Raw genomic sequence first — 144,179 nt, forward strand, 5'->3', positions numbered from 1 at the left:
TGGGATTGAGGTCAAAGGCTTATGCTTATAAATACATTGTGAATAACGTTGAAAAGACTGATAAGAAGTTAAAAGGTGTAAAGAAAAATGTTATTAAAGAAACAATAAACTTTAAGGATTATTATAACTGTTTAACAACAAAGAAAGAAGAGTTTAGAAAGATTAATGGAATAAGAAGTTATAAACATCAATTATATTCAGAAGAGATAAATAAGAAAGCATTGGGGGCTTTTGATGATAAGAGGTTTATTTTAGAAAATGGAATTGATAGTCTCCCTTATGGTTATATAAGTATATAAGTGATAAGATATATATATAAGTGATAAGATATATATATAAGTGATAAGATATACATAAGTGATAAGATATATATAAGTGATAAGATATATATAAGTGATAAGTTAAAAAGGGGGGGGGTTGGGGATTTTAACGGGCTACCGCCGCCTTTTTTACTATTATATAGATGATAGAACCAAGTATCAACCAGACTAAAGAGTGGAGGTGTAATCAACCTTGGTATATAAATGGAAAACATAATGAATGTGAAAAATATCAAATAGGTATAATTGAAAAGGCAACTGGTAAAAAAGTTCACAAAACAAATAAGAGAATTAATTTAAATACCGGTGAATTGGGTAAAAAAGATGGAAATATTTTTGAGTGGATGGAAAACTTTGATGGTTGTCAGGAAAATATATACTTTAATTTTAAAATGGTATGTGGCACTGGAGGCGCTCAAGCAAGAACATTGAGGGAGGTTTACCATTTTATCTTAGCTCAGTTAAAATATCTTAATAAAGAACCAAACTCAAACATATTTTTTGTTAATATATTAGATGGTGAAGAGAGTTGTAGGAGAATTAAATTATTTCCCACGCATAAACAAATATTTGTAGGGTCGTTGTTTGAGTGGGTTATATTCACCAGATGATATTAAGAGTAAAAGGTTAAAAGGTCCATGAGGTCAGAAGGATCACAGGTGTTTAAGTGGTCTAATGAATAAGGATAACATGTCAAAAGGTTAGAAGGTTCGTAAAGAACAGGGTGAGAGAAATATAGGTGTTTAGGGGCAATGAGGGAGGGAAAGAATTAATATGGAAGTGAATGGGTCAATGTTTGAGTGGGTCAAAGATTAATCTGCCAGATGATATGTAGAAGAAGGATGATAGGTCTATAAGAGAAAACAAATATTTGTAGTGTTTGAGTGGTCTAATGAACAACATTAAGGATAGGTACTACAGACAAAAGGTTCATAAAGATGAGGGTGGGAGAAATAGAGGTGTTTATGATTTTTGAAAAAGACAAGGGGGTAAATGACATTAGATAGGGATTTCACATGTTAAACGGAGGTGTCCCAGAAGCAACATTATTACACTACTGTTATTCTCCGGGATGCGCTCTAACCATTACGCCACCAAGGCTGGTCCTGTTTAAGGGGGTTGGTGTTGACGTGGGGTGGGGTTGAGCGTGGGGGGTGGGGTTGAGCGTGGGGGTGGGGTTGAGCTTGGGGGGTGGGGTTGAGCGTGGGGAGGGGAGGAGGGGGAGGTTAAACGTGGGGGGAGATTGAGCATGGGGGGTGGGGTTAGGCATGGGGGGTGGGGTCAACCGTGGGGTGTGCGGATAAGCGTGGGGTGTAGAGTTAATGAGGGGGTACAGGACCGGAGGGTTCATTTGATCACAATAATGGGGAAATGAGGTGTGCATAGCTACGTCGTGCGGTGTGTTGTACTTACCTTCACTACTGCGAGTTCCATTGCTGGAATCGCCAACGATATTCAGAATGAGGTCCAAGTGGGGGAAATCCCTCGTGGTAAGTCCACCCTGCCTCCTCTTCTTCTTCAAGGCATTGGACGCTTGCCATTTTAGATCTCTCCATTTTCTTTTTCACACCTTGCTCGGACCTTTCAATTCGCCCATTACATAAATTTAGGTTTTCTGTAATTCTTTCCCAAATGTTGTTTTTCTTCTGATTCATCGAACCGAACTGGTCATTTGACAGTATATCTGTCTTCGCCCTCGCCATCTCTAATAACAAACATCGAGTCTCACTTTCAGAAAAATTACCTTTGCGGTTCCTCTTTGGAGCCATGTTGCGAGGTCACGTGAGCGTTCTGCGCATGCCCAGGTGCACGAGAGCAGAGGGGAAAGGAAAACCCGGAGATGGAATTGACTTTTGCGCACAGAATGAAACTTTTGTCGAAACTAGTTTTTTGTGTCTTGGGCGATGATGTTTTTCGCGATTAGACAATGTTTAGCTGAAGCTTGCCCTGGCGAAAGATTTGGCCACAGGCTCTCGTCTGGCATCGTCACGGCTTAGATTCTTGTCACAGACTTGTCTTGTGTCGTCCCAGCATAGGATCACGTCAAAGACTCGTCTTGTCTCGTACAGGCGTATGTTCAAGGCACAGACTCGTCTTGTGTAGTACCGACGTAGGATCTAGTCACGTACTCTCGTCTGGCTTAGTCCCAGCATAGGTTCTAGTCACAGACTCTGGTGTGGCTTAGTCCCGGTGTAGGATCTAGTCACGTACTGTAATCTGGCTTAGTGCCGGCTTAGGTTGTAGACACAGACACTAGTCTGGCTTAGTCCCGGTGTAGGATCTAGTCACAGTCTCTAGTCTAGCTTCGTCCCGGCGTACGATCTAGTCACAGACTCTAGTCTGGCTTATTCTCGGCATAGGATCTCGTCATGTACTCTAGTCTGGTTTAGTCCTGGCATAGGTTCTAGTCACAGACTCTAGTCTGGCTTAATCCCTCATTAGGTTCTAGTTTAAGCTTGGTAGGTTTCAAAGTTTCAAAGTAGGTTCTTAGCTTATTAGGTTCTAATCACAGACTCTAGTCTGCCTTAGTTCTGGCCTAGGTTCTAGTCACAGACATTAGTCTGGCTTAGTCCCAGTGTAGGATCTAGTCACGTATTCTAGTCTGGCTTAGTCCCAGCATAGGTTCTAGTCGCAGACTCTCGTCTGGCTTATTCCCGGCATAGGTTCTTGTCACAGACTAGTCTTGTCTTGTCCCGGCGTGGGTACTAGTCACAGACTAGTGTTGTGTTGTACCGGCATAGGTTCTAGTCACAGACTCTAGTCTGGCTTAGTCACTGCATATGTTCCATTCACATACTCTAGTCTGGCTTAGTCCCAGCATAGGTTCTCGTCACAGACTATTCTTGTCTTGTGCCGTCATAAGTTCTAGTCACAGACTCTAATCTGGCTTAGTCCCGGTGTAGGTTCTAGTCACAGACTCTAGTCTGGCTTAGTCCTGGTGTAGGTCCTAGTCACAGACTATTCTTGTCTCATACCAGCATAGGTTCTCGTCACAGACTCGTTTTGTCTCGTCCTGGTGTAGCATCCGGTCACAGACTCGTCTTGTCTCGTATCAGCATAGGTTCTAGTCACAGAAGAGTCTCATCTCATACCGGTGTAAGTTCTGGTCACAGACAAGTTTTGTATCACCCCGGCGTAGTTTCTAATCACAGACTAATCTTGTCTTGTAATGGCGTAGGTTGTAGTCACAGACTAATCTTGTCTTGTACCAGCGTAGGTTTTAGTCACAGAGTAATCTTGTCTTGTACCAGCATAGGTTCTAGTCACAGACTCTAGTCTGGCTTAGTCCTGGTGTAGGTCCTAGTCACAGACTATTCTTGTCTCATACCAGCATAGGTTCTCGTCACAGACTAATTTTGTCTCGTAATGGCGTAGGTTCTGGTCACAGACTAATGTCGTCTCGTAACGGTGTAGGATCACGTCACAGACTAGTCTCGTCTCGTAATAGTGTAAGGTCTAAGCACAGCCAAGTTTTGTATCATCCCGGCATAGGTTATAGTCACAGACTAATCTTGTCTCGTACTGGCATAAGTTCTCATCACAGACTAATCTTGTCCAGTACTGGTGTACATTCTAGTGACTGACTAGTCTTGTCTCGTAGCGGCATAAGTTCTAGTCACAGACTAATCCTGTCTCATACTGGCATAAGTTCTAGTCACAGACTAATCTTGTCCAGTACCGGTGTACGTTCTAGTGACCGACTAGTCTTGTCTCATACCGGCATAAGTTCTAGTCACAGACTGATCTTGTCCAGTGCCTGTGTACGTTCTAGTGACCGACTATTCTTGTCTCGTACCGGCTTAAGTTCTAGTCACAGACTATTCTTGTCTCGTACCAGCATATGTTCTAGTCACAGACTAATCTTGTCTCGTACCAGCATAAGTTCTAGTCACAGACTAATCTTGTCCAGTACCGGTGTATGTTCTAGTGACCGACTAGTCTTGTCTCGTACCGGCATAAGTTCTAGTCACAGACTAATCTTGTCCAGTACCGGTGTACGTTCTAGTGACCGACTAGTCTTGTCTCGTACCGGCATAAGATCTAGTCACAGACTAATCTTGTCTCGTACCAGCATAGGTTCTAGTGACAGAATAATCTTGTCTAGTACTGGTGTACGTTCTCGTGACCGACTAGTCTTGTCTCGTACCGGCATAAGATCTAGTCACAGACTAATCTTGTCTCGTACCGACATAGGTTCTAGTCACAGACTAATCTTGTCTCGTACCGACATAAGTTCTAGTCACAGACTAATCTTGTCTCGTACCGGCATAGGTTCTAGTCACAGACTAATCTTGTCTCGTACCGGCATAAGTTCTAGTCACAGACTAATCTTGTCTCGTACCGGTGTACGTTCCCGTGACCGACTAGTCTTGTTTCGTATCGACATAAGTTCTCGCCACAGACTAATTTTGTCTCGTACCAGCATAGGTTATAGTGACAGACTCTTGTCTCGCTTAGTTCCGGCATAGGTTTTAGTCACAGACTAGTCTTGTGTAGTACCGTTGTGTAATGTTTCCTTACAAGGAACTTCAACACACGAGGCAATTATGCTCATTAAAGCCTGCGACATGGTTGCCAACCTATGGTTGTTTGTCTATGCTCTATCCTTTTTAAATACTGAGCATCAAGCAAGGTAGCACCTCCTCCAATTTTTTGAAGTACTTGGTATGACTCAGCTGGAGTAGGGTTCGAACCATCAACCTCATATTCCGAGCGAATGCTCTAACGTCTAACCATTACACCACCAAGTGTGGTTATGTGGAGAGACTGACCTCTGTATTGCAGCAGTTTTACCATCGTATGTGGTGGCAGGATGGCCTAGAGGTACGCATTATATGGGCTCGAATCTCGCCCAGCTACAAAGTGTCACCAGGTGTCTCGTAGGTTGTGTGAGGCACCGATGTGTGTGTGCCATACCTTGGGTGGACATCAAACCGGGAGTCCGCCTTGGGAAACATCTATAGTTGATGGGTCTTGAAGATCCTACAATGTCCTTTGCGAAGAGCCGGTGAGCTATCTCCAGTACCATGAACAAATTTTAAATTCCTGCCGTAACCTATAGCTGAAGGATTAGAGAACCCTTCCAGAAGAGCTACTCGATAGTGATTTGGTTCACCGTTCACTCTTTAGCAATCCTGCACAGGCGCAATGTATGTCTTGACGTACCTGCAAAATAATTAATGAAATGAAATGAAAATCTTCCCCAACCGATCTCTCTTAAAAGATTACCATGTTTCTTTCACTCTCCCTTACTCTCTTCCTTTTTTTTTAAAATTATCGTGTTTGCTGCATCCAAATATTTGATCCCATTTGCAAGAATGTTGCCTTTTGGATTTTAGTTTGCGACATTACTTTTGGTCGAACTGCGGTCTGGCTTAGTCCTGCGGTCAACCTCCTTTTGACTCCTGTCATTTCGAACGAACTTGCGGCTAAGGCGCTCTTCACAATGAAGCTTTCTTTCTGACAACATTGTTTTTTGAGGGGAACCTAGACATGATGAGGAAATTGGACCTATGAAGAGCCTTGAGATTTTCAATTAAAGCCTTCACTGTGGCTGTAAACCTCCACACAGACAATACTTATTGACTCAAAACATTTCAGCTTTTCATTTTTAATTGTTTTATTAAAATCTCTAAAATTAAAATTCCACCTTCACATTACGGTGTATTATATGTAGATGAGTGACCAAAAAAATCTCAATTTTATCCATTTTAAATTCAGGCTGTAACACAACAAAATGTGAAAAAGTCTAGGGGTGTGAATACTTTCTGGAGGAACTGTAAGCTAATCTAATCCACTTGAAATCAGGTGAATGGAAGAGTTTGTATTTCTTCAATAATAAAGGAAACTTGTAATCTCTCTGTCGGTAAAGGTAATTGTACACGGTCTGTTGTTTTGCCCACACAGTGTTCTTGCTTGAACACATTCCATGAATTTCATTTTGATTGACATGAAGCATGCAGCTTTTATTTTTAAACGACTTATCATCATCACATCATCATCAAACTCGCAGGTTGTACAAAATCGAGTCGTTAGACTAATTTAACAGTTTCAAATGTTGTAGCATTTCATCAATGATCAGTAATAGGGATTTGTCAATTGTGTGCGGCCTGCCGGATGAGGGCCTACAATCTTCCAGTGATTGCCAAGGTCGATGTTCCAACAAAATATTCAGCCAGAGGTTACCCAAGCCTGAGCCTCGACTCTTCCATATCAGTATTAGACCATTTGGTGTCCACTCTGTATTTCCAAGTGTAAGATAATCCTGAAACATTGAGATGTAAACAAGTTGATTCATATTTAGTAGAGGGACCAAGGAGGGCAAGTTCATATTAATAGTCTCCTTAAAGAGAATGTCGATTCAAGGCTTGTGGACAAGGCAGTGATGATTATTCCTTGCGTTTGTCGAAACATATTACAATGGAAGTACAGGGCAGGCAGGTGTAAAGCATAACCTCCTTTTTTTTATTGTACTGCAAGAATGGATGGCACGGATAAACAAGCTGCTTTATGCGAACGAGTAAAACTGGAAACTCAAGAAAAATTACTTCGCCGATGAAACAACTGCTTCCTGTTGCAGTTGTTTCATTCTCAACACAGTGATGGGTAGACTGTTCCATGTGTTCGTCATTCTCTGCCTGACGGTATGTTTTCCGATTAATATGGTGTGAGAGAGAGAGAGAGAGAGAGAGAGAGAAAGAAAATTAATTAATTTATTCATGCATGATATATCAAATTGTTATGATTTTGCCAGGCCAGGAGATGTGTTCAGTTACCAATCAGCTTGTAGAGCACTCGCCAAGTGGTGTAAGCACTCAGTCAGCACTACATTCAAAACCGTTGATGAGGAATGATGGCTGGCTTGGAAAGTGCTAGCTATAGCTGCTTGGTAACTGAACTCTTCCCCAGGAGTGTACAATAAACTTAACAAACACTATTATTTAGTCGAGGCTCGTGGAAGAGCTAGAACTAGTACACTGAACGGATCAAGCCGCAACAGGACAAAAGGAATTGTAGAGATAGAGGGTTAACGAGGGTAGAAGATATCACGGTTTTGGATTGGGGATGGTTGGAGATGGTGGGAAATACACTACCGGTCAAAAGTTTTAGAAAATCTCAATTTTTCCACTTTTTATTGAAATTGACGCAGTTTAATGTCTCAATGTACACTGAAATTAAGCATAGAACAAATAAACAATTGGAGATAAAAAAAAATCATAGAATCATTTTGTTTAACAAAATTTCATTTAAATTTTGACTCCGCAAAGTAGCCACCTTTTGCACATATAACCGCCGAACACACTCGTGGCATTCTTTCTACAATGGAAATCAAATATTGTTCGGGAAGTTCTTCCCAACACTGTTGAAGAAGTTCCCACAAATAGGTTGCACTTGTAGGTTGCTTTGCTTCCACCCTTCTGTCCAGTTCATTCCAAACCAGCTCGATGGGGTTTAAGTCTGGAGACTTCTGGCCATTCCATGATTTGAAGACTCCCGTCTTGTTCTTTTCCTCGAAGGTAGTTTTGACATAGCCTGGAGGTGTGTTTAGGGTCATTATCTTGCTGTAGGATGAACCCCTGACCAACTAGGCGTATACCAGAGGGTATTGCATGGCGCTGCAAAATGCTGTGGTAGCCCTTTTGGTTCAGGGTGCCAGTCACTATGCGCAAGTCGCCGACTCTGGATCCAGCAAAAGAGCCCCAGACCATCACGCTTTCTCCTCCATGTTTGACAGTTGGTGTCACATACTGAGGAACCATCCTTTCGCCTACTCGACGGCATACAAAAACCCTGCGTGATGAACCAAAGATTTCAAATTTTGATTCATCGGTCCATAAGACCTTCTTCCAGTCTTCAGTAGTCCACTGGCGGTGCTTCATGGCCCAGGCAAGCCTCTTTTTCTTATTTTGCCATCTTAGCAATGGCTTTCTTACTGCCACTCGACTTGTAAAACCTGCAGCTCGAAGTCTTCTCTTCACAGTTGAAACTGAGACTTGCTTACTTCGACCAGTGTTAAGCTGTGCTTGAAGCTGTTGTCCTGTGAGCCGCCTATCACGCAAGCTGTTAACTCTCAGAAACTTGCCTTCTGATTCTGTTGTGACTTGGGTCTGCCAGACCTCTTCCTGTCAGAGTTTCTTCCAGTTTCTAATATACTACTCCCTGCAGTGCAATATTGTCCAAATAATGCTTCAGAGGATGTAATAACAGTTTGTTCCAATACTCCTTTTATACAGACAGTGGGTTTGTAATCAAGTAATCAGCAGAGGTTGGGACACCTGTAGGAATTGTTTGCATCAACTTTCAAGGCTTAATATACTTACATTGCTGCAGAACAGCTGTAAGTTGCTAACCCATTACTTTTTCCATGAAGAAGGCCTTTTTTTACAATATAACTGTGTAATTTACATTATTTTTCCCATTTTTGCTAACCTAAACTTTTTTTATTTTTTACCTCGAGCTGTTTACTGCTTATTTTTGTATCATTTCAGGTTATTCACTGGACATTAAACTGCGCAAATTTCAATAAAAACTGGAAAGATTGAGGTGTTCTAAAACTTTTGACTGGGTGTGTAGCTGTCTTGAAAACTTGGAGGGGAGGATGTGATTGAAGAGAATGTGGAAGTTGGTTCATCCTAAGCCTCTCTGACACTGGGAAGTCGAAAACATATTCAGGAGTTACATGTGAAAAAACAAACAAACTTTAATTCATCAGGAAATCAGGAATCAGGAAATCTGGAATCAGGGAATCAGGAATCAGAAATCAGGAATCAGGAATCAGGAATCAGGAAAACCTGATTATTCTGCTCCAACTTTGCATAAAAGAGTTTTTTAGAATGTACAAATGTAGTGTTAAAATTACAAAATCCCCTATAATTGGAGGGGACACACACACCTCTGAGACCCTTCCCTCCTCGGTCGGGTTTCCTCCCTCGCATCCCGGATCCCTTCCATCCTACCACTTTTTCTTCTCTCAGTGTTGGCAACTTTAAGCCAAATTGGAACGAGGACCTTTCTTTCTTCACATCTTTGTGCTGTTAATTGTTGCTCGTTAAAAAAAAAAAAAAAAAAAAACTTTCTGCGTTTTCTCCTCTTAACTTTTTTTTAGCTTTCATATTGAATACTTTTTCGCTGGAATTGGTGGAATGCTCATTCTTGAAGCAAACTTGCAATGTTCGCATTTTTTCAGTGGCTGCAACTTTATTCCAATATCATGACCTCCGGCGCTGAGGTTCGCCAACTTGTGTTTTCATTTCAAATAAGGCGACCACCTGTGGAGAGCAAGGGGGAATGAACCAGTCAAATAAACGACAAAAAGCAAACGGTGTTTAGAAGATACAATCTCGACCTGTTCTTGACAATATAAAAACATCGAAATGTTAAACATGCAAACGAAATCAACACCTCACATGCAAATGTCATGAGGAAATGTTCACAGCACAGATAGGTTGGTGGCCTCTCTGTCTTCTAGAACCTCATTTATGGTCTTGCACCCTCTGCTCTCTCCCTTGGCTCTGTCCCTCCCAGGTTTCTGTAGGATGCACACTCTCTCCAGTAATCATCTTCTCGTTGAAATCCCAAAATCCAGGCTCACTGCTCACCTCCATTAATTTGTTCATCTTTTCTCTCGCAGGTGGAACCAACTGCCCCAGTCTGTCCCATTCTTCCCTCCAGGGCTTCAATCCATGCAAATGATCCTTCTACCACAAATGACCCAATTCCCAAGCATTCCCTTTTTCCAGGCTATTGTGATTTGCCCCCTCTCCTTCCCCTATTTTTGTTTGTTAGTTGTCGATTTTTTTTTTTTTTTCTGTTTCATCCACGCTTCACCCTTCCTCTTCTTGCTGTATTTCATTCACTTTGTTCGCAGCTTGTTCACCCTATGCGTCCTTCTATCCCTCCCCACTTGATCTCGCTTTCACTTATAATCTGCTGCTGGTGTTTCCCCCTTCCATTCTTCTCGAGCTCCTCCATAAGCCTCGACCATTTATACAAAAAACAACAAAAAAACAAAACAACTTGGGTGTTCATAGAACACGATGCCCCGCACAGTGTTTAAGTATATACAGGAGGGCCTTGCCGTTCGCGGGGGTTACGTTCTTGAAAATAGCCGTGAACTGCAAATTTGCCAAGCGCAAACTTAGGGGTTAATGGGCAAAATACGGTAAGGGACTTCAACCTTAAAATTTGTCAAAACTGTACCTTTAATCCAATAATATGATGGCGGTGTTTATGAGAGCGACGACAAAGATGAGTTGATGGAGATTATGGTGATGATGTTGCTGGTATGGTTTGAGGGGGTTATTGTATTGATGGCCAATGTTAATTGGGTGAATAAATGTGGATTTGAGCGCATTGATCCCAATCCGCAAACATTACCTCAATAAATTCATTGCGATAGATAGAATCCGCGAAGGCGAAACCCACGAACGGCAAAGCCCTTCTGTACTTCAATTTCAATAAAATTATAATTTTTAAAGGTCTTTAAGAAAAAAAAGTTTATTGCTCCTGAAGGTAAGGCTTCATACATTACTTTATTCCTGGTACAAGTGTTCTGAGTATTCCTGGTTTCAGAACGAAACCGGTATGTGATTGTGCGTTTGCAGGAACTATGCTTTGGAGCGGTCAGTTCATCATGCCCACCAGACCAGTACCTCCAGAATGATGCACGTTGCTGTTATTTATGTCCTCCCGGTGAGTCACAAATCGAGATTATCTATTTACAACAATTATATTTAACATGTGATATGTTTTTGTTATTTCTGATAACTCCTCAAACTCTTATCCTTTCCAGGAAGCTTTATGTTTAGGCCTTGTGCCTCTCCTGGAATATATCCCTTGTGCAATCACTGCTTGAATGGCATGTACACAGACAGGCCCAACATGTTGAACAATTGCTTGCCTTGCCATCAGTGTGATGCAGGTACAATAACTTTATTTCATTTATTTCCCGACATTTTTAGCCCATCCCATGCACAGCAGGAGACAGGGTTTTGTAATCACTTCCGTGTGTCTATGTGATTAATAATTTTGTCAAAAGGTCGAAGGTCAGCGCCACATAAAATCATCCATTTTCATCCAGTTGACCTGAAATTAAAATTTACCCATCGAGTTTTGTCATAAAATTTTCAACGAAGCTTTATCATGATAATATGGAGAAGACAAATAATTTTGTCAAGAGGTCGAAAGGTTAAAGGTCAGCATCACGTAAAATCATAAATTTTCATCCAATTGACCTGAAAATTAAAAATTTGCATGTTGGTCACTGAATTGGTTCACCAGTCAAAAGCTACAAACCAATATTTTTTAGATCAAAAGGTCAAAGGTCAAAGTTGTGTAAAATCACCAATTTTCACCTGAATGACCTGAAATTGATAGAATTTGCATATTGGGTCACGGAATCGGTTCATTAATCAAAAGGGAGGAGTCGATTGTTTGTTTGTTTTTGATCAAAAGGTCAAAGGTCAAGTTTGCATGAAATCGTCAAATTTCGTCCAATTGACCTGAAATTTTAAGAATTTGCATATTGGGTCACATAATTGGTTCACTAATCAAAAGCCAGAAGCTGATTTTTTAAACTTAATATTATCTAAAGCCAAATGGTCAAGGCTACATAAAATCATCAATAATTTTCATTTTGTATTTTTACCAGAGGAGAGGGTATTGCATTTGAGTTTGTTTGTTTGTTTGTTTTTGTTTGTTTGTTTGTCTGTATGTCTGTTTGTTTGTCCGCAAAGAATAAATATGATTTTCTCTGCAACCATTGGTCTGATTGACAGGAAATTTCCACCACAGGTGCAACTCCACTTGCACAATTTTTAATGATAATTAAGACGTCATAGGTCACGTGGTATGGGCGCCATCTTGGAAAAACCAAAAAATTTGCACCTCTATATCTCTGAAAGCGCTGCATAGAAAAAATTGAAACATGGCTCATTGTGAAGAACTCTCCATGGAGAATAAAATATGTTAATGATGATGTCATAGGTCCCTCCATTATGACGTCATAGTTCGACAAGTACAAAAGTTCATCCGATCAAGATGACATTTATTGAGCGTCATCTAGGGATAATTTAGTGGAGAAAAAAACAAAGATGATGTCACCCTTTACGCGGCACGTGGTTCGGCCGCCATTTATGTTTTAACACAAAAGCTTTAGAAACCACTGAAAACATGTGCTGGCAAGGGTCTGCAATCTCTGATTGCTCTTTCTAGTTTTAAAACTGTTTTAGTTATCTTGAGCATACGGAAAATGAGGTTTGTTGTCTGAATACAAATAGAGGTGGACAGGCTTTGCATTTTCAGATGCTTTCTTGTTTCTTTATATGGTGTTTCTTTCTATTATATTGTTTCTTTCTTAATATAGCCCTGTCGAAGATTTGTGACAAGCCCTTACTGTAAACAACGGCAGTTTCTACCATCAGTGACACAAACACAATCAAATGGAGTTCATCTGTTACTATTCAGTAGCATGTCCTTTGGCACACACAGTGCTTGAACTCGTGGCAACATCAAATCAATGATCTAGACAACAGCCTAATCCGGATCTTGACAAAATATATGAAACCTCGTGCCATTATACCAGTGAAGCATTTCACAGTCTGGAACACATTTACTGCATGCATTTGGTGCACTTCTGCATGATGGTAATATATTGTTGCAGTTCTGTGTTTTTGCAATAAAGGTTAATTTCCCCCCTCATAGTTAGTCACACTACAACACGTAGCCTCGCGATAGTTCAGTTATTTCATAGTAAATGTAAGCATAGCCCTTTTCCTGTGTTAGTTTTGCGTTGATTAGAATAATGAGAGTTAGGTCCCCTTCCAATGCTTTATGCCGCCTCAATGCTTTGCGTTTTGGCGCAAATTAACACGAGGCCGGCCTGACAAGTCGAGGCAAGCCAAAGGAAGGTGGAACAGGAGAAGTGGGAGTGACCGGTAAGCACAAGCCGCCAATCAGAGCTCGAGGGGAGTGGCTTAACACTGCGGCAAAAGGCGTGGTTTGGAACATTTGAGGCAGGCCAGGGCGTGGCAATATAACCCTGTGCCCAAAAGCCCCCACCGGAGTTCTCAGATCTGAGGAGAGGTGCGCTGTACAAGTTAACAGTTGAGGAGGACCTGCGCTGAGTGATGAGCTTGAGTTATCAGTTTGAAGTGCTGTGTTGAATTGAGTTACAAGTTAAATGCTCGGTTGAGCTTGAGGCAGATCCTCTGTTGAGTTACGAGGGTGAAAGCGAGCCGTTATATAAATCGCGCTGTGAGGGATCGCCGTGCTGGGCGAGAGACGCGCATATATTCCAGCCTGCCTTTTTTCGAGATACGTGCCGCAAGGATCCCTCCCGCCTGCCTGCCTGCCTTCGTCGAGGGACGTGCTGTGACCGCAGAGGGCCACGCCGGGCGAGCTGTTCCTGAAAAACAAAGCTGGCGCATTCAGCGCATGAACATTCCTTCCTTCATCCCCCTGTGAGTGTGAATGGGCCCATTGTCTGGACAATAAGTTAAGACTGCTGAAGTGCCTGCTCTGTGTCTCTTCGCCTTGTATAGCTATAAATAAACCTGTGTTCTTCCTTCTATTTGATCGTTCCTGTCATTTCCATCACGTCTTTTCGAAGCTGTCCATGCGCTCACGCTTTCGAAGTTAAGTAATTTTTCACAATTGTGTTTTTGTCGAAAATGTATTTATCTTTCGGTGTGTGTACCTATAGTGTGTCCTTAGTAAGATTCTCGGTGTTAATTTTTCATACCTGTACACAAAATCGTCGGTTAATTCGTGTCGCGTTTTTTTGAGGCTGAGTGGGCTACCGTGTTCTACCTTGAGGCTTTGTTTTTCTCTCAGCGGTCCGTCGATTGTGCTGCAATTACTTTCGTTCTCTGTTTTTGTCCCAGTCTTTCACCCCATACTTCCTTGTTTAAAATCTCAACTCAAAATAAATAAATAAATAAATAAATAAATTTCCTTCTCTGTTCTTATTCGTTGTTCTTATTCGTTTATTCGTTGTTCTTATTTGTTCGTTCGTTCTTCGATCACGTGTTTCACCCTCATTTCCATTTTCAATTTCCCCAGATAGTTTTCACTGCTCAATTTAAAAATGTTTAAACTTTCCCCTGAAGTCCTGTATTCTGTCGTATATTATAACACCTTTTTCTTCTTCTTCTTCTATAAAAGGATGCTATTGACTTGCTCACCAAATCTATTCATTCCAAAAAAAAAATCCATCTCTTACAGTTCCTCTTTTCTACATTCCCGAAACTCTTCTGCACTCCACCCATCCTCCAGCATCCTCAAATGTATTTTTGACTCGAAGGTCACAATAAACTCATTTTGCAATAAATGTTCGTTTTCCATTAATCGTACACTTTCTAAAATCCAATCTCACCCCTCCCCTCCAAATCTTCCCCATCACCCCTCCCCTCCAAAACACTCCCCATCACCCCTCCCCTCCAAAACTTCCCCATCACCCCTCCCCTCCAAATCTATACCCTTGCCCCTCCCCTCCAAATCTTCCCCATTACCCATCCCTTTCAAATTTCCCCCCTTGCCCCTTCCCTCCTAAACTCCCCCCACACCCTTCCCCTCCGAGACTCTTCCTCGCCCCTCCCCTCCTAGACTCCCCTCTCACCCCTCCTCCTCAAAGCGTCCTCCCCGCTTCTTCCCCCTTCCAACTTTCACCTTCATCTCCCCCAACCTTCTGCCTCGCTCTTCCCCCTCCTCAAATAACACCTCACTGTCCCTCACCCAATCACGATCAAACCTTTTGTCCACTCCATCCTTCCCTTTCTCCAAGCTATTCTGAAATCTCTGACACACCTTCAACAACTCTCCCGACCTCTTCCTCCTCTTCCACATCTTACCCTACCCCTCCCCCCCCTGTTCTGTATCCGATGCTCCCCCTTCCTCTTCATTAATGGTATGGATCTCAAACATACGGGGCCTTCGCTCAAACTTGACTGACCTCTCCATACAGGTTGCTTCTGACAAACCAGATGTGATCTGCTTAACAGATACTTTCCTCCTTCATGATATCTCTGATTCCTTGGTATATCTCCCAGGTTACTCCCTCCTCCGGTATGATAGACCTGAGCCTCGTCCTGGAGGTGGGGTTGCTATATTTATAAAAAAAACTCTTCCTCACTCGCCCTGCACTGCCCTCTCTCCACCTCAACCACAGGAATACCTCTGGCTACGGCTTCCCCTTCGCTCACACCTCTTGCTCATGTGTGTTGTACCGTCCACCAAACAGTGATGACTCCATCTACATCTCGCTGTCTGATAATATTGACCAACTTCTATCTACCCATCCCAACTCTCTCTTCCTCATATGTGGTGATTTCAATTGTCACCATGCTAGTTGGCTGGGTGTGGGTACCCTCTCTCACCAGCCATGGCTCTTCAGCAAAGGACTTCTGCGACTCACTGGGACTGACACAATCTGTCAATTTCCCGACCCGGATCTCAGTCAACGGAGCATCTTCTCTTCTGGACTTGGTTATGACTAACTTCCCTGAAAATGTCTGCTGCTCTTCTTCTGCTCCAATTGGCTCATCTGATCATGTGCTTGCTAAAGTGGACATCTCTCTGACCATTCGCAGAGAGTCTACTCAGCGTCGGCGAGTCTGGCATTTCACTCAGGCCAACTGGCACAGTCTTCAAGCAGCCATCGATCATCTGGACTGGTCTCCCATCTCTACCGCCTCTGACATCAACTCATCCTGGGAATTCTTCCAAAGTAAATTGCTCTCTCTCATGCACAGATTTATCCCATCTCATCTTCAGTTGTCATACCCTTCCTCCCGTCCATCGTTCACGGAATCTTGTGGTGAGGCTGTTGCCCAGAAACAACTTGCCTTCGTCTCCTGGAAAGCAAATCCAATGGAAGGAAATCTCATTTCCTTTCACAAAGCCCGAAACAAGTGTGTGTCCACCCTCAGGAGAGCCAGGAAACAATATCTCTCCGTTCTCAAGACCGAACTCTCTTATCTGTTTCCCTATTCCAAATCCTGGTGGCATCTGGTCAAATCTGTTTCTGGTGTTTGTTCCCCCTCGATCCCCTCCCTCCCTCACTAACACAAACTCTCAAACCTGTCTCCTTCCTCCAAATCCTGGTGGCGTCTGATCAAATCCGTTTCTGGTGTTTGTTCCCCCTCCATCCCCTCCCTTACCTCAAATGGCCACACAGTTGACATCGCACGTGACAAAGCCGAATGCCTCAACTCTGTGTTTGCCTCAAAATCCTTAGTCCCAAACCCAACTCTCTCTGTTCCCACCTTTCCCAGTCGAACCCAACTGTTCCTGGACTCTGTGTCCTTCTCTCCTGACAAGGTGGAGGAGTTTTTGTCAAACCTCGACTCTGATTCTGCAACTGGACCAGACGGCATCAGCCCACGGGTCCTAAAATCCTGCTCTGCCGCTCTATCTCACCCTCTCTCTGTTCTTTTCACCCTATGTTTTGCTCAAGGTCATCTGCCAGCATCCTGGAAATCAGCAAACATTACCGCTTTACACAAAAAAGGTGCAAAAACAGATCCTTGCAACTACAGACCAATCAGCCTGCGCCCAATTATCAGCAAAGTCATGGAATCCATCATTGCTTCGGATATGAAATCTTTCCTCTTCTCCAATGGCTTGATCTCTGATCATCAATTTGGTTTCAGACCAGGTCACTCTACTCTGGACATGCTGCTTCTGCTGTCTCAACAATGGATGGAGGTCCTCAATGCCAAACAGGAAATCAGAGCTGTCTCCCTTGACATATCACATGCCTTCGATACGGTCTGGCACCCAGCTCTGCTCACCAAACTCTCCTCCTATGGTATCCATGGAAATCTCCATGCATGGCTTGCGGACTTCCTCTCTGGTCGTAGTCAACGTGTGGCCCTGAATGGATTTCTCTCATCTTCCCTTCCTGTTCAGGCTGGAGTTCCCCAAGGCAGTGTTCTGGGCCCTGTGCTTTTTCTGGTCTTCATCAATGATCTCTTCGACTCTCTGCAAAATCCTCTCTATCTCTTTGCTGCTGACTCCACTGTCTGCCGCTCCATACCTCATCCCTCAGATCGGCACTATGCAGCCTCCTCACTCTGCAGACCTGGACAAAATTACAGACTGGTCAAACAAGTGGAACATGTCTTTCAATACTGACAAATCTCACACTCTCACTATGTCTCTCCGAAAGGATCATCTGGAAAACCCTCCCATATACTTTCTGAACAATCCTCTCCAAGAATTTCTGTCACTCAAGCTTTTGGGTCTCACTATCTGCCATGATCTTTCCTGGGAAAACCACATTTCCAAGCTGTCCTCCAAAGCCAGTCGCCGACTGGGCATCATACGTCGTGTGAAGTACTTCCTTGACACACCTGAGCTCCCCACCACATACAAGGCTTTCATCCACAGCTCAATGGAATACTGCTCTCCCCTCTGGGCCGGTGCTCCTTCCTCACACCTAGCTTGGCTTCACGCTGTTGAAACCAAAGCTTTCAGAATCATTGGAATCTCCCGCGATGAAGCTAACTCTGAGGGACTTTCACTCACTCACCCCAGGCAGGTTGGTGGTCTTTCTGTCTTCTACCGACTCCTCGCCAGCCTAGGTCCCCCAGCTCTGTCCCCCAAATATTCCTACAGGTCGCACAAGATCTGCCTGCAACCCTCTTATGGTTAAATTGCCAAAATCAAGACTCTCTATTCACCTTCACTCTTCACATTTTCTCCTGCCTCTGGAGCAAACTCCCTCACTCTCTTCAATCCCACTTTTCCCTTCAGGTCTTTAAAACAGCTGTTCTCCACCATTTCTTATCTTCCCCCATCCAACATTTTGATCTTTTCTATCCCTGTTAATTCACCCCAGATCCACTTTTTTGAAATTCCGACTTCTTTCATGGAAGTCCTAGCGGTGTCAATGTGTTTATGCCTCTCCCAGCCTCCCCCCCCCCCCCCCCCCACCTTTCCCGTGCCTCCTCCCCCCAAGCCATCTCCCTCCCACATGTCTCCTGATGTCCCTGCTCTCAAATGTTGTATTTGTGTGCTTCCCTCTCTCTCCCCATCTTGTCTCCCGCTCCCTTTATCTTATGTTTTATGTGTCAGTTTGTCTTTTTGTGATTAATGTTAGCTCTTACACGAGGCTCGATCTTGTATGCAAAAAAACAAAAACAAATTGATCAGTTACTTAATTATTATCGATTCATTAAGAACTTATTTATTTCCTTTCTCTTCTTAGCAGAATTATCTCAGGCTCCTTTTGAGTGAGGAAGCTGATATTTGGACACAACAGTGACAAAGTGATTTAGCTGTGAAGGATATTTTTGATTTATTGATTAATCAATGAATCAAATAATTATTTAATTATTCGATTCATGATTTAATGAACTTGTTTTTTAAAAGTTACAGATTCGGATGAAACGGTGTTGGTTTAGGTATTCTATTAGCCAATTGATTAATTATTTAATTATTTTATGTTTATTATTTATTTATTTTCATTATTTTGTAGGAGTTGCGGGCAACGAGAGGTTAAAAACTTCTTGACTTGTTCAAGGCTCCTTTATTTCCAAAAGCACTTTTTCCCGACCGGAACTCCTCTCTTTTTATATCCCCCATCACTTCTGCCCAATCCTCTTAAAGGGGCGTGGCTCCCACAACCAAGTGCACACCATGCCCATACCGTCATTAGTCCCACTGGGCCCGTGCTAGTGAAGGACGAACACCGCTATGGGGTATCCCCCACATGCACCCCCCAGAATTCACTCGCACTGGTCATGTCAGTTGTTGGGGGGCCTTAACCACCCGGCCGAAATGACCCCTGATGACCCGAGCAGGGACAGTTAGAGGCTTGGTGGTAGGCGGGCCAACCGGGGGCTTATCCGACGGGGGACGGCCCCGCCGTGGGGGTTGGGCCAACCGAGGGGACTGGTCTAGGTCCAAGTGAGCCGGCTTGAGGAGGTCCACCGAAAGGTGGTCCGGTTTGCCACCGATGTCGACCATGAAGTACTTGTCCCCAGCCTCCAGAACGCGGAAAGGCCAGTCATAAGGCAGCCAAAGCGGCCCCCGGTGTGCGTCCTGGTGAACAAAGACATACTCTGCTGTACGTAAATCCGGCGGGACGTGGGCCTGAGGCAAACTATGTTGAGATGTGGGCACCGGTGCAAACATCTTGGCCTTCTCCCGGAGAACTGACCGCTGACGGGCAGCAGACCAGGGCCTTGTGGCGTCAGACATAAACTCCCCGGAAACCCACAGCGGCTGGCCATAGACGAGCTCAGCGGATGAGGAATGGAGGTCTTCCTTAGGGGCTGTCCTGAGGCCCAACATGACCCACAGGAGTCTGTCGGCCCAACTGTCATCCCGGATGCTGGCCCTGAGAGTAACTTTCATAGAGCGATGGAACCTCCACAAAATTCATTAGCCTGGGGATGATATGCAGTCATGCGATGGAGCTTTACCCTCAACCCCTGGGCAACAGCACTCCAGAGCTCTGGAGTGAACTGGGGCCCCCTGTCTGAAGAGATGTCCGAGGGGGCACCAAAATGGGCAACCCAAGTGCCGATGAATGCCCGGGCCACATCGGTAGACATCGTATACGTAAGCGGGACGGCCTCTGGCCACCTGGTGGTCCTATCGACCATCATGAGGAGGTGGGTAAATCCCCGCAAGGGGGGAAGGGGCCCCACCAGTTCCACGTTAACATGGTCAAACCGTTGCTCGGGCACTGGGAATGGCGCCAACGCGGCCTGGGTATGGCAATGCACCTTTGAGCATTGGCACTCGACGCAGGTGTTGGCCCAGTCGCGCACATCCTTCCTGAGCCCGTGTCAAATGAACTTCGCCACCACCTTCTTTTGCGACACCTTCCTGCCCGGGTGAGAAAGACTGTGGATGGCATTGAACACCAGCCGTCTCCAGCTGGTGGGTACGACGGGGCGAGGCTGTCCCAAAGAAACGTTGCACAGTAGCGTGGTGCCTGTGTCCCTGAACGGCACATCAGACAGTATAAGCCCAGTGGCTGCCGCCCTGCAGGCCTGGACATCCGGGTCGGAGATCTGATCGGCTGCCATGCGGGCATAGTCGATGCCAAGATGCACCGCGCCAGCTATGGACTGGGAGAGACAATCGGCGACCGTGTTATCCTTCCCAGCAACATATTGGATGTCCGTCGTGAACTCGGAAACGAAGGAGAGCTGGCATTGTTGATGGGCAGACCACGGCTCCGAGACCTTGGCCATGGCAAAAACCAGGGGCTTGTGGTCCACAAATGCCATGAACGGGCGGGCCTCCAACAGGTAACGGAAGTGTCAGACAGCTAGGTAGAGGCCTCGGAGCTCACGATCGAAGGTACTGTACTTTCGTTCGTTAGGGTGGAGCTGCCGGCTAAAAAAGGCAAGCGGCTGCCAGGCCCCGTTGACCCACTGCTCTTGCACGGCACCAACAGCGTAGTCTGAAGCGTCCGTGGTGAGAGCAATCGGTGCATCGGGCGACAGATGTGCCAGCATGGTTGCGCTGGCGAGGGCCAGTTTAACATCCGTGAAAGCTTTGGCCATTTCCTTGGTCCAGTCAATGGCGCATTTGGTAGGCTTGCCCTTAAGGGTATCATAAAGGGGCCGCATCAGCTGGGCCGCACGGGGCACGAAGCGATGGTAAAAGTTCACCATGCCCAAAAACTCCGGCAGGGCCCTAACGGTGAGGGGGCATGGAAAACCCTTCACAGCCTCTACTTTAGATGGCAGTGGAACAGCCCCCTCCATCGTGATGTGGTGGCCAAGAAAGTCAATTGAAGCCACCCCGAACAAGCACTTGGCCGGGTTAATGATCAGGCCGTGCTGACTGAGGCGCTCAAAGAGCACTCAGAGGTGAAGCATATGCTCCGTCCTGGAAGCGCTGGCGATGAGAATATCGTCCAGATAGACAAACAGAAACGGCAGGTCCCATAACACGCTGTCCTTCAGGCGCTGGAAAGCCTGGGCCGCATTCTTGAGCCCAAAAGGCATGCGGAGGAATTCGAAAAACCCGAACGGTGTAATCACCGCGGTCTTAGGAACGTCCTGTGGCTGGACAGGGACCTGGTGGTAACCACGAACGAGGTCCACCTTAGAAAAAAAAACTTTACCGGCCAAGTGGGCATAAAAATTCCTGGATGTGCGGGATTGGGTAGCAGTCTGGGGTAGTGGCGTCGTTAAGGCGGCGGTAATCCCCACATGGGTGCAAACCGCCCCCCGGCTTCGGCACAATGTGGAGAGGAGAGGCCCACGGGCTGTCGGACCGTCATACCATGCCAAGATACTCCAACGTGTCGAACTCCGCCTTTGCAACAGCGAGTTTCCCTGGGTCGAGGCGTCGAGCCCGGGCATAGATAGGTGGGCCGGTGGTCGGAATGTGATGCTCCACCCCATGTCTGACGACAACGGCTGAAAATGTGGGCTGTGTAAGGGCCGGGAACTGGGTGAGGAGGTGGACGAACTCATCAGAGGTCAAGAGCGTGCAAGCAAGCCTCGTCGCGCCGGATCCGCTCAGCGAACATGGAAATGAACTGATTGTCTCCGCATTAATGAGCCACCGATTTTTAACATCCACCAATAGGCCGTTGGCGCAGAGGAAATCAGCGCCCAGCAAGGGGTGGGACACCCTCACTGTGACAAAATCCCATGTGAACCGCTGCCCACCAAAACACAGTGCCACAATCCGTTTACCAAAAGTCTGAATGGCACTGCCGTTGGCGGCTTCCAGAGCGGGGCCGTGACTCCCGGCCTCCTGGTCCAACGCCGACGCAGGCAGAACACTCACCTGGGCCCCTATGTCGCAGAGGAAATGACGTCCGGAGTCGGTGTCCGAAATGATCAACAAACTGTCCGAACGGCCAACGCTCATGGCAGTTGACGAGCAATTGGCTAATAGAACCCCGTTTCCCGACTCGCTGAAGCTGCAGGGTGGCCGGCATGCCTTGCCCTTGGGATGAAACTTTGCATGGTAAAAACACATGCCTGGGGGCTTCCGCCGCTGGGCCGTAGTGGTGGCCACAACAGTGCCCGCCCATGGCATAGGCTCGACGGGGCCGGGGTACCATGCAGCCACACTGCATTGCTGTCTGGCGGAGAAAATCTTGTCTGCTTCCATGGCCAGGGCGCGGAAATCCTTAACAGACAAGTTGGCCAAGGCTGAACATACCTGTCCTGGCAGCTGCTGCAAGAACAGCTCTTTGAAGAGGAAACATGGCTGGTGGCTGCCCAGGAGAGACAACATATGGTCCTTCAGCTCTGACAGCTTGGAATCGCCCAGACCGGGTAGAGAAAGGAGCTGACGGGCGCGCTCAGCCTCAGTGAGCTCGAAGGTATCAAGTAGCAGTGCCTTCAGCGTCTCGTACTTGCCACCCTCCGGAGGATCCTGGAGAAAGCTTACCACCCTGGTCGCCGTGGAGCCGCTGAGCACGGACACGATGTAATAATATTTAGTGTCGTCAGCAGAGATGCTCCAAATGACGAATTGGGCCTCAGCTTGTGCGAACCAGACGGCAGCCTGTTGTTCCCAAAACTCCGGCAGTTTGATCGAAACTGCGCTTGTCGCCATGTTCGTTCAAAGCTCCGAAAACGTCCAAAACAAGACAGGGTCACCAATGTAGGAGTTGCGGGCAACGAGAGGTTAAAAACTTCTTGACTTGTTCAAGGCTCCATTATTTCCAAAAGCACTTTTTCCCGACCGGAATTCCTCTCTTTTTATATCCCCCATCACTTCCGCCCGATCCTCTTAAAGGGGCGTGGCTCCTACAACCGAGCGCACACCACGCCCATACCGTCATTAGTCCCACTGGTCCCGCGCTCGTGAATTACGAACACATCTATGGGGTATCCCCCACAATTTATTTATTTATTTTCTTTCCCATCTGGACAATATCTCAGGCACCTTTTGAGTTAGGAAACTAATATTTGGACATGACAATAACAGTGATTTCACTGGAAAGGCTATTTTAGATTTATTGATTAATCCATTAATCGTTAAATTATTTATTGAGTAGTCAATTAATTAGTTAATTTTTTAAAGTTACAGATTAGGATGAAACTGTGGTGGTTTATGTATTCTATTAGCCAATTGATTCATTATTTGATTATTTTATGATTATTATTTATTTATTTTCATTATTAATCATTTATTTATTTTCTTTCTCATTTGGCCAATATCTCAGGCACCTTTTGAGCTAGGAAGCTGATATTCAGACATGACAGTGACCAAGTGATGTGGCTATAAAGGATATTTTGGATTTATTGATTAATCAACTAATCGATCAATTATTTATTGATTATTCAATTAATTATTTAATTTTTCCAATTAATGGCTTATTTAATTAATTTTCAAAAAGTTACAGCTTCGGATGAAGCACTGGTGGTTTAGGTTTGCTATTAGCAACTTGATTAAGAAAATATTTTATGTTTAGTAGTTATTGATTTTAATTATGCAATTAATCAATCAATTATTGTACAACCCTCCCTCCCAATACAGTCTCTATGAAATGCATGGCGGTATTGCTGGGCGCCAGAGGCACCACGACAATGCCACGCTGGAGGATATTTTATTATTTGGCATGGGGGCGGTGTACTTTTAATGTATCTGTGCTTGTTTTCTTTCTTGTCTGTTTTCTTGTTTGTTTTCTTGTTTTTCCAGGTGATATCACAGCCATCCTTTGAGCTAGGAAGGTGACATTTTGGCAAAATAGTGAGCACGTGCTTTTGCAAAAACGGTATTTATTTATTTTTGATTAATCAATTAATTGATTAATTACTTAATTATTATCGATTAATTAAGTACATATTGATGTCCTTTCTCATCTGGGCAATATCTCGGGCACCTTTTGAATTAGGAAACTGATATTTAGACATGATAATGACCAAGTGATTTGACTGTAAAGGGTATTTTTGATGTATTGATTAATCAGTTGATTGATTAATTATTTAATTATTTGATTGATGACTTCATTATTAATTTTTTTAAGTTACAGATGCGGATGAAACTGTGGTGGTTTATGTATTCTATTAGCCAATTGATTAATAATTTAATTATTTTATGATTAGTATTTATTTATTTTCGTTATTAGTCATTTATTTATTTTCTTTCTCATCTGTGCAATATCTCAGGCACCTCTTGAGCTAGGAAGCTGATATTTGGACACAACAGTGACCAAGTGATGTGGCTATAAAATATATATTTGATTTATTGATGAATCGTTTTATTATTTATTGATTAATCAATTAATTTTTTTGGCGATTAATGACTTATTTCATTTATTTTCAAAAAGTTACAGCTTCGGATGAAACACTGGTGGTTAAGGTCTGCTATTAGCCAATTGATTAAGAAATTATTTTACGATTTATATTTATTGATTTTAATTATACAATTAATCAATCAAGTATTGTACACCTCTCCCTCCCATTACAGTCTCTATGAGCTGCACGGCGGTATTGCCGCGCGCCTTGGGTGCCCTGGCAATGCCGCACTGGAGAATGTTATTTATTTATTTGACATGGGGACGGTGTACTTTGAATGTATCTGTACTTGTTTTGCATTCTCATCAAGTGAATATAATAAGCTGTATTGGCGGAAAAATGATGCAGTCAAATGCAATGTCATCAATCATGCCAGATGATTTTGTGTTTAATGGTTATGATTTTGTTTTTATATGCGAATCGCCATCATGGTTAATGGAAGTCGAGCAACGTATCACACATCACATTTCACACCCTTGATCCGCAATTGATGTCTGATAGTCATCAATAGCATATCCTGAGATCAATCATATTTTTCTCAGCATAAAGAACCATTTTGTCCCTCTATGTTCTTCCTCTTCCTGAGCTGGTCCTAAAACCAGCCCACGGGTCCTAAAATCATGTTCTTCCGCTCTTTCACTCCCTCTCTCTGTTCTCTTCACCCTCTCTTTTGCTCAAGGTCAACTGCCATCTGCTTGGAAATCAGCCAACATCACCGCTTTGCACAAAAAGGTGCAAAAACAGATCCTAGCAACTACAGACCAATCAGCCTTCTCCCAATTATCAGCAAAGTCATGGAATCCATCATTGCTTCGGATATGAAATCTTTCCTCTTCTCCAATGGCTTGATCTCTGATCATCAATTTGGTTTCAGACCAGGTCACTCTACTCTGGACGTGCTGCTTCTGCTGTCTCATCAATGGATGGAGGTCCTCAATGCCAAACAGGAAATTAGAGCTGTCTCCCTCGACATATCACGTGCCTTCGATACGGTCTGGCATCCCGCTCTGCTCACCAAACTCTCCTCCTATGGTATCCATGGAAATCTCCACGCATGGCTGGCGGACTTCCTCTCTAGTCGTCGTCAACGTGTGGCCCTGAATGGGTTTCTCTCATCTCCTCTTCCTGTTCAGGCTGGAGTTCCCCAAGGCAGTGTTCTGGGCCCTGTGCTTTTTCTGGTCTTCATCAATGATGTCTCTGACTCTCTTGAAAATCCTCTCTATCTCTTTGCTGATGACTCCACTCTCTGCTGCTCCATTCCTCATCCCTCAGATCGGCAGTCTGCAGCCTCCTCACTCTCTGCAGACCTGGACAATATCACAGACTGGGCAAACAAGTGGAACATGTCTTTCAATCCTGACAAATCTCACACTCTTACGATGTCTCTCCGAAAAGACCGACTGGACAACCCTCCCATCTACTTTCTGAATAATCCTCTCCAAGAAGTTCTATCACTCAAGCTTTTGGGTCTCACTATCTGCCATGATCTTTCCTGGGAAAACCACATTTCCAAGCTGGCCTCCAAAGCCAGTCGCCGACTGGGCATCCTCCGTCGTGCGAAGTCCTTCCTTGGCACACCTGAGCTCCTCACCACATACAAGGCTTTCCTCCGCAGCTCAATGGAGTACTGCTCTCCCCTCTGGGCTGGTGCTCCTGCCGCACACCTAGCTCGTCTTCACGCTGTTGAAACCAAAGCGTTCAGAATCATTGGAATCTCCCGCGATGACGCTATCTCCGAGGGCCTTTCACTTACTCACCGCAGGCAGGTTGGTTGTCTTTCCGTCTTCTACCGACTCCTCTCCGGCCTTGCTCCCCCAGCTCTCTCTGGGCTCTGTCCCCCATATATTCCTGCAGGTCGCACAAGATCTGCCTGCAACCCTCTTATGGTTAAACTGCCAAAATCAAGACTCTCTGCTCACCTTCACTCCTTCATTCCTCTTTTCTCCCGCCTCTGAAACAAACTCCCTCACTCTCCTCAATCCCACTCCTCCCTCCAGGTCTTTAAAACGGCTGTTCACCACCATCTCTTATCTTCCCCAATCCAAAACCTTGATCTTTTCTACCCCTGCTAATTTCACCCCAAATCCACTTTTTTGAGGTGACTTTTGACTTCTTTCCTGGAAGTCCTTGGTGTCCTTCCGTTTTATACCTATCCTGCCCCCCCCCCCCCCAGGCCCTCTCCCTCCAAAAACATCTCCCGATGTCCCTGCTCTCAAATGTTGTGTTTGTGTGCTTTCATCCCCTTCTCTCCCCATCTTGTCGACCGCTCCCCTTTTTATATACTTTGTTTGCTTGTTTGTTTGATTTGTTTGTTTGATAAATGTTAGCTCTTTCACGAGCCTCGAATCTGTATACCAAAAAAAAAAAAAAGAAAAAAAGCTGTGGCCACAGGATGAAAAAAAAACTCGGCTTTTGTGTCTTTCATTCATGTTGTATTTATTGGCGCTGAGGAAGCGCCTCTAGCGATTGACTTCCAGCCAGTGTAACGCTAATTCCTGTCACAGGAATTCTGAGATCATATAAGTGGGCGTGGCAGTTCCTGATTGGTTCGTGTTGGGGGACTTCTGGGAGAGGCTTCATAAACAAATATCCACCATTTTATTAACTCGCATAGCTTTGAGGCCTGCTTAGTTAGGCCCGTGCTGTCTTTCTCCCTCACACAGGTTTATTTCAATTCTAATTCGATATATCATTTCATTTTTAACAGTCGCTAACATAGTGTTAGACTCGGTTGAAAAAATTGCCAAGATATATATATTTTTAAATCGCTGCACGGTCGGTCATACACCGCCTAAAATAACAGACGGGAAAATGGCGAGGTATATTAAAAATTCGTGGCGGACTTTCCAATTCCTTTGCATTAATTAAATAAAATAATTCTGTATACTGATTTTTATTGTCATATTCTTCATTATGCCTATGTACTCTGAAATAATGAGGAATCGGGAATAACAAAAGTGGATATGTCAAATCTTACTCGATCCCATATTACATGTACTTTCATTGCATACAAATTATACTTCCTCCTAGAAATTCCATGCCCGAACCTCAGCGCAATCCAAGAGGATTCACTTGTTTTGGCTGATACAGTTTCCTTCAATCCACAATAATGAAATATTAGAAATTAGATTTTTTTTCAATGTGAATGAAAAATAATGAAATTTACAGCCATAGTTTTTCATCTGTTTTTAAAATAATAATCCTTCGTAGTAAAGCACATCCTACATTGGCCTTTTATGACCATTGGATGATGAAAGCTTATCATTCTTGTTCATTGTAAGTTGGAACATCCTTTGAATACTCTGAACTATCCTTGCACCTTGTGGTCTGTTTCTAACTTAACTCTATCTAATGCTGATTTGTTTGATCTGCAGATAGTCAGTATGAAGAGAGAAAATGTGACCAAAGGAGTAACCGAAAATGTAGTTGCCGAAAAGGCTTTCACGAATATGATGGCAAGTGTGTGCTGAAAGAGTCTTCTGCAGGTAGGAGAAATTGATTGTTCAGCATGTATTAATTTATATGAGCAATGGACACAGGTGTGAATGATTGCTGGTCAATGAACCAATGAAATAACTTTATTGTAAGTGTAAAATGGAAAGAGTTTGCTGAAAGAAGAATGGAAAGGTAGCAGCGTGAAATTCTCTTTTAATTGTTTTTCTCTCCTTTTTCCCCTCGTGATCCCAAATTCTCATTTCTTCCCTTCATTCATAATTGTACACTTCATCCCAAAAGGAGAAATAGATTTCTCCTATGAGGTGATCGTAAAGATCGTGACATGCACATTATTCTCGTGCATTTTCATGATGGCAATCTTCATTATCATCCTGGGTAAGTCTCCACCCTGAGTGTCTGTATGTTTTGTGGGTTCGCCATCAGGACAGGAAAGAACGAGGGGGAATAGGAAATGGGATATAACTAGCACGGATCCGTGCGCTCAGCACACCTCACCACACATCGCTGCAGAGGCATAGGCATCTTTGACCATGCCTGCTTTCTTCGGAAGTGAGGGAAGGGGGCGATGATGGGTGTTGGTTAGTGGGGGTGATCGTGTGAATCGGGTGTTGTGGGGAGCAAGGGGAATGATGGACGGGGGTGTGGGATGGGGTGGATGGTGATGGGAGTTTCTTTGGGTTGGTTTTGGGGGGTTGGGTTTGGGTGGAGGAGGTTGGCCAAATATATTTTGTGCTCTGACTGAATTAATATTTACTGCAAATCAGAAATCAGAACCTAATACGTATAAATAAAAAGGAACTGAGTACAAATTTATATTTATTTTAAATTATCAGTCAGAACTGGAAGGGAAGGTCAACACAAATTTATCAAAAACTGGAATGGAAATTCGAACTGCCAGCCTTACACAGCAGACGTGCCCCCAATATATAAATATATATATTTTTTATATATTATAATATAAATATATATTATATATATATATATATATATATATATATATATATATATATATATATATATATATATATATATAAATATATATATATATATATATCGGGGGCACGTCTGCTGTGTAAGGCTGGCAGTTCGAATTTCCATTCCAGTTTTTGATAAATTTGTGTTGACCTTCCCTGCCAGTTCTAACTGATAATTTAAAATAAATATAAATTTGTACTCAGTTCCTTTTTATTTATATATATATATATTTATATATTTATTTATATATATATATATATATATATATATATATATATATATATATACAAACAACATGGTGGAACTTGTTAAAGAAAATTTGAAGAAGAAGAAGAAGTTTTGGTCACAGATATACATACATAACCACATACGTTTGTTCCATTATAATAAAGAAAATGGATTCTCACCATCAATAAAAGGGTTAATGGAGTAGGTCTACAATGTTATAATTTACCTTGGATACATATACAACTTATTTGGAGAAGAAAAAAGGACACATCATTTTCATATGATGCACAATGTTCGCAGGAATCACAACCAGAGAAAATGTTGTTTACCAACAACTTTCAGAGCCAAAGCCTTGCAAGGAGACAAAGGATTCCTGGTTTTGATGTTTACCACCATTCTACGTTGTCTGACCACGACTTCCTTTGAGAGCATTGTTGTTACTAAATGTTGAACACATGCAGCACTCATAAAATGCTTTAATCGAATTAGAAAAGTGTAAAGATAAACGTATCCGATGCTCCTGAAAGATTGATGAAAGATTCATTCTGATGAGCCAGATGGAAGAGGAAATTATTGGCCCATTTGGAATTTCCATCTGAACTATTTGCTGTCAAGCTGGAATCCCATGTGCAAATCCCAAGCGTTGTGATGAATTATCCTCATCATTGAATCACCTTGTAATTCATGGAGACCACTGCTGTCTCCTAATGTCCTTATTTTTTGGACCATAAAATCGTATACAGGTTTTTATGTGACCAGATACAGGTTTTTATGTGACCAGATACAGGTTTTTTATGTGACCAGGCACAGGCTGGACCATTGTATGTTGAAACAGTCACAAACGATATATAGCATGATATCTCAAAAAGTTATGGATGAGTTATGACAAAACATGGTGGATGAGTTGGTTAGGTGACAAAAACAAGCCGATTCGATTTGGGTTCCGGTCCAAATCCAGAACCGGCCTACCAGTGGGAAACAAAACTTAAAACTGTTCAGCCTGTCGGAGGTATGCGCTTTACCGATTCTGAAGAACCGATACAGGAACGGCAGTAACTGTGACATCAGATCATTGTCCTTACATGATTGTTACGGATTCGTCACTTCCGTTGTTGTGGTTCTCATCCACTGTAAACATTTTTGGTTGCATGTACTATTATTGTTATCGTTTAAGTGAAATAGAGATTACTGTTTTCAAAAGGTAAAAAAAGTTCGTGTTTTAAAAAGAAACCGCAAACCGGATCGGGAACCGGACAAAGAAGTAGAGGAAGAAGGAGAGAAGAAAGAGGCGGAGGGAGTGAGGTCGGAGAAGGAGCCGAGCTGTTTGGAGGTCTGGGGCAAACGCTGGCGAACGGAGGTCACTAGCGAACTTTTGGGTTTCCTGGGAAAGGGATTCCTGTGACAGAGTTGTTATCGCTGTGACAGATAAACCTGCGTGAAAGGTTTTGCGGTTGATTCCGAAGAGAATCATTAGAGTGCCGTTATGTCTCGAGAACAGACTGTTGGCCATTTTACCTCATGCCTGATGTCGCATCGCTCCAGGTTTTTCACCTCGCTTCAACCATTACACCGCATCCAGACGTTAACCTGGTGTGTGTGTGTAACGTGGATTTTGAGTGGGAATTTGCGGTTCGTCGATTGGGAGCCGTTGAACATCCATACCCGAAGGTGTGTTTTCCCAGTCGCCTCTTGAGGGTACTTTTGCCTATCTTTGGCAGTGTGACTGTCAACTGAACGGGATTCTGGACTCGATACAACATCGTTCTGACGATCGCTTCAACATCGACTTTGGCTTGATGCCGGGACAGAGACATTGGGAATGTTCTTTTCGCTCACTTGGAGCACAGTGAGTTACATTGTACGAAACTGATGGTACCATCATAGGAATGATATATTGGTTGTACAATTGATTAATATTGTTATTGCTGTTATTCTTGTGTGACCTTAATACAATACTTGTTTGTTGGTAACAATTGGTGTGGTTTCACCATTGATCTTTGACACATAGAATAACACATCTTTCTGCCGTGACTCCACTCGGGGCTCGGAGGTACACCGTGACCGGGGTTTGGGGAGGAGCACGTAACAATGATGAAGACTTACCTATGGAAAAGGGTGAGAAATAATGAAAATCTGTGGTTTCAGCAAAATGGAGCCACATCCCACACCCCCAATGAATATGTTGCTTGGCTGAGGGAAAAAAAATTGATAGCTGCCTTATCAGTCACAGAACGGAATTCCCATAATCCACCACTCCCCATATTTTTCTCACTGCTCGGCTGTATTTTTTTTTTTTTTTTTACAAAGACCAGTCAAAAGTAGAGTGTTTCAGTTGAAACCAACCACAATTGCTGATTTGAATAATAGTCACCCAGATTATCTTGGGAGATATGCAAGACACCCTTCAGCAAGTGATTGCTGAGGAATGGCACTCGGTAGAGCGTACACATCCACCAGGCTGAACAGTTTATGTTTTGCATCCCACTAATAGGCTGGATCTGGATTCGGACCTGAACCAAAATCTAATCGACTTGTTCTTGTCACCTAACCAACTTATCCACCTAGTTTTGTCATAACTCATCCATAACTTTTTTTTAAATATGCCATATATCGTTTTTGGCCCCATCTATTAATGTGAAGAAACACTTGGACTCTTAGAGAGAATTTAAAAATGATCCAGATCCAGATCCGGATCTTCACCAAAATGAAATAATTTCGTCCTTGTCACATACCTTACCTCTCCACCAAGTATCGTCCGAATCCGTTTACAAGTTGTTCCTCCGCAGATGCAGGTATTTACAAGTAGCGCAGGCATGAGAAGACTAACGATACATGCAAATAGTGGGGCGGCTTAGCCCAAATATTCAAAAGAATTGTGCATTTTGTGAAACAAGCACCAAATTTGGCACAAATGTACATTAATATGTTGCGAACATTTTCAGATATTGGGCCACTTGAAATTCCGTAATTTTTTTTTTCAATTTTTTTCAAATTTCGTAATTTCAAATTTTTCGGGTGACACCGTCACAATTTCGGTCTTCGAGGCCGGCCGATAGGCAAAGTGTGACCGGAAGGGACGAGGTTCTCCTGACCACGTGGCCCTCGATCTGGGAAGCGAGAGGCGTTCCATTAGTGGACGCGCCCCTCACGCCCGACTTTTGGGCGGCCCCGGCAGGCCGTTTGTTTTGACGTTCCGTGACAGGCCCCGCACCCCCACCTCCGGGCCGACCGGAAGCTTGTGCTGAGTACATCATACCTGAACAACTCAGTGAGGCAGAACACAGCAGTGCACACCAGGGTGACCCCTTCAGTGCATAAACCAATTAACCTGTCCACTGCAGGGCATATAGAAATGAAGTTATTTTCTGCATATAATAATAATATAAGTTCAGTTCTATATAACAATTTCTGTTATCACCACTACCACTACAACTACCACTACTACAAGCTTTGTCTGGAATTTTGTGGACTAACAGACAAACAGACATACAGACAAGCTGGGATCAAAACATTACCTCCTTCCACCATTGAGTGTAGAGGTAAACATCATGGAAATTATATCATGCCCTAGATTTAATTCATGCTTACCCGTGTATTTGCTTCACTGGTTCACAAGGTCTTTTGCATACATGTAATTCAGACTCTCGTCTTCATTGCTGACCACACAATGTTCGCAACATATTAATGTACATTTGTGCCAAATTTGGTGCTTGTATCACAAAATGCACAATTCTTTTGAATATTTGGGCTAAGCCGCCCCACTATATCGGCCGGCCTCGAAGACCGAAATTGTGACGGTGTCACCCGAAAAATTTGAAATTACGAAATTTGAAAAAATTTGAAAAAAAAATTACGGAATTTCAAGTGGCCCAATATCTGAAAATGTTCGCAACATATTAATGTACATTTGTGCCAAATTTGGTGCTTGTATCACAAAATGCACAACAGGTTTGCTATGCTGCTACACTAAAAGGCCTTATACCTTATGTCGCTTTTCTTGGTTACATTAATGCAGTATTTTTGGAGATTGAAGGCCTGAGTGTTAACCAATTATGAAGTCGTAGATGCTATGGAAGGTATTAAAATCATAATCTCTTCTGCCTTTTCAGTGATACAAAGACAAAAGTCAGTGATACAAAGAAAAAAGTCAGTGATACAAAGAAAATTGTCAGTGACACAAAGAGGAAAGGTAGGATTGTTGTTGGCTGCATGGTTCTGTGCCAGGTTAATTAAATTTTGTAATTACCATCGCCAAAGGAGAGGGTATTGCATTCTGGGTCCATTTGTTACGTGGGAAAATCGAAGATTTTTCAGGTATGTATATTGGTTGGTCTTGAGCATTATTCTGTCTGTCTGTCTGTCTGTCTGTTTCTCTGTCTGTTTGTATGTGAGTCGCTTACAGGGCACAATTTTCAACCGATCTTCACGAAATTTCACCAAATGGTAGAGTTGGTCATAAACAACAAGCCTATTGTTTTTGGGGTCAAAAGGTCAATAGGTCAACAGGGGCTAAAGGTCACCAACTTTGTCGAATTTCTAAAATCCTCAATTTTCATCCAATTGACTTGAATTTTTAAAAGGATTTGCATATCTGGTCACTGAATTCAACCACCAAGTATTTTTGAAGTCAACATAGGCCAAAAGGTCAACATCAGCCAGATTTCAAAAATTTTCATCTGATTGACTTGAAATTTCAAGAGGATTTGCATATCTTCACACTGAATTCAACCACCAAGTATTTTTGAGATTAACATAATTATCGGCCAAAAGGTACAACATATGTCAAATTTCTAAAAACCTCAATTTTTATCCAATTAACTTGAAATTTGAAGAGGATTTGCAAAGCTGATCACTGAATTCAACTCGATGATATTCATAGAATACTTACCCTGGGCAGTCAACTTGGTGTGAGCCAACTTTTCTGTTTTTGAACGTTTCTTTTTTTTTTTATCCAATATGGCTGCCAGACCACGGGAGCGATGACATCATAAATTTATATTCTCTAAATAATTGTTGCAGAGATCATGCTCAATAAATTTCAAACTGATCAGACTAAGCGTTATCCCTGTCGAATTGTGACGTCATAATTATGGCACCAATGACGTCATCATTAACAACACCTATTCCCCATATGGAGTTAATTACAATGAGCCACGTTTCAATTTTTTTCCACAGAGTGGTTTTGGAGACATAGAGGTGCAACGTTTTTCGGTTTTTCCAAGATGGCGCAGTAACACATGACCTATGATGTCATGATTATCATGAAAATATTCCAAAGCAGGAGGCGTTCCTTTGGTGAAAATTTCGTGTCCATCAGACCAACAGTTGCTGAAAATTTTTTGATAATGATCGGATGGATCAGTGTTGTATTTGTCGAATTATGACGTCATAATGAAAGCACCAATGACAGCATCATTAACATATCTTATTTCCCATGGGGAGTCGGTGACAATGAGCCGGGTCTCAATTTTTTCCATGGAGTGGTTTCAGAGATAGAGGTGCGAAGTTTTTCCAAGATGGGGCCTGTACCACGTGACCTATGACGTCATAATTATCATTTTAAAAATTCCACAGGAGGAGCCGGTCATATTCTGAAAATTTCGTGCCAATCGGACTAACAGTTGCAAAGGAAATTTTTTTTTTCATACTGATCAGATCAAGTGTTGTACTTGTCAAATTATGACGTCATAATTAAGGCACCGATGACATCATCATCAACATATCTTATTCCCCATGGTGAGTACTTGACAATGAGCCATGTTTCCATTTTTTACCATTGAGCGGTTTGGGAGATATAGAGGTGTAACGTTTTTCCAAGATGGCGTCCGTACCACGTGACCTATGATGTCATAATTATTAGCAAAAATATGCAGGCAGAAGAGGCCCTCCTATGGTGAAAATTTCATGTCAATCGGACTAACGGTTGCCGAGAACATGAATTTTTAAAATGCAGACATGGCACACACTTTACTTTACTGAAATGCAGACATGTACGTACGTACGTAGTTGAATGCTTAACCCCGCTTTTCGCTTCGCGAGCGCAGGGTAACCATCACGTATTTTTGAGGTCAACATAGGCCAAGAGGTCAACATAGGCTAAGTTTCTAAAATCCTCAATTTTCATCCAATTAACGTGAAATTTGAAGAGGCTTGGCATATCTGGTCACTGAATTCAACACCCAACTATTTTTGAGGTCAACATAGGCCAAAAGGTCAACATAGGCCAGATGTCGAAAATCCTCAATTTTCATCCAATTGACTTGAAATTTGAAGAGGACTTGCATATCTGGTCACTGAATTCAACCACCAAGTATTTTTGAGGTCAACATAGGCCGAATTTCTAAAATCCTAAATTTTTATCCGATTAACTTTGAAGAGGACTTGCATATCTGGTCACTGAATTCATCCAAGTATTTTTGAGGTAAACATAGGCCAAAAGGTCAACATAGGCCAGATTTCTAAAATCCTCAATTTTCATCCAATTGACTTGAAATTTTAAGATGATTTTCATATCTGGTCACTAAATTCAACCACCAAGTATTTTTGAGGTCAACATAGGCCAAAAGGTCAACATAGGCCAGATTTCTAAAATCCTCAATTTTCATCCAATTAACTTGAAATTTTAAGAGGATTTGCATACCAGGTCACTGAATTCAACCATCAATTATTTTGAGGTCATCATAGGCCAACACCTTATTTTAGGGATTTCACAAGTATCGTGCTATGCACGACAAATTCCTTGTTTGTTTGTCTGCACAGAATAAATATGATTTTCTCCACAACCATTGGTCTGATTGACAGGAAATTTTCTCCATATGTGCAACTCCACCTGTATAATTTTTTTTTCATGATAATTATGACGTTATAGGTCACGTTGTACGGGCACCATCTTGGAAAAACCGAAAGAATTTGCACCTCTATATCTCCGAAAGCGCTGCATAGAAAAAATTGAGACATGGCGCATTGTAAAGAACTCTCCATGTGGAATAACATATGTTAATGAGGATATCATAGGTGCTTCCATTATGACGTCATAATTCGACAAGGACAAAACTTCATCGATCAAGATGAAATTTTTTGAGGGTCATCTAGGGATAAATTGGTGGAGAAAAAAATAATAATGATGACGTCATCGATCCTGTGGTTCGGCCGCCATATTTGTTTTAGCACAAAAGGCTTAAAAACCACTAAAAACACGTCCTGGTGAGGGTCTGCAATCGCTGATTGCTTTTTACCCCTCAGCCCAAATTAGGATAAGGGGTATTGTCGTCACGGGCGTCGTCCGGGCGTCCGGGCATCCGTCAACTTTTGGTTTCCGTCAATTCCAAGGAGAACGGCTTGTCCGATTAAATCCATTTTTTCAGTGTGCGTTGGGGTGGAGTAGAGGAAGGTTCCTTTCGAAAATGGGCGCGCTGCAATTTTCAATATGGCCGCCACGGCAGCCATCCGGGCGTCCATCAACTTTTGGTTTCCGTCAATTTCGAGCAGAACGGCTTGTCTGATTAAATCCATTTTTGCAGTGTGTGTTGGGGTTGAATAGAGGAAGGTTCCTTTCGAAAATGGGCGCGCTGCAATTTTCAATATGGCCGCCACAGCAGCCATCTTGAAATTGGTTTCCGTCAATTTTGAGCAGAATGGCTTGTCCGATTAAATTCATTTTTGCAGTGTGTGTTGGGGTTGGGTAGAGGAAGGTTCTTTCGAAAATGGGTGCGCTGCGATTTTCAATATGGCCGCCACGGTAGCCATCTTGAAATTGGTTTCCGTCAATTTCGAGCAGAACGGCTTGTCCGATTAAATCCATGTTTGCAGTGTGTGTTGAGGTTGAGTAGAGGAAGGTGCCTATCGAAAATGGGCGCGCTGCGATTTTCAATATGGCCGCCACGACAGCCATCTTGAAATTGGTATCCGTCAATTTCGAGCAGAACGACTTGTCCAATTAAATCCATTTTTGCAGTGTGTGTTGGGGTTGAGTAGTGGAAGGTTCATGGGTGCGCTGCGATTTTCAATATGGCCACCACGGCTGCCATCTTGAAATTGGTTTCTGTCAATTTCAAGCAGAACGGCTTGTCCAATTAAATCCATTTTTGCAGTGTGTGTTTGGGTTGAGTAGAGGAAGGTTCCTTTCGAAAATGGGCATGCTGCGATTTTCAATATGGCCGCCACGGCAGCCATCTTGAAATTGGTCTTCACCATGCATGGGCTGAGGGGTTACGCCCACTTTGTGGTGCTATTTACAGTCACGTGAAAAAGTAAGTACACCCCATGTAAAGTTTTGACTTTTTCAACATATTTCAACATACAGCTATTTGATCTTCATTTCAACAATATTGATAGATAACGGTTATATAATATAACAAATATCATGAAACATTTACATTTTGTAGTCCATTGTATAATTTAAATAAACATAAATGCAAATTTCGCATGTGGAAAAAGTAAGTACACCCTTGGCTCTATAGGTGGTATTGCCCCCTTTGGCAGAAACAACCTCAAGTAGGCATTTCTTATAACTGTCTACCAGTCTCTGACATCGACTGGGAGAAATTTTTGCCCACTCCTCCATGCAGAATTCTTTCAGCTGTGCGATGTTTGAGGGGTTTCTTGCATGTGCAGCTCGTTTCAAATCCCCCCACAACATCTTGATGGGATTTAGATCCGGGCTTTGACTTGGCCATTCCAGAACCCTCCATTTTTTCTTTTCAGCCATTCCTTGGTGGATTTACTGGTATGTTTAGGGTCATTGTCATGTTGCAAGGTCCACCTTCGGTTGAGCTTCAACTTTCCGACAGATGGCCTCACATTATCCTCAAGCACCCTCTGGTACAATGAAGAATTCATAGTGGATTCTATGATGGTGAGCTGCCCAGGCCCTGATGCAGCAAAGCTGCCCCAAGCCATAATATTTCCACCATCATGCTTTACAGTTGGTATCAGGTTCTTGTGGTCAAATGCTGTCTTTGGTTTTTGCCAAACATGTCTTCTGGTACTGTGGCCAAATAGCTCTACCTTTGTCTCATCTGTCCAGAGCACATTGTTCCAGAAGTGCTGGTCTTTGCCTAGGTGTTCATTGGCAAACTTTAGTCTTGCCCTGATGTACTTTCTGGACAGCAAAGGTTTCCTCCTGGCACACCTCCCATGTAGATCAAATTTGTGCAGCCTCTTTCTCATGGTAGACTCATGCACTTTGACATCAACAGTGGCAAGAGCTACCTGTAGGTCCCGTGATGACATTCTGGTGTTCTTAGAGACTTCTTTCAGCATCTTGCGGTCTGCTCTCGGGCTGAACTTGCTTGGGCGGCTTGACCTGAAACAAGCTGGCAGTTGTTTGGAATTTTCTCCACTTGTAGATGATCTTCCGGACAGTCGAATGATTGATTTCAAATTGTTTGGAGATCTTTTTAAAACCCTGCCCAGACTCGTAGGCATCTATAACCTTCTTTGTTTTAGGCTTCAGAGAGCTCTTTTGATCTAGGCATGGTGATGCCGCACACTTCAACAACAAAGAGCAAACCAAACTAAATTTCTGAGGTTTAAATACGACAGGTTCCTCCAAGATCCTCTCTTATGATGTTCTAATCATTTGCACCTGAGCTGGTGCCCCATGATTCTAATTTTAGGTATTTGAAGTAGTGATAAATGTAGGGGTGTACTTACTTTTTCCACATGTGAAATTTGCATTTATGTTTATTTAAATTATACAATGGACTACAAAATGTAAATGTTTCATGATATTTGTTATATTATATCACCTTTATCTATCAATATTGTTGAAATGAAGATCAAATAGCTGTATGTTGAAATATGTTGAAAAAGTCAAAACTTTACTTGGGGTGTACTTACTTTTTCACGTGACTGTATTCTTGTTGTGGATGTAACCTCTGTTGTTGAAATTTCTCCAATGCAACCATGTTTAGTCAGACCCAGACAATTGCGGTTCCAACATTCACGACCCCGCATATTCGTGCTTAATGAAATGCAACCTGCCTATTCGTGGTTTTTCATGAGCCCAAAAAACATCTCCCAACAGCCACGCGCATGACACATCTGTAATCATCTTTCAAGTGTCACACATAAACCACTTCCAGCCACGCATAAAGCATTTCCCACAAGCTGTGTGCATTACAGTTCTAAAAGCATGTTCCACATGTCAAGCATAAAGCCGCTGCTGTAAGTGTACAACCACACGATTCGACATTCTTTTCGCGGACATATTCATGATTTTTCGCAGACATATTCGCGGTTTTTCTGACCTTGTTCGACAATCATGACCCTGTGTGCTTCACAAATTCGTGTTTTTTCTCAGGCGTATTCGCGTTTGTTCACGAGTTTTTTGATTTTCCTTTATGAATGACATACTGCAGGGAACCTTTCCCCCCTTTTCCCATTGAAACAATACCCCGACATTTTGTGGATTCCACATTCGCGGGCATTTTCCAGGAATGTATTCGCTGCGAATGTCGGGGTCCGACTGTACATTGAAAAAAACATGAAAGCAACATGCCTCAATAAATCATCTACATTTGCTTTAAAAGTGCACCAAAACGTTGTTTATACAGGATTTTGTACAATAAATTCTCTCTGGATGTTTTTGCAGCACACACCTGTTTCTGAAGTGAATGTGGATGAAGAGACCGAGAATCTTGAACCTGAAGCCATGACGCTGCTGTAAGTTGGACAAGTTAGGAAAGTTAAAGGGGAGCTGGGCTTTGGCCAAAAAGAACACTGTCCAAAGTGACAGCAAAAAGATAGCAAAAGAGTAGCTGGAGGAAATCAGAAATGAATTGGGTTTGCGCACTTACTTCCGAGCTGTGTAGCTTGGGTTTGAATCCTGACGCAGCTATAAACTGTTATATTGGTGTTTCACAATCATGTGGATTCATCAATGTATCCTACACAAAGAGAATGTGAGCTATCGCCGGCACACCAAACAAATTATAAACTAGAACAGCACTCGGTAGAGCGCATAACTCCACCAGGCTGAACAGTTTAAGTTTTGTATCCCACTTATCTGCCGGATCTGGTTTCGGACCTGAACCAAAATCGAATCAGTTTGTTCTTGTCACCTAACCAACTCATCCACCAAGTTTAGTCATAACTCGTCCATAACTTTTTGAGATATCATGTTGTATATCGCTTTTCGCCCGAGCTCTCAATGGTGAAGGGTCACTTAAAAATTAAATTAATCTCATATGCGAATCCATATTCAGATGTTCACCAAAATCGAATCGATTCGTCCTTGTCGCACACCCAACCAGTCCACCAAGTTTCGTCCAAATCCTTCCACAACATTTTGAGATATCCTGCTGTGTATCGTTTTTGGCCCGATCTCCCAATGGTGAAGAATCTCTTAAAAAATTCTGCTAGCAGGATCCGAACCCGGATCTTCCCCAAAATCGAATAATTTCGTTCTTGTCACAAACGCTACCTCTCTGCCAAATTTCGTGCAAATCCGTCCACAACTTTTTGAGATATCTTGTTTACAGACAGACGAACAAACAGACAGACGGGGTAAAAACATACAGTGCATTCAGAAAGTATTCAGACCCCTTCACTTTTTTCACATTTTGTTATGTTGCAGCCTTATGCTGAAATTGTTTAAATTCATTTTTTCCCTCATCAATCTGCACTCAATACCCCATAATGACAAAGACAAAACAGTATTTTAGAAAGTTTTGCAAATTTATTAAAAAGAAAAAACTGAAATATCACATTGACATAAGTATTCATACCCTTTGGTATGACACTTGAAATTTAGCTCAGGTGCCTCCCATTTCTCTTGATCATCTTTGAGATGTTTCTACACCTTGATTGGAGTCCACGTGTGGTAAATTCAATTGATTGGACATGACTTGGAAAGGCACACACCTGTCTATATAAGGTCTCACAGCTGACAATGCATATCAGAGCAAAAACCAAGCCATGAGGTCGAAGGAACTGCCTGCAGAGCTCAGAGACAGGAGTGTGTCGAGGCACAGATCTGGGGAAGCCTACAAAAAAAATCTCTGCTGCATTGAAGGTTCCCAGAGCACAGTGGCCTCCATAATCTATCTATAATTCCAGTAATCTCTGTGTGTATGTTTGTATGTTTGTATGTTTGTATGTTTGTATGTATGTATGTATGTATGTATGTATGTATGTATGTATGTTTGTCTGTGACCGCTGTTTCTCGACAACTACCGGTCCGATATACTTTAAACTTGCCAGGTATATTGCTGGGGACCCGAGGATGTGCCTTTTCAAGGTTTCATATTAATCGGAGAAGTAGTTACCGAGCTATGTCCAAAAAACGATTCAACCAATCAGAGAGCAGCGAGCTATCACGTGTGCCGAACGTGGCGAACAGACTCTGCCTCGGACGGCACATTTGAGAGCGTATTCATTTATTTCACGTTGGAAAACTATGTTGCCGTTAAACTATGTTTTAAAACTAATTAAAACTACTATCTATAATTCCACGGGTCCGATAAAAAACACCGTACTCGCAAGCCGTTCGCTTTGGACCAAACCATTTCATGTAAATAGAGCGGGGGGATTGTCACCGTACTCGCAAGCCGTTCGCTTTGGACCAAACCATTTCATGTAAATAGAGGGGGGGGGGGGATATAATTTTAGATATATATATAGTACGGGCATGCCCTAGTATCTTAAATGGAAGAAGTTTGGAACAACCAGGACTCTTCCTGGAGCTGGCCGCCCGGCCAAACTGAGCAATCGGGGGAGAAGGGCCTTGGTAAGAGAGGTGACCCCAGAACCCGATGGTCACTCTGGCTGAGCTCCAGAGATCCTGTGTGGAGAGGGGAGAAACTTCCAGAAGGACAATCATCACTGCAACACTCCACCGATCTGGGCTTTATGGCAGAGTGGCCAGACGGAAGGCTCTCCTCAGTGAAAGACATACGAAGGCCCACAGAATCTTGTTTTTCACAGTCTGAGAGTCTTTCAGGTGCTTTTTTGCAAACTCCAGGCGGGCTTTCATGTGTCTTTCACTGAGGAGAGGCTTACGCCTGGCCACTCTGCCATAAAGCCCAGGTCGGTGGAGTGTTGCAGTGATGGTTGTCCTTCTGGAAGTTTCTCCCATCTCCACATGATCTGGGGGGGAAGGGGGGAGGGGGGGAGGGGGGGGGGGGAAGGGGGAGTGGGGGGGAGGATGAGGGATGGGAGGGTGAGGGCGTGGGAGGGGGAGGGGGAGGTGGGAGGGGGAAAAGGGAGGGGGGAGGGGAGGGGGGAGGGGAAAAGGGAGGGGAGGGGGAGGGGGAAAATGGAGGGGGCAAAGGGAGCTGGAGGGGGAGGGGGAGGGGAGAAGGGGAGGGGGTAGGGTGGAGGGGGGAGGGAGGGGGAGGACAGAGGGGGAAGGGAGGGGGAGGACGGACGGGGGAGGTGGAAGGGGAGGGGGGGAGGGGGAGGGGAGGGGGGAGGGTGAAGGATGGGAGGGTGAGGGGTGGGAGTGGGAGGGGGATGGGGAGGGGGGAGGGGGGAGGGAGGGGGAAAATGGAGGGGGAGGGGGGAGGGGCAAAGGGAGGGGGAGGGGGAGGGGGGAGGGGCAAATGGAGGGGGAGGGGGAGGTGGAAAAGGGAGGGGGAGGGGGGAGGGGGAGGGGAGAAGGGGAGGGGGTAGGGTGGAGGGGGAGGGAGGGGGAGGACGGAGGGGGAAGGGAGGGGGAGGACGGCCGGGGTCGGGGGAAGGGGGAGGGAAGGGGAGGGCCAGTCAACAATGACGTTGCAGTTCTCATGGTCGGAGAGCAGCACAACAATCGCGACATCGTCCTGCATCTTCGCAAGAGCACGAAGCCTGGAGACTCACCGATCCTGTGACCCACGCCCTCCAGGACGGCGTTGCTGGGAGGGGGAAGGGAGACCCGTACATTCGCCCTCTCGGCTCAAGCTCGTATTCGATTCGTATTCGAAATCGAAAGGGGAAAGGGGAAATCCTTCGTATTCGAATTCGTAAACACGAAATATGAATTAAAATGTAATTCATATCGCACAAAATCGACATAAAACACGATCGCATAAATAGTATCCCTAACTTAAGGTCATCTGTGAAAAAATTTAAAAGAAGCTAATTTCAACTGATTTGGGTAGGTATGGGTATGGACAACTACCAAAAAAAAGTAAGGAGGGATAGGGGTTGGGGAAACCTTTTTATTAGAGGTCAAAGGTCATTGACCTCTGCCTAAATCATATAAAATTGTATTTCAGCAACAAAATATGGTATATAGATGAATCTTGGTGTCAAAATGCACAGGATTACGAAAGAAGATGACATAAGATAATTATTGACCCTTGGGACCAAATCCTGACCTCTGAAATGAGGTCAAAGGTCAAAAAAGCTGTTTTATCACTAAAATGTCATATTTATAACAGGAAAATTACCATATTATATAAAAATGAGCAAAAAAAAAACCGAAGAGGTTAATTTCAACTTACGTGGGGTGGATATGGGGGTTATTATTTATTCCAAGAGCAGAGGGGGAGGGGGAAATTACCTCCCCTCTGCTTTCTTCTCTTCTTCTTCACGATTCTTCACGATTGGCTTTCTCTGCAACTTCCTATTCTCATCAACTTCAATTTGATTGGCATTTTCTGGAGTGGTAACTTTGATCTGCCCCATGGCATGAAAACCTGACTTTCCATCTAATGTAATCAAATCATGATCCATGTTGTCACCAATGTGTTGCTCAAGCTGATTCTCAAGGACTGCCATTGATGCTGCATTTGTGTTATTAGTCGAGTCAATGTACGTGTACTTGTAGTTCACGGTCTCTTTTTGACTTTCACATATGCCCAGCCTGTGCATGACATCAATCAGCTTATCTGAACCAAACTTGTGATCAAGATATAAGCTCATACCAAGCTGGAAAGGCATCTTAGATGATCTTGGGCGTCGTGAAGATATGATATTCTGCCCTGCAACATTTCGTCGAACGGATGAATGAGGCATTAAGCATGTTAACATCAGTTCAAGAGAATCTGGCAGCTCATACATTGATGTCATTTCTTTGAGTGAAGGAAAGTCATCTTTGCTGAAATTAAGGCACTTGATGTCATTGATAATGAATGAACCCGCTGTTTTGATGATGGCTCTTTTCTTTGCGTCTTCATCATCAGTTTTCATCTCATGGTAGTCTCGGACGATGCTTGCTGTACAGCTTCTAAAGCAGACAACATCCTTCCTACGTTCTTGATTAGTAATGAATATACTATCACCATAGTACCTTTCAACCCTGGTGTTGGGCTAGCGGCTAGGGTGCCAGCCTAGGATAACTAGGATCCTGGGTTCGTAATCCCGGTCGATCGCTGAATTAACGCCAGGGGGGTTGACTCAGCCTGTCATCCTTCCGAGGTCGGCTAATTGAGTACCAGTTCACTGGTAATTCCCTGTTTGTCGTTAAAGGCGGCAAAAAGGGTTGGCGTCAGGAAGGGCATCTGGCCGTAAAACATTGCTTCAAAAAGGGGACCAAAAAAACAACAACAACCACGGTTCCCGAAAAAGGGCTTCAAAAAGGGGACCAAAAAAACAACAACAACCACGGTTCCCGAAAAAGGCCAACCCCCGCTTTGCGGGGAAAAATGGCCTCTAAAGGTGTTTTTTTTTTTTTTTTTTTTTATAGTACCTTTCAAGTGCTTCTTTGAAGTATCTCTCATGATAAACTGGAATGTCATCGCCTACTATTGTCTTCATCTGTTCATGCAGTCGACCTACTGTATACACACCACTCTCCATTTCACCGTCAAGCCATCCGCAAAGCTGGTGGAAGGCATTTTCCTTGCAACTATGTACAGGCCTGCCTGGTTTCTGAAGAAAAATAGAAACGTTCATTGTCATGATAGATTGAAAAGAAACAAAGTACGTCATTTTATTAAATAATTATAAAGAAATAGTGCAATGGAGAAGGAAAAAGATATTAACAGTGTGAAGAAACTGCAAGGACGAACGTACAAAAAACTAGCTTGTTTCATCAAACGAATTTTCTTCAAAATGAATTGTTTAAATGTGTGTAGGACTGCATTTATTTCAAAATGACCGCTTATAAGCCTCGACCGACTGTTGAATGCCTCTTTTGAAATGTGAATATTTGAATGTATTTCACATTGTGACATACTGTGGCGGACACAAAAGCCCACTGGCGTGGTGACATCATTCCGCGCACCAAGTGGGCGGTGGCCACGCCCGAGGGGTAGGCGTGGCCTCATGATATACACCGGGCGCGCAGCCCGGAGCGGGCCAGTGTTACAGTGAGCTCCTGAAATAAAGACGCTTGTAAGTTACCGCTTGTCCGCTTCCTCCTTGCTCGCAAGCAGCGCGCGTAACGCCGCGCTTTAATACTTTACTATTCCGCAGTACCCCATATTACAAGGAACTTAACAAATATGTACATGTATGTATATTGTATTAATATACTTACATTGCATTGTCCTGGAACATTGTACATGGAACAGTAGCATTTATTATGATAGACAGCCTCTTCCGCTACAAGATCTGCCATTCCTTCCAAGCGTCCTTTCACAGCCATTCCAAGACTATCTTTTCTTTCACTTGCGATTCTCAGAAGTGATTTCTTTAGCGTCATAGTTGATGCTCGATGTATGGTCTGCTGTCTATCAGGATGTCTTTCATCAAAATGGATGTCCTCATTGCATATGAAACATCTTTCACTGTACGGAAATCGAGTAGAACCCTGGCCTGAAAACATTACATGAAAACATGGACAAAGTTAGTTGCCATCCCATGTAAATCACCATACTAACTTCAAACATTCAAAATTCAAACAAAATAACATAAAACAGGTATGGGCTTGGAATCTTAATGAAATTTACATGAATCAAGTAAAGAATTACTTTATCTTACCATCAACTTTGTCATCATTTACTGCTTGAGACACCTTTTGTCGCTTTGGTCTTGGCGCATGCTCTTGCTCCTCAACATCTGGCTCCTTTTGCATGAAAAGGGTTCGGCATCTACGATGGACTGTCATAGGAGTGTTGCTACTCCATTTTTGTTCCAATCGCTCCAATAATGAAGAGTTGTTGATAAGTCTACACTGCTCTATTAGATTCTCATATCCCTTTCTGTACAACCTCTGTAGCTTTCCTGCTTCTGAAAAGTCCTCACTACATATTTCACATATATCCATCCTGGTAATTTTGTTATTTTACAGTATTGTTCCAAAGGCCTCAGGGAACTTTTGGGACATCTCACTGCACTGGGGTAGTCAAGGTACATGTAGGCTAGCTAGGTTTTCTCAGTAATCACTCCTGAAACAAAGACAAAACAAAGACTTCATTCATGCAATATATAGTGTTTTAGTCTAGGGTCAATGACATTTGATCCCAAGAAAGGTAATTTCCCCCTCCCCCTCTGCTCTTGGAATAAATAATAACCCCCATATCCACCACGTAAGTTGAAATTAACCTCTTCGGTTTTTTTTTTGCTCATTTTTATATAATATGGTAATTTTCCTGTTATAAATATGACATTTTAGTGATAAAACAGCTTTTTTGACCTTTGACCTCATTTTCAGAGGTCAGGATTTGGTCCCAAGGGTCAATAATTATCTTATGTCATCTTCTTTCGTAATCCTGTGCATTTTGACACCAAGATCATCTATATACCATATTTTGTTGCTGAAATACAATTTTATATGATTTAGGCAGAGGTCAATGACCTTTGACCTCTAATAAAAAGGTTTCCCCAACCCCTATCCCTCCTTACTTTTTTTTGGTAGTTGTCCATACCCATACCTACCCAAATCAGTTGAAATTAGCTTCTTTTAAATTTTTTCACAGATTGGCTAATATATGGCTAATTTAGGGTTACTAAAAGGTGAAAAATCGCAATCGCTTTTCGCCCTGAATTACGTGCAAACATGTGACGTGTGACGGGATGGAACATCACGTGATCGCTCTGAGCGAATCAGCGAGCTGCTCGCACTGGCTGAGATTAGCGGGTACTTCGCTGAAATGCGCTGAGGTAAATATGAATAAAAAATATGGATCTCGTCAAATATTGTCTCGGCCATGTTCGTCCCAGGCTCAATGGCCATGTCTATGCCAAATATCAAGCACGTGAGCCTCTCCGTTTCGGAGTCTATCGGTAACATTACACACACACACACACACACACACACACACACACACACACACACACACACACACACACAAACTGTGTTTTATATATATAGATAATTTGTGGATATTCGACAATTTGTTACCCTGCTCTATTGGCAAGCTTTCCTGGTTGTGGAATACAAGGCCACCATATATCAGAGCTGGCCTCCAAATCCAGCCACAACTGGACATGCTCAATCATTGATATTCTTCATACTAAAAGATGAATAAATATGTAGCGGCATCATTTTGCCTTTGATTTTATAACATATAAATATGCTTGAGTTCTGGCTTATAATGAGGCAACTATCAGACCAAATTCTTAATAAAATTCTGGTCTGAAATGCATTCAATCAGTGATGACTATATGTACCAGGACCATGGCCCTGCCTGGAATTGGAATGGCAGGCAGCCCTAGTTTCAGTAAATAGTGAGGTGGTAAAACAGCACTGCCATATTTCACATTGAGTCAACCATTAAATGTAATAGCAGCAAATTAAAGCTTCAACACTGGAGACCACAATTGAATGTTTAACACCCAAAGGAATGTGTGAATTTAGTGGACAATCGATGAGCGGGAGCTATCAGCATGACAGCAGAGAAAATAATAATCCAGATCAATTATTTTTGACAATCCTTTTTTATTTAAACCATCTAAAAGAGCTGTCTTTTACGTCACTATATACCATTAAAAGTATTTGAAATGCAAACATTATTATAAACCAGTAAAATATTGTTGCGGGTGTGCCATAAAGGCAAAGCCCCTATAGTTTGTTGCACGACAACATGTAGCCTGCAGTAGTTAAATATGTCTTATTAAATGTAAAGATTAGCCCTTTCCCATTGTGTAGTAATCTAGACCAATATGCGTTGAAGTTAAGCAGGATGTCAAACCTCCGTATGGTTAAGGGAAGTCATTACGATGAGCAGGAAGGCGTGGCCAAAAGCAAAGCCCACGTGACCAATGAGGAGGCGGGAACACGTCCCCAGCACGTGACCAACCTCAGCCAATGGAAGGCTGTGGAACATTTTGGAGGCGTGGGCGAATCTGGTAAAAGCCTATGCGGATCGTATTTCTTTCTCTTTGCTCTTGGATTTCGCAGCGCACAGGATGACATCTCTTAGTGCTCTTGGATTTTGCCTCGCCACGTGGACGACACCCCTCTTGGACTCTGCCTCGCCGACGATAGTGCTCTTGATTTCACCTCATGGACGACAATTCTCTTGCCTTTGTCCTTCACCAACACTTCTTTTTTGCTTGTTGCGTCGATGCCCGACACCCATCGCTTCTTTGCCGATCTCTTGCGCCATCCAGCTGACCTGCAAGCTTGTCCAACCTGCGCTGAAGTTCATCTACCTGCGCTGAAGTTCATCTACCTGTGCTGAGGTTCGTCCGTGCCAACTTCGATGCGGTGGTTTGTCCTTCGGACCTTACCTCATCCAGGCTGCACGTCCGGATCGGGTATTCAACTGCGAACTGTGCACACCAGACCACGTGGTCACCAGCGAGGCAATACCAGCACGTACATCGGTACGCCCTTAACCAGGGTGCCTTTTCCCCTGTGTGAGAGTGAATGTGAAGGCACCAAGTAGTGGTTTATTATTAGGTAAGAGTTGATAAGCTGTATATTTTGGGTATTCTCTGTGCCTTCTAAATAAAAGGCTGTACATTTGGTTACTTTCCAACCTGTTCGGTATGTCCTTTCTCCATTGACTGAGTATCATCCGAGACCGAATTTGGCTAGATTCAGGTTCATAAATCTCGTGAGGTAAAGCCGCTTTCCACAACGTGCAAATCCGCTCAGCACGCAATTGAATAAAGGCGTGCATTACACTCACTCCGATCGACGTCTTCGGTCACGTGTGCACGTTGACGCATGCACCTTGAAGGTATTCGTGATTTTCCGGTATTAACCAAGGGGAATCACGCAACAAAATTGTTGTCAAGGAGTGGGGATTTGAACCACCGCCACAATATTTTGCATTATATAAATTACTACAAGACTAGTCAAGAGTATGAATCATAATCTTAACTCTGATGCAAATAAAGGATTTTAAGCACAAATTTTAACCATAAAGCATTTCAAATGACAATTTCTGTCTTCGCAGTCATGCCGTTTATGAACATGATGATGAACAAACTGAGACAAAGATCACAGAAATGATGCTGAGCACCTTGAGAAGAAAGTGTGAGTAGTGGGATGGGAGAGAATGGAGTTGCTGGTGGGATAGGGGTGTGGGAGGGGGAAATAACACAGTCTATTTATTTTATTACAAGATGTAAGGCTCATAGTGGAGCTACCACATACATACAGTGCATTCAGAAAGTATTCAGACCCCTTCACTTTTTTCACATTTTGTTATGTTGCAGCCTTATGCTGAAATCGTTTAAATTCATTTTTTCCCTCATCAATCTACACTCAATACCCCATAATGACAAAGGGAAAACAGGATTTTAGATAGTTTGCAAATTTATTAAAAAGAAAAAACTGAAATATCACATTGACATAAGTATTCATACCCTTTGGTATGACACTTGAAATTTAGCTCAGGTGCCTCCCATTACTCTTGATCATCTTTGAGATGTTTCTACGCCTTGATTGGTGTCCACCTGTGGTAAATTCAATTGATTGGACATGATTTGAAAAGGCACACACCTGTCTATATAAGGTCTCACAGCTGACAATGCAAATCTGAGCAAAAACCAAGCCATGAGGTCGAAGGAACTGTCTGCAGAGCTCAGAGACAGGATTTTGTCGAGGCACAGATCTGGGGTAGCCTACAAAAAAATTTCTGCTGCATTGAAGGTTCCCAAGAGCACAGTGGCCTCCATCATTCTTAAATGGAAGAAGTTTGGAACAACCAGGACTCTTCCTCGAGCTGGCCGTCCGGCCAAACTGAGCATTCGGGGGAGAAGGGCCTTGGTAAGAGAGGTGACCAAGAACCTGATGGTCACTCTGGCTGAGCTCCAGAAATCCTGTGTGGAGATGGGAGAAACTTTCAGAAGGACAACCATCACTGCAACACTCCACCGATCTGGACTTTATGGCAGAGTGGCCAGACGGAACCTCTCCTCAGTGAAAGACACATGAAAGCCCACAGAATCTTGTTTGTCACAGTCAGAGAGTCCTTCAGGTGCTCTTTTGCAAACTCCAAGCGGGCTCTCATGTGTCTTTCACTGAGGAGAGTCTTCCATCTGGCAACTCTGCCATAAAGCCCAGATCGGTGGAGTGTTGCAGTGATGGTTGTCCTTCTGGAAGTTTCTCCCATCTGCACACAGGATATCTGGAGCTCAGCCAGAGTGACCATCAGGTTCTTGGTCACCTCTCTTACCAAGGCCCTCTCCCCCGATTGCTCAGTTGGGCCGGGCGGCCAGCTCTAGGAAGAGTCCTGGTTGTTCCAAACTTCTTCCATTTAAGAATTATGGAGGCCACTGTGCTCTTGGGAACCTTCGTTGCATCAGAATTTGTTTTGTAGGCTTCCCCAGATCTGTGCCTCGACACAATCCTGTTTCTGAGCTCTGCAGGCAGTTCCATTGACCTCAAAGCTTGGTTTTTGCTCTGATATGCATTGTCAGCTGTGAGACCTTATATAGACAGGTGTGTGCCTTTCCAAATCATGTCCAATCAATTGAATTTACCACACGTGGACTCCAATCAAGGTGTAGAAACATCTCAAAGATGATCAAGAGAAATGGGAGGCACCTGAGCTAAATTTCATGTCATAGCATAGGGTATGAATACTTATGTCAATGTGATATTTCAGTTTTTTCTTTTTAATAAATTTGCATAACTTTCTAAAATCCTGTTTTCTCTTTGTCATTATGGGGTATTGAGTGTGGATTGATGAGCGAAAAAATGAATTTAAACTATTTCAGCATAAGACTGCAACATAACAAATTGTGAAAAAAGTGAAGGGGTCTGAATACTTTCTGAATGCACTGTACATCTAAACACACATGGATATGCAGATGAGTACATGACACATAACACATAACTTTTTGACTGGACATACAGTGCCACTGAGCTTGATGGAAGTTTTGCTATATCCCAGGGCAGTTTGTGTACCGGCAACGCCACAGCAATGGTGCCACCTTTCTCACCACACTCAGCAGGGCATTTCCTGAGAAGGGATCTCCTCCTCCTCCTCATGGATGCAAACCTATGGGGATTATTCATTCTCCTAACCTTTTAAATGCTGAGCATCAAGTAAGGCAGCAGCCCGCACTATTTGTTTTAAGTGTTTGGTTATTACTTGGCCCAGGGTTTGAAACATTGATGTCCCAGAGTCGTTGCGGGTGCTCTTACCATTACACCGCTGAGTCTGGTAATTTACTTATCTCTTTAAAATACAGTACACACAATATAGCACTGCATATTTACTTATAGACATCTTAGGAAAACAAGACCGAAAGTCTAACAGCGGCATAGCTGGGCTCGTTTGATACTTTAGTTGAAGATGATAGTATGACCTGGGTAGAGACTCTATTTTTACATATAGATATATGTAGATATAGCATATTACATATAGCATATACATATTACATATAGCTTATCCCTGGAAGCCTGGTGTTGGCTTCGCGGTTCGGGTGCTGGCTTGGGATCCTGCGATTCTGGGTTTGAATCCCGGTCAATCGATGAATTAACGCCAGGGGGGTTGACTCAGCCGGTCATCCTTCCGAGGTCGGCAAATTGAGAAACAGTTCACTGGTAATTCCCTGTGTGTTGCAAGAGGTGACTAACAGGGTTGGCGGCAGGAAGGGCATCCGGCCATAAAACATTGCTTCAAAAAGGGGACCACTGTGCCCGAAAAAGACCAACCCCTGCTCTGCAGGGAAAAATGGCCTCTGAAGGTGGTTCTTCTATATAGCTTATCCCTGGTAATTATGTTTTCACGTATACCCTATGTTTGTTGTAATGTATATATTATTGAACTATAAAAGGTGCATTTCAAGTATTTGAGTCCATTTAAAGTTTTTTAGTCCATTAAAAAAATATTTTAAAGCAACATTTTCTTGGGAGCTATTAACCCTCCAAGTTTCACTCTCGATCTGCTCCTGAGTTTACATGATCTCACTATATACAACGTTGTGGGTTAGTCGGCATGCAGTATGTGCAGTTCCTCTCCTTATCTGGAATTCACTCTGGTTGGCAAAGATGCGCACATTGAGTGGGTCTTCGACTCTACTCGCTGCAACATACAGCTGTCCATGTGTAAAAACACATGACAGGTTCGACCGCTTCGACGACATGTTTGGCCTGTACAGCATATAAATTAAAACGTCAGTCGGTGGAGACAGCCGTCGTACGCCGTAATGACATCATCGACATAATGAGGTAGTGTGATGGACGGACACAAAACTGCTCCTACTTTAATATTGTTATGTTTGTGGGGTAGTGATATGTAGAGTCAGGTAGATTTGTATAGGTAGATGCTCCGATGATCGTGATAAGAACCATCACCATGTAATAAGTTTTGTTTAGCCAGATGTCGGATAAGTTGTATATTTGTCCCCATTATGAAGAATGGGGCATGCTAACTAGTATAGGGATTATGTTAATTCCCCTGTTCGTCAAACCTCCGTAATTTACATCCTTTACCTATTTTGGCACCGCACCATAGACACTAGCGCAGGAAGTGCCCATTAAAAGCACATTACAATAAACCCTAATAACAATAAAAACCAACAGGAGGCCAGTTTGGAACACTGCCGAAAGCACCGCAGCGGCTGCATCGCCACAAAGACAAGCATGCTGATAGCCACGCCCAGAAGGGCCGTGATTGGGCTGGAGGTTTTGATTTACAGGCGGATTGCGTCACGAAGGAGACTGCGTCACGAAGGCGGACTGCATGTTGATTGGAGGAGAAGCACCAATGAAGTCAGAGGTTGGCTGATAAAAGAACGTGCTGACTGACATCTTGAGAGTACAGCCCTTCTTCTGCCCCCTTGGATCAAACTTTGGTGAAGAGATGGTTGAGCGCTGACCATTCTCCCCGCTTGTCTGCACGTTCTGGACCTCGGTGCAAGCGGTTGTGTGCCGGCATCGTCACATTGTCACATCGTTCCCCTGTTCGTCTGGCGTCTGGGATCGAGAGCTGCAGTTGACGGGAGAGGCGGCGCATGGACGAGCGTTGCAGCATGGAAGGGCATATCGTGGCCTACCTGGCGATTCGGGCATGTTCCCACGCACGGACCACCGGGGCCATTCACAGAATGACGAGGCCCCATTAGCCGATTGAGCTAAGTGCACACACACCCCATAATTTTCCAGTTCATTTTCTTCCTGTGTCTGTGTTATAAGTCTGGTGTGGGGACGTTCCAATTAAGAAATTTAGTTTTACCATCACGTTTTTCTTTTTCCCGGCATCCATTTTAATAAACCCTTTCACTGTACATTTGTAGATCCATTTTCGTTTGAGTTATTTTTGCAGGTTGAAGACTGCCCGGCGGGATCGCTCAGGTAAGCGCTTCAGCTTTCTCCGCTCTCCTTTCTTTATCCGGCGCATATTGGTAAAATCCGCTATTTGAACTGAACGCCTGGGAGTTAAAGCTTGCGTTTGGCCTTCCGTGACTCTCCCGGTATTAACTAAGGGGAGTCACATGACAATATATAGAAGATTATATATATTTAACTTCCAGTAACTTTGCAGTCACGACAAAGGAATTATTGTTACAATATTAACGTTATGTTATCATTATTACGAAAATAATACTACTATGAAAAAACCGAGGTGAATTCCTTACTTCCGTGGTTATTAGTACCGTACACAGATTATCATCGATTCATGAACCATGCACCGCTTCAATCCATTAACTTTGCCTTTACGACATTGGGATTAAAGTGTTATGGTTATATTTACTATATTATTAATATGACCCGACTGCAAAGATGCAATGTGCCGGCGAAGCCAAAGCCTCTTGCCACTATTTTACCCATCACTATGGCATCAGTAGGTTAGGTAGTTGGTAGTAGGTAGGTGTAGTAGGTACTGTACCTAGTTCAAAATGACACCATTTGCATTCTGGATGAGATTAAAATTGATAAAATTTCCTTCTTGATTAATTCGGTGAATTCCGTCTCAACTTCGGATATTTCCGGCCGTGAAAAACTATCCCCTACGGCCGCGAGATTTCTAAAAAATAATTCTTCGTCAATTTTAGAATATTTGATGCTGTTTTCAGCCTCCAAAACGCGGTAATAAGCTTTTTTGAAATAATTTTTCAAATGCTCGAATCTCATTGGTTCTGGTGTTTGGTGAAGATTTTCGTTGAAGATAACCAGGGCCCGGGGAACGAGGTTGGTCTTAAAGTATTTTAATTACAAATTAGAGGTGCATAAGATTGTAAATCAAACAAAGACGGGTGAAACAAACTCCTATTGAACTTTTTCGCAATTTTTTATGCATACTTCCGCATTTGCAAGATGGCGGCGTCCATGGAGCGATTTGGTGCGTCAAAGCTTTGAAATTCTCAAAGGATCCAGCAAAATCTGGCTTTTCAACATAATACATACGCGTTCATTCACAACACTGGCTTTGCCGGCTATTATTACAAAAACGATACTACTGAAACTATACTGCTGTATTAAGAAACCTGGGCTTTATTTGTCTGAAGAGGCCTGAAGGTGAGGCATGAAGCATCGGGACTTCCACTTCCGGTTTTCCCGGGGAGGTCGTGTGTTTTTCCAAGCTCTCCACGCTACCAAAGTTAAGAATTTTTACCATTTGTATTTTTGTCAAAACTGTATTTTTATTGAACAGTGTGAGTGCCTACTTTGTGTTTCCAGGCAGATCTCGGTGTAAATTGCGCATAACTGTGTATAATCGTCTGTTGGTTCCTGCCACGTTTTTCAGGCCTGGTTTTCCAGGCCTTGTGTCTTTGTTGTCTCATCTCGGCAGTCGTTTGTGGTCCATTTACTTTCGTTCTCTCACTGTTTTTTTTCCTCCCATACTTCCCCGAATGTCTTACCCTCTGTTTCGTCTTAATACAAAAAAAATTAAAAAATAAAAAAATATCTAATTTCCTTCTCTTTCCCATGTTTGTTCGTTCTTCAACCACGTGTTTCACCCCACCAATTTTTTTCTCTCCTTCCTTCATAACTCAATCCTCTCCAGCCGACACCTTTCCAATTCCAGTTCTCACCATACTTCTTCAACGTTATCCTTCTTCCTCTAATCCACTTTCACCTAACCTTCAAAAAAACATATTAACGAAGAATTTAAAAAGTAGGCCTCTCCTCCCGCACTAACACATTTGCTTATACACCTCCCTGTTCCTTTGTTCTCTGCTCTCCTTTCTGTCAATCTCCTATCCTTCTGTTCCTGCTTCTGAACCTGTGCTGGAATCCTTAATCCCCCTTAGGAATCCTTCATGCCCTCATTTAGGGTAATTTCCCCAGATAGTTTTTATGGCTTAGTTTTAAAATGTTTCAACTTTCCCCTGAAGTGTTGTAATCTGTTGTATATTATAACACATTTTTCTTCTTCTTCTTTAAAAGGTTGTTTTCGAATTGCTCACTAAATCTGTTCATCTATATAATAATAGCGTAAGGACTGGACTTTGTTATCCCTTTTACGCCGCACCCAGTGACCCAATGCCCACGGCACTAATGGATTTACGATCTACAAACCGCGCTCTTTGTTTATCACATACAGCCATACTCGAAAAATCTGAATTAGCTGATGTTGGGGCCCAAAAGCATCCGATTAACTGCCGATACGACACCATCTTACGACGCCATCGTATTGGTGTCTGCTGGGCGAAGGCGAAGCAAGCCGTCCGCTGATTGGACAGGCGAAGGCAAAAGCAAGCCGTCCACTGAGTGGACAATCCAGAGCATGCATTTGTGCCGGTGTCGGCGATGGTTGTTCATATACGCAATCTTCATTCTCATCTTTCTTCCTAACTCTTACTCGGACAAGCAAATCCCCTATGCCATCCATAATGGTACACTCTATCCATACACCACATCCTCCCTTCCGTGGATGTTCCACGGGTTTCGGCTAGTTTCAAATAAAAATTAAATCTCTTACAGTTCTTCCTTCCTTCAATCCCTAAACTCACCTGTATTCCACCCCTCCTCCAGCGTTTTCAAATGGATCTCTGACTTGAAAATCACAAGAAACTCATTTTGGAATAAATGTTCGTTTTCCATTAATCGTCCAACACTTTCTAAAATCCAAACTCATCTTTCCCCTCCTAAATTCCCCTCCCCCCACACCCATCCCTTTCAAATCTCCCCCCTTGCCCCTCCACTCCTAAACTCCTCCCTCACCCCTCCCCTCCTAAACTCCCCCTCACCCCTCCCCTCCTAAACTTCCCCCTCACCCCTCCCCACCCAAACTCCCCCCTCACCCCTCCTCTCCTAAATTCCCCCCTCACCCCTCCATTCAAAAACTTCCCCCTCCACCTCCCCTTCAAATTTCCACACCTCCCCCCCCCCCCCCCTTCCTACACCTCCTCCCGCCAGGCCCTCTCCCTCCCACAGATCTCCCGATGTCCCTGCTCTCAAATGTTGTGCTTGTGTGCTTGTCCCTCTTTTGCCATCTTGTCTCCCGCTCCCCTTATTTCGTCTTATGTGTCCGTTTTTTTTTGTTGCCATTAATGTTAGCTCTTACACGAGCCTCGCTCTTGTACACAAAAAAACCCACAAAAAAACCTATACATACCATGTTGTTGGAAGAGTCGTAACGCCGATGCTTTCAATATTTGATGGTCATTCTAGCAATCGGTTTGTTTGTGTTTCACACAAACATGTTTGAGCATGGTTGGCAAAGATATGCTGTTAATAATTATGAATGAAAAACGTCAAGGTAGAGCTTGCAGATTGTGATACATGACAGGTTCAACGATATGTCCAGCCTGAACGGCATAGGAATGAAAATGGTGGTGTGTGGAGTCAGCTGCCGTACCACCATAATGACATCACATCACCCCTGTCATGTGACCAGATTCCCAGCTCTGATAGGTATACATTTGAGGGGACAGACATACATACATACATATGGACAGACCAACACTGTTCTAGACGGCTTTGCCATATGGGCTATGCCGTAAAATGTAAACAAGAATTCCACTCTTATTTTGCTTGATATATTGATAACAAACATAAATATTACACTGCCTTATCTTTCTAAATTTAAACAAGAATTACACTGCCAATTTACGTCATCTTGGTAAAAGTAATCACAAATTAAACGACCTATTTACCTTGTCTCTCTAAAATTTAACGAATCACATGACCTGTTTACTTTATTCCACTAAAATTAAATAAGCACACTGCCTATATACTTTATCTCTATGAAATTACACCATAATTTTACACTCCTATTTCACTTTATCCCTTCATAAAAACACAATAATTATATCACCTGTATACAATTTTGTCTCTTAAAAATTACACAATTACACTAATAATTAATAATTAATAATTAAGAATAATTTCTGGGCCCGGTGCTTTTCTTGTGTTCATAAATGATCTCTCCGACATACTGGAAAATCCTCTCTATCTCCTTGCTGATGACTCCACTCTCTGCCGCTCCATACCTCATCCCTCAGGTCGGCAGTCTGCAGCCTCCTCACTCTCTGCAGTCATGGACAAAATCACAGATGGTGATCACAGATGGTCAAACAAGTGGAACATGTCTTTAAATCCTGAGAAATCTCACACTCTTACTATGTCTCTCCGAAAAGACTGACTGGACAACCCTCCCATCTACTTTCTGAACAATCTTCTTCAAGAAGTTCTGTCACTCAAGATTTTTGGTCTCACTATCTGCCATGATCTTTCCTGGGAAAACCACATTTCCAAGCTGGCCTCCAAAGCCAGTCGCCGAATGGGCATCCTCCGTCGAGCGAAGTCCTTCCTTGTCACACCTGAACTCCTCAGCAAATACAATGCTTTCATCCTCAGCTCAATGGAATACTGTTCTCCCCTCTTAGTGCGGGAGCCCAGAAACATTTGTTTCACATCTCGAGTTCAAAAGGTTTGAGGCCTGGAATATATGCATCTATGATAGGAGACCCCAAAAAGGCAATTCTTAAGTTCTGCAATTCTGCACAGCAACCAGGGGGCGCCACCAAAGACCCCTAAATGTGACTCTTAATTCACAATTTGAGTACATCTTTCAAACTTGTCTTAAAATGTTCTCTATAGGAGTGGAAATCAGAATTCCCAATTCTTAAGTTTTCAATTTGTGTATTAGGTCGCTTAAGAACGACCTAATTAATGCTAATTAACGCTAATTAGCATTTTTAATTCACAATTTGAGTACATCCATGAAACATATGGCAATGTATTCCTTAGGTCATCCTAAATCAAGATCAGTCATTCTTAAGTATCCATTTCATGTATTAACCCACTTAAGAATGCACACTGACAAAAAGGAGAAACATAGATTGTATACAAACACAATGTTTTATTTTTTTATAAACTACACAAAAATGTACTTAGTATGCATGAATTATGCTTCAAAATCAGATCATAGTAAGTCATGTAGTAAATTGGCGTCCTGGTTCTACCGCCCATCAACAATTAAATCTCAAATCTCGGAACAAAAAACAATTTTTAATGTTAATTTTATAAAAATTAATACCTAATGTCTAACTTTTACTCTATTAGCGATATTGCTGTTTTATCTCTGACTATCGCTTATAAACTATTTAACATGTTTAAGCTAATTACCCTGAACTAAAAACAAATTTTAATGTATGTAAAAACTCAACTAACTATATCAACGAAAAATTATTGAATTTATCTCAAACATCAACATGATTGTATATATGTTGTTTTATCCAACATTCCTAACATTATTTTGCTTAAAATTTCAAAAACATTACAAATTCCCTGTCAGGATGCTTTGGATATGTACCGTACTGAATATAATCGTATGAACAGGTTTGGTCGATTGTAAACCTACACATCACCATCATCACCATCTCCTTCAACGTCCTCTTCATCAGAAGATGACTGCGCTAGGACCTCATCATCGTCAGCATCAGCTAATTCTTCATCATCTGGAACGAGCGACTCCGGAAGTTGGTCTCCCTCAAACCAGATGGGTTTATATTGATCTCCCACTAGTTCCCATCCGTCATCCTCTGATGGGTGTTGCTGGATGATTGGCTGGTCAGCATTGGCCCACATTCTTGAAACAAGCGATACACGCTTTATGTGGGCAGCAACCTCTCTTTCGCATGGAGGAATACTACTGGCATCAGCTCCCTTCAGCTTTTCAAGTGGGTTCTTTCCTCTTAACTTGGGCGTGTAAATTCTTTCAAAGGTCTTGAACCTGTAGGCGTTTAACGTTTCCTTCGACTTCTCTTTGGCTCCATACATTATAGCAGTGAATTTCAAGAGTGTGTCCTTGCATTTCTCGCTTGGCAGTCCATCTGTTGACAAAGCTTTGAAAGCTTGCTGTACATCGGGCATCTTTTCCAGCTTATTAAAGGGCTGAACCTTGCCCTTTCTTACAAATGCTGCGATGTAATCCGAGCCGGTAAAGGCATGGAAGGCAGGGAGGGAACTGCACAGTTGTGGTCCCAGTGACTTGGATATCGCTGTTAGGTCAATGAGCCTCCGATTACGCTTGGATGTAGTACCGACATCCATCCAGATGTGGCTGCTGAATTTCTCACAATGATAGAGCAGAATAACAGCTATGTCCGTGTCTGAGGCGCGTATTACTACATTTCCATTCGAGGTGTCTGCTGCCTTTGCATGCATGCAGATCTTGGTATCCGCTTCTTCATGGTTGTTACTGAGCATGTCTACGGTATCTCGCTTGACCTCTCCTTCGCTTACGTGGAAATGGAAGCACTGGCCTGACGGAACATCTAGGAAGACATCACAGGTCCCAAGTATATGAGCGTATGCTTGATCCTGCCATTCTCTTGCAAGAAAATCAGGAAGTTCCCGTTTGAATGACCTGGACGTTAGCGCTTTGCTGATATCGTTGGGCCTTCTTTGTGCTGGACCAGTAATAATGTAGGATCTGCTGTCCTCGGCTGTTGTCCCCCGTCTGGCTCTTTCTGCATCCTTCAGTGACGGTTGAGGGTAATCATCAAAGGCTACGTGTACCCGGACTTTGGACAATGACAATACTTGGTAGAGTATGCTCCTCGCTAGACCTCCATATGTGGGTGGTAAGTTTGGAGGTAGGGTGTGCAGAAGATATTGTCCATCTACTACGTATGCATTGATCTGTTGAGGTCCGTCTCCTTTGATCTCCTTGCTCTCCAGTAAGTTAAGCAACTTACTTTTATCTGTCTTGACCATGCTCTCATCAGGATTGCACATCGTGAGTGGTACTGGTGTAAGGGGATATTGGAATATATGCTGCAGGTCAACATCACGCTTTGATGCAAGGATTATTAGGCGGCCCATCAAATCACGAGTACACTTCAGAACTGCCACTTTCTTATCCGGTGTTCGTCTATTTCTGGCACATTCGTCTACGAATGTTTTGAGAGGAGCTTTCTTTATGGGTTGTTCAAACCTACTGTCATCGGCCTCACATGCTGTGATGAATGCCTGGTGTAATGTCCTTCCACTTGCTGGCACATTCAGTAAACTTTCGCGGACTGTTTCACTAGTTGCCCTTCCTGTATGGATGTTGTACAACATGGAATCTGCATCTGTTTCGTTCCCAAACGGATTGCAACTATCCTGGATTTGTTTCACCATGGTTTTCACATCTCTATCGTCACGTTTTATTCGTGCAGGTCTCAGTTCAGCAGTTGTGTCTTCTTTGACTATCAGCCCAGCCATTTCGTGGAGTAGACTAACGAATGAAGCTCTAGTGGATTTCGTAAGCATCCAGCGAAGTCGTGCCGCATAATTATTCGTTAAAGAAGTGAATCCAGTTCTTCTCGAAGCTGCATCCGCGTTAATCGTCTGTTCTAGAGTCAAGTCGACCGGGCATCTACTGAATGGATGTTCTGTTCGTCGTACAGTAAAGACGCCTGCTTCCAGTATTTGACGTAGGCCAGGATGGCTGTCTTCCATGTTCATCAAATCGAGTTGGAACTTTGTCAGCCACCGACTGTAATTTACATGGTTTGTAGCAAAGAACAGTCCAATGAGTCCGGTCAGTGAGTATGTATAGAGATCGATATCATTCGTTCGAATCGCCCGTTCGAGCTCGTGGTATTTATGAATGTAATCTATATACATTCTCCAAAACTGGGCGGTTGCACCATGGCCTCCAGATCTTGTCACTTGGGTATATGCTTCATACGCGGCTGTGCATGCTTTGAAGACGTCCGAGTCTAGAGCAGACTGAAGCTGCTCCCACGTGGTCAGTTGAATGCTGCTTATCAATGCTTCTGTTTCTTCTCTGTGTGGGTAAGAGTCTAAGAAGGATGAGAAGTGTAGCATCTCAAGAGCAAGGGCTAGTATGGGGTGCAATCTCTTGCACCTGTTGAAATGTTTCCCCGTCAAAAATCCGTTTAAGGATCCGGTTGCAAGTACCTCAGATTCAGTCAGCATTTCTGGTCCTCCAGAGTTGGACAGGAGTTTCCCAATAGCCTTGAAGAAAGCCATTTCGATGTGGAATGGGCCTAACATTATGAAAATGTTATCAAATTTCGGTTTCTCAGTCACTTGTATTTGAAGTGCCGGCTTGGCTGCGCCCAGATCATAACTGACTATTCCGTATTTCTGTCCCGTCTCATTAGCACACCTCTGCGTGATGAGGAGAGTCTCCTGCACGACCTCTAGGCTGGTGATAGGCTGGCGTAAGTTTGGCATATATAGAACCTCTTGTTTTGGAAGGTGGTCACTGCAAATGCTTGCATTAAACCCAACCCACATAATAGGCAATACATCATTGCCAATGGCATGGCTCATCATCCACACGAGGTCCAGGTGGCGAGCCTTGTTGCTAACATCTGGAAGGCTGTAGACTGCAGTGTTTTTGTAACTGAACTTCGTCATCTTTGGTATCTTCCTATATGGCTGGAGTGCAGTATCTGTACTCTCAAGGGTTCTCTTCCTTTTGCCTGTCTTTACTTGCCGAGCACTAGTTGAGGTTGAAACTGCCATGACAGCAGATGCTTCACGTTCTTCATCAGGTGCTGGCACATTTTGGTACAGAATACCCATGGTATCGTGCAGCGAATTGGCTCCAGACATGGTTTGAGTCATCTCATCGAAATTGTCGAAGGCTAATCCGACTGGTTTACCTACGACTGTTCCTTTTGGACAAGCAAGCTTCTGTTCTTGAATGGATTCAGCTGTGGCAGTTTCAACTTCTTCCAATGTGTTGTAGCTTAAACAGTGACCAAACCTGTTCAGGACTTGAACCATTTTTTTACTGCCAGTGACCGACTTAACACTCATACCAAGAGCTACATGTTTTGCAGGTTTTGCGCGACCCCGTTGTACAATGAACAAGGCATCCTGACTAGACGAATTTGTGCGGCGCTTTACTGACTCTGTATATCGCTCTGGTTTTAGCCCTCCGTACAAAATATTGAAAAAATCTACTACAAGTTTTGGGGGTGACGAGTCCCCGTTTCTTAAATCCTCCAATGTCGGACATTCAGGAAGGTCGACCTTTTCAACCTTGAGCAACTGGTTGCGCAAAAGCAATGCTGCTTTGGCGATTGTTCTCTCATCAGTAGATGTGTAATCATATACAACACGAATTGCATCATCTGCGGTTTCTGCATTATATAAGATGTTTCCAAGCCTTTTCCCAAGTGAACTCTGTATCTTTATGCGCGCTTTGAAGTGACTCATCAATGTCCTAGAGAGGCTGAAGGCGCTTCCCCTGGGCGTTTCTGCGGATGCCGAACAAATATCAAGATAACGTTCATATACAGAATTAAGAAGTTCAGGTCTGTTGTCTATTATTACAGATTGCTCAATGTATGCAAAAATGTCCAACATACTGGTCTCAGAAGGCGTTTTTGTTTCACGTGTGTCCTTTTGGGAAACTCGATTGGCTGACAACAAATACGCACTTTTACATGAATGATGGTAGTGGGCCTCCTTGGCAATTAAATCCGTATCAACTACTTTTGGAATAACCTTACTGTCATTTAATGTCTTTGCTGCATTTTGGATCGATACACCGGCTTCAATGGTTTCACATCTTCCCAACAGTTCGACGCTTCCACCTTTGAGTCGTTTTATCTTTTTCTCACAGAATAGACAAACAGGTGGCAAAATCCCGGCAGATGATGTAGAAGGTGCCGACTCCTTGGATGGACGTAAATGTGGGGCATTGCTACGGTGAACATCACTGGCGGCTTTAACAGGCGGCGTTTGGGATGAGATGGCGGTAAAGTTCTTGTAACAAGAAACATGGTAACCATCCATTTCAGCAGGAGACGTAGGCAATCTCTGAACTACACCACAATAGACAGAGTCCTGGAAATGTTGCTTTTGCCGTCTATTAGCTGCTGCTGTTTCTACTGCTTCCCATTGCGTATCCTTGAAAGGTAGAACGTCTGGACGAGCTTTCTTGTCTGCACTGCGTTGGATGTGAAGAATACACCTGCGTTCCAATGATGAAACAGTAGGCTGGACAGTAGGCTGGACAGTAGGCTGGACAGTAGGCATAGTATTGGTGGCCGATTCCATGGTTGCATGTTTCAAATCATTGTCTGAAAAATAAAATCACAGCGGGTGGTCAGTGAGCATGGCGAGTCAGTCAGTTTTGGTCAGTGAAATCCAAAAGAAGTTATTTCACATTTTGAGGCAATAAGTCATTATTTTCTACTCAGCTGTGGTTCGAACCTGAAATCGGTATGCATACAGAACTTTGGATACCCTCATCTGCCTGGACATTTCCTGCGCGCCACCTAGGCCTAGGGCTACATAATTCTGTATCGGCCCCGAATGCTTATTAGGCCTACAGCATAGTATTGTTTGTTGGGTTAGGGTTAGGGTTGGGTTAGGGTTAGGGTTAGGGTTGGGTTAGGGTTACCATGTTTCTTGTTACAAGAACTTTACCGCCATCTCATCCCAAACGCCACCTGTTAAAGCCGCCAGTGATGTGGAGGGGGAGTGGAGCCAGGGAGTGGAGGGGGGATAGCAGCCAGTGACAACCCAAATTCCGTTACAATACTGACTGCATTCTTAAGTGGGTTGATGCATGAAATGGACACATAAGAATTGCTGTTCTTGATTCACGATGATCTACTGAACAGTTTGGGACCAATTTGAAAGATGTACTCAAATTGTGAATTAACACTCACCTTGCCAGGGACGGGGTCAATGAGTACATTTTGCGTTCTTAAGTGGGTTAATACATGAAATGGATACTTAAGTATGACTGATCTTGATTTAGGATGACCTAAGGAATACATTGCCATATGTTTCATGGATGTACTCAAATTGTGAATTAAAAATGCTAATTAGCGTTAATTAGCATTAATTAGGTCGTTCTTAAGCGACCTAATACACAAATTGAAAACTTAAGAATTGGGAATTCTGATTTCCACTCCTATAGAGAACATTTTAAGACAAGTTTGAAAGATGTACTCAAATTGTGAATTAAGAGTCACATTTAGGGGTCTTTGGTGGCGCCCCCTGGTTGCTGTGCAGAATTGCAGAACTTAAGAATTGCCTTTTTGGGGTCTCCTATCATAGATGCATATATTCCAGGCCTCAAACCTTTTGTACTCGAGATGTGAAACAAATGTTTCTGGGCTCCCGCACTATCTGGGCCGGTGCTCCTGCCTCACACCTAGCTCGGCTTCACGCTGTTGAAACCAAAGCATTCAGAATCATTGGAATCTCCCGCAATGAAGCTTACTCCGAGGGCCTTTCACTCTCTCACCGCAGGCAGGTTGGTGGTCCTTCTGTCTTCCACCGAATCATCTCCGGCCTAGCTCCCCCAGCTCTGTCATGCTCTGTCCCCCAGCTCTGTCATGCTCTGTCCCCCAAATATTCCTGCAGGTCGCACAAGATCTGCCAGCCACCTTCCTATGGTGAAACTGCCAAAATCAGGACTCTCTCCTCACCTTCACTCTTTCATTCCCGTTTTCTCCTGCCTCTGGCACAAACTCCCCCGCTTCCTTCAATCCCACTCCTCTTTAAAACAGCTGTTCACCACCATCTCTTATCTTCCCCCACCGAAAACGTTGATCTTTTTGACCCCCGTTAATTCACCCCAGATCCACTTTTTTTTGAAATAACGACTTTTTTCCTGGAAATCTGAGCAGTGTCCATGTGTTTTATACCTCTCCCACCCCACCCCCCCCCCCCACATCCCATGCCTCCTCCCTCCAAGCGCTCTCCCTCCTACAGATCTCCCAATGTCCGTGTTCTCAAATGTTGTACTTGTGTGCTTTTTCTCTCTCCCCATCTTGTCTCCCACTCCCAAATGTTATTTGTGTCAGTTTTTCTTTTTGTGATTAATGTTAGATCTTACACGAGCCTCGATTTTGTATACAAAAAAAAAAAAAAAAATTTTTTTAAATTACTTTATCGCTGTATAATTATACACACAATAATTATATAGCCCAGATACTTTATCTCTAAAATAAAACAAGAATTACACTCCTCTTTCACTTTGTCTCTTCATAATAAACACAATAATTATAGAGTCGATTTACTTTATCTCCAAAATAAAACAAGAATTACACTCATATTTTACTTTATCTCTTCATAATAGACACAATAATTATATAGCCGATATGCTTTAGCTCTAAAATAAATCAAGTATTACACTAATATTTTACTTTATCTCTTCATAATAAACACAATAATTATATCACCGATATACTTTATCTCTAAAATAAAACAAGTATTACACTAATATTTTACTTTATCTCTTCATAAAAAACACAATAATTATATTGCCGATATACTTTATCTGTAAAATAAAACAAGAATTACACTCATATTTTACTTTATCTCTTCATAATAAACACAAGAATTATATTGCCGATATGCTTTATCTCTAAAATAAAACAAGTATTACACTAATATTTTACTTTATCTCTTCATAAAAAACACAATAATTATATTGCCGATATACTTTATCTGTAAAATAAAACAAGAATTACACTCATATTTTACTTTATCTCTTCATAATAAACACAAAAATTATATTGCCAATATGCTTTAGCTCTAAAATAAATCAAGTATTACACGAATATTTTACTTTATCTCTTCATAATAAACACAATAATTATATCACCGATATACTTTATCTCTAAAATAAAAAAAGTATTGCACTAATATTTTACTTTATCTCTTCATAAAAAACACAATAATTATATAGCCGATATACTTTATCTCTAAAATAAAACAAGAATTACACTCATATTTTACTTTATCTCTTCATAATAAACACAGGAATTATATTGCCGATATGCTTTATCTCTAAAATAAAACAAGAATTACACTCATATTTTACTTTATCTCTTCATAATAAACACAATAATTATATAGCCGATATACTTTATCTCTAAAATAAAACAAGAATTACACTCATATTTTACTTTATCTCTTCATAATAAACACAGGAATTATATTGCCGATATGCTTTATCTCTAAAATAAAACAAGATTGGAACTAATATTTTACTTGAACTCTTCATAATAAATACAAGAATTATATAGCCAATATGCTTTATCTCTAAAATAAAAAAAGATTGGAACTAATATTTTACTTTATCTCTTCAAAATAAACACAATAATTATATAGCCGATATACTTTATCTCGAAAATAAAACAAGAATTACACTCATATTTTACTTTATCTCTTCATAATAAACACAATAATTATATCACCAATATACTTTATCTCTAAAATATAACAAGAATTGCACTCCTATTTCACTTCATCTCTTCATAATAAACAAAAGAATTGTATCACCCATATACTTTATCACTAAAATAAAACAAGAATTACACTCCTATTTCACTTTACCTCTTCATAATAACCACAAGAATTGTATCACCCATATGTTTTATCACTAAAATAAAACAAGAATTACACTCCTATTTCACTTTGTCTCTTCATAATAAACACAAGAATTATATCGCCAATATACTTTATCTCTAAAATAAAACAAGAATTAAACTCATATTTTACTTTATCTCTTCATGATAAACACAAGAATTATATCACCGAATATACTGTTACGGAACCCAACGTCGGCCTCTGTTCCCCTTATCGAGGGGGGATGAATCCCCTCGTTTATGACTGACCGATGTGGTCCCTGACGTTGCCCAGCTACCTCCAGAAAGGTAGGTGCACAGCCCCGTTCGTACCGTGGACAGATGTTAATTGCCGAGCGGTTTTAGCAACCGCGGCACGAACTATTAATAAGGACTAGACCCGATCCTTGAACGTTGGCCAAATCGTGCCACAGGTTTTCAATGGGGAAAAGACAAAGACGACAGATGTGAAGAAGAGGAAGACAGAAGTAGGAAATACGAATATAATTTATTACTACTATTTACAATTCAAAGAAACCAAGGGAGAAGGAAGAATAAGAAAATAATTACAGAAAGAGGGACGGACCAGAAGGACACAGTGCAACGCTAGCTTACCTATGGCCATCTTACTTACAACCCCAGGACAGAACAAACAAAACAAACTCACGTACACAAGAGGATGGAATGGCAGGAATGGGTGGAGGGATGAGAAGGTTCAGGTCCGTGCAAACGGCAGGGCTGGAGGTGACAACTCTGACTCCTCACACTCTGGTTTACAGAATGGGCGACAGGGAGATCCGAAGACCATGGCACGTCGAGGTTCACGTGCCCGCCCTGGTTGGTCTTCAGGGTGCTGGTTGGTATCGCGAGCATGGCGTGCCGATTCTTATTCGCTTTCCTCTCCAGAGCTCACTCTCTCCTCCTCAACTGAACTCTTACGCACTTCCACTCTGCTGCTTCTCCTCCACTGGGCTCAACTCCACTCTCGGTGGACTGCTCTTCCTCCAATGAGCTCTGAACTCAACTGGTGGACTGCTCTTCCTCCACTGAACTTTCAACAACAACCACCGGTGGACCTCTTACGCACTTCTCTCTCCGACGCATCTGCCACGAAAAGGCTTCACGCGCGCTTTTATATCGACTGGGGCGATCAAGCCGCCGGCCTCCAGGACACGCCTACCGGGCCGCTCACTGCAGTGCCGGTTGGCTGGCACGGGCTCTTTTTCTCGACCCCTGATGACGATGGGCGACCACGCCCTTCTTCTCCGAGTTTACCTCGTGGCTAATGGAGTCTTGCGGCGAAAACCGCAACCCCAAAGCAGCGGCGGTGAATGCAGTTGGCAATAGCTGACAAAAGGGGAATTGGAAGGGAATCTACTTCATTTGAATTTGGTGCAATGCAGTGTTAACTAATGGGAACAGAGCCTTAACCTACATAGAATAAGGAGATAACAGTATAGAAGGATATATGATTGGCTACGTGATTGTATATGGAATAACTACGGGAACGACCTTTGACCTTTATACACAACAAATGGAGGAAGGAGGGTGATATTTTACAACAATTAAACACAATTCTCATATCCATAACAATACTTTATCTCTAAAATAAAACAAGTATTACACTCATATTTCACTTTATCTCTTCATAACAAACACAATAATTATACAGCCGATATACTTCATCTCTAAAACAAAACAAGATTTACACTCATATTTTACTTTATCTCTTCATAATAAACACAAGAATTATATTGCCGATATGCTTTATCTCTAAAATAAAACAAGTATTCCACTCATATTTTACTTTAGCTCTTCATAATAAACACAATTATTATATAGCCGAGATACTTTATCTCTAAAATAAAACAAGAATTACACTCCTATTTCACTTTATCTCTTCATAATAAACACAAGAATTGTATCACCCATATACTTTATCACTAAAATAAAACAAGATATTACACTCCTATTTCACTTTATCTCTTCATAATAAACACAAGAATTGTATCACCCATATACTTTATCTCTAAAATAAAACAAGAATTACACTCATATTTTACTTTATCTCTTCATAATAAACACAAGAATGATATTGCCGATATGCTTTATCTCTAAAATAAAACAATATTACACTCATATTTTACTCTATCTCTTCATAATAAACACAATAATTATATCGCCAATATACTTTATTTCTAAAATAAAACAAGAATTACACTAATATTTTACTTTATCTCTTCATAATAAACACAAGAATTATATCGCCAATATACTTTATTTCTAAAATAAAACAAGAATTACACTCATATTTTAATTTATCTCTTCATAATAAACACAAGAATTATATCACCGATATACTTGATCTCTAAAATATACCAAGTATTACACTCATATTTTACTTTATCTCTTCATAATAAAAACAAGAATTATATCTATCGCCAATATACTTTATTTCTAAAATAAAACAAGAATTACACTCATATTTTACTTTATCTCTTCATAATAAACACAAGAATTATATCGCCAATATACTTTATTTCTAAAATAAAACAAGAATTACACTCATATTTTAATTTATCTCTTCATAATAAACACAAGAATTATATCACCGATATTCTTTATCTCTAAAATATACCAAGTATTACACTCATATTTTACTTTATCTCTTCATAATAAACACAATAATTATATAGCCGATATACTTTATCTCGAAAATAAAACAAGAATTACCCTCATATTTTACTTTATGTCTTCATAATAAACACAATTATTATATAGCCGAGATACTTTATGTCTAAAATAAAACAAGAATTACACTCCTATTTCACTTTATCTCTTCATAATAAACACAATAATTATATCACCCATATACTTTATCACTAAAATAAAACAAGAATTACACTCCTATTTCACTTTATCTCTTCATAATAAACACAATAATTATATCACCCATATACTTTATCACTAAAATAAAACAAGAATTACACTCCTATTTCACTTTATCTCTTCATAATAAACACAAGAATTGTATCACCCATATACTTTATCTCTAAAATAAAACAAGAATTAGACTCATATTTTACTTTATCTCTTCATAATAAACACAAGAATTATATTGCCGAAATGCTCTATCTCTAAAATAAAACAAGAATTACACTCCTATTTCACTTTATCTCTTCATAATAAACACAAGAATTGTATCACCCATATACATTATCACTAAAATAAAACAAGAATTACACTCCTATTTCACTTTATCTCTTCATAATAAACACAAGAATTGTATCACCCATATACTTTATCTCTAAAATAAAACAAGAATTACACTCATATTTTACTTTATCTCTTCATAATAAACACAAGAATGATATTGCCGATATGCTTTATCTCTAAAATAAAACAATATTACACTCATATTTTACTCTATCTCTTCATAATAAACACAATAATTATATCGCCAATATACTTTATTTCTAAAATAAAACAAGAATTACACTAATATTTTACTTTATCTCTTCATAATAAACACAAGAATTATATCGCCAATATACTTTATTTCTAAAATAAAACAAGAATTACACTCATATTTTAATTTATCTCTTCATAATAAACACAAGAATTATATCACCGATATACTTGATCTCTAAAATATACCAAGTATTACACTCATATTTTACTTTATCTCTTCATAATAAAAACAAGAATTATATCTATCGCCAATATACTTTATTTCTAAAATAAAACAAGAATTACACTCATATTTTACTTTATCTCTTCATAATAAACACAAGAATTATATCGCCAATATACTTTATTTCTAAAATAAAACAAGAATTACACTCATATTTTAATTTATCCCTTCATAATAAACACAAGAATTATATCACCGATATTCTTTATCTCTAAAATATACCAAGTATTACACTCATATTTTACTTTATCTCTTCATAATAAACACAATAATTATATAGCCGATATACTTTATCTCGAAAATAAAACAAGAATTACCCTCATATTTTACTTTATGTCTTCATAATAAACACAATTATTATATAGCCGAGATACTTTATCTCTAAAATAAAACAAGAATTACACTCCTATTTCACTTTATCTCTTCATAATAAACACAATAATTATATCACCCATATACTTTATCACTAAAATAAAACAAGAATTACACTCCTATTTCACTTTATCTCTTCATAATAAACACAATAATTATATCACCCATATACTTTATCACTAAAATAAAACAAGAATTACACTCCTATTTCACTTTATCTCTTCATAATAAACACAAGAATTGTATCACCCATATACTTTATCTCTAAAATAAAACAAGAATTAGACTCATATTTTACTTTATCTCTTCATAATAAACACAAGAATTATATTGCCGAAATGCTCTATCTCTAAAATAAAACAAGAATTACACTCCTATTTCACTTTATCTCTTCATAATAAACACAAGAATTGTATCACCCATATACATTATCACTAAAATAAAACAAGAATTACACTCCTATTTCACTTTATCTCTTCATAATAAACACAAGAATTGTATCACCCATATACTTTATCTCTAAAATAAAACAAGAATTACACTCATATTTTACTTTATCTCTTCATAATAAACACAAGAATTATATTGCCAATATGCTTTATCTCTAAAATAAAACAAGTATTACACTCATATTTTACTTTATCTCTTCATAATAAACACAATAATTATATCACCAATATACTTTATTTCTAAAATAAAACAAGAATTACACTAATATTTTACTTTATCTCTTCATAATAAACACAAGAATTATATCGCCAATATACTTTATTTCTAAAATAAAACAAGAATTACACTCATATTTTAATTTATCTCTTCATAATAAACACAAGAATTATATCACCGATATACTTGATCTCTAAAATATACCAAGTATTACACTCATATTTTACTTTATCTCTTCATAATAAACACAAGAATTATATCGCCAATATACTTTATTTCTAAAATAAAACAAGAATTACACTCATATTTTACTTTATCTCTTCATAATAAACACAAGAATTATATCGCCAATATACTTTATTTCTAAAATAAAACAAGAATTACACTCATATTTTAATTTATCTCTTCATAATAAACACAAGAATTATATCACCGATATACTTTATCTCTAAAATATACCAAGTATTACACTCATATTTTACTTTATCTCTTCATAATAAACACAATTATTATATAGCCGAGATACTTTATCTCTAAAATAAAACAAGAATTACACTCCTATTTCACTTTATCTCTTCATAATAAACACAAGAATTGTATCACCCATATACTTTATCACTAAAATAAAACAAGAATTTCACTCCTATTTCACTTTATCTCTTCATAATAAACACAAGAATTGTATCACCCATATACTTTATCACTAAAATAAAACAAGAATTACACTCCTATTTCACTTTATCTCTTCATAATAAACACAATAATTATATCACCCATATACTTTATCACTAAAATAAAACAAGAATTACACTCCTATTTCACTTTATCTCTTCATAATAAACACAAGAATTGTATCACCCATATACTTTATCTCTAAAATAAAACAAGAATTAGACTCATATTTTACTTTATCTCTTCATAATAAACACAAGAATTATATTGCCGAAATGCTCTATCTCTAAAATAAAACAAGAATTACACTCCTATTTCACTTTATCTCTTCATAATAAACACAAGAATTGTATCACCCATATACATTATCACTAAAATAAAACAAGAATTACACTCCTATTTCACTTTATCTCTTCATAATAAACACAAGAATTGTATCACCCATATACTTTATCTCTAAAATAAAACAAGAATTACACTCATATTTTACTTTATCTCTTCATAATAAACACAAGAATTATATTGCCAATATGCTTTATCTCTAAAATAAAACAAGTATTACACTCATATTTTACTTTATCTCTTCATAATAAACACAATAATTATATCACCAATATACTTTATTTCTAAAATAAAACAAGAATTACACTAATATTTTACTTTATCTCTTCATAATAAACACAAGAATTATATCGCCAATATACTTTATTTCTAAAATAAAACAAGAATTACACTCATATTTTAATTTATCTCTTCATAATAAACACAAGAATTATATCACCGATATACTTGATCTCTAAAATATACCAAGTATTACACTCATATTTTACTTTATCTCTTCATAATAAACACAAGAATTATATCGCCAATATACTTTATTTCTAAAATAAAACAAGAATTACACTCATATTTTACTTTATCTCTTCATAATAAACACAAGAATTATATCGCCAATATACTTTATTTCTAAAATAAAACAAGAATTACACTCATATTTTAATTTATCTCTTCATAATAAACACAAGAATTATATCACCGATATACTTTATCTCTAAAATATACCAAGTATTACACTCATATTTTACTTTATCTCTTCATAATAAACACAATTATTATATAGCCGAGATACTTTATCTCTAAAATAAAACAAGAATTACACTCCTATTTCACTTTATCTCTTCATAATAAACACAAGAATTGTATCACCCATATACTTTATCACTAAAATAAAACAAGAATTTCACTCCTATTTCACTTTATCTCTTCATAATAAACACAAGAATTGTATCACCCATATACTTTATCTCTAAAATAAAACAAGAATTACACTCCTATTTCACTTTATCTCTTCATAATAAACACAAGAATTGTATCACCCATATACTTTATCTCTAAAATAAAACAAGAATTACACTCATATTTTACTTTATCTCTTCATAATAAACACAATAATTATATCACCAATATACTTTATTTCTAAAATAAAACAAGAATTACACTAATATTTTACTTTATCTCTTCATAATAAACACAAGAATTATATCGCCAATATACTTTATTTCTAAAATAAAACAAGAATTACACTCATATTTTAATTTATCTCTTCATAATAAACACAAGAATTATATCACCGATATACTTGATCTCTAAAATATACCAAGTATTACACTCATATTTTACTTTATCTCTTCATAATAAACACAAGAATTATATCGCCAATATACTTTATTTCTAAAATAAAACAAGAATTACACTCATATTTTACTTTATCTCTTCATAATAAACACAAGAATTATATCGCCAATATACTTTATTTCTAAAATAAAACAAGAATTACACTCATATTTTAATTTATCTCTTCATAATAAACACAAGAATTATATCACCGATATACTTTATCTCTAAAATATACCAAGTATTACACTCATATTTTACTTTATCTCTTCATAATAAACACAATTATTATATAGCCGAGATACTTTATCTCTAAAATAAAACAAGAATTACACTCCTATTTCACTTTATCTCTTCATAATAAACACAAGAATTGTATCACCCATATACTTTATCACTAAAATAAAACAAGAATTTCACTCCTATTTCACTTTATCTCTTCATAATAAACACAAGAATTGTATCACCCATATACTTTATCTCTAAAATAAAACAAGAATTACACTCATATTTTACTTTATCTCTTCATAATAAACACAAGAATTATATTGCCGATATGCTTTATCTCTAAAATAAAACAATTATTACACTCATATTTTACTTTTTCTCTTCATAATAAACACAAGAATTATATCGCCAATATACTTTATTTCTAAAATAAAACAAGAATTACACGAATATTTTACTTTATCTCTTCATAATAAACACAAGAATTATATCGCCAATATACTTTATTTCTAAAATAAAACAAGAATTACACTCATATTTTACTTTATCTCTTCATAATGTTACGTGGTCCTCCCGGTGACTACCTGGTCTCGGTGACCCCCGGGCCGTTAGAGGAACCCCGCCAGAAAGATATATGATTTATACGCTTTCGTAACGCAATCAATATGAATTCCAGTCAATAAGAAACCCCACACCAAGGATCCGGATTAATCAATAATATTGTTACGGACCGCGGATTGGATGTTATTTACCAAGCGGAGGTAACCGCGGCCGAACAGTTGTTCCCCTTTTCTTCCCGACTCACCCGATTCACCCAGACGTTGGCCAAATCGCGCTATGCCAAATCAATGATAGAAAGGACACGACGACTGGGAAAGATGAAACGACGCAGTACAGTTCTGAAGACCTCCGGAGGAGGGTATAATTACAGTGGTGGAGAAAAGGGGGTAGATTACAAGGCAGAGTGAGGTAAAGACACAGAAGAGATGGGCACTTAAATACAGTCTTATCTTAGCCCAGACAGACCACGGACAAATGGACAAGGTAGACTTACACAGGGCTTGATGGCAGGAATGGACAGGTAGGTCGATGGCACAAGGTGCACCTTGGCTCGGGGACAGGATAAACACAGTCCAAAGATGCAGGGAGGTCTCACAGTGCTCGGAGGGGACGTCTTGCTTTCTCTCAGCTCGGCGCGCATCTGACGTCATCTCTTTCTCTCTGCGCATGCTCAGCGGGGAGTGACACGCCCTCGGCTGGTTGGTTCTGCCCCACTGGGGCCGGTCCGCCGCTTCCATTGGGTGCGGGGGTTACCGGGCTCCGCCCTTGACGAGGAGCCGAAAGGGAGCCCCTGTTTGGTAACCCCGTCGAGCACATGTCCGATGGCGGCTCGTTGGGAAGGCCTGGTGCCCTCCCACCACTCCTACCAACCAAGCCGGAGTGAGGACGCGCACTCCCTGCGCTCGTTGTTGTTGTTGTTGTTGTTGTTGTTGCTGAACTGTGAGGAAGAGCTGCGGGGAGGTATTGGGAGGTCCTAAACTTCCTACCGGTGCCATACAATCACATTCTGGTGCAACGAAGGGTCAGAATTAATGGAAACGAATCCTTAACTGACATAGACTAAGAATAACTAGCAAGATGTCCTATAGTTGTCTTACATGAGATGCGGTGGACCTGGATGCGACATTTAATGGGGGAAATAGGGGGAGGTCGGGTCTACAGAGTGTTGTTTACAGAAAATGGGACTAGGGAATGGGGGATTGGGGAGAGTTGGGAAGTAGTGAGGAAATAGGGGAATATTTACAAGCGGATATGGATGGATGCAAATCCCATATCCGCAACAATATATTCCCAATCAATCAACAACAATCAACAATCAATCAACAATATTACTAAGCTGGCCATCTCATATATTTCCCCCCTTTCCCCACTCACGACACCCTCAATAGTCACTGTCCCTCACAATGTCTCTGGGCCCCTCCAGACCAAGGTGAAGGTCGACTTCTCCGCACACGGGCAGTTGAACGGACCCCTGGCTGACGTGCTCCAAATGTGCACATCACGTACCGGGAACAGCTGCTGCAGCGCACACCTCCACGCAAAGCAAAGCGTGCAAAGCAAAGCGCGGCTCGCAAAGCACGCGAGGCCCAAGGTGCGACCCGTACACGCCCTCGGAGGCATCGAGGCGAACAGTGCCGGACGCTTGGTTCCTTCCAGGAACCCACGGCAACCTGATACGTAACAGGCAATCACCCCGCGCAGGTAACTCCTCTCGCCAGACGGGCTTTGCCAACGCAGCGTTCCAAAGCAGATAAAGATCGACTCGGCTCGCATCGGAGCTGGTCGAGGATCAAGATGGCCGCTTCTCTCTCGACCTTGTCTTTTTCTTCTTCCGGTTCACCATCCCCTTTCCGGTCTCCTGTTATCAGCAGCGCTTCTAACCATTTAACCACAACAACCTTTAATAGAATACACATTAATAGGAAATGACCTGAATAGTAATTCACATAAATCCGGAATCCGTAACAATAATAAACACAAGAATTATATCGCCAATATACTTTATTTCTTAAATAAAACAAGAATTACACTCATATTTTAACTTATCTCTTCATAATAAACACAAGAATTATATCACCGATATACTTTATCTCTAAAATATACCAAGTATTACACTCATATTTTACTTTATCTCTTCATAATAAACACAATAATTATATAGCCGATATACTTTATCTCGAAAATAAATTAAGAATTACCCTCATATTTTACTTTATCTCTTCATAATAAACACAATAATTATATCACCGATATACTTTATCTCTAAAATAAAACAAGAATTGCACTCCTATTTCACTTCATCTCTTCATAATAAACAAAAGAATTGTATCACCCATATGATTTATCACTAAAATAAAACAAGAATTACACTCCTATTTCACTTTATCTCTTCATAATAAACACAACAATTGTATCACCCATATGCTTTATCACTAAAATAAAACAAGAATTACACTCCTATTTCACTTTGTCTCTTCATAATAAACACAATAATTATATCGCCAATATACTTTATCTCTAAAATAAAACAAGAATTAAACTCATATTTTACTTTATCTCTTCATGATAAACACAAGAATTATATCACCGAATATACTTTATCTGTAAAATAAAACAAGAATTGCACTCCTATTTCACTTTATCTCTTCATAATAAACACAAGAATTGTATCACCCATATACTTTATCACGAAAATAAAACAAGAATTACACTCATATTTTACTTAATCTCTTAATAATAAACACAAGAATTATATCACTGACATACTTTATCTCCAAAAATAAAACAAGTATTAGTCATATTTTACTTTATCTATCTATAATTCCAGTAATCTCTGTACGTTTGTACGTTTGTACGTTTGTCTGTTTGTCTGTTTGTCTGTGACCGCTGTTTCTCGACAACTACCGGTCCGATATACTTGAAACTTGCCAGGTATATTGCTGGGGACCCGAGGATGTGCCTTTTCAAGGTTTGAAATTAATCGGACAAGTACTTACCGAGCTATGGCGATTTAGCCGTTCGCCGTTCGCTTTGGCGTTGCGAATGGACCAAACCATTCATGTAAATAGAGGGGGGGGGGGGGGGTTCTGTGGTCGTTCGCTTTGGCTTTGCGAATGGACCAAACCATTCATGTAAATAGAGGGGGGGGTTCTGTGGTCGTTCGCTTTGGCTTTGCGAATGGACCAAACCATTCATGTAAATAGAGGGGGGGGGGGTTCTGTGGTCGTTGCGAATGGACCAAACCATTCACATCGAATCATCGAATCACATCGAATGGACCAAACCGTTCGCTTTGGACCAAACCATTGCATGTAAATAGAGGGGGGGGGGGGGTTCTGTGGTCGTTGCGAATGGACCAAACCATTCATGTAAATAGAGGGGGGGGGGGTTCTGTGGTCGTTACTGCCACGTGGTTTCAAAGTTTTTTTTTGTTGTTGTTGTTTGCACGCATGTTTTTTTGCACCCATGTACGGGCACGCCCTAGGATGTTTACACACACACACCCCTACACAAATTTTTTTTTTTTTTTGGCAAGGAACGGGCACCCACGTACGGGCACGTCCTAGCTTATATATAGTACGGGCATGCCCTAGTCTCTTCATAATAAACACAAGAATTATATCACCAATATACTTTATCTCTAAAATAAAACAAGTATTACAATCATATTTTACTTTATCTCTTCATAATAAACACAATAATTATATAGCCAATATACTTTATCTCTAAAATAAAAGAAGAATTACACTCATATTGTAATTACACTTCATAATAAACAATACTTTATCTCTTCATAATAAACACAATTATTATATGGCCGAGATACTTTATCTCTAAAATAAAACAAGAATTACAATCATATTTTACTTTATCTCTTCATAATAAACCAAGAATTGTATCACCTATATAATTTATCCCTAAAATAAAACAAGAATTACACTCATATTTTACTTTATCTCTTAATAACAAGTGAATCCTCTTGGATTGCGCTGAGGTTCGGGCATGGAATTTCGAGCCTCGATCATGGTTCGAGCCTCGATCTTGTATACAAAAATAATAATAATAATAATAATAAGAACCTTGGGCCGAATCTCGCGCTTCACCAGTGCGCGTGCGCGAATTTACGTCACGTCGGCAGCGAGAAGGGGTTCCCCAACACGAACCAATCAGGAACTGCCACGTCACACTTATATGATCTCAGAATTCCTGTGACAGGAATTCGCGTTACACTGGCTGGAAGTCATTCGCTAGAGGTGCTTCCTCAGCTCTAATAAGAACCTTGGGCTGAATCTCGCGCTTCACCAGTGCGCGTGCGCGAATTTACGTCACGTCGGCAGCGAGAAGGGGTTCCCCAACACGAACCAATCAGGAACTGCCACGTCACACTTATATGATCTCAGAATTCCTGTGACAGGAATTCGCGTTACACTGGCTGGAAGTCATTCGCTAGAGGCGCTTCCTCAGCGCTAATAAACACAAGAATTATATCACTGACATACTTTATCTCCAAAAATAAAACAAGTATTACAGTCATATTTTACTTCATCTCTTCATAATAAACACAATAATTATATCGCCAATATATTTTATCTTTAAAATAAACAAGTATTACACTCATATTTTACTTTATCTCTTTAAAATAAACACATTAGTATATGGACTCGATACTTTATCTCTAAAATAAAACAAGAATTACACTCATATTTTACTTTATCTCTTCATAATAAACACAAGAATTATAATGCCAATATACTTTATCTCTAAAATAAAACAAGAATTACTCATATTTTATTTTATCTCTTCATAATAAATACAAGAATTATATAGCCGATATGCCTTATCTCTAAAATAAAAAAGATTGGAACTAATATTTTACTTTATCTCTTCAAAATAAACACAATAATTATATAGCCGATATACTTTATCTCGAAAATAAAACAGGATTTACACTCATATTTTACTTTATTTCTTCATAATAAACACAATAATTATATCACCCATATACTTTATCTCTAAAATAAAACAAGAATTACACATCCTATTTCACTTTATCTCTTCATAATAAACACAATAATTACATAGCCGATATACTTTATCTCTAAAATAAAACAAAAATTACAATCCTATTTCACTTTTTCTCTTCATAAGAAACACAATAATTATATAGCCTGTATACATTATCTCTAAAATAAAACAAGAATTGCACTAATATTTTACTTTATCTCTTCATAATAAACACAATAATTACATCACCGATATACTTTATCTCTAAAATATAACAAGTATTGGACTCATATTTTACTTTATCTCTTCATAATAAACACAATAATTATATCACCGATATATTTATCTCTAAAATAAAACAAGTATTATACTCATATTTTACTTTATCTCTTCATAATAAACAAAAGAATTATATCGCCAATATACTTCATTTCTAAAATAAAACAAGAATTACACTCATATTTTACTTTTTCTCATCATAATAAACACAAGAATTATATCGCCAATATACTTTATTTCTAAAATAAAACAAGAATGACATTCATATTTTAATTTATCTGTTCATAATAAACACAAGAATTATATCACCGATATACTTTATCTCTAAAATATACCAAGTATTACACTCATATTTTACTTTATCTCTTCATAATAAACACAAGAATTATAATGCCAATATACTTTATCTCTAAAATAAAACAAGAATTACTCACATTTTATTTTATCTCTTCATAATAAATACAAGAAATATATAGCCGATATGCATTATCTCTAAAATAAAAAAAGATTGGAACTAATATTTTACTTTATCTCTTCAAAATAAACACAATAATTATATAGCCGATATACTTTATCTCTAAAATAAAACAAGAATTACACTCATATTTTACTTTATTTCTTCATAATAAACACAATAATTATATCACCCGTATACTTTATCTCTAAAATAAAACAAGAATTACACTCCTATTTCACTTTATCTCTTCATAATAAACACAATAATTACATAGCCGGTATACTTTATCTCTAAAATAAAACAAAAATTACAATCCTATTTCACTTTTTCTCTTCATAAGAAACACAATAATTATATAGCCTGTATACATTATCTCTAAAATAAAACAAGAATTGCACTAATATTTTACTTTATCTCTTCATAATAAACACAATAATTACATCACCGATATACTTTATCTCTAAAATATAACAAGTATTGGACTCATATTTTACTTTATTTCTTCATAATAAACACAATAATTATATCACCCATATACTTTATCTCTAAAATAAAACAAGAATTACACTCATATTTTACTTTATCTCTTCATAATAAACACAATAATTATATCACCCATATAATTTATCTCTAAAATAAAACAAGAATTACACTCCTATTTCACTTTATCTCTTCATAATAAACACAATAATTACATAGCCTATATACTTTATCTCTAAAATAAAACAAAAATTACAATCCTATTTCACTTTTTCTCTTCATAAGAAACACAATAATTATATAGCCTGCATACTTTATCTCTAAAATAAAACAAGAATTGCACTAATATTTTACTTTATCTCTTCATAATAAACACAATAATCACATCACCCATACACTTTATCTCCAAAAAAACAACAAGAATTACACTCCTATTTCACTTTATATCTTCATAATAAACACAATAATTACATAGCCTATATAATTTATCTCTAAAATAAAACAAAAATTACAATCCTATTTCACTTTATCTCTTCATAAGAAACACAATAATGATATAGCCTGTATACTTTATCTCGAAAATAAAACAAGAATTGCACTAATATTTTACTTTATCTCTTCATAATAAACACAATAATTATATCACCGATATACTTTATCTCTAAAATATAACAAGTATTGGACTCATATTTTACTTTATCTCTTCATATTAAACACAATAATTATATCACCGATATATTTATCTCTAAAATAAAACATGTATTACACTCATATTTTACTTTATCTCTTCATAATAAACACAATATTTATATAGCCGATATACTTTATCTCGAAAATTTAACAAGAATTACACACATATTTTACTTTATCTCTTCATAATAAACACAATGATTATATCACCCATATACTTTATCTCTAAAATAAAACAAGAATTGCACTCCTATTTCACTTTATCTCTTCATAATAAACACAAGAATTGTATCACCCATATACTTTATCATGAAAATAAAACAAGAATTACACTCATATTTTACTTAATCTCTTAATAATAAACACAAGAATTATATCACTGACATACTTTATCTCCAAAAATAAAACAAGAATTACACTCATATTTTACTTTATCTCTTCATAATAAACACAAGAATTATATCACCAATATACTTTATCTCTAAAATAAAACAAGTATTACAATCATATTTTACTTTATCTCTTCATGATAAACACAATAATTATATAGCCAATATACTTTATCTCTAAAATAAAAGAAGAATTACACTCATATTGTAATTACACTTCATAATAAACAATTCTTTATCTCTTCATAATAAACACAATTATTATATGGCCGAGATACTTTATCTCTAAAATAAAAGAAGAATTACACTCATATTTTACTTTATCTCTTCATAATAAACCAAGAATTGTATCACCTATATAATTTATCCCTAAAATAAAACAAGAATTTACACTCATATTTTACTTTATCTCTTAATAATAAACACAAGAATTATATCGCTGACATACTTTATCTGCAAAAATAAAACAAGTATTACAGTCATATTTTACTTTATCTCTTCATAATAAACACAATAATTATATCGCCAATATACTTTATCTCTAAAATAAACAAGTATTACACTCATATTTTACTTTATCTCTTCATAATAAACACAATAATTATATCGCCAATATACTTTATCTCTAAAATAAACAAGTATTACACTCATATTTTACTTTATCTCTTTAAAATAAACACACTATTATATGGACTCGATACTTTATCTATAAAATAAAACAAGAATTACACTCATATTTTACTTTATCTCTTCATAATAAACACAATAATTACATCACCCACATCCTTTATCTCTAAAATAAAACAAGTATTACACTCATATTTTACTTTATCTCTTCATAATAAACACAAGAATTATAATATAAGAAACACAAGAATTATATCACCGATATACTTTGTCTCTAAAATAAAAAAAGTTTTGCACTCATATTTTACTTTATCTCTTCATAATAAACACAATAATTATATAGCCGATATACATTATCTCGAAAATAAAACAAGTATTACACTCATATTTTACTTTATCTCTTCATAATAAACACAATAATTATATAGCCGACATACTTTATCTCGAAAATAAAACAAGTATTACACTCATATTTTACTTTATCTCTTCATAATAAACACAAGAATTATATCGCCAATATACTTTATTTCTAAAATAAAACAAGATTTACACTCATATTTTACTTTATCTATTCATAATAAACACAATAATTATATCACCCATATACTTTATCTCTAAAATAAAACAAGAATTACTCTCGTATTTCACTTTGTCTCTTCATAATAAACACAAAAATTATATAGCCTATATACTTTATCTCCAAAATAAAACAAAAATTACAATCCTATTTCACTTTATCTCTTCATAAGAAACACAATAATTAAACAGCCTAGATACTTTATCTCTAAAATAAAACAGAATTACACTAATAATTTACTTTATCTCTTCAATATTACAGAGGAATTACACTAATATTTTACTTTATCTGTTCATAATAAAAACAATAATGATATAGTCTACTTTATCTCTTCAAAGTTAACAGTCATCTACCAACAAGAATTACATACACCACTTCAATCCATTAGCATTGCATTCACGACATTGGGATTAAAGTGTTATGGTTATATTTACTATATTATTATTATTATTATTATTATTATTATTATTATTATTATTATTACTACGAAAATGATACTACGTTCTACAGGCACCATATTTTGTGCAAGTAAACTACAATCTCTTTCAAATTAAACAATAATTTCACTGCCTATTTTCTTAATCTCTCTATAATGGGAAAAAAAATTGCATTTTATTTAATATTAAATTGCAGACCTCTTTACTTTATCTCTTTAAAATGAAACGTGAATTACATTAACAGGAAAATTAAAAGAGCAACTGACATCATTCCAAATGTATTTTACAATTTCCTTGCGTGGATTACTGGTGCAACTGGTAATCCTCAAACCAGCGCCGGATTTATGTTTAACAGGCCCGGGACATTTGAGTAGTGCAGGCCCCCCACCCTTTACCAACCTCAAAACGTATTGGGAAGAAATAAAAAACAAAAAAGAGCTGAACTGCATTACTGTGTATAGCTTATACTGGTTTATTTAGCCACGTGGTTGCATTAAAACCTGGCGCCCATAATATAAATGCCCAATACTAATTTTAATTTCAGAGATATGGAGGTGTGAAGGTTTTCCAAGATGGTGCCCGTACCACGTGACCTGCTATGTGATAATTATCACAAAATTCTACAGGCGGAGGCACTCCCTATGGTGAAAATTTCGTGTTAATTGGACCAAGAATTGCAGAGAAAAAAAATCATTCTGATTGGATCAAGTGTTGTACTTGTTGAATTATGATGTCATAACAAAGGCACCAATGACATCATCATTAACATACTTATTTCCCATTGGGAGTACTTGACAATGAGCCATGTTTCAATTTTTTCCATTGGGCGGCCAACATGGCATCCGTAGGACGTGACCGATGACGTCTTAATTATGAGTTTTAAAAAATTATACAGGCAGAGGGGCCCCTGTGGTAAAATGTTGTGTCAATCGACTAACATTTGCCGAGAAAAGGATTTTTTTTTTAAAGCAGACACGCATGTACGTCACACGTACACAACCAATCGCCTAACCCTGCTTTTCGCTTTCGCAGGGTAAAAAACACAGTTTACATTGCAAAGCACTGGGAAATCGTCTCTCCTTTCATGTTGCATTCCGGTATGTATTCTCAACTGCTAATTGGACGGCGCGTTCTTCATAATCATCAAAATCATAACGAATGTTTTCAAGATATGATTTTAGAGATTCCTGTAATTTAACCATCATTCAGTGTTCGATGTCTTCTGCTTGGACTGGCTTAATAGTTGCATTAAATCTATCCAGCATTGCATCCATTATACTTCACTAGTGCGTGCCCATACGTGCGGGGAGGTAAGTACGTGGACATACGTACGTTGACGTACGTACCAAAAATAAGGCCTCACTGTCCGGAAGTTCACATATCGCAGTTATGATTAATCGCAAATTAGTTTTAATGGCCAATTCTCAATTAGCGCCGGACCAGTGGTTGTCGAGAAACAGCGGTCACAGACATACACACAGACAGACACACAGACACACAGAGGTTGCTTGCATTATAGAGAGAGCGTGTCAGGCGAGCAGCTCGTGCTTCGTCAGATTCCATTGCGCGTGCACGACGCACAGTTTCATTCCTTCGCTGTCGTAAACGACGAATGGATTGGGGCATTGTGTTTAACTACAATCAATCTATAATATAGACTAAGTATATAGACAGTAAGTATAAGATAGATAAGATAGATAAGATAGTATAGATATATAAGATAGTAAGATAGTAGAAAGATACAATCGAGACAGTAAGTCGTCACTATCCCTAAGTCCGGAAGTTAAGTCCTCACTGTCTGGAAGTTCGCATATCGCAGTTACGATTAATCGCAAATTCGTTTTAATGGCCAATTCTTCAATTAGTGCCAACATATTTTGTCATTTTGCAATTTCATTGCAAGGAAAAGCACAAAGAGAAGAGAACAACAAACACACATGCGGTTCCTCCGCGGTAGCTTGACCGTACGTGCAAAAAAAAAATTCAAACTTTCATCGTTCTTTCGGTCTTCACTCTCGTCCTTCGCCGTTCCTTCGCTCTCATCCTTCGCTGTTCCTTCGTTTACGTGCGTGGCCGTATGTGCAAACAAAAAACGTATGTGTTAGCTAAATTTATGTCCATAACTTGGTAACCACTTGTCAGATTAATATCAAACCGTGAAAAGGCACATCCTCAGGTCCCCAGCAATATACCTGGCAAGTATCAAAAGAAGCAGCGGTCACAGACACACACACAGACAGACACACAGACACACACACACACAGATGTATTTCGTTGGCAAGCAAGTTGAGTAGACCTGAATTCCTTAACACTTTCCGAGGCCACACCATTTGACACTTGGAAACAAAAAAGAAGTTGTGCACTTTTTTTGAAGAATTATTTTCGATAGTATTTATCTTCAATAAATAAATAATAATAAAAATTGTCTGCATGAACACACCTTTATGTCGTTAGCACCTCTTCATAAACAACATTGCTGAGGAAATGGCGCTTCTTCTTTGTTTCCTCATCCAGGGCAAGAATGCGGAGGCTGCTGGATTTGGCAACCCTACTGGCCGCCACGTAGAACTGACCATGGCTGAAGAAGTCTCTTGTGCAGAAGATCCCAACATGGTGTAGCGACTGTCCTTGGGATTTATTCACAGTCATGGCAAAGCAGGGTCGTACCGGAAACTGCCAACACCGCAGAGTGAATGGGAACATGTTGTCAGACGGACTCAAGGTTATGCATGGAATGAGCAATGTGCATCCAGAATTGACACCCATCACAGATGTTGCAACCAACAGATTTGGAAGGATCTGATGGATGATGTACCTTGAGCCATTGCAGTGCCCGCCCTGCTGGTCGAAGTTTCGTAGCAGCATGATCACCATATGCACCTTGAGAGTCATCCGATGTGGAGGCATACCATATGGACAGAGGGTGTTCAGGAACTCAGGCGGATACACATGATCACCCTCAGATGCCGCTGTATCGACGCTACAGAAAACATGTTCCTCCCCTGGAAATATGGTCGTCATGTAGTCATTTACCTGATCGACTTCGGAATTGGTCGGACATAGTATAACATGCTCGCATAGCCACTTGGGGTTGGTAATGTTGTTGTGCAAGTCCTCGTACACCCAAGTGACAATATCCTTAAGTTTTTCACCTGGACGAATGTGTGGTTCCCTGAGCTCAATAGCAAATTCACCCTCTTCTGGATTGACAGGAATCTTCCCTTTACCCAGATCCAGCAGGAATTTTGCAAAATCAGATTCGTCCTGTTGTTCTGCAGCACCCTGCATGATCCTCATGTTTACTGTGAGAGGAAGTATCTGCACTTTTCTCCACAGGTATGAGCTCTTGAAGTACCTTCCAACTATGTCAATATGGCTACCGTGTGGCACAACAGTAAGGATCTGCCTCCAGTCACCACTGAAAACCATTGTGATGCCGCCAAATGGTTCCTCTGAGCCCCGAAGCCACTGGAATGTTCGATCTGCTGCCTCCAATGCGCGACGATCCATCATTGAAACCTCTTCCACCACCATTAAATTCGTCATGCGTATGAGTGCTGCAGTGGTGTCATTTTCACTGATGTTGCAAGTGGACTCATCAGTGAGAATGAGAGGACACTTGGTCCTACTATGGAAGGTGGCCCCTTTAGGCAGCAGAGTAGCTGCAATACCACTTGCAGCAGTCGCAAGAGCCACTTTTCCCATTGCTCGCACTTTGTAGAGGATATGAGACAATGTGAATGTTTTCCCAGTCCCACCACTTTCATCAACTGCAATCATGCAGCCATGTGCGTGTTCCACACTCCTCATGACTTTATCGACAACAATGCGCTGCTCGTTATTAAGAAGGCACTCTGTTTGAGCGATGTGAGCCTCAAGTTCTCCTATATTGTGCACTGTTTTGTGCTTGATGACGCGGGGCATCCGTTTCAGCTGCACGATGCCTTATCACGCGCGTAGCGTCGCGTGTCAAGTGAGCAGCTCGTTCTTCATCCGTTTCTTCTGCACGACGCCTTGCCTCACGTTCAGTGTTGTCTGCCAAGCGAGCAGCTCGTTCTTCATCCGTTTCGTCTGCATGACGCCTTGTCACGCGTCCAGTGTTGTCTGCCAAGCAAGCAGCTCGTTCTTCATCGGTTTCAGCTGCACGACGCCTTGTCACGCGCGTACCGTCGCATGTCAGGCGAGCAGCTCATGCTTCGTCAGATTCCATTGCGCGTGCACGACGCGCAGGTTCATTCCTTCGCTGTCGTAAACGACGAATGGATTGGGGCATTGTGTTTAACTACAATCAATCTATAATATAGACTAAGTATATAGACAGTAAGTATAAAATAGATAAGATAGTATAGATATATAAGATAGTAAGATAGTAGTAAGATACAATCGAGACAGTAAGTCGTCACTATCCCTAAGTCCGGAAGTTACGTCCTCACTGTCCGGAAGTTCGCATATCGCAGTTACGATTAATCGCAAATTAGTTTTAATGGCCAATTCTTCAATTTTTCAAACCGTGAGGCAGAAACAACAAACACACGCAGTTCCTTCGCTGTAGCCTGACCGTACGTGCAAAGAAAAATTAAAACTTTCATCGTTCCTTCGGTCTTCGCTCTCATCCTTCGCCGTTCCTTCGCTCTCGTCCTTCGCTGTTCCTTCGTTCACGTACAAAACGTATGTGTTTGCTAAATAAATGGCCATAACTTGGTAACCACTTGTCCGATTAATAGCAAACCTTGAAAAGGCACATCCTCGATTCCTCAGGTCCCCAGCAATATACCTGGCAAGTTTCACTTAGATCGGACCAGTGGTTGTCGAGAAACAGCGGTCACAGACATACACACAGACAGACACACAGACACACAGAGATTGCTTGCATTATAGAGAGATGATTTGGCATACTGTATAAAACAATGCCACGTCGTTTGTGGTTGCTTGATTGCGTCATTTTGACGTGATTATGCCGATCCTAACATAAAAGGTCAAGTGATTCGTGTGGTATGTCACTCATTGCTTGTCCGGTATTACTGTTTGTGTTTTTAATTAAACATTGCGTTGGTTATATTAGACCTTGAATACCTGTCTCCCATCTCTGTTAACTTTGAGACAACAAGAGAATAAATAATACCGGCTTTATAAATAAATAAATGTATCGTATGTTTTTTGTGGCCCCCTCTGGAGTTTGGGCGCTGGACAAATGTCCCGTTGGTCCTCCTCTAAATCCAGCCCTGCCTCAAACCTCAGCCTTTGTCACTGTGAAGGATGAGCACAGAAACAAACTTCTTTCCTTTTCTAATGACTTTATATGGTTGGAGAAATATATCCAAACACCTCACGCTTGACCTTACTATTCGCCATTTCACTGGATCACGAAAACTGATATACTTGCTTTCTGGTCTCAGTCACAGTCTCTCCCCAACATGCGCCATTGCTTATTATACTGCATACTCGCAGATGCATAATGATGTGGAAGAGATTGTTCCAGGATCATGGAAAATAGCAGAGGGTGCAAGACCAACCATAAAGGAGGTAATAGAAGAAAGGGAGACCAACAACCTCTCTGCGATGGGAAAGTGATAGGCCCATAGACTCATCTTCATTGCTGGAGATTCCCATGACCTTGAAGGTCTTGGTCTCTATGGTGTAAAGCTGAGTAAGGTGTGAAGCAGCTGTGCCATTCCAGTGGGGAGAACAGTAAAAGACAAAGGGAGAAATGATAAACTAAAGCATTTTGAATTCATGAGACGAACAATTATGGTACATAGTATAATGGCTGAGAAAGGTGGGCCCATGGGCTTGGGGCATGGAGACCAGCAGGAGTCACAGATATTTCAGAATCCTCTCTGTGATACTGACATTGACTATGCCACCACCAAGCGACAGCAAGGTGCTGAACAAAGAGACACCAGCATCTCCACCTACCCCCCACACTTTCCTCTCCACTAGCACTCCAAACTCAGTCTGGGGACGCAGTCGGGCACCCTTTGATGTCTAGGTTGGACATTTGATGTCTAGTTGGTTGAGCCAAGGCATGGGTGGATCATCGTCTTGAGCTGGAGGCCTATTGTTGTTATTTTTTCCTGTCTTTCCATTCGGTGGTTTGTGTTTGCTGTGGTTTTCGTCCGAGGGGAGGGATGTAACAGGAGCTGTTGTTGAAAAAGTTAAGCGCACAGATGTAGGGAATGTTAGGAGTGTGATTAATCAGATACAGTATATACTTTGCTGATCTACGCCATATTCTATGGTGAATAATAAAGCCACCCATCTCCCAAACTGTGACCAACTACATCTCATTACAGCAAAACATGTTGCGTCATCACTTTTCAATCCCCCAAAAGTATTTTTCAGCAAATCCTACTATATAAAATAAGGCAATCTATCTGTATAAAATCTGTGTATTTATTATAACTAGCAACGGTACCCGCCCTTAGTGGCAGGGCTTCAATTAGGAAGCCCAAATGAAAAGGCAAAATATCAGAAATTGAAGGCTTTTTTTATTTTAAACGATTCATATAAACATCCGTTGAATCATATCACACGCAAATCATCAAAATCTAAACAGTACATGGCGCCCATTTTGAAAAAATATTGAATTCTGCAAAACGGAAGCGGCCGCTACACGTATTTCTCAGTCGCACGTTTATGTGTGAAGAGTGCGCGCCGAATCTGTAACACGGAAGCGGTCGCTACACCTGTTTCTCAGTGGCTTTGCACATGCTGCCGTGTTACTTCCGAGCCGCACGTTTATATAGGAAGAGTTCGTCAGGAGTCGATCTACTCTCTCCTGGTATGTAGAATTTCAACAAAAGCCACATCACTGTTCATATCGGTAAATATTATTCCATCATGTTTGGAAAAACAGGAAAATTGGAAAATTGGAAAACTTGGAAATATTGGAAAAACAATATAGCCTATTTTACTCCAGGGGGTCATAGGATTACCCACCCAAAATATCGTTGCGATCTGTTCAGCCGTTGTTGCGGTACCTTCGAACGGACAGACAGACAGACGGACATTTGGTGAATTATAGTAAGATAATTATAGACCCCCTCACTCTTCCCCCTTCATGCCACTCCTGGATCAGGGAGTGGGTGTTTCGAGCTATATTAAAATGAGTCAATTCTCTGTATGTGTGTACATCTCATCATTCTGGGGGAGATGACTTGTAATTTTTGCCGGTACATGTGGAATAGTGCAAGTGGTTAAACCACTGATCACTGACAAAGTGATTGGGTATTGACACCACATTTCACTCCAGGGGGCAGCAGATGTTATTTTTAGAGAATGAAGAACTAGTCTTCTTCACAAAGGCTCACTTATATCTGTGCCAGTGGACACGTAGAACCATAGATTAAATCAATAGCATGTTGATCGAGTTATTCTAACCGCTTGTGGGAAAGCAAGGTGAAACTGATATTTTGGAAGATAACCCTTCGTCAAGCCACTTTTCCTCCAAAGAAGTGTTAACTCCTGGAACTTCTCAAAGATAACACATTTGGAGGATGTTCACTCAGTTCCATTGTTTCCTTTATTCACTTTTCTTTCTAACTTCCCTCGTGGACCTTCCATTTTTAACATTCGTTTAACCCTCTTTGTATTCACCTGCAGATGCGGTGTCCCCAACTCTAGACACAAACTCTGCAAATCAACAAATTGTGATCTCTTCAAACCATTGGATGGCATCACTGAGCGGGTTCGATCAGCTGTACCCGGAACACCCACACAGATTTACCACCTATAAACAGGTTTTGGCGAAAGAGAGTTTCTTCTCTGGCCGTTACTACTGGGAAGTGGACGTCAGTCGTGCCCACAACTATGAGATTGGCATCGCGTCTGAGTCCATGCAACGGAGAGGGGATGGTTGGGAGTGCTTGTTGGGTTGGAATGTCAACTCATGGTGTGTTGCCAAACATGATGGAGAATACACCGCTCGGCATGATGCGATTGAAACCAAGCTGAACATGCTGGGAGATCCTATGCATCTCGGGCTGTGTCTGGATTGCGACTCTGGGGATGTCGTCTTTTATGCTGTCATTAATAGTTTCTCCTGGCTTATGCACACCTTCAACCTAGATGTAAATGAGCCACTTAAGCCTGCATTGTGTTTTTGTAATATTGGTGATGTTATGCGCTTTTTCTCATTGCAATGTTATGACGATAACCACCCTGGGATGTTACATTTGTGATGATTGTCAGCTGTGAGATGCTAATGCTCAATGTCACTTCTGGAATGAAATCCAAACCTCCAGAACAGGAATATAATATGCTTTCCATATCACTTCCTGTAACTCACAACAGGTCATAGTGCTTATAACCCAATGCTTCGAGCTATCTTTAGACAGTGATATCAAAATGTACATCAGCATTCTTTCTATAAGGGTATTTCACTGTATTGATATCACTGTTTGGCATTTGTTGTTCATTTACAGTTTTTATAGAGGAGAAATGTGAAGTTTTGTGTTCGTGATAGTTATGAGTGCAGGGTTGTGTGATAGAGATTGGTGTGAGCTAGTGTAGAATTGTGTGATAGAGATGGGTATGAGCTGGTGTAGAATTGTGTGATAGAGAGATTGGTATGAGCTGGTGTAGAATTGTGTGATTGAGATTGGTATGCGCTAGTGTAGAATTGTGCGATTGAGATTGGTATGAGCTAGTGTAGAATTGTGCGATTGAGATTGGTATGAGCTGGTGTCGGGTTGTGTGATAGAGAGATTGGTATGAGCTAGTGTAGAATTGTGTGATTGAGATTGGTATGCGCTAGTGTAGAATTGTGTCATTGAGATTGGTATGAGCTAGTGTAGAATTGTGCGATTGAGATTGGTATGAGCTAGTGTCGGGTTGTGTGATAGAGATTGGTATGAGCTAGTGTATAATTGTGTGATAGAGATTGGTATGAGCTTGTGTAGAATTGTTTGATAGAGTTGGGAATGAGCTGGTGTATGGTTATGTGATAGAGATGGGTATGAGCTGGTGTAGGTTTATGTGATCGAGAGTTTGGTATGAATTCCTGTGGGGTAATGTGACAAAGATTGGTATGAGTGAGTGTAGAGTTGTGCAATAGAGATTGGTATGAGCTCCTGTGGGGTCGTGTGACAGAGATTGGTCTGAGTGAGTGTCGAGTTGTGCAATAGAGATTAAAATGAGCTCCTGTGGGGTCATGTGACAGAGATTGGTATGAGTGAGTGTAGAGTTGTGCAATAGAGATTGGTGTGGGCTCCTTTGGGGTCATGTGACAGAGATTGGTATGAGTGAGTGCCGAGTTGTGCAATAGAGATTGGTATGAGCTCCTGTGGGGTAATGTGACAGAGATTGGTATGAGTAAGTGTAGAGTTGTGCAATAGAGATTAGTATAAGCCAGAGGGTTGTGTTATTGGCATGGTATAATTCAATTTTGTTCAATTTCGAGAAGCTCAAAAACAATCTATAAAATACTAAACGATGAATATATTGAAGTCTTTACAAAATGTTTGAGATGTGATATTTAAATGTAACAGGTGTAGAAATGATTTTGATCCATATTTTCAAAGTCTTAAATTAAACTCTTTATTAAAAAAAATATTTATTTTCATTTCTCCTTTTTGATAAAAATTCACTCATGTGTTTTCCAAAGTAATACCCTTTGCATAGTGAGACATACTGGTACAAACCATTTGAGAAAGTTAACTTTTAACAACCTTCACAATCCTAAGTATTGTGCAACTTCTTACATGACAAGAATCAAAAGCGATCCATAAATATGAACGAAAAGCGATGAAATCTAGCACGAAAGCCTTTTACGAATTTAAAAAAAGAGATAACTTGGAAGAAAACAATCATGAGTGAGATGTTTAAATTGTTCTCCTCAAACTTTGGGCCTCACTATTAAGCATTACTTCTGATGGGCAGACCACATTTCATGGTTTCATACAAAGCTCGTCTTAGACTGGTTATCTTCCGATGTCTTCTATAGTGCGTCTTATTTTCTCATATCCTACAAGGCCTTTGTCTGTTGCTTAATCGAACACCCCTCTCCATTAGTGGTTGTTATCCAATTGATAACTCTCATTTCTGGGTGCCATGAAATCCTGAGATCACGAAATAATTGGTATCTCCTACAAAGAAGCAAAAAGCATAGGGCTTCGGGCCCTAAAATGCACTCTATGGGCCTGGGAGGTCCTGCAGCTTTTTGTTTCGAAATAACTTTATTATGAAAACGTTGATCTGCATGACCTTTCCTGGATGCTCCTATAAATTGGTGACACATATTTCTGTGTTGTTTGTGAAAAAAATAATTAGTTCGGTTTCGAGAAAAAAGTTGAATTCATAACACTACCTCTGATTCACACCCTACGGGCCTCCAAGGCCCGGTACATTATAGGCGTTATTTTCGTCTCCCTCATTTGCATGACAATAGTACTCGTTCCTATGAATGTTGTAAACACGCACTCAATCCTGTTCATGAGTCATCTGTGACATCATCTCGTCAGTGCAGCTTCCAGTTATCATGTGCATTGTGAGTTTTTCTTGACTTTGCATTGGTTGTTTTGCCACCTTGACTCTTCGATTCATAGAACTTCAATTCCTTTGAACAAAGGTAAGCTTCATTTTATTTTTATGACTTCTGAGTTTACATGTTTTCTCCTCGTGTATATCACTGTACGTATTTTCTCCTCGTGTATATTACTGTACGTGTTTTCTCCTCATGTACATTACTTTACGTGTTTTTACTTTACATGTACATTGCTTTACGTATACTTTAGAAATTCGAGAATGCAGGCTCATAACATTTTATTTTTCTTTTAGTATTGTACAATGTCGAAACAGAGCCTCAGTGTGGAGCAGGTGCTGGAGCTGTTGGAGGTAGAAGAGATCCCAAACACTGCCGAGGAATCGGAATGTTCTGAACCAGATTCAGACCCAGATTACTAAGACTATCCACATGACCAATGACGTGATCATTTTCTTTTCTCCACCAATTTAGCCGGAGATGACGCTCACCAAATTTCATCTTGATCGGATGAAGCTCTGTACTTGTCGAATTATGACGTCATATTGGAGGCACCTATGACATCATTAACATATTTTATTCCCCATGGAGAGTTCTTTACAATTAGCCAGGTCTCAATTTTTTCGATGCAGTGCTTTCGGAGATATAGAGGTGCAAAGTTTTTCAGTTTTTCCAAGATGGCGCCCGTACCACGTGACATATTACGTCATACTTTTCATTAAAAAAAATTGGACAGGTGGAGATGCACCTGTGGTGAAAATTTCCTGTCAATCAGACCAACAGTTAGAGAAATCATATTTATTCAGTGCGGATGCAGAAAAAGACAGCCAAATGAAAAATCACTCAGAGTGGCACTTGACAAAACAGAACAAAGTAGCATTTATTTTTTTTATATACATAATCGAGGCTCGTGAAAGAGCTAACATTTATCACACAAACAAATCAAACAGAAACACAAACAAAGTATATAAAAAGGGGAGCGGTAGACAAGATGGGGAGAGAAGCATATAAACACAACATTTGTGAGGGACATCGGGAATGTGTGGGAGGGAGAGGGCTTGTATAAAACACAAGTATAAAACACAAGGACAACAAGGACTTCCAGGAAAGAAGTTGGTATTTCAAAAAAGAGGATTTGGGGTGAAATTAGCGGGGGTAGAAATATCAAGGTTTTGGATGGGGGAAGATAAGAGATGGTGGTGAACAGCTGTTTTAAAGACCTGGAGGGAGGAGTGGGATTTAAGGGAGTGGGGGAGTTTGTTCCAGAGGTGGGAGAAAAGAGGAATGAAAGAGTGAAGGTGAGCAGAGAGTGTTGATTTTGGCAGTTTAACCATAAGAGGGTTGCAGGCAGATCTTGTGCGACCTTTAGGAATATTTGGGGGACAGAGCCCAGAGAGAGCTAAAGGCGCAAGGCCGGAGAGGAGTCGGTAGAAGACAGAAAGAAAACCAACCTGCCTGCGGTGAGTAAGTGAAATGCCCTCGGAGGTAGCTTCATCACGGGAGATTCCAATGATTCTGAACGCTTTGGTTTCAACAGCGTGAAGACGAGCTAGGTGTGAGGCAGGAGCACCGGCCCAGAGGGGAGAGCAGTATTCCATTGAGCTGTGGATGAAAGCCTTGTATGTGGTGAGGAGCTCAGGTGTGCCAAGGAAGGACTTCGCACGACGGAGGATGCCCAGTCGGCGACTGGCTTTGGAGGCCAGATTTGAAATGTGGTTTTCCCAGGAAAGATCATGGCAGATAGTGAGACCCAAAAGCTTGAGTGACAGAACTTCTTGGAGAGGATTATTCAGAAAGTGGATAGGCGGGTTGTCCAGTCAGTCTTTTCAGAGAGACATCGTAAGAGTGTGAGATTTGTCAGGATTGAAAGACATGTTCCACTTGTTTGCCCAGTCAGTGATTTTGTCCAGGTCTGCAGAGAGTGAGGAGGCTGCAGACTGCCGATCTGAGGGATGAGGAATGGAGCGGCAGAGAGTGGAGTCATCAGCAAAGAGATAGAGAGGATTTTCAAGAGAGTCGGAGAGATCATTGATGAAGACCAGAAAAAGCACAGGGCCCAGAACACTGCCTTGGAGAACTCCAGCCTGAACAGGAAGAGGAGATGAGAGAAACCCATTCAGGGCCACACATTGACTACGACTAGAGAGGAAGTCCGCCAGCCATGTGTGGAGATTTCCATGGATACTAAAGGAGGAGGGTTTGGTGAGCAGAGCGGGGTGCCAGACCGTATCGAAGGCACGTGTTATGTCGAGGGAGACAGCTCTAATTTCCTGTTTGGCATTGAGGACCTCCATCCATTGTTGAGACAGCAGAAACAGCATGTCCAGAGTAGAGTGACCTGGTCTGAATGGCACTCAGTGGAGCATCCTTTTTACCTCAAAAATAATTAGTCGTTGAATTCAGTGACCTGATATGCAAACCGTCTTCAACGTTTAAGTTAATCGGATGAAAATTGACAATTTTAGAAATTCAGCCTATGTTGACCTTTTGGCCTATGTTGACCTCAAAAATTATTTGTGGTTGCTTTCAATAAGGTGATATGAAAATCCTTTTCAAATTTCAAGACAATCGGATGAAAGTTGAGGATTTTAGGAATTTGAAAAAAGCGGTTGACCTTTGGCCTAGTTGACCTTATGACCAATGTTGATCTTAAAAATAGTTAGTGGTTGAATTCAGTTTGCTGACATGAAAATGCGATTCAAGTCAAGTCAAGTCAAGTCAAGTCAAAATGTCCAAGTCAATCGGATGAAAATTGAGGATTTTAGAAATTTGAAAAAAGGGGTTGACCTTTGGGCTATTTTGACCTTTTGGCCTATGCTGATCACAAAAATAGTTGTTGGTTGAATTCAGTTAACTAATATGTAAATTCCATTCAAATTTCAAGTGAATCAGATGAAAATTGAGGATTTTAGAAATTTGAAATTGTTGTTGACCTTTGGCCTATGATGACCTTTTTGCTTATGCTGATCTCAAAAATATTGGTGGTTGAATTCAGTTAGCTGAAATGAAAATCCTATTCAAATTTCAAGTCAATTGGATGAAAATTAATGATTTTAGAAACTTCTTCATTTCTTGATTTTTCAAACTTAAAAAAAAGTGGATGATCTTTGGCCTATGTTGACCTTTTGGCCTATGTTGATCTCAAAAATAGTTGGTGGTTGAATTCTGTTCACCGATGTGTAATTCATTTTCAAATTTCAAATCAATCGGATGAAAATTGAGGATTTTAGAAATTAGAAAAGGGTGGTTGACCTTTGGCCTATGCTGATCTGAAAAATAGTTGTCGGTTGAATTAAGTTAACTGATATGTAAACCCCATTCAAATTTCAAGTGAATCAGATGAAAATTGAGGATTTTAGAAATTTGAAATTGTTGTTGACCTGTTGACCTTTTGGCCTATGCTGATCTTAAAAATAGTTGGTGGTTGAATTCAGTTAGCTGATATGAAAATCCTATTCACATTTCAAGTCAATCGGATGAAAATTCAGGATTTTAGAAACTTGAAAAAAAGTGGTTGACCTTTGGCCTATGTTGACCTTTTGGCCTATGTTGATCTCAAAAATAGTTGGCGGTTGAATTCAGTACACCGATGTGTAAATCCTTTTCAAATTTCAATTCAATCGGATGAAAATTGAGGATTTTATAAATTTGAAAAAGGTGGTTGACTTTTGGCCTATGTTGATCTTAAAAATAGTTGGTGGTTGAATTCAGTTTGCCGATATGTATATCCTATTCAAATTGGCCCCGAGTATTGCTTCAGGGTGAGAGTAAAATTATGGCAGCTCAGCTGGGAAAAGGACATCGGCACGATTTGGGCCTACCACCTGACCGAAGATCACCAAAGGTCTTCCCATGCGAACCGACCACCTCCAGGCACCTATCCCTCACTCTACCCCCAGCTTTGCTTTCAGCAATTTCCATTTGGTATTTACAGTATAACAACATTTAATTCTGATTTCCCATTCGATAAATCGGTAGAACAGTAGTTTCCGTTTCACTTATCCCAAAGCAAAACCGATGTTGAAATCGGTTTCAATTTGTCATTGTAATTTGTGATACGACACGAGTGATGCACAAAAACGGTCATCAAAAACTATTTCGAGAGAATTTTTCTTTTCCGATTTGCTAATGGGTCAAAAGGGATTGAAAGTGTCTTCGGGGTCATAAAAGGTTTATGTCGGGTCTCAAAGGGTGCAAGTGGTGCAAAGGGTATTAAAAGGTCAAATGGCAGCAGAATACAACCATAAAGCCATGCTACGGAATTAATTAATTTAGCCTTGAATGATTTGACAAGACACAATAAATTAATTGTCCAATCTCAGAAGTACCATCGGCTGATTTAATAACACGTGGGAGTCCTCGATTCACCGATACCAAAGGTACTACAACAGTACTCTACATTCAAACATGCAATTTAACCGAGAGCCTCTCAATCATCACGCAGGCTCAACACACTACATTTCATACATACAACTGAACCGAGAGCCTCTCCGATTTTCGGTTGGATGGCTTTTTATGGTCGAAGATGAAAGAGGGGAGGTCGAATAAGATTCAGAGAGATAACAGGCATTTCGTGATTCTTCTCCTTCGTTATCTCCAACTCTCACGGCCACGAATGTAAAGTCATGAGAAAACAGAGATTTCTAACTGTCTTACAAAATAAACAGAGCTTACTGCTCCCCTGAGATAATATGCCTTAGCGTGTGTGAGGACATCTGCTTTTTCCCAATCTCCATCTAGGAGAAAAACAGGGTTGCAAGAGTTCAAATGAGTGAGAGTTACACATCATTGTTACATTTTATTAATTTAGAGGATCAGGGTCAAGTTTGAATTTGAATGCCTGCGATAACTCGCCTACCCCTGGCTTGTAGAGGTTTTTATACTTCTGCAATCCCTCACTTTTTGTTTTTGTTTATATTATCAATTTAAAAAACAATTACAAGGTACTCAAATTACAAAATTTGGGTGTTCAATTTCCCGTCTTCCTGAGCATACACCATCCACATGAAAAAGTTTGTTTGTTATTAGGCATCGTCTCGCATGTTGAATCACTCCGTCGTTGAAAGTTGTTTGTTGTGGAGCTCTTTCATTCAAATGATCCACTTCCTTTAACATTTGGCAATTATTCATGTGTGATTCTCTGCAGCAGGATTAATGCTGGAACTCTGTGCTCCTGTCATCAAAGAGTGACCCTTACAGGTCACAATCTTCTTTGTGCTTGCAATGCACAATCTGCCACGTTTCAGCAGCACACAAGCCATTGCACGTTGAATCACCAATATGGTTGTAGATGGGCAATATCACAAAACGACCCTGCACAGCAGGCAGCATCATTGCCATTCTTACAACAAGCATTAGCAGATCTTCACCAAGGCTGTCATCCAGTTTCATCTGACCTGCCCTCTCAAGCAGAGAGTGTGAGGAGCTGCACAAACCCCGCTCAATCAGCATAATTGTTTGAGGTAAGGACCAAAGCTGGAGGTGCATCGATGAAGGCTCCAGGATCATGATGTCCAATTCATCCATGATGCACACCAGAAACAGCCAGCAGAGCCATGAAGGCTGAGTGTCCAGCGCAGTCCAGCAGTCCCATCCAGGACTCACGCTCCTTGGCAATCAGCAGAGTCGTGATGTCATGTTGGAACATCAGGAGTTTGCCATGCCAATGGAAGAAGAAACTTTGGCAGTTGATGTGAGCTCTAAAACAGGTGTGCACTAAAGCAGGTGGTCACTTTCAACCCACATATAACACTGTGGTTCAGGCAAATGGTCGTCTTGAAACTCCTGTGAGGGTAGGTGAACCACAATTTTCAAATTTCCAAAGGAAAGTGTCTATCCATGTTTTGGAGGTGCATGCCATAATAATTTCATCTTGAGCCAGCCAAATTCATTGATCATCATCTCCAGCAACTCTTCCAAAAGCCTCTTTTTGATTCTTACAAGTGGGTTATTCTCCTCTTTCATTTAATCACACCAGAGCCTGTTTCCAACACACAATTTACATTGGTTCACAGGTTCCCCTAGAACATTTGAAAGATTATATTGCATGTGTAACACCTGAACAAAACATTAAACATTAATGAGCCAAACAGTTCAATCTTGGTTTCACCAGACCATATAATCTTGTTTCTTACAGTCCGAGAGTCCTTTAGGTGCTTTTTTGCAAACTCCAAGCGGGCTTTCATGTGTCTTTCACTGAGGTGAGGCTTCCGTCTGGCCACACTGTCATAAAGCCCAGATCGGTGGAGTGTTGCAGTGATGGTTGTCTTTCTGAAAGTTTCTCCCATCTCCACACAGGATCTCTGGAGCTCAGCCAGAGCGAACATCGGGTTCTTCGTCACCTCTCTTACCAAGGCCCTTCTCCCCTGATTGTTCAGTTTGGCCAGGCGGCCAGCTCTAGGAAGAGTCCTGGTTGTTCTAAACGTCTTCCATTTAAGAATTATGGAGGCCACTGTGCTCTTGGGAACCTTCAATGCAGCAGAGATTTTTTTGTAGGCTTCCCCAGATCTGTGCCTCGACACAATCCTGTCTCTGAGCTCTGCAGGCAGTTCCTTCGACCTCATGGCTTGATTTTTGCTCTGATATGCATTGTCAGCTGTGAGACCTTATATAGACAGGTGCGTGCCTTTCCAAATCATGTCCAATCAATTGAGTTTACCACAGGTGGACTCCAATCAAGGTGTAGAAACATCTCAAAGATGATCAAGAGAAATGGGAGGCACCTGAGCTAAATTTCAAGTGTCATAGCAAAGGATATGAATATTTATGCCAATGTGATATTTCAGTTTTTTCTTTTTAATAAATTTGCAAAACTTTCTAAAATCCTGTTTTCTCTTTGTCATTATGGGGTATTGAGTATAGATTGATGAGGGGAAAAATGAATTTAAACGATTTCAGCATAAGGCTGCAACATAATAAAATGTGAAAAAAGTGAAGGGGTCTGAATACTTTCTGAATGCACTGTACATACCTGAGTACACCAAAGAACAATCAGGGTCTTATACTGAGACCAACATGCCTAAAGTAAGACACACACACATTTCGCCCACAAAACACTCGACAACCGTTACCCTGGACCCTGACAACATGATCACTCCCGAAATGTGATCCAAGTTTTGTGCAATTCTGGAAGAATATGATGAAGGGTTTGACTCAGTCTTCCAAGGTTACAACGGTGCTGCAGGTCCTTTGGAGGATGTTGTTAACATGGGCCCGGTTCAGCCCTCACAGCTAGCGCAAAGGCCGGTTGCCACAGTATGCACATGATAAATTATGTGAACTGCAACACAAGTTTGATGACTTGGAAAAACCTGGAGTCTTTGCCCGCCCAGAAGACATGTGGATCACCGTGGAGTACCTGAGTCCTTCATTCTTGATCAAGAAGCCCAATGGTGTGTTTCTTTTGGTCACGGCCTTTGCTGATGTGGGCCAGTACAGTAAGCCCCAACCCTCTCTTATGCCAAATGCCTTTTGGTGCTGCCAAATGCCAAATGCCTTGCCAATCTTATGCCTTGAAGCATCTGACCACTGAAGAGGGGCCCTCATCCTCTGTGCTGGTCCCTTTTAAGCAGTACAGGCATCGCATCTCCGACACCAGTCCTGTATATCGCGCCCCATATTTACCCAATATAATCTTCGGCGGACCCGAGGTGTTTACTTTGTCCTGCCCAATGGGCCGCCAGGGCGGGTACCATGCACCTGCTGTAAGATGGTGGTTTTGAACTGTTCCGGGACTATCACCAGCCAGGAAGTTTTCTCAGAGGGAATCTCTACCCACCTGCGATACAAGATGCTATCTTTCAATTATAGGGTCTTCCATTGAGCCCAGTATGCCTTTGTTGGTGCCCCGAGGGGGGTGACCTCTTCCCCACTAGGTCTCTTTCCCAATCAAACCCATTCGTAAACCTGTCCCAGTACGGGATCCTCCCGCTGGCCCGTGCTCCAAGGCAAAGTTCCGAATTCCTCATCAGCGGTTAGTGGCAAGATTGACCCTCTCACCTGAGCTGCGCGGACTCTGAGAGTAGGGGTGGGTTCTGCCAATTGTTCCCTGTCCTCATGTCTCGTGCAGAATTTACAGTGTCCCAGTTTGTTCAGAAGACAATCGACTGATTTTTAATGAAATGTGGCGGATTTTGCTTATGTTACAAGGAAGATATACATCAAAGGAATACAGAAAACCACTTGGCACAAATCCAAATCCAAAAAGAACACACACACACACAAACACACAAACACACAACAATTCCTAAGCAAAATCTTGAAGCATTTGTGCAGCACAGCCTTTCTTATACTTGTGAAGAAAAAGAGAATGGGGCTGGGCTGAGGGGAGGAGAGAGAGGAAGGGGAGGAGATAAGAAAAGTTGCAAGAGATTCAAACGTAATGAAGGCAATCTGGTTTTGTCCATTCCTTTCATCTTTTGGGTTACAGAAAATACAATTCTCAGTTATTATGAAGCATACAGTTATAACATAATACATATTCCCATTTTGTCTCAGAACATTCCCATAACCCACAGTTGTGTTGGCTTGAAAGAAAGTGTGCAATTCATTTGATTCCCCAGAGAACGGCACTCCTTCAATGTCGTTGCCAAGTCACAATCTAATCTTTTTAGTGGGATGTGCCGGTGTAACCTTGCATGGAGCTCAACACTAATTAAAAAATAGCTTTAGAAAGTTTCTCTGGGCTTATACAAAATATTACTAATAATAAAATGTTTGTTCTATAATCCAAACCATTTGAGTATACGGTTAAAGTTTTACGAACTCATCGACAGTACTTTGGAAAACAATGTATGCTTTGTAATTTTAATTATTGCGCACCAGGTGTGGAGCATGTCATGCAACAGGGATTTGGCCTTCATTTCCCCCATGATAAGAGTTACAAATGGCGGGAAGCTTTTCCGAGCCGGCAGGTTCCTCCAGCAACCATTTGCACATTACATGGGCCCGCCCTGCGATAATTCGTCAGTTGCACAGATTTCAAACATGTCCAAAAGCTCTCAGACAAATAAAATGGAATACACTTAACGCTGATTAATATATGTATTTATGAAGCTAAGTACGCAATTAAAACTTAAATGTTTGCCACAACAGGTGGAGGCTCAAGGAAATGCACTTAACTTACAAAAATCACTTACGCAATTAATTTCCTTCCACAACACCACAAAGCCTCTGTAATAGGATCAGAGTCCCAAAACCCCCCGTACCTCTTTGATGTTATGAGGTGCAGGCCACTCCTCCACTGCAGTAATTTTTCCTGGGTCTCTTTTTACCCCCTCATGACTTATGACGTGATCTAGATAGGCCACCTCCTTGGCGAACAAAGTGCATTTGGCCGGACTCAATTTCAACCATGCCTGTCTGAGGCACGCAAACACCTGGTCCAAATTAGCTATGGCCTAAGGTCGTGGTTCTTAACCTGGGTTTGAACGAACCCCAGGGGTTCAGTGAGCCAGTCTCAGTTGTTCAGCGGAGGACCTCCGAAACGCATTGCAATTTGTTTTTTTTTAGTTTTGTATCAATATTGAATCTATGTGTAATTACGCTTATTATTAATATCTATATAATAATAGCGTAAGGACTCGACTTTGTTATCCCTTTTACGCCGCACCCAGTGACCCAATGCCCACGGCACTAATGGATTTACCATCTATGAACCGCGCTCTTTGTTTATCACGTACAGACATACTCGAAAAATCTGAATTCGCCGACTTTGTGACCCAAAAGCATCCGATTAACGGCCGATACGAAGCCATATTACGATGCCATCGTATTGGCGTCTGCTGGGCGAAGGCGATGCGAGCCGTCCACTGATTGGACAGTCGAGTGGTGTGAACCAAATGGTCTTTTTATTCCCTTGAACATTTTAAATTAGGATATATAAGGAAACGTCTTTATCGTCATTTTAATAAAGTTAAATGGAGTGACGTTGCGATTCCCGGGTCGTATTTAACTATGTGTGAATTACATAAATAACAACTCACGGTCTAAGGTAACTCGGCTAACATTTATCCGATTTGCACCAAATAAAGTTCATGAATGGTTGCACAGACCCCTACTTCTCACTAAAACTGGAAACAGTATGTAAATCGGAGTTAAAACAAGCCCGCAAGGTCGCTCCGTGGAGCGGCTTGCACGTACTCAACAATGTGTGAATTAATATATAAATAACAACTCGCGGTCTGAGGTTACTCGGCTAAAAATTATCCGATTTGCACCAAATAAAGTTTATGAATGGTTGCACAGACCCCTACTTCTCACTAAAAGTGGAAACGGAATGTAAATCGGAGTTAAAATAAGTGTTTGTTTTGTATCAAGCAAATGCACGTGGAGCATGCTTGCGAGCGAGCTGTGTTCTGGAGGTGACATCACATGGATTACGTCATCGGCTTTGAGGTATGGGGCAGAATTTTTAGGGGCGTTCCCAAGTGGTTCGGTTTTCTTTCATTTTTAATGTTTCAGAGTGAATATAACAAAAAATCAATGCCATATTTGAATTCACCATAAAAAGACATTTAGATGACCGTCCACTGAGTCGTCCGCAAGCCGTCCACTGAGTGGACAATCCAGAGCATGCATTTGTGCCGGTGTCGGCGATCGTTGTGCATATACGCACTCTTCATTCTCATCTTTCTTCCTAACTCTTACTCGGACAAGCAAATCCCCTATGCCATCCATAATGGTACACTCTATCCATACACCACATCCTCCCTTCCGTGGATGTTCCACGGGTTTCGACTAGTTATTATTATTTTGCTATGTATGTTATGAACGAATGGAAATGTTATTTGTAATTGTATTCCCATCCCATTCATGGTTTCTCTGGTCTGTGTTTAAGATAAGTTATTTCACACTGACTGTAGTAAGTTGAATCAATGAGCAACTTGCTAATTATTCTGTTGATGGTGCTCACTTGCTAACTTACTTACTGGATTTTGGACTTTGCAGGTGTTCGGAAATTCCAGTGAATAGCCTCATTTAGCTTGCCGTGTGCCGTGCAACATTGGTCGCGCCTTACTTTGGAGTTACTGATTATTTGAAAAGTAAGTTGGAAATGTTTGTGGATATGCAGGGCGGTTCAGTTATATTAAATTCAAAAGTGGATGGTGATTATAAAATATGACTGAATTACTCAGAAAATTAGGTGGGGGTGATATAACTCCTTTGGTCGTAATTCAAAAAAAGGAAGTGGTCGGAGGATTACGTGCAGTACGGGTTCATGTGTTTGACGGAATGGGACGGAAGTCAGCGTCCTCAATGTATGCTTTGCAATGTCAAGTTGAGCAACTCCAGCCGAGCACCAGCAAAACTACGGGAACACTTTAAAAAAACTGCACGGCGAGGGGCAGTACAAAGACGCAACACTGGATGAATTCAAATTGAAAAGAGTCAGGTTCGACGCAAGTGCTACCTTGCCCACTCTCTGCTTCGTTCCAATTGACAAACCGATCCTTACCGCATCGTATGAAGTTGCATACCTGATCGCAAAGCAGGGCAACCCGCACACCGTTGGTGAGATACTCATCAAACCGGCCGCGTTGAAGATGGCCAACATCATGCTGGGAAAAGCTGCTGAAAACAAGTCGTCTCTCGTTCCACTCTCAAATGACACCATCAGATGCAGATTCGACGACATGAGCGACAACATCCTCGCCCAGGTAATTGCAGATTTATTAGCGAGCCCGACGAAATTCAGCCTTCAACTTGACGAGACCACCGACGTTTCGAATTTGAGCCAACTAATCTTATTTGTGCATTATGTCAAAGGAGACGAGATCAAGGAAGACTTTCTGTTCTGCAAGCCTCTCACAACAACAACGAAGGCAGCTGACGTGAAGAAGCTTGTGGACGACTTCTTCAGAAGCAACAGCCTCTCGTGGAACATGGTGTCTGCAGTTTGCTCGGACGGAGCTCCAGCCCTGCTGGGATGCAACTCAGGTTTTGGAGCGCTGGTGAAGGCCGATGCACCATGCATCATCGTCATGCACTGTGTCCTGCACAGACACGCGCTGGCATCAAAAACCTTGCCTCCAAAACTGGCCAATGTTCTGAAAATCGTCGTTGAAACTGGGAATTACGTGCGAAGCCATGCTCTGAATCATCGCATCTTCAAAGAGCTGTGCAATGAAATCGGCTCTGAATTTGAAGTCCTTCTCTACCACTCTAACGTTCGATGGTTATCACGAGGGAAGGTAGTGAGCCGTGTTTTTGCCTTGCGTGTAGAATTAGTCCTGTTTTTGCAAGAACACCAGCATTGTCATGCAACGCACTTCCAAGAGTCAGAGTTCATCCTCGACTTGGCGTACTTGGCTGACATCTTCGACGCACTCAATCATCTCAATTGCCAGATGCAGGGCGGTGGAGTGAACGTCATCGAATCTGAAGAAAAGCTGGGAGCTTTCCGAAAGAAGTTACCATTGTGGAGGCGGCGAACAGAGAACGACAACTTCGCGAACTTTTCGCTACTGGACGAGTGCGTGAGCGGGATTGAAGATGAGTCTGAAGTTGGAGGCACTGCTGTACCGGGGGAGCTGGAGCAAGCGATTGCCACGCATTTGGATGAGCTGGGAAAGTCATTCGACGGCTACTTCCCCGACCAAGAGCAATACCCAGCATGGGTGCGGCAGCCGTTTACTTTCTACGTTGCAACGGCAGATGTCAATGACCACCGCGACGACCTCATCGAACTTCAGCAGAGCCAGACTCAACAACAACTCTTTGGCACAACAACGCTGTCAACGTTTTGGTGCCGCCAAAGGGAAGGGTATCCTCACATCGCTAAAATTGCCCTTGAGATCCTCACGCCGTTTGTTGCAACGTATATCTGCGAGCATGCGTTTTCGAAACTGGTGGACATTAAAACAAGGAAAAGGAGCAGGCTTGCATGCGAAAATGATTTGAGGGTGGCCCTTGCCAAAACAAAACCACGCATTTCCCAGATCGCCTCCCGAAAAGAAGAACAGAAAACGCATTAAGATGCAATTATTCTTAATTTTTTTTGTCAAGTTTGAGGGGTTCCGCGAGTGTTCGGTGGGTTTCATTATGGTTTGGCGCCTTTAAAAAGGTTAAGAACCACTGGCCTAAGGGAAATGTTTTAGCGTGTACCAGGACGTCCTCCAGGTCCACCAGGCACGATTGCCATGGCATGCCACCCAGCACACGCTCCATAAATCGTTCAAAGGTGGCGGGGGCGTTACACAAACCAAACCGCATCACAGTGAACTGATACAGCCCCTTACCTGTGGAAAATATAGCTTTCTCCTTCCCTGCCCTTTCCATCTCCACCTGCCAATACCCACTCTTAAGGTCCAAGGTTGAGAACCAATTTGAGCCCGCAACGATATCAAGGGTATCGTCAATTCTAGGCAGGAGATACGAGTCCTTGAGTGTCACGTTGTTTAGTTGGCGATAGTCCACGCAAAACCGAGTGGTCCAATCTTTCTTTTTAACCAATACAACCGGTGACATCCAAGGACTTCCCGAGGACTCAATGATACCTGGACTGAGCATTTTTTTCTACCTGCTCATCAGCTTCCTCCCTCTTGCTCCAAGGGAGCCGTCGGGCTGGCTGACAAATAGGCCCGGCCTCACTGGTGTGGATCTGATGTTTCACCAGGCCCGTACGTCCAATGTCCTCGGAGGACAAGGAGAAGATGTCCAAATGGGTTTGGATTAATTTGTGTAAGGCCTCCCGCTGGGTCTCCTCCAACTGGTAAACCGGAGTAGTTGCTGAATCCAAATTGATGATCAGAGATCAAGCCATTGGAGAAGAGGAAGGATTTAATGTCAGAAGTGATGATGTATTCCATGACCTTGCTGAGGATTGGAAGCAAGCTGATTGGTCCGGAGTTGCAAGGATATGTTTTTTGAATTTTTGTTTGTTTTAGTTTCTGGAATAATTATATCTACTTCATCTGGCCAGTGGCCACATCGACTTGAATCTCAACCTTTTGGGGGGGGGGGGGAGTTGAGGGGGGGGGGGGGTTGGGGCGGGGAGGGAGGAGGGGGGAGGGGTCAGAGGTGAGGGGCGGAGGGCTTCGTTCCCATCTTCTCTTCTTTGGAAGTCTGTGTTTGAAGGTATTACCTCCATTAACAATGCATTAACATTGATGTTGAGAAAATGTGGTACCAACTAGCTGTGTGGCCTTCCACATTGGGACCTATGTAATAAAGCTGCTTAGCAGCAATCAGTGATGGCACGAAGTGCAGTAATGTCATGATGGTAAATGCTATGCAAGGCTTTCATCTGATTTGGTAAACTCTCGGTTTGATCAGGATTACTTATGGGAATATGGACAACTCCAAACTCTTACCTGACTGATTAATTGATCATAATGTGCCATTCAAAATTCACAATAACGCCGACAGTGTTATTGTGAATAATATCTGATACGTGATATCAATACAAGGTGAAAAAACAAACAAACAAAAAAACTGCATTTGTGCTTTGAGGACCTCTCTTTATTGTGAAACACTTCACAAATTCAAGTTTCACGAAAAACATAGGCAGGAGTCTTCTTCTGATAAACAATTTTACAACAAGGGTTTTCTCCCCATTCTCACTTGGCAATGAAACATGGACTACAGCAAAGATCGAGTGAAAATTGATGTTCAAACTGCCATGGAAAGATGCCATCTGAGCATAACCAAAAAGGGACAAGAAAAACAACTAAATCAGATAGAAAACAAAATGCCAAAACACGGGTCACAAACAAAAAAAAACTCAAATGGAAGTTGGCTGGATACATGGCAAGGACATTACAAGAATTACAAACTGGAAACCCAAGGAAGACAGTGGACCCTGAAAGAAGCGCGATGAGATCCAAGATCAGATTGAGAGATTATCTCAAGCTTATCTCCATTTTGAGAGAACTCAAAATCTCCAGCTCCTTTTTCGGTAAAGGATTATTATTCATCAACCAGTTTGTTCGGAAAAGGACAATTCTCATATCTTTGTTCCAAGGGCTCCTTTTATACTCCTCACTGAACCTCTGACAGCCTCCACCTGCAGCTTGTTGTGATATTTCCCGAATTGTTTTTTAAGTACTCAGTTCGGGTTTTCTTGATCATCGGGATTCCTTGTTGCTCCGACTATCACTGGTACAATTTCAGGTTTCTTCAATTTCAAAAACCACTTAACCTCATTTTTCATATCATGGTATTTCAGCTCTCCTGTATGGATCCTCATATGCAATTTCAATTCTCCTTTTCGAGAGAAACCTTTATCACATATCGAGCATTTGTGAGGTCGCTCTCCTGTATGGATGCTCATATGTAAATTCAAATTTCTGCTCTGAGAGAAACCTTTATCACATATGAAGCATTTGTAAGGTCGCTCTCCTGTATGGATCATCATATGTAATTTCAAAACGCCTTTTCGAGAGAAACCTTTATCACATATCGAGCATTTGTGGGGTCGCTCTCCTGTATGGATCATCATATGTAATTTCAAATTGCTGCTCTGAGAGAAACTTTTATCACATATTGAGCATTTGTAAGGTCGCTCTCCTGTATGGATCATCGTATGTAATTTCAAATCGCTTTTTTGAGAGAAACATTTATCACATATCGAGCATTTGTGATGTCGCTCTCCTGTGTGGATCCTCAAATGCGATTTCAAACTACCTTTTTGAGAGAAACATTTATCACATATCGAGCATTTGTGGGGTCGCTCTCCTGTATGGATCTTCATATGTTTTTTCAAACTGTCTTTTAGAGAGAAACCTTTATCACATGTCGAGCAATTGTAAGGACGCTCTCCTGTATGGATCCTCATGTGTGATTTCAAATCAACATTTTGAGAGAAACCTTTGTCACACCTCGAGCATTTGTGAGGACGCTCTCCTGTATGGATCATCAAATGTAATTTCAATTTGCATTTTTGAGAGAAACATTTATCACATATGGAGCATTTGTAAGGACGCTCTCCTGTATGGATCCTCATATGTGATTTCAAATAGCGTTTTTGGGAGAAACCTTTGTCACATATCGAGCATTTGTGGGGACGCTCTCCTGTATGAATCCTCATATGTAATGTCAAATTGCTGCTATGAGAGAAACCTTTATCACAAAGCGAGCATTTGTGAAGTCGCTTTCCTGTATGGATCCTCATATGTGATTTCAAAACACCTTTTTGAGAGAAACCTTTATCACATATCAAGCATTTGTAAGGACGCTCTCCTGTATGGATCCGCAGATGTTTTTTCAAACTGCTGTGATGAGAGAAACCTTTATCACATATCGAGCATTTGTAAGGACGCTCTCCTGTATGGATCATCATATGTGATTTCAAATTGCCTTTTTGAGAGAAACCTTTGTCACATGTGGAGCATTTGTAAGGACACTCTCCTGTATGGAGCAGCATATGTAATTTCAAACTGATGCTATGAGAGAAACCTCTATCACATATCGAGCATTTGTAAGGACGCTCTCCTGTATGGATCCGCATATGTAATTTCAAAACGCCTTTTTGAGAGAAACATTTATCACATATCAAGCATTTGTGGGGTCGCTCTCCTGTATGGATCCTCATATGTAATTTCAAAACGCCTATTTGAGAGAAACATTTATCACATATCGAGCATTTGTGAGGGCGCTCTCCTGTATGGATCCTCATATGTAATTTCAAACTGTCTTTTTGAGAGAAACCTTTATCACATATCGAGCATTTGTAAGGACGCTCTCCTGTATGGATCCGCATATGTAATTTCAAATTGCCTTTTTGAGAGAAACCTTTATCACATATCGAGCATTTGTGGGATCGCTCTCCTGTATGGATCCTCCTGTGTATTTTCATGTCACTAGACGTAAAATCCATTCTGCACACATTACACTTATAACTTATTTCCCTTTCTTCAACCTTTTTTTGTTTGTTTAATTTAATATGAATCTTGGTGTTGCAAGGCCCTGACATGCACTTGTATTTTATAGGAAGTGAGTCTTGATCTTGTGATTGTTTCTTCAAAAAAGGCTTCTTTCTCACTGTCAAGCTGCGACTGAACCTTATTTGACCCATATTACTTCTGGATTGTTCTGCAGAAACAAAGAACACAACATTTTGTTTTTTTTTGTCAAAATCAAAATGCAAAATATTTAACACATTTCCAAAAATTATATATTTTCTCAACACAAAAGATTGTTTGTTAATTTTTTTACATTTCCACTCACCAGTTGCAAAAGAGGAAACACTTCCATTTGTCATGTGAATATCATCTGAAACTTCCTTTGCAGAAGCACATTTTGCATCTTCTGTGACAGATGAATCATTGTTGTGTTGTCTGCCTTCCACATTTAGAGGACAGACATCACCTGTGTACAAATCAGCGTCAGTCTTTTGCAGGAAAATGACATTGAGAACCATCTTGAGAGTTCACAGAACATGTCACGTCATGGAATGTGTACTTCAATTTAAATATAATAATGAAGTTAAACATTGTTAAAACTAAAAATTCCAGATGTTAAGTGCAATTCGAAGCAGTCTTCCACATAACCCTTATTTATACACCACCCTATTTAACATGTCCAAGTACTTCGTCAGGTTCACTATGTCAATAAATTATATTTCGTTCAAAATCATGGTAGATGAGCAAACCTATACATTTTTGGAAAGGTTATAGCATAAGGAAACTAAAAATCAATATTTACATTTGGAGAGATACCTGTATGGCGGCCATTTTGGATTTTCAAAATGGCCACTGTAAAATACATATTTTGTTCTATTTCTGCCTCTAATTACCCTAAAAACTTTTAAAAATATACTAAACCTATATTTTCAGGGACAAGGAATCCAATGAAAGTATCAAATTAGTGCTATGGGAAATGGTAAGACACGAATGAAAGGTTTTGAATTGCAAAATACTGTCTTTATATTCGCGATAAGTTGCATAATCAAATACATGTTATCATTTTGTACAGGCAGTTAATAACATCAAAATGTGTCACAATAATTCATATCACCAAACATACACAGGCAGTCAGCAAAATCATATATACACATGCAGTCAGTATAACTTCACATCTACACAGGCAGTCAATGACAAAATATACACAGGCAGTCAATGGCATCAAACATACACGATTACAGAATATGCCATTTAGAGTTCGTCATCACTGTCCTGTGTGTCGTATCCGACAATATAGTCCGCATCGTTTTCACAGTCCGTTCCACACAAGCAAAGGTCGGTCAAATTGATTGGCAAATCGAATTGGTCGAATGGTCGATCGAATCGAATTCGATGAATCTAATCGATCGAATTGTCGATCGAAGCCGATTGGTCGAATTGGTCAAATGGAATTGGTCGATTGGTCGAATCGAATTGGTCGGAATTGGCAAATGTGAACATTGATTTTCAGATTTTCCATGTAATAACGTTTCCAAAAATGTATAGGTTTGCTAATCCACCATGATTTTGAACGAAAAAACATAGTGAACCTGATTAACTGCTAAACCGTAGGTTATTGGAAGTAACAAGAAGACGATTTGTGTTCAAACATTTAATTAAATTTAAATAAAAGAAGAATTGTAAAATTCTGGAATTTACTGGCATTAAAAATTTCTCAAAATTTCCTTTAACAAAGCTTCCTTGAAGAACAAGTGTGTGTCTCCCTTCAGGAAAGCCAGAAAATAATATCTCTCGAATCTCAAAACTGAACTCTCAAACCTGTCTCCCTCCAAGTTCTGATGGTGGCTGGTCAAATCTGTTTCTGGTGTTTGTTCCCCTTCCATGCCCTCCCTTATCTCAAAAGGCAAAACACCTGACACCGCACGTGAAAAAGCTGAATGCCTCAACTCTGTGTTTGTCTCAAATCTTGTGTCCCAACTCATTGCTCTGTACCCACCTTACCTAGTCGAACACAGCAGCTCCTGGAATCTGAAACTACAGACCAATCAGCCTACTCTCAATCATCAGCAAGGTCATGGAATCCATCATCGCTTCTGATATTAAATCCTTCCTTTTCTCCAATGGCTTGATCTCTGGTCCTCATTTTGGATTCAGACAACGCCACTTCAAACTGGACATGCTGCTTCTGCTGTCTCAACAATGCATGGAAGTCCTCAATGCTAAACAGGAAATCAGAGCCGTCTCCCTTGACATATCTCATGCCTTCGATACGGTTGGGAACACCGCCCTGCTTACCAAACTCTCCTCTTATGGTATTAATGGAAATCTCCAAGCACGGCTTGTGGACTTCCTCTCTGGTCGAAGTTAATGTGTGGTCCTGAATGGAATTGTTTCATCTACCATTCCTGTCCAGGCTGAAGTTCCTCGAGGCAGTGTTCTGGGCCCTGCACTTTTTCTGGTCTTCATTAATGATCAATCCGAGGCTCTGGAAAATCCTCTATCTTTTTGCTGATGACTCCACCCTCTGCCGCTCCATAACTCGACCCTGAGATTGGCAGGCAGTAGCCTCTTCACACTATGCAGACCGGATAAAATCACAACGTGGTCAAACAAGTTGAACATGTCATTCAATCCTGACAAATCTCACACCCTAACGATTTCTCTTCATGAAGAACATCTGGAAAACCCTCCCATGAACTTTCTCAACAAGCTTCTCGAAGAAGTTCTGTCACTCAATCTTTGGGGTCGCACTATCTGCCATGATCTTTCCTGGGAAAACCACATTTCCAAGCCTCCAAGCCTGTGCATCCTCCGTCATGCGAAGTCCTTTCTTGGCACGACTGAGCTCCCACCACATACAAAGCTTTCATCCACAGCTTGATGGAGTGCTGCTCTCTCCTCTGGGCTGGTGCTCCTCCTCACACCTAGCTCAGCTTCATATTGTCGAAACCAAAGCTATGAGAATCATTGGTATCTCCTGCAATGAAGCTGATTCTGAGGGCCTTTCACGCTCTAACCACAGGCAGGTTGGTAGTCTTTGTCTTCTTCCGATTCCTTTCCAGCCTTTCTCCCTCAGCTCTGTCTGTGCTCTGTCCCCCATATATTCCTTCAGGACGCACAAGATCTGCCAGCAACCCTCTTCTAGGGAAACTGCCAAAAATCAAGACTCTCTGCTCACCTTCACTCTCATTCCTCCTCTCTCCCACCCTTAGAACAAACTCCCACACTCTCTTCAATCCCACTCCTCCCTCTTGGTCTTTAAAGCAGTTGTTCACCACTATCACTTGGTTCCCCCATCCAAAACCTTGATCTTTTCTGCAAGATCAAGGTTAATACACCTCAAATCCACATTTTTCAAATTCCGACTTTTTTCGTGAAAGCCCAAGTGGAGTCCATTTTTTTAATACCGTTTTATCCCGCCCCCACCCCCAGCCCTCTCCCTTCCACAGATCTACCAATGTCCCTGTTATCTACTGTTATTGTGCCTGTGTGCTTCCCTCTCTCTCTCCCCCCCCCCCCCCCTCTCTCGTCTCTCACTCCCTTTATTTTACGTTTTATGTGTCTCTGTTTTTGTGTTTTATGCGCTAGCTCTTACACGAGCTTCGACTTTGGATACAAAAAAATAACAATAAAATAAAAGAAAATAATGTAGAATGGCACGCAGCAGCGCATCCTTTTGACTTCAAAAATAGTTGGTGGTTTAATTCAGTCCGCTGATATGAAAATCCTTTTCAAATTTCAATTCAATTGGAATGAAAAATCAAGGATTTGAGAAATCTGGAATGGTAGTTGACATTTGGCCTATGTTGACCTTTTGGCCAATGTTGATTTCAAAAATAGTTGGTGGTTGAATTCAGTAAGCCGACATGAAAATCCTATTCAAATTTCAAGTAAATCGGATGAAAATTTAGGATTTTAGAAATTCGAAAAGGGTTTTTTTTGGCATTCAGTCAAGATTCGAGAAAGAGCTAACACATTGCATACAAAAACATACACGGAACATAAAACATACAATAAAGGGAGTGGTATACAAGAGGGGGGGGGGGGGGGAGGGAGAGGAAAACATACAAGCACAACAACAGCAAAGAACAGGGACATCGGTGGATCTGTGGGAGAGACAAAGGGCTGGGGAGGGATAAAACAGTGGAAAACAAATGGACACCACTTGGAATTTGGACATTGAAAGGTGGATTTAGGGCGTTTTAACGGGGGTAGAAAAGATCAAGGTTTTGGATGGGGGAAGACAAGAGATGTTGGTGAAAAGCTGTTTTGAAGACCTGGTGGGAAGAGTGAACGTGAGCAGAGAGTGAAGAGTGAACATGAGCAGAGTCTTGCAGGACTTTTGATTGGTAGTTAATATGAGATGGTGAATATCGTATGGATGTGTTAGGAGTGCTTGAATAAGTTCAAGAGGAGACAAAGGGGAAAGTAATGGGGAAGTTCGCCGATATGCATTGAGAATCTTTGTTGATAGATGCAATCTTCTGAAGAAATATGGCAATATTAAATTTGTCCAGCGTTACAAACTCTCAAAGGAATCACTTTGGTCGTTGCTGAATACTGTGCAAGATGACTTGGATCAACCTACGATGAGGAGCAATGTGCTGAATCCCCATCAACAATTGTCTGTGATGCTGCGATTCCATGCAAGTGCATTATATAAATTGGATGTTCGAGACATGTGCAGTTTGTCGTAGGCTAATCAAATGTTTCGACACGTACAAGTTATTGACTGTTTATCTCCCTTCACAAATTGCGAACTGGACGGGCGGATTGGCTGTGTGTGTGCAACGATATTGTCGCGTCCCCGGGTTAAGACCCCAAGAGGACAAATTACCAAAACGAGCTTCAACTCCGAGGCGTACAAACCGAAAAATATGGCGGCAGCCTTTAGCACGCGCAGGAAGGCTCTTATCTGATCGGAAACACATGGGGTTATGCCGAACCCACAAAACAAAGAAAACGGACCAGGACAAAAAGTAAAATTCAAAAAATAATTTTTTGTTTATTATATAAATATTTTTTATTTTATATTTTAAAATATTGTTACGGTTTTTAGAACCTTCACATGAAATTTAGTATTAAATTTTCTTATGAATAACCCCTGTGTACATTTCCCCTTAATTGGCTGTTAATTGAAATGAGTGCACCTTAGTTAGACCACATTACGACACGTAGCAAATCGTAGGCCCTTCTAACAGTTATTTCATTATTATGTGTGTCAGGTAAGGATGCGTTTCCAGTAGTTGACCTTGCGTTGCATCAATCAAATAAGATAGGCCCCCTTTCGTCCATTTTGCTCTATGTTATTTCATTGCCAGCAGCGTTCGCCTCCATTACGCACGTGGTCAGCTCGGAGAAGAAGGGCGTGGCCCGCCCCTCGTCATGGTAGGCGGAGACAGGAAGAGCCCGTGCCAACCAATTGGCACCGCGGTGAGCGACCCGGTAGGCGTGCCCTCGTCGCCCGCGGCTTGATCTCGGGGAGGGCCATAAAAAGGGTGAGTGAGGGACTGCTTACGCAGATGAGTGAGGGAGCGCGAATCAAGAAGTCAAGTGAGGTTTGTGTGAGGTCGGTTCTGTGGAAGAAGGCGCTTGAGGAGGTACGAGAGAGAGGCGAGAGACGCTGCTTCACAACAGCCCCCTGCAGCGTGCAGCTTTGACACGCTGCCACGAGTATCCCGCTGTGTAAACCAGAGTGCGGAGAGTCGGCGGCTGCTCGCCTCCAGTCCTGCACGGAATTGAACCTCACCCCTCCAGCCCTGTGGTCCCACCTCATCCCTCCATTCATTCCTGCCTGCAATTCCCTATTCGTGTGAGTCTGTTTGTGTTGTCCTGTGGGGTATAAGTTAAGCCTGTATAAGCTAAGAATTGCACTGTGTCTTCTGTTCTTTTTCTGTAAATAACTTCGTTCTTCTTCTTTGGGTTTTGTGTAAATAATAATAAATATCTGTTCTCCCTTTACTTGGTTTCCTTTCTCGTCCGATCGCTTTAGTGATTTCCCCATCGAGTTCCTGTGGTGCGATTTCGGCCAACGCTTCGCAATCGGGTTTAGTCATTGTTACACGGCTCGCACCGCAGTTCGCTTCGCTCGGCGCAATCCATCAATTACACTGCGGCACGGGCGGGAGTATTTCCTTGCGTACCGGGAGGCGCTGGTACTTAGGTCATAGGACGGATAGACCTAATACCCTATTCAGCGCTGACCGGGCGTGACATCATACCCCCAGGATCGGCGACGGCCAGTATACAGGACAAGGGGTTAACCCCCCTTGGTAAGGGGAGCGCCGTCGTCTGGATTCCGTAACAATATAAAATATATATATTTTATAATTATAAAAATATTTATAATTTCATAAACCAAAAAAATTAATGCGCTTATAATCGGCCGGCACTAAGCTTTGCGGTTCAACCGAGGGCTTGTAGACGTTTGGTGGTGGTTGAACGGGTCCCGCAGTTCGGCCAACGGCCCGATCGTCGACGGGAGCAAGATGGTGCCGAATCGCTTTTCCACTGTGACACAAACATGAGGTAACTTGGGCAGGCAACCCAATGTCTTCCTTAGTAGTGCCAAGAGTTCACAAAGGCTCAGAAATCACTCCACAGCGAGCCAGGTCACGAAAACGCTGTCGTTCCCTCCCGCGACAAAGAATAGAGAGAGATATATATCCGTTTGCTCGCTATGAAAGCCAGGGCCAAGAGAGCCAGCTGGCGGGACAGCCTCTCCTTTCGACAGCTCTCCAATGTTCCATGCTGATGTCACACTCTGTCCAATCACCGAGACCAACTCAATCATCCCATCCTGCCTCCACCAATCCTGAAGGCCGGGGTGTGGCTTCCTCGTTACGAGGCCTCGCGGGGCCTCAAACAGATATTGGACTCCTGTCCAATCTCTGTTCGGGAATGTTCGAATGACGTCAGCGGTCGTGAGGCGGGGATACTGGCATGATCGGCAAATGCTGTTTCTGTTGGCAGTGCAAGCGCGGTGAGCGAATGGAGCATTTGTGCCATGGCTTTTTATTTGCAATAAACAAGGGAGAAATCACCGAGGGCAACTACAAACTGGGGAGTTAATCGTATACTCCTTATCTTCTTAACACAAGCTCCACCCCTTTGTATGGAGACATGCAAACACTCCTACCCAGACAGACGGCCCACTTAGATACATCGAGATGTCTTCACGTGGCACACGGAGCATTCCAAACCAAAACGATTCTATCTCGACGAAGGTATTCCATCCGCTACCCCCACAAACATTCCTATTTTTGACAGGGTTTAAGGACTACGCATTTGTTCGCAAGATGCTCACAAAGTGCCTTTCGTAAATTCAGCCCTGAATGGTAATTTTGTAGGTTTCTGCTCACCAGTTGCAGAACAGGCAGCACTGCCATTTGTGAAAGGAACATCTGACTCTTCCTTTACAGAAGCATATCTCAAAGCTTCTGAGTCAGAAGAATCGTTGTTTTGTGTGCATTCCACTTTTACAGGATAGACATCACCTGCAAACAATTCAGTGTCAGTCTTTTGAAGGACACAAAGATTAAAACTTTCAAATATAAATGAGGTCAATAAATAAGTAATGAGTCAATAAATAAATATAAATGAGGCCTCTCTGGCCTAGCCCTCCTGAGCTCTGTCTGTGCTCTGTCCCCCCAAGTACTCCTACAGGTCGCACAAGATCTGCCTGCAACCCTCTTCTGGTGAAACTGCCAAAATCAAGACTCTCTGCTCACCTTCACTCTTTCATTCCTCTTTTCTCCTGCCTCTGGAACAAACTCCCTCACTCTCGTCAATCCCACTCACCCCTCCAGGTCTTTAAAACAACTGTTCACCACCATCTCTTATCTTCCCCCATCCAAAATCTTGATCTTTCCTACCCCCGTTAATTCAACCCAGATCCACTTTTTTTTGAAATAACGACTTCTTTCCTGGAAATCTGAGCAGTGTCCATGTGTTTTATACCTCTCCCACCCCCACCCCCCCCCCCACATCCCATGCCTCCTCCCTCCAAGCGCTCTCCCTCCTACAGATCTCCCGATGTCCCTGCTCTCAAATGTTGTACTTGTGTGCTTCCCCTCTCTCCTCATCTCGTCTCCCACTCCCTTTATTTCGTCTTACGTGTCCGTTTGTTTTTTGTCATTAATGTTAGCTCTTACACGAGTCTCAATCTTGTATACAAAAATAGAAAAAAAGAAAAAAAGAAAAAAAAGAAAGACATTTATTCAGTTGAGGAAAAGGATTATCGAAATATCACAGAATTATTACACCGTTACAGGGCATTTGGTGCATGTCTTTACTGCAACCTCCTCCCACCACATGTATCAATATAAGACATTGCTAATCAGACAGCTCTGCTCCAAAACTTACGAGGAAGCTACTTTACCAATGCCTTTTTTGAAAATACCCCATTTGATGTGGCATGCTACAGTGCATTCAGAAAGTATTCAGACCCCTTCACTTTTTTCACATTTTGTTATGTTGCAGCCTTATGCTGAAATCGTTTAAATTATTTTTTTCCCTCATCAATCTACACTCAATAACCCATAATGACAAAGAGAAAACAGGATTTTAGAAAGTTTTGCAAATTTATTAAAAAGAAAAAAACTGAAATATCACATTGACATAAATATTCATACCCTTTGCTATGACACTTGAAATTTAGCTCAGGTGCCTCCCATTTCTCTTGATCATCTTTGAGATGCTTCTACACCTTGATTGGAGTCCGTCCACCTGTGGTAAATTAAATTGATTCGACATGATTTGGAAAGGCACACACCTGTCTATATAAGGTCTCACAGCTGACAATGCATATCAGAGCAAAAACCAAGCCATGAGGTCGACGGAACTGCCTGCAGAGCTCAGAGACAGGATTATGTCGAGGCACAGATCTGGGGAAGCCTAAAAAAAATAATTCTGCTGCATTGAAGGTTCCCAAGAGCACAGTGGCCTCCATAATTCTTAAATGGAAGAAGTTTGGAATAACCTGGACTTCCGAGAGCTGGCCGCCCGGCCAAACTGAGCAATCGGGGGAGAAGGGCCTTGGTAAGAGAGGTGACCAAGAACCCGATGGTCACTCTGGCTGAGCTCCAGAGATCCTGTGTGGAGATGGGAGAAACTTCCAGAAGGGCAACCATCACTGCAACACTCCACCGATCTGGGATTTATGGCAGTGTAGCCAGCCGGATGCCAAACAGTTCAATCTTGGTTTCATCAGACCACAGAATCTTGTTTCTCACAGTCCGAGTCCTTCAGGTGCTTTTTTGGAAATTCCAAGCGGGCTTTCATGTGTCTTTCACTGAGGAGAGGTCCACCGTGTCAGCATTTTAAAAATTGAAACGTGGTTCATTGTAAATAACTCCATATGGAGAATAGGTGTTAACAATGACGTCATTGGTACCATAACACCGACGTCATAATTCGACAGGGACATCGCTTCGTCTGCTCAGTTTGAAATTTATTGAGCATGATCTATGCAACAATTATTCAGAGAATATAAATTTATGATGTCATCGCTCACGTGGTCTGGCAGCCATATTGGATCAAAAAAAAAGAAACGTTAAAAAAATCGAAGAGTTGGCTCACACCAAGTTGACTGCGCAGGGTAAGTATTCTATGAATACCATCTAGTTTATTTTTATTTTTCATTTTAGTGGGTTCAAATCCCACTCCTCGACAACAGTTGACCTCGACAACGACAACACTCTCGACCTCGAGACGAACGACCGAAACGAGCTTTAACTTCGAAGCGTACAAACCGAAAAATATGGCGGCAGCTTTTGGCGCACGGGGGAAGGCACGGATCTGATCGGAAACACACGGGGTTATTCCGAACTCACAAAACAAAGAAAATGAACCAGGACAAAAAGTAAAATTCAACAAATATAAATTTATTCACAGTAATGTAAAATACAACAAAAGGCGAGGTAACTAAAACTAATATCCAAATGCGAGACGTCTCTTCTCAGACTCATAAACAGACAGAGGGAAAGAGAAAGAAAATAAAATGCCCTTATAATCGGCCGGCACTCAGCTTTGCGGTTTAACCGAGGGCTTGTAGACGTTTGGTGGTGGTTGAATGGGTCCCGCAGATCGGCCAACGACCCGATTGTCGACGGAAGCAAGATGGCACCGATTCGCTCTTCCACTGTGACACAAACATGAGGTAACTTGGGCAGGCAACCCTCGGTCGCTCCCCTTCCATTTGAACCAACATGAGCCCCGCAAAGCGTCGCTTTCTTGCTCCTCTTCGACGGCCGCACCAATCTCTTCCTTAATGTTGCCAAAAGTTCACAAAGGCTCAGAAATCACTCCACAGTGCACTTGGCCACGAAAACGCAGCCGTTCCCTCCCGCGACTAAGAAAAGAGAGAGCTATATATCCGTCCGCTCGCTATGAAAGCCAGGACCAAGAGAGCCAGCTGGCTCGACAGCCTCTCCTTATTTCAGCTCTCCAATGTTCCATGCTGAAGTCACACTCTGTCCAATCACCGAGCCCTACTCAATCATCCCCTCGTGCCTCCACCAATCCTGAAGGCCGGGCGTCACTTCCTCATTACGAGGCCTCGGAGGGCCTCAAACAGAGATTGGACTCCGGTCCAAATTCTGTTCCGGAATGTTCGTATGACGTCAGCGGTCGCGAGGCGAGGCTACTGGCATGATCGGCAAATGCTGTTTCTGTTGGCCGTGGCGGCGCGGTGAGCGAATGGAGCGTTTGTGCCATGGCTTTTTATTTGCAATGAACAAGGGAGAAATCACCGAGGGTAACTACAAACTGGGGAGTGAATTATATACTCCCTATGTTAACACAAGCTCCACCCCTTTTGTATGGAGACATGCAAATGCTCTTACCCAGACAGACGGCCCACTTCGATACACCGAGATGGCTTCACGCGGCACACGGAGCATTCTAAACCCAAACGATTCTATCTCGACGAAGGTATTCCATCCGCTACCCCCAACACACATAACTATTTTTGACAGGGTTTAAGATTTACGCATTTGTTAGCAAGATGCTCACTCAGTGCCTTTCGTAAATTCAGCCCTGATTGGTAATTTTCTAGGTTTCTGCTCACCAGTTGCAGAACAGGCAGCACTGCCATTTGTCAAAGGAACATCTGACTCTTCCTTTACAGAAGCATATCTCAAAGCTTCTGAGACAGAGGAATCGTTGTTGTTTTGTGTACATTCCACTTTCACAGGATAGACATCACCTGCAAACAATTCAGTGTCAGTCTTTGGAGGGACACAAAGTTTAAAACTTTCAAATACAAATGAGGTCAGGAAGACATTTATTCAGTCGAGGAAAAGGATGATCTAAATATCACAGAATTATTACACCGTCACAGGACATTGGGTCCATGTCTTTACTGCAACCTCCTCCCAGCACATGTATCAAAATAAGACATTGCTAATTAGACAGCTCTGCTCCAAAACTTATGAGAAAGCTATTTTACCAATGCCTTTTTTGAAAATACCCCATTTGATGTGGCATATGTTATATACGATGTTATATAGTGTCGGTGCTGCTGAAGCAGTTTCTTGCCAATGGGTGTTATTGAATTGAAGTGCTCTCGGAGTAGCTGGAGCCGCGTTGCTTTTCGGAGGGAGTGGAGAGTGAAGAAGGACCGGCCGCACGAATTGCCCCACGTTCGTGGCGCAGTGGACAGCGACTCCGCGCTATTGTTGGCACGCTTCCCAGGTGAGCAGCGTCGGGCCACCTGGCACTGCCAACTTCATTCAAAAGCTTAGTACTGGCCGAACAATGAGACAATTTATTTATTTTCCTTATCTTTCCCGTTGTCTGTTTTTGTGTCTGCTGGAGGGTCCCTCAAGTAGGAATTTCAACTATTTTACTCCAACCTTTATGTCATCTTAATGAATTTAATGAAAATAAATCAGTGTTGCATTTTCAATTGTGTGTCGTGGTTCATTGTTCGTGGGTCCGAGGATAACCCGTGTGGCGGCCGTCGAAGGTAAGCACTTTGATTCCGTCCCACACTCGCCAAAAAGGTACCGCCAATTTCTGGCTTGACCGCCTCGGAGTTAAAACTGTTCGGCAATCTGCCGCCAGTGATCTTGATCACTGGCGACATGACACAATATTATTTTGTTACTATGTATTACTATATTATTTTGTTGTGATATTACATACTTGTCCCACGTTTGGAAAAAAAAATCTTTTTAAAGATTCACAAGTTATTGCATTGGACACATGGAAGGACAATCCAAGAACATAATACATGTATGTCGGAACATAAGAAGGTATTGGAACTTTTGTATATGTTAACAAAATGTGGGGAGTTGTTGCTGTGCTCCTCCTCTTCCCTTTAAGTGGTGAGGTCCAATGGTACTAAGCTCCTGTCCTGCCTTGACCATGATGCTCCTCCAGTCCCCGCCATCCTCAGCCAACTCTGTCCACCCTCCAACCACCCCAACTTTACTGATATCTTTCTTCACACAAACCTCCCACTTCAACCACGGTCTACCTCTCTTCCTTATTCCTCAGTCTATGGTGTACCTTCCTTCCTTATACCTATCCGCTTTCTTTGTCATTCTTTTTTCCCCCATCCGCACCAATTTTCTTGCACATTTCAGCCGACATTTCACCAATACAGGACAAGGGAGGGGATGGGTTGGGAAAGATGTGGGAGGAGAGTGGGAGGTGTGGAGAGCAGTTGACAGTGTATCGGAGATTGCAGGAGAGCTAGGAGAAGGGGAAGGATCAGGACGACAAAAGGTTTCATGGTGATGGGATGAGGCACAGTGAGGTGTTGTTTGCGGGGTGGCAGAGTGAAGGATAAGGTTGGAGGATGTGGAGTATGAGTTGGAAGGGAGAGGAAGTGGGGAGGAGGAAGCTTTGTGGAGGAGTTAAGAGACAACTTGGAGGAGGAGGGGTGAGAGGGGAGAATTGAAGAAAAATGGTGAGATTTTGAAGTGTTGAAGTTTTGGGGGAAGGGAGAGGGGGGAGATTTGAGTGTTGAAGGGGAGAGGTGAGGGGGGAGATTTGAGAGGGAGGGTGAGGAGGGGAGATTTGAGAGGGAGGGGGAGTGGGAATGGTGAGGAGGGAGATTTGAGAGAGAGGGGTGAGGAGAGAGATTTGAAGAGGAGGGGTGAGGAGGGAGATTATAAGGGGAGGGGTGGGTTGGGAGTTTTGAGGTCAAAACCCCGCAGGTCAAAACCCCTTCTTTGGGTTTTTCTGCCCCTCCCTGCAGTTGTTCCAAATTCACTATGGGGATCACCTTTTCTGAGGCTCTTTTTCCGCGACTCCCGCTTGTCTGAATCCAGCTCAGGGCCAAAACATCCCCCCAGCTGGGTATTGAATTTCAGAACCTCCTGTGCCCAAATGTGGCTCGTGGTGAGGGTCCACTCGGTCACCTTAATCTCATCCTGGCGGTAGTTAACTGCCCGACACACCACATCTCCCAGACTCTGTTGGACCCAAGCAACCTCCTCCTTGATGATATTGTGCAAAGTGCTTGGCTGCTCCTGTACCATTTCATTCACAATTTCCCCACTCAATTGTGGCCACAATATAAGTCTTTATCTATAAATTCCCACTCTGGTTCAGTAACACGAGCCTCCAATATTTTTACCTCTTGCTCCAAACCACCGCCCTGGTGCTGCAAAAGTCCCAATTCCTCTCCCTGGTGGTGCATTCTGACATCCACACAGGTCCGATAGCCATCCAGGTCCTCTTCCAACAAACATTTCCTCTCCTGCTCCCCAAATGTGTTATCAATTTGTTCCCCAAGTTCATGATATTTCCCCAATTTTTCCCTCCATTCCATCAATTTTATTAGTTTTGGCATTAATTTTGTTTTCCAATCGCTCGTTTATTCCCCTCATTTAATTATTTTGGTCATCCAATTGTTCGTTTATTCCCTCAATTTTGTTTTCCAATTGCTTGTTCATGCCCTTCATTTCTCCTTTCATTCCATTAATTTGTCCCTCCAAACGTTCACCCATTGCCCTCATTTGTTCACCCATACCCTTCATTTCCAGAAATAATTGAACCAAGACCTGGTCGGACATCACACCTGTCCCTGCGTCCCTGGCTCCGGCATGGTGGGAGAGGGGGTTCGAACGCTTGGGGTGGGGGTGGTTCCAACCCTATCCTCCAAAAAAAATTAAAAAATTAATCGACCACTGGCCCGCTTCCATGTCCCTCAGAACCTTCCATCTGCTCCTCGATTTCATTAAAGTCCGCCATAACGTGACGAGCAGTTTTTCCACGCACGTGCAATTTACCTAAGAAAAAAACAAAGAATCTAAATTTAGCAACGCACTGCCTTGCGCTCTTTCCCGACACCAATCAACTCAAAATTTGGACACCCCGGTCACGATGATCACCTCCCCCTCAATGAAACAAATTGCACTCAGCGGGTGTCGCACTCGCACTACCTGACATCAGTTTTTTATTATATTTTTATTTTAGCGGGTTCAAATCGCACTCCTTGACAACAGTTGTCGTGTCCCCGGGTTAAGACCCCAAGAGGACGAACGACCGAAACGAGGTTCAACTCCGAAGCGTACAAACCGAAAAATATGGCGGCAGCTTTTGGCGCACGCGGGAAGGCTCTTATTTGATCGGAAACACATGGGGTTATTCCGAACCCACAATACAAAGAAAACGAACCAGGACAAAAAGTAAATTTCAACAAATATAAATTTATTCACAGTAATGTAAAAGAGAACGAAAGGTGAGGTAACTAAAACTAATATCCTAATGTGAGACGTCTCGTCAGACTCATATACAGACACAGGGAAAGAGAAAGAAAAATAAAATGCGCTTGTAATCTGCCGGCACTCAGCTTTGCGGTTCAACCAAGGGCTTGTAGACGTTTGGTGGTGGTGGAATGGGTTCCGCAGTTCGGCCAACAGTCCGATCGTCGACGGGAGTAAGATGGCGCCGAATCACTCTTCCACTGCGACACAAACATGAGGTAACTTGGGCAGGCAACCCTCGGTCGCTCCCCTTCCATTTGAACCACCACGAGCCCCGCTGAGCGTCGCTTTCGTGCTCCGCTTTGACAGCTGCACCAATCTCTTGCACAAAGCACCAAATCGGCTGCACCAAAGGCTCTGAAATCACATCACAGCATATGAGAAAGAGAGAAAGAGAGAAAGAGAGAAAGAGAGAAAGAGAGAAAGAGAGAAAGAGAGAAAGAGAGAGAGAGAGAGAGAGAGAGAGAGAGAGAGAGAGAGAGAGAGAGAGAGAGAGAGAGATGCGTCAAAGATGCGTCTGCTCGCTATGAAAGCTAGGAGCAAGAGAGCTAGCCGACGAGACAACCTATCCTTTCTTCAGCTCTCCAATGTTCCACGCTGACGTCACACTCTGTCCAATCACCGAGCCCTACTCAATCGTCCCATCGCGCCTCCACCAATCCCTAAGGCCGGGGCGTGGCCTCCTCGTAACGAGGCCTTGGGGGGCAGAGTCCAATCTCTGTTCGGGAATGTTCGAATGACGTCAGCAGTCGCGAGGCAGAGCCACTGGCATGATCGGCAAATGCTGTTTCTGTTGGCCGTGGCGGCACGGTGAGCGAATGGAGCGTTTGCGGCATGGCTTTTTATTTGCAATAAAAAAGGGAGAAATCACCGAGGGCAACTCCAAACTGGGGAGTTAATCATATAGTCCCTATATTCTTAACACAAGCTCCACCCCTTTGTATGGAGACATGCAAACGCTCTTACCCAGACAGACGGCCGACTTAGCTAAATCGACATGGCTTCAAGAGGCACACGGAGCATTCTAAACGGGAAACGATTCTATCTTGACTGAGGTATTCCATCCCCTACCCCCACAAACGTAACAATAGTTTTGACAGGTTTTAAGGTTTATGCATTTGTGAGCAAGATGTTCACCAAGTGCCTTTCGTAAATTCAGCCCTGAATGGTAATTTTGTAGGTTTCTGCTCACCAATTGCAGAATAGGCAGCACTGCCATCTGTGAAAGGAAGATCTGACTCTTCCTTTACAGAAGCATATCTCAAAACTTCTGAGTCAGAAGAATCGTTGTTGTTTTGTGTGCATTCCACTTTCACAGGATAGACATCACCTGCAAACAATTCAGTGTCAGTCTTTTGAAGGACACAAAGATTAAAACTTTCAAATATAAATGAGGTCAATAAGACATTTGTTCAGTCGAGGAAAAGGATTATCTAAATATCACAGAATTATTACACCGTTACAGGACATTTGGTCCATGTCTTTACTGCAACCTCCTCCCACCACATGTATCAATATAAGACATTGCTAATCAGACAGCTCTGCTCCAAAACGAACGAGGATGCTACTTTTCCAATGCCTTTTTTGAAAATACACCATTTGATGTGACATACTATGTTATATCGTGTCGGTGCTGCTGAAGTAGTTTCTTGCCAAGGGGTGTTGTTGAACTGTTGTGCTCTCGGAGTAGCTGGGGCCACGTTGCGTTTCGGAGGGAGTGGAGAGCGAAGCAGGACCGGCTGCACAAATTGTCTAACGTTCGTGGCGCAGTGGAGAGCGACTCGGCGCTATTGTTTGCATGCTTCCCAGGTGAGCGGCGTCGGGCCACCTGGCACTGCCGACTTCATTCAAAAGCCTCGTACTGACCGACCAATAAGACAATTTATTTTATTTTCCTTATGTTTCCCCTTGTCTTTTTTTGTGTCTGCTGAAGGGTCCAGAAGATAAGAAATCGTAATCACCGGCGACATGACACGATATTATTTTCTTACTATATATTACTATATTCTTTTGTTGTGACATTACATACTTGTCCCAAGTTTGGTAAAAAAAAATCCCTTTAATGATTCACAAGTTATTGCAGTGGACACATGGACGGACAACCCAAGAACATAATACCTGCATATCGGAACATAAAAAGGGTACTGGAACTTTTGGACGTGTTCACAAAATGTGGGGAGTTGTTGTTGTTTTCCTCTTCCCATTATAAGGGATGAGGTCCAACGGTACCAAGCTCCTGCCCTGCCTTGACCATGAAACTCCTCCAGTCCCCTCCGTCCTCAGCCAACTCTGTCCACCCTCCAACCACCCCCACTTTGCTGATATCTTTAACACAATCCTCCCACTTCAACCACAGTTTACCTCTCCTCCTTATTCCTCAACCTATCCGCATTCTTTCTTCCCCCATCCGCACCAAATGTCTTGCACATTTCAGCCGACATTTCAGCAATGTCCCTGTCAAGCTCATCTGCACACCAATTTCCTCCCTCAGTTCATCCATTTTCCTTCTATCCACCTTCTTCACTCCCACATTCCTCTTGACTCAGTTGTTCTTGCAAACCTGAAGCCTTTGTTGTTGTCCCTCTGTCAGTGCCTTCTCCAGACCCTAAAGGCATCGTTTGACTCTTTGATAATAACAGATGAGTTCTAAAGGTTTTGAGCAATATCCATTTTAGTCAGGTTCACTATGTTTTTTCGTTCAAAATTTTGGTAGATTAGAAAACTATACATTTTTGGAATATTCAGAGCATGAGGAATCCAAAAATGAATGTTTACATTTGCGTAGACACCTTTGCGAAAATGACACTCAGGACAGTGATGAAGATCTGTAAAAGCATATTCCTGAACGGTATAGACCTCGTAGATCCTGTGTATAGGACTTATAGTTCAATCTGATACTACCTATAACTTCCTATAACAACCTATAACTTCAAAGGACTTGCAATATCATGTATTATGTAATACAGTTATATCACAAATATAAAGACAATGGTTTTCAATTACCTTTGTTTGTTGCTTTTCTATAAACCTGAGCACTATTTTGAGGCCTTTGTTAAATTCCTTGACCCAGAAAACATAGGATTAGCATATTTAATTAAGTCTCTAGGTTGACTAGAAGCCGAGATCGCGCAAAATATGTATTTTATGGTGGCCATTTTCAAAATCCAAAATGGCGGCCATGCAGGTGTCTGTGCAAATGCCAACATTGATTTTCAGATTCTCCATGCTCTGAAGATTCCAAAAATGTACAGGTTTGCTAAACCCAAAATTTTGAAAGAAATTATATTTGTTAACATAGTGAACCTGACGATCTTCATTACTGTCCTGAGTGTCATTTTCGCAAAGGTGTCTACGCAAATGTAAACATTAATTTTTGGATTCCTCATGCTCTGAATATTCCAAAAATGTATAGTTTTGCTAATCTACCAAAATTTTGAACGAAATTATATTTGTTAACATAGTGAACCTGACTATTTGGAAATGAGTTCCCTCTTCCAGGTCACCTGCACACAAGTCGACATTTTTGTTTTGTTCATAAAGTCTAGGCTCGTGTGAGAGCAACACATCAAACACAAAGACAAAAACAGAAAACACATAAAACATACAATAAGGGGAGCGGGAAACAAGAGGGGGAGAAAGATGGAAACACAAGAACGGTAGAGAACAGGGACAGTGGTAGATCTCCGGAAGGGAGAGGGGGTGAGGAGGGAGGGGGAGTAGGAGAACATGGGAAATGGTAGAAAACAAATGGACACTACTTGGACTTTCAGGATAGAAAAACGGAATTTGAAAAAGGTTTGGGTTGCATCAAAGATCATGGTTTTGGATGGGGGAACATACAGTCACGTGTAAAAGTAAGTACACCCCATGTAAAGTTTTGACTTTTCAACATATTTCAACATACAACTATTTGATCTTCATTTCAACAATATTGATAGATAAAGGTGATATAATATAACAAATATCATGAAACATTTACATTTTGTAGTCCATTGTATAATTTAAATAAACATAAATGCAAATTTCGCATGTGGAAAAAGTAAGTGCACCCCTACATTTATCACTACAAATACCTAAAATTAGAATCAGGTGCACCAGCTCAGGTGCAAAATGATTAGAACATCGTTAGAGAGGATCTTGGAGGCACCTGTCTTATTTAAACCTCAGACATTTAGTTTGGTTTGCTCTTTGTTGTTGAAGTGTGCGACATCACCATGCCTAGATCAAAAGAGCTATCTGAGACCTTCAGAAAGAAGGTTATAGATGCCTACGAGTCTGGGAAGGGATTTACAAAGATCTCCAAACATTTTGAAATCAATCATTCGACTGTCCGGAAGATCATCTACAAGTGGAAAAGATTCCAAACAACTGCCAACGTGTTCAGGCCAGGCCGCCCCAGCAAGTTCAGCCCGAGAGCAGACCGCAAGATGCTGAAAGAAGTCTCTAAGAACCCCAGAATGTTATCACGGGACCTACAGGTAGCTCTTGCCACTGTTGATGTCAAAGTGCACGAGTCTACCATTAGAAAGAGGCTGCACAAATTTGATCTACATGGGAGGTGTGCGAGGAGGGAACCTTTGCTGTCCAGAAAGAACATCAGGGCAAGACGAAAGTTTGCCAATGAACACCTAGGCAAAGTCCAGCACTTCTGGAACAATGTGCTCTGGACAGATGAGTCAAAGGTAGAGCTATTTGGTCACAGTACCAGAAGACATGTTTGGCGAAAACCAAGACAGCATTTGACCACAAGAACCTGATACCAACTTTAAAGCATGGGGGTGGAAATATTATGGTTTGGGGCAGCTTTGCTGCATCGGGGCCTGGGCAACTCACCATCATAGAATCCACTATGAATCTTCATTGTACCAGAGCGTGCTTGAGGATAATGCGAGGCCATCTGTCGGAAAGTTGAAGCTCAACCGAAGGTGGACCTTGCAACATGACAATGACCCAAAACATACAGGTAAATCCACCAAGGAATGGCTGAAAAGAAAGAAATGGAGGGTTCTGGAATGGCCAAGTCAAAGCCCGGATCTAAATCCCATCGAGATGTTGTGGGGGGATTTGAACGAGCTGTGCATGCAAGAAACCCCTCAAACATCGCATAGCTGAAAGAATTCTGCATGGAGGAGTGGGCAAAAATTTCTCCCATTCGATTTGTCAGAGACTGGTAGACAGTTATAAGAAACGCCTACTTGAGGTTGTTTCTGCCAAAGGGGGCAATACCACCTATTAGTATTGGAGCCAAGGGTGTACTTACTTTTTCCACATGCGAAATTTGCATTTAAGTTTATTTAAATTAAACAATGGACTACAAAATGTAAATGTTTCATGATATTTGTTATATTATATCACCTTTTTCTGTCAATATTGTTGAAATGAAGATCAAATAGCTGTATGTTGAATATGTTGAAAAAGTCAAAACTTTACATGGGGTATGTACTTACTTTTTCACGCGACTGTATATGGCTTTCATCATCCAGCGGGCATTGTGCATAGCTCCTGGGGCACGGAATTTCACCTCCCTGGCCTCACATCCACCCAGAAATGTATGGGCATAGTCTCAGAAGTTCTTCATAGTCATCACGTGGGTGTTGTTCTTGGAGTGCAGCTGCATAAAAATGTATCATATTCTGACGTTCAACAAGGTTATTGGAAAATATTTTATCTTCTCCTACTTGGAACCTCTTCTTGTCAATTAAAGGCACTGTTTCTGAAACCTCTTGAACAGTCTGATCTCAGGTCCGCTCGTGGTGGGTCCGATGACTTTAGTTGTAACATCAGGGAGCATTACTTCAAACACATGATGACGACATGCAATCCAGACAAGCTTAGCATCCAAAGCTGCTTCAATGAGGGTACATGCTCCATTTCTCAGCCCTGTGATGGATGCAGTGGTGTCAAACACTATGCCTTTCACCAACTGTTTGACATTCCACTCCTCAAGAAGTTGTATGCATGCATTTGCTTGTGCTACACCAGTGCCTTGGGGAATTTTTGGGACTCCAAGCAACTTCTTGGTATTCATACCAGTTACCCGATCCCCGATCCGATCGCTACCCGATCGTATCGCTACCCGATCAACAGATTCTTTGTGATTGCCAGTATAATCAGGGAGCAGTTTCCCATCCCAGTGTAGTAGGAGTGGGCTATTACATGATAAATTTGCCTTTCTTAAGTGGCCATTATTTCCCTTCCACGAATTTGAGCACGACGAATTCCACTGCGTGACAGAGAAATGTCTTCAATGGTATGACCAAGAGATTGTGCAAAAGCACTGGCCACAAACATAGCATGCCGATCTGGGCGATTTACTCTGCCCAGAGTTGCCACTATTGCTGCAGTGATCACCTTGATGGGAGCCTTTTTCACCTGTTTGGCAGAAGATGGACTTTGAAGTTTGAATCATTGTCCCCTGAATCGGAGCTTTCAATCTCAGACTCATCATCATCATCAACCACAGCCAATGTTGATGGAACAGATTGCATTGCTGTTCGAGTCTCAGCAGCATGTTTCTTCTTTCTTTTATCTTCATTCTCAAGCCTGATACGCTTTCTGTTCTCCTTCACTGCCAGAGAGTTGTCCACAGATCCCCATATGTGAACTTGAGGGATCCTCACGCTGCCATGATAAGGTGATAAGGAATGCTTTGTCTTCTTCATTCGTCATTTTCTCAAGCGCATCATTTGGTGAGATATCGAAGAGGGATTGAAGATCATCTTTGAACATCTGCTCCTTCACTCTATAGTTTTTGAATGTCTTGGTTATATTTTTCTTTACCAGTTTGTAGGCATCATACAACTTCAAAAGTTGGTGCTCACAGGAATCTACTCACTGCACTGGAATTCGTGCTTTCTCCCAGTATGCACACAGAGCTTGTACACTAAGTTTGGCACTTTCACGAAATGTATGGTGTTCTTGTATGTGATGGTACACCATTTTTTGCAATGTGTGTCCTTTGGTTGGTAGTCCCCCACATATTATTTCCTTTTCAGACTTGCCCAGCAACCAACTGTGGAAGAGCTGTGAGTTTCTGCCATCTAAAAAAAACTGGATAAATTAAAATGTTATTTTTTGAGCAACCTATAAATAAGTTCCAATTGACCTCATATTTGGTTCATAGAATCTTTATTAACATAGGAACAAGGGCAGCCTTGTGGAGCATGGATTTTTAAGAGTATTAAATATTACATATATCTGTGGACCACCCTAATATATATATATATATACATACATACATACATACATACATATATATATATATATATATATATATATATGTATATAATATATATATATATATATATATATATATATATATATATATATATATATATATATATATATATATACATACATATATATATATATATATATATATACATATATATATATATATATCTACATATATATATATATATATACATATATATATATATACATATATATATATATATATTTATATATATATATATATATATATATATATATATATATATATATATATATAATATATACATACATACAGTGGTACCTCGGCTTACGGGTGCCCCAACGTACGAGTTTTTCGGGATACGAGCCGTCGCTCGGGCGGTTTGTTGCTTTGGGATACGAGCCGAGATCCGATGTACGAGCTCAAAAATTTATTTTTTTGAATTTTCCAGTTGTGGCTTCCGGTTCCGGTCACGCGGTTATCTTGCCGTGAAAGCATCTCTGCTTGGATATAAAACACGCAATCGTCGAAATACATGAGCGAGGAACTTCTCCTTGCTCCAGCCGGTGACGTCATCGGCGGGGATCCCCGCCTCCAGAGTGGCTGGTCACGTGACCGCCAAGCGTGTCGCGCGTGCGGGTATAATGAGCTACACCTGTGGATCACGTGACCACGGAAGCACGCCTCGCTTGAGAGGCATGGCTTTCGGTTTTGCGGTTTTGCTTTATAAGGCGCGATAAATGGGCTTTTGAGTGTTAGCGGTTCATGGCGTTGACGGTTCAATGACGGTTCATGACGGTTCATGACGGTTCATGACGGTTCATGACGGTTCATGGCGTTGACGGTCAAAAACCCATTACATCAATTTTACCAGGCACTGTACAGTAAGTACAGTGGACACCAATGCACGGTGGAAGGCTAGAAGTAGAAGATCGTCCAAGACAAGTGAGAATAAGCCATACTTTGAGATGACGTCATTCGCTGGTCCGATAACCAAAGATGTGGTATAAAAAACCAGGTGAGCTAACAATGCAGCAATGAAGGAATTCGGCCAAGGCACCGGCACACAACGACCTACCTACATCGAAAGACTCAATGCCAATGGTGACAGAAGCCAAGACGGCCGGCTTAAACACCGCCGAAAGACCACGGTGTACCAACTTACGATGCAGAACATCTTGCACTTAATATGATGACAACAGGTGCCATCCCTCTGACGTACCATTACAGGTACAGGTACAGTACACGTGAGCACAGAGCAAAAGTTCACTGAAACCGAGATTAAGAAAAAAGAAAAAACACCTCGTGGTCCGTGCCTCGATATCCGAGTTTCAATCTTTTCAAACACATGATGCTCTCGGGTCACGGTATCTCCTGCGAGCTGCTTCTCCTTCAACCACACAAACAACAACTTCTCCATATCTTCATGGATAGAGGTCCGGAGCTTTGAAATAATCGTAACGCCCTTGGCTGGCGTTATAGCTTTATGGACTCCTTCTGCTTCAAAATCGTACATATCGTAGAAGGAGTACGATCGTACTGCCTCGCCAAGTCGACAACACGCACACCTCACCTGCATGCTCTTCTCCTCTGCTTAATAAAACCAGTTTATTTCTTTACATTCTCTTGTATTATGTACAGTATATACGAGGTCGTGCTTGTTTATACATTATTTGTTATTTATAAAGTACATTTTTGTTATTTAAAAGCACCTAACAAAAAAATTGGTTGTTTTTTTTTTGAGGCTGGAACGGATTAATAGCATTTCAATGCATTTGAATGGGAAAATTTGCTTTCTGACTTACGAGCGATTTGGCTTACGAGCTCCGTCACGGAACGGATTAAACTCGTAAGCCGAGGTACCACTGTATATATATATTATATACATACTATACATACATATATATATATATATATATATATACATATATATATACATATACGTATATATATATATATATATATATATATATATATATATATATATATATATATATATATATATATATATATATATATATATACATACATACATACATACATACATATATATATATATATATATATATATATATAATATATATATATATATTGTTGTGGATATGAGGATTGTGTTTTTTATTGTTTTATTGTGGACCCTCCTTCCTCCAGTTGTGTATAAAGGTCAAAGTGCGTCCCGTAATTAAGTCATAAACAATCACGTTATCCAATCATAGATTTCCTCCTTGTTGGTAGTTATTTCCTTATTCTGTGTATTAGGCTAAGGATTTGTCTTCCATTAATTGACACTCCATTGCACCGAATTCAAATAGATAGATCCCCTTTCATTTTCATTTAATAAAGCCTCAATTGCCAACTGCATTCACCGCTACTCCATTAGCCACGAGGTAGGCTTGGAAAAGAAGGGGTAGGAGCTGCCGAATCCTGGGCGTGCCGCCCATCGTCATCAAGGGTGGAGCCAGAGGGCCCGTGCCGACCAATCAGGGCGAGGCGAGCTCACCGATGGGCGTGTTCTAGAGGCCAGTGGCTTGATCGCCCGCGGGCATTCTAAAAAGCGCGCGCGAAAGCCTTTCAAGAGAGTGATGAGGAGTCGAAGGTGGTTGCGTTTAAGTGAGAAGTGCCAAGAAAGAGTTGCGCCCGACCAGTAGTTTGGCTCCACCAGTAGTTTGGCTCCACCAGCAGTTTGGCTCCACCAGCAGTTTGGCTCCTCCAGCAGTTTGGCTCCACCAGCAGTTTTGGCTCCACCAGCAGCTTTGACTCCGCCAGGGTGCATGTATCGCGGCAGCCCGCACGACCGCAGCTAGGGCGTTGACGGCGGCTGCTGGACGTGCCGATCGAGGAAGGGCGGCGGCTGCTGACTCCCGGGCCGACCGTGCTCCGGTTCGAGCGGAGCGTTCCTCTCCTTCCAGTCCTTCCATTCCTGCCTGCAATTTCCCCATTCATGTGAGTTTGCTCGTAGTCTGTTTTGTGTGTCTTGTCCTGGGGTAAACGTTAAGCCTGTTTAGTTAAGCTAGAGTTTTCACTGTGTCCTTCTGGTCCGTCCCTCTTTCTGCTTTATTTTCTTATCTTTCCTTCTTCCTTGGTTTATTTTGGTCCTGTAAATAGTAATAAATAATTATTCGTATCAAACCCTCTTTGTCTTCTTCTTCTTCACATCCGTGTCGTCTTTGTCTTTTTCCTCATTGAATATCTGTGGCACGATTTGGCCCACGTTTAAGGAATCGGGTCTTAGTCATTGTTAATAGTTCGGGCCGCGGCGGCCATCCGCTCGGCAATCCATTAACATCTTATCCGCGGTCCGTAACAATTGGTGCCAGGAGTGGGATTCGGACCTGAAGTGCGAATAGCGCGCTCAAAATTACGGGTGGCCCAAAATTTTGTTTTATTTAAAATCTTAAATTTGGAAATCGTGCCATGGCTGGTCAAGGTGATCGGATGCCGGTGGGGGAACTAGAAGAGGAGTTAGGGGTAACCCGGGACCAGAGGGAGGAAATGGAGGAGACCAATGGTGAGGTGGTTGAGGGAGTTTCAGATGCGTAAGATGGCGCCCTCGCGCACCGTGGTTGTAGCGGCACCAAATTTAGCCGCGCCCGTGGTCGCAGCAGCTGAGCCCGAGATGCCAATGAATTTGGACCTGTTTATGAAACAGATGATGGCCTTTATGGTAAAAACAGATGATAATTTCAAAGGGATGGAAAACAGAATGAGGGGCCAAATGAGGGACGAAGCGAGGGGTACCAGCGAACAGTTGGGAAATAAATTTGAGGGTTTAGACAAGAAATTTGAGGGTAAATTCGAGGGGTTAGACAATAAATTTGAGGGGTTAGACAACGGGATAGAAGGGGTGAAAAATGGGTTAATGGGGGTGGAAAATAGAATGGCTGCCCAGGAGAATCAGATAGAGGGGGTGAAAAATGGGTTAGGGGGGTTAGAAAATAAGATGGAAGGCAAATTGCGGGAAATAGGGGAGCAATCCGCCCGGGAAATCAAACGGATGGGGAACCAGATAGAGGAGGTGAAAATCGGGTTGGAAGGTAAACTGGATGCTCAGAGTGATGAATTAGAACAAATGAGGGTGGCATCTACTAAAGAGATGGGAGAAATGGGAGAGGAGATCAGACGAGGTGTAAGCGAGGAGGGCTCGGGGGTATGCGAGGAGGTAAAGCGAGGTGAGAAGCATATGGAGAAAGAGGTGAGAAATGGGACGGCAAAGTTACAAGGGGGCATCGAGGACCTGACGCAGGAGGTGGAACAGCTGATGGTGGGACAGACTGAGTTAGTGGAGCAGGTACAAAAGAACACTGCGGTACTAGGAGGGTTAAAGGCGACACAAAAAGACTTGATAGCGACGAAGAGGGAATGTCAGATGGTATGTGAGGGACTGACAACGAGGTTGGACGAGGTGACGGAGGCAATGGAGACAAAAGGACCGGGAGGTGAGGACGCATATAGAAACGGTCAAGGTAGCATTAGAGGACGAAATTGAGGAGACACACCGGGAAATAAAAGAGGTGAAGCAAAAGTTAGAGGATGTGGAAGAGGGGGTGAGTGAAATTAAGAAGAGACGGAGGGAAACTAAGAGGGAGATAAAGGAGGAGGTGATGGAATATGTACATGGTCGGTGCTCAAATCGTGATGGTGTGCTTGCTAACCAAATAAAGAGTTTGCAGGTGGCGGAAGAGGTGCGGAGACGAGGTGCCGAGGTGAGTGGAGATATACGCGGAAATGTATATGGTGTGAGGGGAGATTCAGTCGGCTTGGGGGTTGGTTTGGACCCGGGTGTTCGTGAGAGGCCGCTGGTGAAGTGTGCGACAGGTACTAAGTGCGAAGGAGGAGGTGTGCGAGAATGTCCGACTCTGGGGTGTGTGAGGAAAAAGTGCGCGCCGAGGAGAGAGTGTGCCGTCGAGAGTGAGTTGGTCGTAGCGCGTGTGCGGGGGGGCACATGGAAGCACGGGATGGGGAGTGTTACAAGAGATGTGACGGAAGCATGCACACCTGTGGTGAGTGTTACGGAGGGTGTAACAGAAGAGTGTGCGCAAGAGGATGCGCGAGAAAGGTGTGTAACAGAGGAGTGTATGGGTACAGAGTGCGCTGTCAAGAGTAAGGGTGAATGCGCGATCGAGTGTGGTGGTAAGAGTTGTGAGAGTGAAACGGAGCGTGAGTTGGTGGTGGCAGGTGAGAGAGGATGTACACCTGGAATGGCAGGATGCACACCTGGAATGGTAGAGCGCGTATGGGAATGCACACTGGAGTTGGTAGTGAGGCACGTGATTGGGTGTGCAAGCGAGTGCACACCTGTGGTTGTCACAGAGGAGGTGACCGAGGAGGGAGCGCGAAGAGGTGTGTTGGTGCGGTGTGCGAATGACGGGGTGTGTGCAAAGGTGTGCGGTGGTCAGGTGTGTGACCAAGTCTGTGAGCGGAATGAGTGTACCTGGGTGTGTAAGAGAAGGTGCAATGACTAGGAGAATGGGAACGGCTGGATGTATGAGCAAGGAACGGGCTGCGGGGTGTAAGCATGCAGGTGGAGCATCGACGCTAACCGGGTTAGCGGTTAGACCGACTTATAGCCGAAGCGGGCCCTCGGGGCGTGCCGGGCAGCTTTGCGTGCCGCGGGGATCGTGACCGCGGCGGTTTCGAAAGAACCGCCGTGCGGGATCCACGCCAGGCCGCGCTCTGACCGGCCGCGTCCCTGCTCCGCTATGCGGAGCGGGCGTCCCGGTAGGAAGGGTCGTCATGGCGACCCCTTTTTGTTGAGGCGTTCCGGCAGGGCGAGATCGGGCCATTGGACGGCTCTGTGCCGAGATGGTGCGTGGGATCTCGGCCCGGGTAAACCTCCTTCCCTGCACCGAATGCCGGACGGATCCAGCCGCCGGCACCAAGCAACCCGCATTCATTGCTCGGCTTTGCCAAGCCGAGCTTTGGAGATGAATTGGCGCACCGAGAGGCTCTAGTGAGTAGACTGTGATGATGATAGTGTTTTGGACCCAAAATTAGAAAAACAAAATTTGAGGATTGGCAGATGATTGGCAAATTTTTGATTGGCTGGAATTTGGTGTGCAAAAATTGGTAGTGAGAGACACCCAATGTGGTGGGATGGCAACTCTGCCATCTCTCACAGCGGGGGCAAAGGAGCACTAGTTATGGGGTTTGGCAGTGAAAACTAGCCCGGGAGGGTTAGGATATAGTGTGTAGGGACCTAGAGATTGACAATAGGTAACGGTAAGGTTTAGGTAGTGACAATGATACCTGTAGTGGGGACGCGGGTAGATTAGTTTGGATTATGATGACGAGGGAGCGCAATAAAGTAAGGGACGACTGGGAAGCGTGAGTTTCAGAGGGGAGTAGTTAGATGAGATGATGCCGTGTGTGTGAGGATCGAAAGTGTATTGAGCAGGGTATGAGTAAATGATTGTGATTGTGAGTTGTATTGAGATTGCACAGGTGTGCAACTGAACAGGTGTATGGAGTAGTGTATGAGGGAGTGATGGTGATGTGTGTTGTGTTGACCCAAATGGTCCAGGGAGGAAGGAGGGTGCAGGTGGCACCAGGTGAGATTGCACAGGTGTGCAACTGCAGGTGTATGGATAATGGTTGTGTGGAATACATGGAGTATGGAATATATGGAGTATGAAGTGGATGGTCGTGGAGTGAGTATGGTGGAAACTGTGGAGTGGAGTGGATGGTGCGAAGGTGTGAATGGGGGAAGAATGGACCCCCATCACGAATACACGGGGAGGGTAGTGTGAGTGTTAGGTAGAGGGTACAGGTAAATTGTGGTTGGATATTGGCATCTGTGGTGCGTGGTGGAAGAATGATGCTTGGATGGGTGCATTAGTGTTGTGGAAATGGCTGGGCGTGTAGCCTGTTAGTGTGTGTAGTTGGTTGAGCACTCCACCACTGTGAGGATGGCGGCCAGGTGAGGCCGCAGGTGGGCTCTGGGAGCCGGTAGAGTTGTTGTGGATGGGGCCCGAGGATCCGGAGGACGGACCCGGGTAGCCCAGTGCCAGAGGGCACCGAGGGGTGACAGAGCCAGGAGGGGCCTTCCCCAATTAGATAAGTTAGGTGAGGAGCAGGTAAGCTCGGAGGCAACTACAGTGGTGGAGGTGTGCAGGTGGGTAGACCTGCTGGGAGAGCTACACGTCTCAGCCCAGAAATTGTGCAAGGGCACCGGGAGATGAATCGGGGGAGTGAGACCCCAAATTGAGAAGCTCCACAGTTTGGTCAATGGGAATTGGTTTTTAGAACCCATAGTGTAAGTTGGCCAATGGATTGGCAGGGAAGACCCCGGGTTGTGTAAAGTGTATTAAAGTCATTTAGAAAGTAGTTAGGATGAAGATCTCCTCGCAACATCTGCATCCACTCACCTGAGGTGACGAAACTCCACACCATGCCAGGTTGTTTTATTATTTTATTGTGCAAATGTTTTGGATTGTGAGACACATCATGACGTGGGTGTGACATTGTGCTGTTGTTCCATCTCTTCCTCCTTATGAGGATTGATGATGAATTGGGTGATGGCAAATTTTGATTAGTGGGATTGTGAAGACGAATTTGGTGTAGGGGAAATATGGGGAAGACGTGACGATAGTGACGAATTTGTAAATGTGTAGATTGTTGTAAATATGGGGTAAGCGCAAGGGTGGAGTAGGGGACAGGGGGGGTGACGTACGGTAGGGATGAGCTTTTCTCACTTCGCTCTCCGTACGCACCTCGCCTTGCATTGCCTTTATTGATGTGTACCCTTGTGACCTTACCCCTCGCTCACCTGTCTTTCCCCCCCCCCCCCACCCCCCTTGTCTCCCACATGAGGACTGTGCACCACTGGGCACCGAGGGGAGCGTGCGTGAGTCCGCCATTGGGTGCCCGAAACTCTCGCAACCAAAGCTGTCTGCATCAATGCACCACCGTATGGACCACATGTCAGTGGCTGAGCACCACTCAGGGACCTCATCGGTTGGGGCATGGCCCCTCTGCTGGAACGGGCCATGAAGGCCCGAGATCTTGCTGGCGGACCTTGGCCACAGGGCACCTATGCCCCACAGGTGAACCATACATAGTCGGCCCCCTGTGGGCCATAAATAAATGCAATGGACATGTTTTGTGCACTTTTATGTCCAAATAGGCCGCCAGCAAAGAAGATGACAACAAGAAGAGAGCATTAGCCAGCAGAGGGAGCCGAAGAGCAAGACCAGCACCAAGGGTTTGTTTGGTTATTTTTATTATTGAACTGCAATGACTGTGCACCGATTGGTGCTTGAGGGTGTATTGATGCGTTGTTTTGGTGCTTCATGGTGCGTCGATGCAGAGCAGACTGTCTCCCCCGCCCCCCCCCCCCCCCCAAAAGAACGATCACAGGTCCTGGGTTGCGTTTTGTAAATAAAGTAGAGTCATTGTAAATAATGCGCCCCCACCGTAAATGTATAGTTTGAAGACCATTCCGCAATTCGGTTAGCGGTGGGTGTGAGTCTGTTAGGTAGGGTGCAATGGAGCAGCGGGAAATATTTATTTATGTTTTAAAACTGTCACACTCAGGGTCAGGTTAAATGTAGAGGGAACTACACCTACGTGCCACACTAAAAGTAAAGGTAAGAGGCCCGGGACGTGCCTAAGAGGAGGAGGGTGCAGTGTTGTGGATATGAGGATTGTGTTTTTTTAGTTTTATTGTGGACCCTCCTTCCTCCAGTTGTGTATAAAGGTCAAAGTGCGTCCCGTAATTAGGTCATAAACAATCACGTTAGCCAATCATAGATTTCCTCCTTGTTGGTAGTTATTTCCTTATTCTGTGTATTAGGCTAAGGATTTGTCTTCCATTAATTGACACTCCATTGCACCGAATTCAAATAGATAGATCCCCTTTCATTTTCATTTAATAAAGCCTCAATTGCCAACTGCATTCACCGTGACTCCATTAGCCACGAGGTAGGCTTGGAAAAGAAAGGGGAGGAGCTGCCGAATCCTGGGCGTGCCGCCCATCGTCATCAAGGGTGGAGCCAGAGGGCCCGTGCCGACCAATCAGGGCCGAGGCGAGCTCACGGATGGGCGTGTTCTAGAGGCCGGCGGCTTGATCGCCCGCGGGCGTTATAAAAAGCGCGCGCGGAAGCCTTTCAAGAGAGTGATGAGAAGGAGTCGAAGGTGGTTGCGTTTAAGTGAGAAGTGCCAAGAAAGAGTTGCGCCCGACCAGTAGTTTGGCTCCACCAGCAGTTTGGCTCCACCAGCAGTTTGGCTCCACCAGCAGTTTGGCTCCACCAGCAGTTTTGGCTCCACCAGCAGCTTTGAGTCCGCCAGGGTGCACATATCGCGGCAGCCCGCACGACCGCAGCTAGGGCGTTGACGGCGGCTGCTGGACGTGCCGAGCGAGGAAGGGCGGCGGCTGCTGACTCCCGGGCCGACCGTGCTCCGGTTCGAGCGGAGCGTTCCTCTCCTTCCAGTCCTTCCATTCCTGCCTGCAATTTCCCCATTCGTGTGAGTTTGCTCGTAGTCTGTTTTGTGTGTCTTGTTCTGGGGTATAAGTTAAGCCTGTTTAGTTAAGCTAGAGTTTCACTGTGTCCTTCTGGTCCATCCCTCTTTCTGCTTTATTTTCTTATCTTTCCTTCTTCCTTGGTTTCTTTTGGTCCTGTAAATAGTAATAAATAATATTCGTATTTCAAACCCTCTTTGTCTTCTTCTTCTACACATCCATGTCGTCTTTGTCTTTTCCCTCATTGAATATCTGTGGCACGATTTGGCCCATGTTTAAGGAATCGGGTCTTAGTCATTGTTAATAGTTCAGGCCGTGGCCGCCATCCGCTCGGCAATCCATTAACATCTTATCCGCGGTCCGTAACAATATACAGTGAAACCTTGACTTACGAGTTTAATTTGTTTTGTGACCGAGCTCGTAACTCAATTTGCTCGTTTCTCAAATTAAATTTCCCCATTAAAATGCATTGAAATGCTATTAATCCGTTCCAGCCCCCAAAAAACCACACCAATTTTTTTTGTTACGTGTTTTTAAACAAGAAAAATGTACTTTATAAATAACAAATAATGTATAAACAAGCACGACCTCGTATATACTGTACATAATAAGCGCCGTTACGCGCGTTGATTGTAAACAAGGAGGAAGCGGACAACGCGGTAATTTGTAAGAGTCTTTATTCAAGAGCTCACTGTAACACTGTAACACTGGCGCGCTTTATTCAAGGGCTGCACGCCAAGTGTATATCCTGAGGCTACGCCTACCCTTCGGCGTGACCGCCGCCCACTCGGTGCGCGGAATGATGTCACCACGCCAGTGAGCTTCAGTGTCCGCCACAATGTAAAGAAATAAACTGGTTTTATTAAGTGTATTTACCTTGAAGATCAGACGAAGATGCTGGCGGAGGTGGAGGAGATGACTTTTGCCTTTTTCGCCACTTTCCTCGCTTTCACTTGCAGGGCGTTTCAATAAAAACCTGTCCAACGAGGTTTGTTTCTTCCTCCCTTTCAAAATGTTTCGATCGTACTGCTACGATCGTACTGCCTCGCCAAGTCGACAACACGCACACCTCGCTCATGTTTTTCGACGATTGCGTGTTTTATATCCAAGCACATCATCCTCTTCTTCTTCTCAGTACTGCCCTTGGCACTCAATTTCTTAGGACCCATGGTTAAAACTAAGAAATTTTCCAAAATAACCAACATGCGAAAACAAAGCAGCAGCGATATACGGCAGAGATGCTTGCACGGCAAGATAACCACGTGACCGGAACCCACCTGGTGGCGGGTGGCGTAAGCTCCAAAATAACCAAAATGCAAAAACAAAGCAGCAGCGATATACGGCAGAGATGCTTGCACGGCAAGATAACCACGTGACCGGAACCCACCTGGTGGCGGGTGGCGTAAGCTCCAAAATAACCAAAATGCGAAAACAAAGCAGCAGCG

At 41.9% G+C, this 144,179-nt stretch overlaps 2 protein-coding genes across 3 annotated transcripts in view; one reads left to right on the plus strand and one right to left on the minus strand.

The window, feature by feature from the left end:
- The first annotated feature begins 6,705 nt into the window (after positions 1-6,705).
- Positions 6,706-93,565, plus strand: LOC137419553 (uncharacterized). The gene is made up of 10 exons (XM_068105569.2): positions 6,706-6,753; positions 6,860-6,964; positions 10,925-11,012; positions 11,113-11,241; positions 27,925-28,035; positions 28,286-28,381; positions 33,319-33,398; positions 39,804-39,874; positions 49,426-49,505; positions 91,626-93,565. The coding sequence occupies exons 1-10, from the start codon at positions 6,706-6,708 to the stop codon at positions 92,201-92,203; spliced, it is 1,386 nt and encodes a 461-aa protein (XP_067961670.2). The 3' UTR covers positions 92,204-93,565.
- Positions 93,566-108,941: 15,376 nt separating this feature from the next.
- LOC137415402 (uncharacterized) overlaps positions 108,942-144,179 on the minus strand; it is a 67,219-nt gene continuing 31,981 nt past the window's right edge. Inside the window, exons 3-7 of one of the 2 annotated variants that reach the window (XM_078770194.1) lie at positions 127,257-127,394; positions 122,413-122,550; positions 118,706-118,840; positions 111,670-111,810; positions 108,942-111,534 (exon numbers count right to left, since the gene is read on the minus strand). In XM_078770194.1, coding sequence (XP_078626320.1) covers positions 109,550-111,534; positions 111,670-111,810; positions 118,706-118,840; positions 122,413-122,550; positions 127,257-127,394 — 2,537 coding nt within the window. In that variant the 3' untranslated portion in view covers positions 108,942-109,549. Of the gene's footprint in view, positions 111,535-111,669; positions 111,811-118,705; positions 118,841-122,412; positions 122,551-125,987; positions 126,422-127,256; positions 127,395-144,179 lie in introns of those variants that run through there. The other variant, XM_078770195.1, reaches the window with a different exon arrangement.

This window comes from Myxine glutinosa, chromosome 1 (assembly GCF_964187855.1).
Source record: "Myxine glutinosa chromosome 1, kmMyxGlut1.1, whole genome shotgun sequence".
In the NCBI taxonomy this organism is placed as follows: Eukaryota; Metazoa; Chordata; class Myxini; order Myxiniformes; family Myxinidae; genus Myxine; species Myxine glutinosa.

Coding starts and splice junctions, on each gene's coding strand:
- LOC137419553 (XM_068105569.2), top strand. CDS start 6,706: ATGATTATTCCTTGCGTTTGTCGAAACATATTACAATGGAAGTACAGG. Junction 11,242..27,924: donor TTGCCATCAGTGTGATGCAG/GTACAATAACTT, acceptor TTTGATCTGCAG/ATAGTCAGTATGAAGAGAGA. Junction 33,399..39,803: donor CAGTGACACAAAGAGGAAAG/GTAGGATTGTTG, acceptor ATGTTTTTGCAG/CACACACCTGTTTCTGAAGT.